This window comes from Mesoplodon mirus (assembly GCF_964341445.2).
Source record: "Mesoplodon mirus genome assembly, chromosome: 7".
NCBI classification, from domain to species: Eukaryota; Metazoa; Chordata; class Mammalia; order Artiodactyla; family Ziphiidae; genus Mesoplodon; species Mesoplodon mirus.
In genome coordinates this window covers 100,242,082-100,379,260 of record NC_138983.1, presented here as the reverse complement: position 1 = coordinate 100,379,260, position 137,179 = coordinate 100,242,082, and the positions used below count along the sequence as shown (strand labels likewise).

The following is a 137,179-nucleotide window of genomic DNA, read 5'->3' as shown; positions in this document are numbered from 1 at the left end:
AAATAAAGGAACACCATTTGGGGGGACCTTGTCTTTGTGCTACAAAGTCCATGTTTAATTTTTAAAAATTATTTAATATGACTTTCTCTTCATATGAAACATGACACTTGACAGGTTTCAGAACTGATTATCCCATTATTGTAGGACTACGGGAATTACTCTTTGATTTTCAAAAGAGAAAGTTAGATTTTTATTTTTTAATTAAAATTAATGATAATATAGAGAAATTTTAAGAAAAGAACTTAGAAAATTATGAAATGTTAGAGTAGGAGAAATCTATAGTTTAAGTGGAGTTACTCCCTTTCGTTTTATAAATGAGCACCTACAATTTGTAGAACGTAAGTGGTTTATTAGTAAATGGCAGAGTATGACAAGACCCTAGAGCATCTAACCCGCATTCCTTGTTATTTTAGATGTGGTGTATTCATTTCCTTCACGAATAGACCACGAGATTGTATTTGTAAAAGCAGTAATAGACAGTGGGGAAGTCCAAGAAGTTTAAACACTGGGACCACAGAATAGCAGATTCAGAATACACTGAGAACCCTTTTAGCTCTTCTCTGTTTTGACAAGACACTACAATGATGGTATCAAAGTGTTTAAGTATATATGCCCACAACAATCAAGAGATTTCAACATAGTTTTGAAAGAGAGAAGACAGGTGGAAGAGTGTGAAACTGAAGCAGTAGAACAGAGGAAAAGCATCACCTAGAATATGCACAGGGACCACGAGCAACTGAGGAGGATTCTGACCCCATCTGAAAAAGTAGCCCCATGCTCAGGTGCGCATGTAGGAGAGAGGGTGGAGTTAGTTAAAAGTGTGACAAATAGGGGAGCTCATTGAAGGGATGTGTTTGGAGGAGTGGACTCCCAGCCCCGCCCTCACCCTCCTGAAATGAGATGATTTCATTTTGAAAACAGTGAAACTGGCGAGAACTGGGGCAGCTACTGTGAGTTTTTACACCCTCGAAAATTGTGTTTGGGGGAGATCCTGTTACAGTTACTCCCCGCTTCTTCCTGCATAAGAAGCCAATCAATCGTTGACTTCAGGGAGCTTTCTGCGCTCGTTCTTAAATAGAAAATAACTGTCTTTTGCCTGTTAGTTGAGTAAAGCTTACAATATGAGAGAGGGGGAAAGAGTGCAAACATATCCTAGTAGGACCAGGGACAATTTAGGGAACAGAATAATTTAAGAAAAAACCCTAATTAGTATCCCGAGAGAGGTTTAAAAAGAGCTAGCAACTATAAAATAAGACTAGGGTATTAATGAAAAGGAGAATGGTCAGAAAGCAAGAGGGGTCTCCTGGAAATGCAAATATGGTTGCTGAAATAAATTCAGTAGGAATTTAAAAAATTTCTCAGTATATAAAAAAGAAAGACACAATGGAAAATGTGATAGAAATATGTTAGAGAGGCTGCATCTGGGAGATCCCACATGTTACTATTAGAAAGTCCAGACCCAGAAAAAAAATGGAGGGAAGCTGTCAAAGGGCAACAAAATTCCCCACAGCTGAAAGTAGACATCAGGCCTCAGATTGAAAATAGTTATGCAAGATGAGCAAGAATAGACTCATACCTAGGCACCCTTCCTTGTGAAACTTTCAAATACTGAAAAAATAAATTAAAATAGAATAAAATACTGAGAGGATACATCCATTCCAAAGAGAAAAATACTGGTCACCTAAAAAAAAAGGTTAAAATCTGACTTTATCATACTTGTCATGAGCACCATGGATCCTGGAAGGCATTAGAAAGATACCTCCAAAGTTTTTCAGGCACATAATTTTCACCCTAGGGGTTTGTATCCAGCCAAACTATCAGTCATACGTGGAGGCTGAAGAAGATATTTTGTACCCAAAGAAATTTGAAAAATTGACTTCCTGTGCTACACCTTAAGCTATTTATAGAAATAATCCAGCAAAATGAGGCAATAAACCAAGAAGGAAGGTAATAGGGGATTCAGTGCAGATTGCAGCTAGTCTAGAATGGAGAGGCTTCTATTGATTGTGTGATTGAGAGCTTCGAAACACCTTGAGGCATATCGTACTTACTAGGTGTTAGGCACTGTTGGAAGGGAGGAGGGAGAGGAAGAGGAGAAGGAACTTGAACTCCAGAGGAGAAAAGGCTCTATGGACATAAACCTGAAGCACACTAGACTATGGTTGATTTTTAACCTACTATTGGTGAGGAAGGGAAGAATCCACTTCAACCTGACACTATAGATGTCCCCCTTTTCAGTGACACACAGGGGTAATGACCACCTATCTAATTGGTTGTCCAAACCGGAACTTGTCCAAACTCCTTACACTTCAGTAGTGTAAGGAGGCACTCGAATGCTGTAACATCAGGACAACAGGTATAAACTGGAACAGCCCAAGGCGGCTTGGGGTATGTGGTCACCCTGCACAAGGGCAGTGACACTGGCACAGTATGGAACGAGGTGTAGTCTATACACAGAGACACAGTACATCTGCAGTGGGCAATATTAATTTCATTGTAATAATGGCAATACTGTCTTGGTTTGCAGCTTTTATTGTCAACGTGCATGTAATCACAAATAACTAAAGTAAACTATACTTAGTATGTGTTAGTATTAACTTGGTATGTACTGAAATGTATTGTATACTGGTATGTACTTAGTATATATTAGGCTCTAAGTGTTTTTGCATATATTAACTCATTTAATCCTCTGAATAGCCTTATGAGGTTGGTGCTAATATCATTCCCACTTTTGAGAGCAGGAAGCTAAGACAGGGAAGGAACTTGCCCGGGCTGTACCTAATTTAAGGTTGGATCGAGGCTTTGAGTTTAGGCTCTCTGCCTGTTCTCTTAAACCTTACTCCGTACTGACTCTCAAATAACAGAAGACTTAACTGCACATAGAATAGAATATAAATTTCAACTTTGACAATGTAAGAGCTAGGTTTGGAAGGTAGACAGGAGGTTGAAAAAAGGGAAGATGGTATGAATGTGCTTATTTTACAAAGCGTGACGTTGAGAGAGTTTCTAGTTGATCAACAATGTAGGTGTTTTTTGTTTTTTTTTTTGTTCTGTACGCGGGCCTCTCATTGTTTTGGCCTCTCCCGTTGCGAAGCACAGGCTCCGGACACGCAGGCTCAGCGGCCATGGCTCACGGGCCCAGCCGCTCCGCGGCATGTGGGATCTTCCCAGACCAGGGCACGAACCCATGTCGCCTGCATCGGCAGGCAGACTCTCAACCACTGCGCCACCAGGGAAGCCCAACAATGTAGGTTTTTAAGTATATCACTACATGTCAAAGAGATCATGAGCAGTGGAATAACTCATGATGACATAACTTTATTGAGCAGTGTGGACATAGGAAAGAATGTAGAGGAACTAAACCCTTACTTGTTAGTAATTCAGAAAGTGAACAGATAATGCCTCCTATTTAGTGAGAAAATAGTTATGTGAGAGTATTACTTGGAAATGCAGAAGAATTCAAAATGACAATAGTTGGACCTCCCTGATGGCACAGTGGTTAAGAAACTGCCTGCCAAGGCATGGGACATGGGTTCAAGCCCTGGTCTGGGAAGATCCCACATGCCGCGGAACAGCAAAGGCCGTGCGCCACAACTACGGAGCCTGCGAACCACAACTACTGAGGCCACCTGCCACAACTACTGAAGCCCATGCGCCTAGATCCTGTGCTCCATAACAAGAGAAGCCACCGCAATGAAGAGTAGCCCCCGCTTGCCGCAACTAGAGAAAGCCTGTATGCAGTAACGAAGACCCAACACATCCAAAAATAAATAAATAAATAATAAAAAAATAATAAAAAATAACAATAGTTGACGTAAACCTCATAAAAAAGGAAATCCAAACAGCCAGTAAACACAGAAAAGTGTACGACTTCATTAAGTAATAAGAGAAAAGTAAGTCAAAACCAAGGAAACTACATGCCAATCAGATTGACAAATACATAAATAAAGTCTGGTAGAATCAGGTATTGTAGACCTGAAGTACTATGGGAATCCTCTACCCTGTTTATACTGGACTGTAAATCGACACAACTACTTTGGAAAGCATTTAGCCCTCTCCATCAACTGAAGGTATATAAATAGCCTGTGAGCCAGCAGCCCTCACCCCCGCCCTGTGTAAATGCACCAGAATAACGGGTACAGCAGGATTCCTGTCCATGATTTGCATTAGCACACACTGAAAACAAACCAAATGTCCATTAACAGTCAAAAATAAATGATGTGTATTTGTACAGTGGGAAAACTATCCAGCAATAAAATTGAATGAACTAGAGCTACAGGCAGCAATGTGGATGAATTTTTTAAACCAATGTTGAGAGAAAGAAATAAGATAGAAAAGACTTCATATACTATGATCCTGTACGTAAAGTTAGATGTTGACACAACTAAACTCTTTTGTTAGGGATGCATGCAGGTTAAAGGAAATGACTGTCAAGAAGTGAGGTTGGTGTTTAACCGGGAAGAGGGAAGGAGCTTGTGATGAGAAAAGGATATGGGGGGTTTTTGCGATGCTGACAAGTCTCAATACTTTCAGATTCGAGTAGTGCTTATGTAAGTATTCTCTTTTTATTTGTCACATTGACAGTTTTGTTCTGTGCACTTCTCAGTACACATATCGTATTTTACAATTAAAAACTGCGTAAAGAATCGGTCGCTTCTTGAGTGCTGGATGTGGGAGTGGGATGAGACCGTTTCATTTTAAGCCCTTCACTACTGTTTGCATTCGCATGTTCATTCATTCAGCATTAATTGCACATATTCTATGTACCAAGCACTCTTCTAATTTTATATGTGTTTTAACTCATGTAATTCTCACAAGAGCTCTGTAATATGGGAGCTTATCTCCATTTTATAGATGAGGAAGTTGAGGCCTAGAGTTATAGAACTTGTCCAAGGTTATGTAGCTAATGGGTAGTGCCAGGCCCATTTGCCTCAGAGAATCTGAATATTTACAATATAATCTAAAAGATAAATTTAATGACTAATTATAAGCAAAAAAATTGCACATTAAAGAAGATGACAAGTTTTCATCTATCCAGTTAGAGAAAAACACACAGTCTCTCTTTCACACAGGTACATCTTATATGTATGTGTGTGGCAGAGATTTTCCTTATTAAGCAATTATTTATTGACCGTCTACGTTGTGCTAGGCACAGGTGCTGGGGATAAACACTTAATAAAATACACCCCCTATCTTCAAATAACTTGCACTCTAAGTGAGGAAGTAAGCCAACAGTTATAGTAGAGGTTATATACCAAGTGATACATCGCTGATGGCAGTGTAAAATCTCAGAAATCTTTTGGAAAGAAGTCTGGAGATAGGTACCTCAGAGCCTTAAAAATGTTCATTTGCTTTGATCTCAAACTCATTTTTATGGATTTATTGTAAGAATGTTATTCTCAATATGGAAAAAAGCCTTCATGCATAAAAACGGTTATTTTGTCTGATAATACTGAAAAGTTGGAAAGAATTTAAATGTGTAAAATGGTTAACCAGTAAACCCACGCAGTGGAATATTTTGTAGCCCGCACAAAAAAATCAAGGTTATGAATCCCCTGATTATATGAGAAATGATTGATTTCAATGTTAAATGGAGAAAAGTTGAACATAAAATTTGATATCCAATATGATGGGAGCTTTGTCCCAGAAAAATCACCCTAGCTGGTGTACAGAAGGGTGGAATGGAGAGCAGATGGCAGGAAGGAAAATTATTCCAAAGCCTTATCATTAGTCTTACTTAAGTAATAGAATATCAAGCAATTTTACTTTCTAACTTTTTTGGTTCCGTATTTCCATGTAAGGGACATGAATTCTGAACACTTTGTAGGAGGAGGGTACACTTTTTCACAAAAATTGAACACTGTGTTCTAATTCCCTCCATTAGAGGGAGAAACTGTTGCATGTAATTGCACTTTGATGTGCTATTTAGAACCAGTCAGGAATTTTAGTCTCCTTTCCTCTGACCGTGCTGAGGGTTTTTTGTTTTTTTGTTTATTTGTTTAGAATTTCTTTGAAATCAGTTTTAGAAGATTGGTTAAACCATTATATTAAGAGTAGAGGAATTTTGCAATTTTTTTCCCTTTTTCCCCATTGAAAACTTGACTGGCTTTAGTAATGAAACATTAAAGAATTTGAAGTTCTTAGACTCTCAATTTTTTAAACATGTTCTGAATATAAAAATATATGTTCATTGAGCAAATGTTTGAAAACAATGAACAACTTCTTGAAGGAAATAAAAGCCACCTCTGCATGTACACACACCTAATCTGCTCTTTTGTCTTAAAAAAGTATCCGAAATATTTTGCCATGTCACTAACTACTCTTCTACATCAGAGAATTTGATTAAGCTTATGCATCATCTCCCAGGAAAAACGCACAGATATATTTTGAATGTAGCACTCCTGAAGCCCATTCATTAACTCTGGTTGAGACCTCTTGTCATTCTTAGTGGCTTCATAGCGCATTCCTTCAGACAATGAGCTGTTTTTATTTAAACCAGTCCCAATTCGGAGGCTCTAAGCTTTCTTCTAGGGTTTGGTTATAAACAATCTTATGACATCATGTTGGTAGATAAATCTTTGCCCACATCTTTGATTTCCTTAGGGTAAACTCCTGATGTAGGATTGTTGTTAGGTACCAAAAGCTACTGTCCAGACAGTGATACCAGCTCCTCTCCCAATGATGGCATATAATAGAGTTCCTCATTCTTTAAGTGATTGTTCAAAGCAGTTAACATGTATAAATATACCTTACTGTTTTCATAAGTATAGGTATTATGATTGTTTATCACTGCATAAGAAACTACCCCAAAACAGTGGCCTAAAACAATGACAATCATTTATTTTGTTCACGAACCTGGAAGTTGAGTAGAATATTAATTCTTTTACTACACTCTTACTGACTGAAAACAATACCTATTTGACTAGCTCAGAGTTCTGTAGGTCAGAAGTCCAGGCACAGCGTGACTGGGCTTCCTGCTCAGATACACAGGGGAACATGTGGGTTCCTTCCTGAGAGTGTTAAAGCACGTGAAATTTAAGTGTAAGATATTGAGCCCCAAACGTTGGATGTTCACCATAGTTTGTGTGGGCCACAGAGCTGAAATCAAGATGTCAGTCTGGCTGTGTTAGCGTCCAGAGGCTCTGGGAAAGAATGCCTACAGGCTTCTTCCGGCTTGTTGGCATAATTCAGATTCTGCAGTTGCAGGACAGAGGGCCCCATTTCCTTGCTGGCTGTCAGTCGGGGGAGAGTTTCAGCTCCTAGAGGCCTCGCTTGCCTTCCCTGCCACAGCATTGGACTTCTTCAGAGCCAGCAATGGAGAGTCTCCCTCTTGTCCCTTTTGTACTTCAATTCAGGAAGAGTTCAGGTCCTTTTCATGGGGTGCCTGAGTAGGCCACATCCACCTAAAATAATCTCCCTATCTTAAAAGATCAACTGATTTTGAACCTTAATTCCATGTGCAAAATCCCTTCACTACAGCACCTACATTTAGAGTTTGATTGGATAAGTGGAAGGTTTGTGTACTTCAGTAAGTGGTCATCTTGGGGGCTCTGTCAGAATTCTGCCTATTGCAAGCAGTGTCCCCACTTCAAGGACCGAAGTGTCTTAGTTCCTAAAACTCCTAAGATAGTTTATCAGTGTTCATTTTATTTCAGTGACCTTGGTGAAGGGAAGACTACCACCTCCGTGAGCAGGAATGGCAGCCAGCTTCCTGAGTCCACAGTGTGGCTCTGCTACTTAGTGGTGTGACCTTGGCTGTGCTGCTCTACTTACTCTACTTCTCTGCCTCTGTTTCCCTCATCTGTAAAATAACATGGAATTAGTGATCGTTCTTTCCTCGTAGGGTTTTTTGTTTTATAAATTTATTTTTGGCCGCATTGGGTCTTCGTTGCTGCTCGCCAGCTTTCTCCAGTTGTGTCGAGGGGAGGGCTACTCTTCGTTGCGGTGCGGTGGCTTCTCTTATTGCGGAGCACAGGCTCTAGGCGCGCAGGCTTCAGTAGTTGTGGCACGTGGGTTCTAGAGCGTAGGCTCAGTAGTCGTGACGCACAGGCTTAGTTGCTCTGCGGCATGTGGGTTCTTCCTGGACTAGGGCTCGAACCCGTGTCCCCTGCACTGGCAGGCGGATTCTTAACCACTGTGCCAGTAGGGAAGCCCCCTCTTAGGGTTTTGATGATTCGATTATTTAATACCCAGGGAACTCCAGGAACAGTGCTTGACTGTAAATTGCTTTAAAAGTGATCACTTTTTTAAAACATGCTTTTGAATCTGCAATTATGCAATTCAGGTATGCTAAGCAGGTTCGTTAATAGGACTTCCTGCTATAAAGAGACCCACAAATAAAAATAGAATTTTTCTTTCTTGGTCGTAACTTCTTATTTCTGACTTACTATGTTATATGCATATGCCTTTTATGGTGGGCTGCCACAAATTTATGTTGGAAAGAGTGGAATTTAAATAAATCTTTGCAAATTTGATAGATTTTGATCATTCATTTCACTGGCATGGTATGATATGACCAGTAGCAGACTAAAATCTGAGTTCACTTCTGCCTCTGCCCCTAAATCCTGATGAGACCAATAGCTGGAAAGGCTTTTGGATATTATACTATGAATTACTTATAATATTGACTCTGTTTGTTTAGGAAACCCTGGAGGAGTGCCTAAAGCAGTTAAAGGAGGAAGGAGTAATAAGACTGAAGGCTGATAGATGAGTCAGTGAGGTAAACACGTTTCATCTGCTTTTGAGAGTGTTTTGGTTTTATTTTGATTTGATTTTAAGCCGTATACACATATTTTGTAAGCTTTAAAACTGTAATATGTTGCAAATTGGTTGTATCATATGGACTTTTGCATTTACTGGTATTTAGTGATCATATGATCTATATTCCAGAAAGCATGTTTTTAAAGATGTGAAAATCTGGTTTTGTGTATGTGTGTGTGTTTGTGTGTGCTTTTATATGACATTAGCTTATTTCCTGTTCATGATTCTTTGTTCAAGAAGGCACTTTCTGTGCATGTATTGTATATACAGTAACATAAAAGACATGATGAGACTCTCCTGGCAATGAATTAGGAAAGTGAATCATTTAAATAAATTTAAGATATTGGAAAACTTCTAAGAATGCAATGAAAGATAAAAATATATACTATGAGAATTACATTAGATAATGTGCATGAAAGCAGGGCATAATCTAAAAAGTTCTATCTAAATATAATTTATCACAGGGTGAGTGTAGGGAGGAATTTTTGAAAGTGCATCCATTGGATTGGCAGACACTCATTCAATAAATGTTGAGCACCTGCTCATGTAAGGCAAAAGGGGCATCATGAACATTAACGGCCTTTCTGAGAAATACGAGAGTTGAGCTTACAGGGGGTTTTAAGTGCGTAGATGATGAGCGGAAGGGGAGGAGTGCACGGGGGTGAATATGTTCAAGAAGCCAAAGAAAATATTGGTGATGGTACATTTAATAAATCGGGTTGGGTATGATTTAGGACTTTTAAACGTAAGCATTAGATATTTTACTCACTAAAGTTAATTCTTAACATTCAACAGAGTTGTAATATGTTTTGTTCAAATCAGATTCTATAATTCACTTTCTAATTTAAGGGAAACTTAAAGCAGGTCATTTTCTAATGTGGAATGAGGCTCCATTATGAATTGAACCAGTTAGAAATGTGATCTTTTGTGAAAGATCATTAATAAAACGGTAACTTTGGTTTATTTATATACCACCTAAGTGTTATATAGGAAACTTTGTTGGGTGCCTGTGGGTTTTGGTTATTATGTGATATGGTCTCTGTCTTTACTGGCAGAGGGTTACATTAATTACAAATTAATTACATTTTGAGTGTTTTAGTTTTGTTCCTTGAAACTAGGCAAGACTACTTTTTGTTTGTTTATTTGTTTTTTGTTTTTTGGGGTTTTTTTTGCGGTATGTGAGCCTCTCACTGTTGTGGCCTCTCCCGTTGCAGAGCACAGGCTCCGGACGCACAGGATCAGCGGCCATGGCTCACGGGCCCAGCCACTACGCAGTATGTGGGATCTTCCCGGACTGGGGCACGAACCCGTGTCCCCTGCATCGGCAGGCGGACTCGCAACCACTGCGCCACCAGGGAAGCCCAAGGCAAGACTACTTTTGATGACAATGAGAAAAAATCATGTCAGACGTTTTCACTCTTCTTGTGTAGCTGGAACATGAAAATGCCCAGTTAAGAAACACAACTTTCTCTTTGTCTGAAGCCCTTCATGCCCACTCATTGACAAGCATGATCCTGGATGATGAAGGTGTTTTGGGCAGCACTGAGAATTCTTTTCAGAAGTTCCATGCTTTTCTGGTTCTCCTTAAAGATGCTGGGTTAGTTCATTTCTCTTCATGGCATTCTTCTCTTTGCGACTCTAATGGTAGTTTGCTGAGGAACTGGAGCAATTTTCATCACTTACGTGTCTATATTTAGCCAAATTTAGTGTAATTATAGGTAATATAGTTGACGTTTTAAAATGAGGAATTAAATTTTTTAAGAAATGCAAATAGGGAAGCCTGCTTTGGTAGAGTGGGGAGCCCATTATAAAAGAGTAACTTGTAGACAGAGTAATTAGTAGGTATAGTTGTTTTGTAAAGACTAAATTAAAGGCAGTTTTCATTGAAAATAGTCGGGAATGCATAAGAATTTTCCTATCTTTCACTTATTTTGCTTGTTTGATAAGTTTGAATTAAAGTTATCTTTGCCTTAGACATAAAAATGATTATTAATCTGCAGGGGAGATATAGGTCAGTGGTTCTCAACCGGGAGCAATTTTGCTGAAAGAGGGAAGTGGAGATTGATAGTTGGTTGATGGAGTGGTGTTTTGTCAGTGAATGAATTGGTGTTGGTGTTGGGAAGGAAGGAACAAACACATTCTTGGAAACTGGAGGAAAGGTGGTAAAGAAGTGTGGGAATGGAGGTGTGACAGGCAGTGGACAGGGTGCATGGAACATATTGAAGCTGCTAGTGAGACAGTGGGATGTCTCCTAGAGGATGAATCTGGAAAGGGCTGAGGATTTGGGGGAGAGAGAGGCTTGTAGTCTGGAGTAGGATGTTGGCTTTTAAGATTTTAGAAGTGGCGGAGTGGTTGAGAGTCCGCCTGCCGCTGCAGGGGATACGGGTTCGTTCCCCGGTCTGGGAGGATCCCGCATGGCGCGGAGCGGCTGGGCCTGTGAGCCATGGCCGCTGAGCCTGCGCGTCCGGAGCCTGTGCTCCGCAACGGGAGAGGCCACAGGAGTGAGAGGCCCGCGGACCGGAGGAAAAAAAAAAAAAAAAAAGATTTTAGAAGTATTTCATGATTGTAGGTCTGGGGAAATCTAAACTGCTCTTCTGTGATTATAATAACCTTTGTCTTTTCTCCGTTCCTCCTCTCGTCTAGGCTTGGGCATTTGGCCACAATGGCTGGTATAGATCAGTCATATTTTCATTTACTAGGTCGTCCCCAGGTGAATTCTACTGTTAGTAGTCCACCTAAAGAAGAAAAGAAGGCACTTGAAGAAGGAAAATCAGAATCAAAACAGGGTGCCCCATAACAAATGCAAAATATCCAAGTAAATGGACAGAACAGCACTTAATGATTCTAAGAGTGATTAGCAAAAAGGAAATGACCAAGTCAGGGAGAAAACAATAATGATCAGTCTCTAATAGTTCACATGCTCGGGAGCTAGAAGACTCTGGAGTCCTTTCCAAATCTGAGATTAGTAAATGTGTGCCCATTTCATGATACTGTACTTTTGTAAATAAGGAGACTGGAAGTTCTTTAGAAAATTTATGAGTTAAAGCAAACTATCCTTAATGAAGAAAGAAGACATTAGAGAAAATATTCCAGATTTTAAATTGTATAAATGTCTATTCTGTTCATATTTTATCTAGGTTTCTATTTGTATTCAGTCAGCTTACAATGAAGGAACACTAATGAAGGTACACATACTGATATAATTTTTAAAATAAGTAATCCAGACATAGCTAATAGGTAACATATTAGAGTGAATCACCTGGTTATGGGAATGGGAGGGGAAAACCTGTCAGCTTTTCCTCTAGCCTTACTTGGAGCCCCCATCAGCCAATCTCAGAGTGGCCTTGGGAACTGACAGCTTGAGAACACAGTCTGGTCACAAACTATATACGGTTTACATGTGCCTGGAGGATAGCAAAGAAATTAATTATCTTACAGAATAGGGTTTTATTTTTAGTGAGGGAAAGGAAATGGGTAATAACTACCCCAATCACCAAAGTCTGAAAACGTAGCGGACATAGCCTTGGATATAGCTAGGTTAAGCTGAGAATCACTTGGCAAGATATAATTACAAAAAAAACTGGCTCTGAAATCTTCTGATTAATCAATTGACTGTGTTAATAATAAGATTACAGAGTAACATTGAAGTTTTGAACTCTACTTTTTAATGGTTGGCTTTGTTCATCACTGAATTTTTGTCTTGTCTTTTGTCTTCCCCTCCACTTTCCGAAAATTACAGGTGATGCTAGGATTCCTTTGCCTCTCGACTCCTTCCGTGTCCCAGCGTCTACTCAGGAGGCCTTAGAAACTTCCAAAGACAACCTGGGGGTGCCAGTCACAGAGCAGCGGCAGGAGTCTTTTGAAGATTTCATTGCTAGAACATGTTCTCCTTCAGCAGATGTCATTTCTGGAACTGGAAGTCAAAGAAAAGAAGAGGAATTATCTAGAAATAGCAGGTCTTCTTCAGAGAAAATGAGCAAAGCAGGTGAATAGACCAAAAACTACTCTGCTAAGAAACAACCTGGGAAGGACCTGCATTCCTGCTCTGACTCACCTGTAAAGCAGAAAAGCAAAGGAATTGGGCAAAATAATTCTTTGGTTAATAAACCAATTAAAAGTGAGTCTTCGAAAAAACACATTTCTGTTAAGAAAGAGAGTAGAATAGTGACTGTTTCATCAAAGACAACTAAAAGTAAACTCAGTCTACTAGAACAGTCTGAAAGTGATACTCTTGGATCTGATTGTGAATTTCAAGAAAGCATCCATACTCTATCACGCCTAACATAGGTCTAAATCTTTTAAAATTATGTTTTTGCCTTCAAATTTTCATAAATTACTTATGTTTTTATTATAGCATATGGTGTTTTCAGTTACTTGACTGGAAGCCATTAGAGAAAGATTTTTTTATCTATACTTTTTTATTATAATGAAAGTTTGGGTGTACTTTTCCTTGTAACACTTTGCACCATTCATTCAGCTAGTGTTTACTGAGGGCTTCATATGTACAGTACTTTTCTGGGTGCTGTTGCTTTCAGCAGTGAACAAAATAAAGCCTTTACTCTCCTGGAACTAGCACTCTGTGGTGGGAGAAAACATAAACAACAAAGCAGGCTAAGGGTTAAAAAGAGATGGGAATAATGAATAGTTTTACCATTTGGTTAAACATCAAACTATTATAAATCACACGGCCAGAAGCCATTGACATATTTTAATTCATAATAACCAGAGAGCCTCAAACATTTACCAAGGCACTTAACCGTGTTTATGGATTACAGCAATGCTCTGAGGTAGGGAACTCTTACCATCCCCATTTTATAGATGAACAGTCTGAGGAGACATTATGTGGGTTGCCCAGAATTACACAGCTATAAGTAAGTGGGAAGTTGCAATGTGACCCGAACCCATGCTCTTTTTTTTTTTTTAATGTATGGACTTTATTATCTTTCATTTGTTTCTGATTTATGTGAATTTTTTCTTTAAAGATTTTTTCTGATGTCAACCATTTTTAAAGTGTTTATTGCATTTGTTACAGTATTGCTTCTGTTTTATATTTTGGTTTTTTGGCCTCAAGGCATGTGGGATCTTAGCTCCCCGACCAGGGATTGAACCCTCACCCCCTCCATTGGAAGGCGAAGTCTTAACCACTGGACCACCAGGGAAGTTCCCCTTATGTGACCATTTTTCTGGCATTTTTTTTTAATTTTATTTTTTATTGACATACACTTGAATTACAGTGTTGTGTTAATTACTGCTGTACAGGAAAGTGACTCAGTTACACATTTATGTACATTCTTTTTCATATTCTTTTCCATTACGGTTTATCACAGGATATAGAATATAGTTCCCTGTGCTCTACAGTAGGACCTTTTTGGGTTTTTTTAAAATACATGCACTTTTTAAAAATAAATGTATGTATGTATGTATGTATGTATTTATTTTTGGCTGTGTTTGGCCTTTGTTGCTTCACGCGGGCTTCCTCTATTTGAGGGGCACATGCTTCTCATTGTGGTGGCTTCTCTTGTTGCAGAGCACGGGCTCTAGGTGCCTGGACTTCAGTAGTTGTGACATCCGGCTTAGTTGCTCTCTGGCATGTGGGATCTTCCCGGACCAGGGCTTGAACCCATGTCCCCTGCATTGGCAGGCGTATTCTTAACCACTGCGCCACCAGGGAAGTCCCATGTAGGACCTTTTTGTTTATCCATCCTGTATATACACCAGTTTGCATCTGCTGATCCCAAACTCCCAATCCAACCCTCTCCCACCCCCTCCTCCTTGGCAACCGCCAGTCTATTCTCTATGTCCTCGGTTATGTTTCTGTTCACACACAGGCTGTAACCAGGCTCTTAATTACTTTGTTATCCTGTTTCCTTGTTAAGAGAAGAAGGGTTTAAGGAAGGCACTGAGAGAAGCCAGTGACCAGTAGAAGTGCAAAAACAGTGGGGCTGTCAGAAAGCACACCTGTCTCCTTCCCCCATCGTGAGCAGAACTTTTAAATGGCAGAGTATGTAAGAGTATGTGATGACACATCTCTGGATTAAATGATGTCTCCCTGGTAAAACGTGTACAGATAAGTCTTTAGTTCAATCAGAGTGAAAGGTGAGATCAGAGAAAAGCTGGAGTGTCAGATTTCTGGTAGAAGGTCCTGCCTGATTGTTACTAAGAGGGCTACTACAGTACTAGTTAGTTCCTTAGTCATGGGTTGAGTGTTCGAGGAGTGAAACAACGAGCAAGATGTAGTGTTGGCCCTTTAGCAGTGGAGTGAGAGGGGAAGACGCACAGCAGATGTCTCATCCTGCACGTGACCTGCTGTGACGGGTATATTCAGGGCGTTTAGTCAGTGTTTGTGGAAGAAGAGGGGGAGCCGTGAGGCAAAGAAAAGTCATCAAAAGAGGCAGTCCCTAAGCTAAGTCTTAAAGGACTCGTGAGAAACTGGTGAGTCAGCCGGTGAAAGGCAAGGATACTCAAGGCAGAGTGGACAGCGGAAGTCCAGAGCCGTGAGTGTGCGAGGGGTGTGTCACAGAGCCACAGGCACAGGCTCTGGAGGATCAGTGCAGTGTCCCCAGGCAGCGGCAAGTGCCCCTAAAGGAGGCAGCGAGGAGGAGGAGAGCGGGTCTTAACCACCCATGTGTGTGGAGCTGGTTTCCTCAGAAAATAGCTAAGAATGGAAGGGACAAGTTCAGGTGGCATTTTAGACCACTGACGTCAGTATGGATGAGGAATCTGAAGAAGCCTGGAGATAATTATGCCCCACTCTTCTGAGGAGCAGTGCTTTATATTTTCAAGTGGGATTTTCACGCTGCCACCACCTCTCCTGTCCCTACTGAAAGGTTTATAGGCCGGCAGAAGGGAGAACCTGGCTTAAGTAAAGTTAATCAGGTTCCTTTACTGTACAGCTTCTCGGGGCTGCTGTAGGCTAATGTTCATTCTGGATCGTCACAGCAGGCGTATGGTACACAGCCATCCTCAAAGCTATTTGACCCTAGAGTCCTTTTCTAATAGAATGTCTAACAACTGGTTCCACCAAACAGCAATTTCGTAACTTCTAGACCAGGTAACGGCAAGAAGAAAGGGGTCTGAAATAAGGTATAGATGAAGGGAGGAAATAAGTTCTAATTGTATTTAGGAAATTACCAGCAAGACTTGACCTTGGGAAGTAAGGAAGAAGTAGGAGGCGGAGGCTGAACCCCCATCTGTGTGACTAAGGTTGGGTGGTGGTATCATTGAGTTTGGAAATAGGGGATAAAGAACTGAAGTGGGGAAAAGACTTTAGTTCTGGACATGTAGAATTTGAAAGCACCTGTAGAATTCAGAAGACAAACTGGTAGATAACTGGACATGCACGTGAAGACATGGAAAGATAAAAATTTGAATGTCACCAGCACATAGCAGCCATTAAAATCATGAAAATGGATGAGATTTCAGAGAATTGTGAGTACTGACAACGTTTAAGTAATAAGCAGAGAAAGAATTCTGGGAAGGAGAGAGGTGATAGAGTTTCAAGAAGGAGGAAGTAGATGACAGTGTCATCCTTCAGAGAATGTAAGTGTCCATTGGATTTGGGCAGTTAGGTCCCCAGTGACCTTAGAGCAGTGCAGTGAAGTGGTGGACGAAAAGCCAGATGGCAATAAACTGAGGGTGTAGGGCTGCCTGTCGGGGCCAGGCGGGGCTAGTGAGGACAGTGGGAATAGGCTACTCTCAAGGAGTTTGGATGAAAAGAGAAAATAATTAGCAAAAAAGAATTTTTTAGAATGAGAAGGACTTCTATTTTATATGTTGAAATGAAGGAACCAATAAAGGAGATCCTGAAGATGTAGACAATAATTTAGAGAATTGGGGAAACATGGACATATGAATAAGAAAAAAAAAACCTTGCACAGTATATAAAAATCACTTGTATCCTTCGAGCTGGATGGATACTGGTAAGTTTGGGAGGAAATAAAGGTAAGAAGAGATAGAAGTTAAAGAAGTTTATACTGATAGCCTCAGTTTTCTTTGACACAGATTTTTCAGAGACACATATATACGCATACATAATTACCGTTTGAAAATTCTTTCATAGTTACATGTTTTATTAATCACGTCTGAGAAAAGTCACTGATTTTCATTTTGTATAGCATTATCTTGTAAGGACAAGATACAGTGACAACTTCCATGCTTTTTGCATATCAGAGCTGACACTGAAAGTATCTGCATAATTGAATTTTCACTTCTTATTTGTAATAAGTTTATCCTTAGGAGGATACTTTCATAGTGTTTGATCACAGATGAGTTTGGGCATTGCTATCACTCAATAATGTTAAGCATCTGTCAGGTTCTCTCCTATACTATATATTAATTTTTTGTCCCTTAAGCAAATATTTATTGGCGGCCTGTGGGAGTAAGATACACCTAGGTCCTCTTTCCTTGGTATATTCACAAAAGCCTCTGAAACTAAATTTCCAAGTCAGGCCATACTAAGGCCTGGCATAATAAGTTTTCATTGTTAACAGTTTTTTTGTGTTTGTGGGGGTTTTTTGTTTTTATTTTTTTGAAGCAAGGATAAGACACTGTCTTAACTCAGTAGTTGTCCATTCATTAATAAGTCAAAGAAGACATTGATGAAGCATGGTGTTTTGAATATCCTTTCCACAGAATAGGTAATGGGCCATCCTGAAACTCTGGTGAGATGCTTATCATTTTCAGATTTTGGAGTGGCTGAGAAAACCCTATTACACCTTGAATTATCACTAGAAACATGAATTCAGCCAAATAAAAACAGTGCCTCTGCCTACTGAGGTGGTCAATTTCCATCTCAACAAAAGTGACCATTTCTCCTTTAGATTAAAATCAAGAAAATCCCCTCTGTCCAGGATGCAATAACGGGGTGCACGAAAGAGGAAAACTGGAGCTATTCCCTCTTTACACCTGAACAGTGAATTCATTCTGATATCAAATATTTGTTATGATTCTGTTATGACCAGGTGCTTTATTGTTTAGAGATCAAGTTACTGTTCATTCTTGGTAAGTAAGAAAAATCCACGTTTTAGGACTCTGAATAGTAACTTTATATATATTATATATATATATATTAAAAATAAATATGTATATTGTATGTAATATATATTCCACCTATTCAACAAAATTGTAACTTTCATCATCTCTTACGAATGATGAACTGTATTCACTCTTTGGAAAGGGCTTATAGGGAATTAAAGTCTCCATATACTTTTTATATAAGACCGTGGAAACCAAATTCTCAACTGGGAGCAAACTTAGGTTTTGCTCTGAAGGTTTATGCTTGCCTGGCCTTAGAGTGGTAGGCCAGGAACTCAAGTTTTTTTCCTCTAAGTTACTTTCATTGATGCCACCCTGAAAAAATTTGGAGGGAGTATTTTTGAAATAGCTTTATCTCAGTAACCCTTTAAAAATGCTTCAGGGTATGGGGAACATAACTGTCAAAATGTTCAAGCAACTCTTGTTGATTTAAGTGTAACTGATCAGGAGCAATACAGGAAGGAGCTGAGTACAAAAGACAAAAGGCGTGAGGCTATTTCATGTATTGTTTTTGGCTTATTGTCCAAAACAGAGAAAGTCTCATACACTGGCGCAGCCAAGGTCCCCTACTGTTCTCTCCTTTTAGTAGAAATAAAAGAGAGCTCGTTTCTCAATAGCAGCATTCTATCCTTAAGTGGGTACACAGTGCTATTCTGATGGTCTCTGGAGCAGAGAATAATTCCGTGGCAGCTCTGACCTCCAGTCACCGGGTCCTCTGTAACTTAGTCTTTCATGGCCAAGGACTATAATCATTATTTCGATTTATATTTAGCATCTCAAAATGGAAAGGATTCCATGGACAACAAAGCAGGAAGTGATTTCATGAAGTGTTTTAGTATGGATAAAACAATAAACTATAAAAATACAAATCATCAGTAAAGCTTTTTCTTTCCAGAGAACTATATTCAGAAATTAATGTAAGCCTCTAAGGTGCGCATGTGTGTTTTTTCACCCATGATCATGTCTGTATGTGTGTGCATTCCACCGCTACAGGAGACATGCACAATGATATCAGATTTGTACTGGTTTCTCCCAAGAACTGTGTGCTCGCAGGGTTCGTTCAGGAAGGTGAGTGCCCTACCACCACATCACAGTCATATCTCATCACCTTCGGCAGGAATAGTTTAAACTTTAACCTCATATGCAGGCTTATTAAATTAGTGTTACTCATCAGAACTTGCTTACTAATAAAACAAGCTGAATTAGCCACTGCAGAATCATATTTGGAAATTCAATGAAAATTTTACATTTTTAATAAAGGCCCAGAAATATTATTTCAGAGCAGGTGGTACAGAAAACTGGTCAAATTTGACATTCATTCATCACTGAAGTGTGGAACGTGACAGGTGAAAATTGATATTGATTTCTTTCCTCTAATATTTGGAAGAGTTCTAACAGGTAAATCAAATGAGATAACAAGACATATCAAGTCTCACTCATTTCTATGATCACATCCTCCCCACATATCACTCCTTCGCCTGCCATGTTTTGAATAATTCAATGCCCATAGTCTTTCCAGTCCAGTGTATTATAAGACACACTCAAGCTGGGTTTCAATCATATCAGACTGAAAGCTGAACATTTTAGGAAGGATTATTTAAAACCAAATGCGTCTTGAGCCCAACAGCCTTTGAAACCAAACAATCCTGGGAGTTCAGTTGGATTCAGAAAATTCAGTAATCCTATTTGATGTATGTTAACTGTATCAATATTAACAACCTTCTGCTGGATTTCAGCACTGATTTGAGAGCTGAGTTACTACTGGTCTTGTATTTTACCTAGTTGTGAAAGCACTGAGAGAGTTGTTCTTGGGTTGAACTTGACCCGCCTCTGGGAATGCTCTCTGTTCTATCCATCTTGAAAAGCTTTATTCAAGTGCATTTCTCGGCCTTCCTTCTCTTCCCTTGCACCCCTTGGGAAAACGAAAGATGCTCAAATATAGATGTGAACACGGCAGGTGCTCTGCTTGGCAATGGTGTCTTTCAGCTTCCCAATAAAAAATTATATTGCTGACCACCCATTTGACTGAAAAGTGACGCATTTTACTGACAGATATCTGGATTGAGATGCCAAAAGAAATAGGTCATTTCAAATTTCCTTTTTAAGTCATAGCTTTGTGTTGCCACACTACTTGTTCAAAACTTAGATCATGAAGGTTCCTTCCTATGACCTGCAAATAATGAAAATGTTCTTCAATAGGCTCTATGAAAAGCAAGCAGAGGGGCTTCCCTGGTGGCACAGTGGTTGGGAGTCCGCCTGCCGATGCAGGGGACACGGGTTCGTGCCCCGGTCCGGGAGGATCCCACATGCCGCGGAGCGGCTGGGTCCGTGGGCCATGGCCGCTGGGCCCGCGCGTCCGGAGCCTGTGCTCCGCAACGGGAGAGGCCGCAGCAGTGAGAGGCCTGCGTACCGCAACAACAACAACAAAATAATAAAAAAAAAATAAAGCAAGCAGAATATTCCTAATTATCAATCTTTCTCTTGAGTCATATAGTTCTTGTAATTTCAAGGAAGAGAAACTCAAATGTAAAGTGTTACAATAGCCAAGCATACCGGCACTATTATCTAACCATTCAGCAATTTTCTCTGCCAAGTCACTCTGAACCTTAGACTACTGAGGTTGTCTTCTTAATTAATTTTTAAAGTTCTCCTCTTTTGAGTTAAAAATGGTCACAATTTTATAAGTAAAATTAAAGAAAAATACCAAATAGAACATCTGAGATGTTTCCATTAGGCATTATATATATATACATAAATTTAATAGATATACATATATAAATGCACTGGGATAAATCTCCATCTTCTGTGTCAGTCGGACATAGGTCCGTTTTCTTAGGAATAGGGAACTCCTTTCACAATGGAAGTGAGAAAATTGGCAAATGTACACCATATAAGTACTTTTGGATGGTAGTGACCAAGTTCTCAAGACACACACACACACACACACACACACACACTGAAGAATATCAGAACACTTAACATTTCAAAGACACAGGAAGAGAAATGCAAGTTTCCCCTAGAAAGCCTTTTGTTTTTTTGAAGTCAGAATTCTGAAAAGACGTTTTTATCAAGCCAGCTTTTTCTAACTTAACTGCATATGCAATAAAAGAGTCCTATCTTAGTCATTTTTAGGGCAAGATTTTCTTTAAGTCCCAAGAAAGTAAGCACTTGTAAATGTAAATTTTGTATGTACATAAACCTGGCCAGGATATCCGTTGGAAGCTGGAAATCTGTTGTTGTTCCTTTTCCTTTTGTATTGAAAGCTAAGTTCCCCATTCTGAGTTCAATTTGTGAAGATCACTTTTATTTTGACAAACTCTATTAAAGTAGCCAATTCAAGGAAGACAGGTTAGTCTTCCACCTAATTACCCAGTCCAACTTTTACTCAGTGTCTTTCACCTGAGCAAAGTCTCCCCAGTCTTCCAACTGAGGATAAACCACGCAGTGTCTAAACTGAGCAAGATCTTCCCAGTGTCTTTTAAGTGAGGCTAACCCACTTGAGCAAAAGTCTTCCCAGTGTTTTTCTACCGAGGTTAAACTCTCAGTGTTTAAACTGAGTAAAAATCTTCCCAGTGTCTTTCACTGAGGATGACCCAGGTACTTCTTCTTGAAACCAAGTTTCAAGGATAACCTACTACTCAAGAGAAGAGTTTAACACCACTGAATAAAACTTAGGATCATCAACCAAAACTGGAGATCCAAGAACCAGGAGATACTCACCCAAATTCGTCTGGACTCTCGGAGAAAGCGGACAGGCCCAAGAAGCCTCTGCTGGTGCCAGGACTCTGGATCCTCATAGAGTTCAGGCAAAGAAGAAAAGTCTGCTCTGGGCCCCTTCATTGGTTGCCAAGACTGCTGACTGAAAAATATGCACAACCCAAAAGGAGAATTATGTTTTATTTGGCAGATTTTCTGAGGACTTAAGCCCAGAACACAGCCTGTCAGATCACTCTGAGGAACTGCTCAGAAGACCTAAGGGAGCAGTCAAGAAAAACCAGGTAGTCAGAACATCAAAAGATTACTATTAATTAAAGAAAACTAGACCTCTCAAGTTAAGGACTTTAGCATTTTTCTATGTATGAGAAGATGAAAGAATCTGGGCTCCGTGAAATCATTCCTTTGATATGCACCTTAACTCTAGAACCAGTACCCTGTTTTTCTCCATCCCGAATCCCCTCAAGGTGCACAGTTGAGGGTTCCCGCTTTGACGTCTGACTTGATGACTGCAACATCCGTTGTCTACTGATATGGCAGGGAACATTTTTCATCCACGGGTAAGAAATTGAGAAAATTAACATAATTCAAGATATAAAACCATTACAATACTAAAAATTCCCAAATGTCAAACAAACATAAGTACCCTTGACCTGTAAAATGGAAGATGCCAAAGAAGGGAAAAAAAGAAACAATAAAGAAAATGTAGAAAATAAAGCATAAAATAAGATGGCAGAAATCAATAACAGTAGAACAATAATTAAATAAATCAAGGTAAATGTTATCATAAGATTTTTAAATTTCAAAAAAAAAACCCCATCAAACAAAACATATTGAAAATAAAGTAATAGAGAAAATTTAGAGAGCAAATATGAATGCAAGGAAGACCTGTTAGGTAGTTAGTCAGACATTAGCAGCAAGGAGGTGACAGTGGTGAGAAAGACAAGAAGAAGAAATTGAGTCACACCCAGCCATCTGGGGACTCTCCCTTGACTCCACCCAGAACGGGAGAAACTATGGTCGGGTGGTGGGCAGCTTATCCTGTTAAAGAGAGGCACAGTAACACAAGGGGACTTCTCCAGGCTGTGCATGCCCAGACCAGACAGGCGTATAACCTATAGTAAATCCAAACTCATTATACCATAATTACAATAAATTACATGTGGTTTTGCCCCTCCCCCCACCCAGTAGGCATTTCTTGGGGATTCAAGGATGAGAGCATGCGCAGCAGAAAACTTGTTCCATAGCTCAGGACTGTCAATCAAATAATGATCCTTGTCACTCACCCCCACCTCTCTGCAAAATGCTCCTTAAAAGCGCTCGTAAGCCTTTATAGGAATGCTGCTTTCAATTTGCAGAAACAGTACACCCATTCCCCCCCACCCCAAGAGTGTACCTTTGCTTCGATATACTTTGCTTTGGGCTTGCTTCACTTCGCTGAAATAGCCTGTTCTCAGAAACAGCCTGCTCTTTCTCTCTCCTTCTCTCTCTCCCTCTCTGAGAGTGTACCTATGCTTAACTAAACTTTGCTTTCTGCTTAAGCTTAACATGGGAGTTTGCGATCCTTTGCTTACTATCATGGAACCAAGATAGCTGGTCCAGGCCTTCCACTGACCTCCTCGGTTGAAGCTATTTTGTTACAAAGCATGTCCACATGGTGACAGACCTAAGTCTAAATTTTGATAAAAGGTGGAATTAAGGTGAGACTATCATATGGGAGGAAAAGACTGTAGGAAAAATAGTAGATGTAGGAGATATGTTTGTGAAAGTGCACATTCATGGCAATATAGCCAAATAAACTCACATGCCCACGTTCCCACTAAAACTGTATAAAATTATGACCAACAAGCAGAGAATACACATTATTTTAAAGCCCTCATGGGGCATTAAGACATATTTACCATGTGAATCCTTCAGTGAATCTTGTGTTACTGCTAAGGGGTAGGAAGTGGTGTCATAAGGGAGTTTTGTGTAAGACTCAAAGCTCCCTTTCTATATGGTTCAGGCTGGACTTGAAGCTTCAGGGGCCTGGGAGGATGGGGCAGGAAAGGCAAGGCACACTCAGAAAAGAGAATACATACATAACACACTAGGGATATCTGAAGAGGCTGCTCAAGACCTGGCTCAGCCCCAAGGGTTTGACCCCTAGTCCTACTCTTCACCCTACAGCCCTTTAGGGTCAGGACCTTGGCTCACCCTAACCCATTCCTAGCTTCCGGGTATAGAATGAGTGCACATATCTGAATGTTAGTGTTCTCTCAAAATTTACATGTTGAAATCCTACCTCTTAAAGATAGGAGGCCGGGCCATGCAAAAGTGCTTATGAGCTTTCATGAATGGGATTAGTGCCTTATAAAAGAGACTCCAGAGATATCTCTAGCCTCCTCCCATCATATGAGGATACAGAGAGAAGGCTCCAGCTGTGAACCAAGAAGAGAGCTCTCACTACGAGGTGGCCATACTGGTGACTTGATCTTGGGCTTCCCAGCCTCCAGAACTGTGATAATAAATGTCTGTTGTCTTTAATCTACCCAGTCTATGGTATATTGTTAGAGCAGCCCTAATGGATTAAGACCACATACTTCAAAATTTATCTGGAGAGTGGGGACTGTCTTATTGTTGCAAACTAAGAAGTTGGGTTGAGACAACATATGAAAGATTTTTTTAAGTAGAAAATTATGGATTATTGGATTTGAAAGTACTAGATTGGTTAAGGAAAATGAGTACGTGTGTGTGTGCGTGTTTGCAGTGTGTCCCAAAAGTTTTTGTGCAGTTTAAAGATTTACTAACTCCAGAGTTATAAACACTACAAACTTACAAAAATATCATTTGAAGGTTTAACTGTTACCAGATGCAAGTCTGTGTGCCTGATGCACAGTGAGGCTAAATACTGAAACATCAGAGTTTGGAGCAGAGAAAGGTTTACACAGTGCCATGCAAGAAGACACGTGGCTCATGCCCAGGAAAAACCCCAAACTCCCTGAAGGCTTTCAGCAAAGCCTTTTTAAAGGCAAGGTGAGGGAGGGGCATGGCTAATTGTTGCAAATATCTTGGTGTTGGATCCTTTGTTCTAGCAGCTGGCCAGATGGGTCAGATCCTGGTCAGGTCACGTGTTCCTGTAAACCTCCAACAAAACAATTATTATTTTCTGTTCTGCAACTTTTTATCTCCAGGAATGGGCTCTTAAAAGTCAGAGCCTTAGAAATAGGCTATCCTGTATATTTCAGGCTCTAGGCAACATTGTTTTACAAAAAGTGCAGAGCCAGCCTGGGTCACAGGGATGGACAGAGTTAGCTCAGGCAACAAAGCATAAAGATTAAAGTAAAAAAGATCTGATGTGGAGTCAGATTTGTTCTTCCCTATTATATAACTATTTATAATTCTTTCATACTTATGAATTTTGAAAAATAAATTATTTTAATTTTTGTGTGTAGTTCCCTCTGATAGAAAATGAGGCAAAACATACACTATTCAAAATTCACAAAACTAAATAAGTGTAAAAGAAATTCAAGTTCTATCCCTGGGTTTACACAAGACACAAACATGACGTGGGAAAGTTGGAGCTGAGGACAAAGGAAATCCTGAGTAAAAATGTCTGTGAAACAGCCAGTCTTCCAGGGTCAGCTTAAGATGTTCAAGAGTTATCAAGTTGGTGGGCCTCAAGTAAAGGTCTCTAATGGATGAAGGAACCAGGTTCCAGATGGAATGAACAGAAAATTGACTAAGGTCTCTCTGACAGGATGAGAGTAGTTGGAAGGAGGGATCTGGAAGCCCCAGGAGGGTGCAGGTGTCTGTGGGTCTGGATGGGAAGGAGGGGCAGTGATTCAGCCTCTTTCTCTTATTGCCCCTCCCCCACACTCAGGAGCCCTCTGTGACAAGGCCACAGCTCTGTGATGCAGGCCTGGGGTTCTGCCATCAAGTGAACTCCCAGTGCTCTGTTGCCTGAGGGCAGCAATGCAGTTCAGAAGATGGAGAATCTCTTTTCTTTGAAAAACACGGTTGCTATCTGGCTGAGATCCAGCCCAACTTCCTGGGTGATTGATATCAGCCTTGGGTTCCTGTGTGGACTGGGGCTCTTCCTAATGTTACTCCCCTGCTTCCAGAGTAATCCATTCTTAGCACCACCTAGGAAACATAGAAACATCAGGAAGGTAAGAAACCTTTGGCTTAATCCCAGCAGAGATTATCTCTTTTTTTCTTATTCTTATTTCCACTTTTCTAAACCACCTAGAGAGACTCCTGAGATGGGAACTCTCAGAAAAGTAGAGAACATCATCCTTCTAGGGAAAAGCCAGGCCAGAGAGGGGTTAGAGTGGGCATGAGGATTTCTAGCCTAAGATCGTAGACCAGGAGTTCAGGTATGGTAGAGGGCTCCAGGGCAAGTCCCCAATGCAGTGACTAATGGTTAAGGACTGGATTACTAAGAGTTCAATCTCTGCAGGAAGGCTGACCCCTGAGCCCTGGTTCACCAGCCACCTTCCCACAGCGGGTGTCTCAAGGGAGACCTTCCTCTGTGTTGGGGCTGATCTAAGGGCAATGCTGAGCCCCTGAGAGCCTGAGAGAAGAGGCTGGAGTGGAGGTCTGGCCTTGGGAAGCAGAATCCTATCTGACAAAGCTCACGTGGGCATTTAGGTCTGAGAATGTGTGTGTTTCTTGATCAGAGGAACAGTGACAGAAGAAATCTATGGTGATTAAAACTTAAAAAATCCTTCTTGGGCTACCCTGGTGGTGCAGTGGTTGAGAGTCCGCCTGCCAATGCAGGGGACGTGGGTTCGTGCCCCGGTCCGGGAGGATCCCACATGCCGCGGAGCGGCTGGGCCCGTGAGCCATGGCCGCTGGGCCTGTGCGTCCGGAGCCTGTGCTCCGCAACGGGAGAGGCCACAACAGTGAGAGGCCCGCGTACCGCAAAAAAAAAAAAAAAAAAAAAAAATCCTTCTTTGCACTCTTCAAAGAAGAAAAACTGAAAATATTTTTATCCACTTTAAAAATAAGTAAAAGGGGAAAAAACCCCACAGAGTTTTAGTTAAATGTAGAAAGTCATGTTGTTCATGAACACAGCTTGCCTAGATAGATGACAGTGAGAGTTGGGTGTTAGCCCCTCATTTCTTCTTCTCTCTCAGCATCAAGTAGAGCTGAAGGGGAGGAGCAGGAGTAGGAAGAAAAGTGGATCTTTGAAAGGTAAGCCTTTGCCATTCAGTCCTGCGTGCCCCCGAGAGTTAGCTTCCATCTCTCCTAATCCTGAGGGCCCAGCTTCACGGTCTCTGAGGATGCCAGTGGCAGAGCTTATTCTTCAGGAAACAGAGCCTTGGGAAGGCTCGTTGGAAGGAGATCAGAGCCCAGATACTTCCCAGAAATTTGTGCTTAGAATGAAGCCATGAGGACCTAGAAATGGGGTGTGTGGACTGTGGTGGACCATTGGTGCCTGGGTTGGGAAGTGGGACCTCCAAGTCCAACTGTGGACAAGTTGTTTAACTTTGCTCAGATTCCTCTGTGTGATGACCACTGACCTTTCTCCCCTACACGGCAGTTGTAAGGGCTACAGGGGTTAATTAACGTGAAGGCACTTTGCAAAGGACAAACCCTTTTCAAGTGAGACTTACCATCACTGTCAGGGACATGTGGCCTTGGACACTGATACTTGGGCTCCAGAGTCTAATCCTCCAAAGATTTCCCTTAAAGGGCCATTGCACTCAGCCTCCTGAAAGACTCTTAGGCCTCTGCCTTCACCACCATGACCCAGTCTCCTGATTTCCAGCTTGCAGAGATTGCCTGGAAGAACTGGAGGGGACTCACAACCTGGTTTCACTTCTGCAAAGGTAAAGAATCTTTCCCCTTCTCTCCTGGGTCGTCCTTCCTCCCAGAGCCTATAATGTGACCCCAGCCCTGGGAGGGGGAGCCATGGGAGGGCGTGGCTAAAGCCCTAGGGTGAGGGAGAGCAGGAGCATTATGAAGTCAGTGTGGGGGCAGAGGAGGGTTCTTGGGCTGCAGGTGCCCACCCCTGCCTGTCCTGTCCAGCCATCCTGGCCCCATCTGCTCTCCTACAGCTGCCTGGGGAGGCTTCCTGGCAAGGGCAACTTTCATCAGCTCTCATGTCAAGACCCTCCTGGTGAGACGTGCAAAGCAGTGCCTGCTGGAGCCTGTGGAAGATACTGCTTGAAGGGTTGGGAACCCTGCATGAACACCTCCTGTAGGGTTTCCTTCCTTGATCCAGACACTCGAGAGGTGCTGGAAGCACACATTAGAAGGTTTTGGGTAAAGCACAGGTGGACCCTCCCCCTCAAGGTCCTCAAGCCCATAAATCTCTTGAAGCGGAAAAAGCTCCAACCCTCCACCGTTCTGCAGTTTGCCTCTTCCCCTTCAGCCACCTGTGTGTCTGGGTCCCACTCAACAGTCAAGTGTGCTGAGTTCCTGGAGAAACCTCCTCAGGCTCATTCAGGAGAGAAGGTGATAACAGAAGAGTCAGTTCCTACCCTGAAGAGGCCTCTCCTTGTCCCCTCAACTGTGTGTAAGGAAATCCAGAGTGCCCTGGGAGCGATTCCATCTGCTGACTACCATGGGCCCTCAAAGGCTTCTCTGACTGGACAGGAGGGCAGGCCACCTTCTCAGTCCCTCACACTTAGCCTTGTGGGCAGAACCTGGAAGAGTGAGACTGTGGAATGGGTCAAGAGGGACAGCCTAGAGCCAGGTCCAAGTTCAGCAATGGTCAGGAATGAGCCAACGGAGGAGAGTGGTGGTCAGGCCTCAGGAGACCCCTGCCATAGGGTAACAGTGATGGAGGTGAACTTAGGATCCCAATCTTTGAGAGGTGAAGAGGCCAGGGAGGCTGTGGAGGCCAAGGAGTCTCCTGCTCTTCAACCACAGTCTAGTGTTATCTTGGAAACCAAAGTGTTGACAAAATCCGAAACCACAAATGTACATATGAGGAGTTTAGAGGTACCAGGGGCCAGTAAACGTTTCCTACTACCTAGAATGTCTGTTTTCCAACATCCAGGTGAGCCATGCCTTAACATGGGGGTTGCCAGTGAGTTTAACTCCAAAGTAAAGGTACAGTCAGACAACCAGATTCAGGACTTTCCCAAACACATGTTCCTTGCTGCAGACAACTTGGCTTCTCAGGTGCCTCAGTGCCATCCCCAGAGAGTCCCCACCAGAGACAGGTTAGCTTCCCACGAGCCAAGTGGCCTTATGGAAGCCCAAAGGAGCAACCTAGGGCAGCAGGAGCCCAAAACTTCAAAACTCCAAGACTCATGGAAGAGCCAGAGCAAGATGATTGCCCCTACTTACAAAAGAGAGGACTGTAGGAGGCATAAACCAGGCGAGCATGAAGAAAGGTTTAAAGAATTAGGGACCTCTCAAGCTGGAAGTATGAGCCACCCTGCCCAGGTCAGGGGAATAACAGACTCTATTGGGAGCAGATGTCTCCAGCTCATGCCAGAGAAGAAACATAGCCCTCCAGAAAGCCTCTTCAGAAAAAGGATGAGGCTATTTTTAAAGTGGATTTTCCCCAATAAAAAAGTCAGTGGTCGAGATGCTCTGCAAAAATTCAAGCCCATATCAGCCACTGCCCAGAGTCACGGATCAGTCAAAAGCAGATCAATCTTGAAGAGTGAGACTGCTGAGGGTCAGGCACTCATGACAGCTGTTGGACAGATCCCAGAAGAAAAAAGAGCAATTCACCATGGACTTCATGCCACAAAGTTAAATGAACACAAACTGGAATTCCAAGTCCCAGTATGTGGGTGTTTCTGCTGCCATAGGCTTACCTCCTACCCAGAGCAACGGAGAATGATGGGTTATACAGCCTGCAGTCATAAAGCCACCTCCAAGGGCCAGAGTTGTTCTATCAGGGAAAGGGAAGTCAGACACCAACATAGTTTGAAAAGTGTAAGGTTCGACGATGAGCAGCTGGGCCTAAGGTGCCTCCCATCCTTGCCCCCCAAGAAGAGTTTGTTTCCAGTTAGTACCTGCCAGTATGGGCCAAGGATTCCAGGTGCCCCAGCCCGCCATCAACACTGTCCAAGGCATTGTCATCTTTGGGGAGGTGTCTTGCCTGGTCGACAGTAAAATCCTTCTTTAGTCTTCCCTTTAGTAGGAAGACATGTCTCCAAGTCAACATTCAGTCCATGTAGAGAAAATGATTTTCTCCTTAGCACGTCCAAGGTATTTAATGTTCTCCAATACATGTATATATATATATATATATATTTTTTTTTTTTTTTTTCCTAATAAAAGCATAGTGTAATGGCTGCTGTCTCTGCTGTGCACTTTGTCTTCTAGAAGGGGGGGGCATGGAGGGAGGTGGACAGTAGCATCACAAGCTTGCTCCTTGTCTCGTGTCCCTTCATTGCACCTTATGATACTGTCATTACACAGACCAAAATTACTCTAACAATGAGACGGGAAAAACCTATGAAACCCACACCCAAGGATCTGGTTCAACCAGTCTTTCTCCTCCTTCTATGCTACTTTGAACTTTATGCAACTGTAGTGGATAGGTTTACACGATAGGGCCGGACATTCCAATTCAGGCTCCAGGAAGTGTCAGAGCCAAGTGGATGGAAGTTTGGGGGGAATAGAGTATGGGCTCTGAGTTCAGAAACAGGAGAAATCTTGCCCCTGGATCTCTTGGTAGGGAATATACAACATCTGCTCTTAAGAGTTCCTTCTCTCTCTGATGAAGGTTGGGATTGAGGTATGCCCTATGAACCCCTTTTAGCTTAGCCATAATAAAATGTACAGCATCACCCTCCCCCACCTCTGTTTTTCCTACACTTTAGAGCAGCAGCAAGGATGGCATTTCCAGCTCTGTGTGTGTAGGTGGGGGGAGTATCAGGGAGGCTGCTGAGGGCTGTGTTGAGTCCAGTCCCATATAAATGAATGGCTGCGTTCATGGGTCACCTACCTTCCACTCTATGTTAACCCCAGAGAAGGAGTTTTGGATGAATGGAATAGGGGTGTGACTGTGGGTAGTAACTATCTGATGGTCAAACACTGTGAATTTAGGGTGGGATGTAGGTGTAGAAAAATCCTTGGATCCAAGGAAGGAGGCAAAGTGGTACCAGATTCCCATAAATTGCAGTTCTGAAAGAACAGCCCCCTGACATACAACCACCATCTAAAGGCCTAAAGGGGAGGAAAAGTTAAGGGTCCAGTAGCTCACCATGGCCCCACGCCAGGGTCTCTACTCTATTCCAACTCTAAGATCACAGACCTAGAGAAACCACCTTTAGGTCAAAACAGAAGGTCAAACTTATAGAAGTAAAGCAAATCAGGGAAGGTGAATCTCTTAATACTATATTTAATAAGCTTACACATCATCACCTCTTGACTTTTAGAAAGGATAACTTAACAATAGGTGTAAAAGCCAGGACTAGGGAACTTGGGATGTGACTCCTAGTCTGGTGACCTTCACATAAACACATGGCCCAAGGACTGCTCCAGGGGAGAGGTGGGGACTGGCTTGTGATTGTGTAGTAAGCCTTGCCTGTCTCCCAGTCCTTGATCACCCCAGAGCCTGGCAGGTGAAGAAGCAATCAGACAGGATTCGTGGTGGTGTGGAGGTGACCTGTGCAAAGTGGATGGGGCAGGGTGCAATCCAGGAGTGTTCCACTGATCTGCTTCTGGCACAGCTTTTCTTGTCTCCTGACCCCTGTCCATATGGAAAAGCAGGGAGATGAGGAAGAATTTCTCTAGAGTGATTTGGTATTTTCTGCCATGTGCAGGGCGCATGGTGGACACAGCTCTAGGTGGTGTCTTTCTCATTGTGGAGATTTCGGTTCCAGCTGATGCCCCTGATCCAGATGACAACAGAAATGGACCCCATCCCCCATACCTGTCAGGCCCCTCAACACGTGGAAATGCTGTGACCTGGGGTGGAGGGGGCAGAGTGAGCACAGGACTGCTCACACCCCTGGTTTCTCCCTGGAGCCAGGCCCTACCTCTGGGCCCCGATTCCCAAGGCAGCCTCCAGAATGGGCAGAGCAGTGAGAGTGAAGCCAGGACTTGTGGGAGGGGTCGGTACCCAGAGGAGAGAGTTGACAGGGCTGGGACCTGAGCCTGGCTGCTGCTGGGTCCTCTCAGGGGCACCCAGAAGTGAGTTCTGGGAATATGGGGAAGCTGGACTTGGACCCCCCTGGCTCCTGCTGGGAGAGTGCCACAGACAGGTGATGCTGATGGAACAGCAAGAAAACAGAAAGAAGCAAGTCCCTTTGCCCTTCTCTTGTTGCTCCGTCTTCCATAAGGTACAGTAAGACAAGAAATTGAGAGACCAAAAGAAAAAAAGAAATGGAGAGACCCAGAGACAATACACAAAGACTTCACGGACACACCTCTCGAGAGACTTCTCACGCAAACACCTTTCTCAGAGATCACATACTGAGACCTCACACAGGGACCTCATGTTGCTTCACAGACCCTCAGACAGAAACCTAGCACAGATTTAACAGATTTCCCAGAGATACCTTCCAAAGGGACCTCATACAGAGACTTCACACAGAGATCTCACCCAGAGACAACACACAGAGACTTCACAGAGACCTCACATCTATTCTTCAGTATCCATTGACAAGTCTTTCTTAGTGAATATGAAACCACTTAGCAAACTGGCAGCATGATAAATATATTATCAGTTGTGCCCCTCTGAGATCCACCAGACACTCACTGTCAGCATTACTGTAAATGGGGAAATGTTGGAGAAGTTTTGTTCTTTTGGAATGTCACTGCCTCTGAACAAAAGAATTATACATTCCAAATGTAGATTTTCAAATTTCATTCTTAGGTGTTCATTAGCTTGAAGATCACATATTACATTATTTTATTTTTATTTATTTTAGAAGAATGAAGAAAATAATGTTTATTTCTTAGAAATGCATGTAGTACTCTATTTTTTTATTTTAAAAGATTTTTATTGGAGTATAGTTGAGTTACAAATTTGTGTTAGTTTCAGGTGTACAGCAAAGGGAGCCAGTTATACATATACATATGTCCACTTTTTTTAAAGATTCTTTTCCCACAGAGGCCATTACAGAGTATTGAGTAGAGTTCCCCGTGCTATACAGTAGGTTATTATTACCTATTTTGTATATAGTAGTGTGTATATGTCAATCCCAATCTCCCAATTTATCCTTCCCCCCTTATCATCTCCTGGTAACCATAAGTTTTCATTTGTACTCTTTTTTTAGGAGAATCACAAATTTTAAGCACAGCTAAAACACTGTCAGTCTCCAGTGAGAGAAAATATTTGTCCAGTTTAGTTATCATCCAGTCAAATGGTATCTGGCACATTTTTTACTTTATTGAGGACAGAACTTAAACTTGAGATGGCTTACTTGTTTCCTTTGGAAACATAAGAAAAACCTGCAACAAAGGTACTCTAGGAATGAAATAAACCAAGAAAGAAGCATCCGGACTCACATTCACTTCCCAGAGGGCTGTGTAACTAGCACGTTATTTTGCACATAATAGCTTGCATCAGGTTTGTGGGGTTTGCTTTAGTTTTTAACAGGCCAATAATCATGTGAGGATTTTTCACAAGTCAAATTTCTGGTTTTAAATTTTACATTCTGGCAAAAGTATGCTTCTGAATATTATTTTATTTCTTAAAATGTGGTAATGCCCTAAAATGATATTACACAATCATAACGTTCAGCTAACATACTTAAAAAGATGGGCTATTAAGGATTCATTCTTCAATAATTCTATGAAATGCACATTTTCTAAGACATGCAGTTAGGATCCATTTTATATTCATTATAGGGTTAACACATTGCTTTAAAAATTTTTGAAAGATTATAAAATATATGACTTAGCCTATGCTTGACATTATACATGTTACCTCATAAAATTACTGAGGGAAGGATATCTTAATATCTGAATTGAAGATAGTGTACATTTAATCTACATTTGGCTTATAACAATGAATAATGAAAGGCTTTCATTTATTATATATCTCACACTTTCCAAAGGGTACACTTCTAAAAGACTACTGATTTCTCATTGCTAATAAGCAACCTATTGTCCTTGCCTTGGTAAAATCTATTTTAATGACAGCTGGTTCTCTCCCAGATTATCCATTGGTATTACAGCGTCACGGTCTTTTAAGAGGAGCAGGGCTGACACGAGGACTCTTTGGGCTTATTTCTACAAGAAGTTTAGTTTTTCTATTCTCCTAATTAAAAAATGTATAATTATTAATTTTTCACTTTCTTATGTCATTGAATCAGAAAACAATGGACTATGGTCATGTATGTCATCTAATACTCTATCAGATCACTTTTTTTTAAATAGTGCAGCTTACTCAGGTAAGTTTACTGATCAGAACAAAACGGAATCAATTAGGAAAAAGTTCATACAGGAAAATATCCTTTTCAAAGTTGACTATTTTAACACAGTTAAATAAGCGATTATTTTTTAATCCTTTGAGTTAAAATTGTTCAGGGTGGCCAAGAAAGTCTGGAAACATGAAAAATGTCCATAAAAGCACTTTATTACTATAATACATTGAATGTGTTGCTCCTTATTATTAATTCACAGTTCATTAAGCTGGGCAAAATTACAACGAACAATGTGCATTAAAGCAAAATTCCCATCAATCATTTTCCATCTGTCATACATTCTTTTTTGTTTTTTTTTTTCTGTATGCGGGCCTCTCACTGTTGTGGCCTCTCCCGTTGCGGAGCACAGGCTCCGGACGCGCAGGCCCAGCGGCCATGGCTCACGGGCCCAGCCGCTCCGCGGCATATGGGATCCTCCCAGACCGGGGCACGAACCCGTATCCCCTGCATCGGCAGGCGGACTCTCAACCACTGCGCCACCAGGGAGGCCCTGTCATACATTCTGTCAGATGATTTGTGTGTCTAATTTTCATGGAAAAACTTGTACCTTTACTCCAGAATAAGAAATCAAGGGGGATCAATCTATTAAAAAGATATTAATATTCCTAGACTCTGTGGCCTTCAGTATTTTTTTTTAAGAAGATTCACCTAGTGCAAATCTTATAAATATTTTTACCATTTAATATGCCCAGACAAAATGGATACAAAAATTAGATAAAAGAGAAAACAACAAAAACAGATCCCCTTTGTTTTCAAAACATTTGATGTTTACATCAAAATATTTTGTTGAAAATGAAGTGATTTTTAATATATAGTTAAAAGACACTATAATGATATTTAGAACATATTACAGATCCGGATTTTTACAAATAGATTTTTATTTAAAACAGGTCTCACACTGATATCAATAAACCAGGCACTCTAGAACAAAATGTGGAGAGATGGCAATTATGAGATGACTTCTTAATACTCCAAGGGAAAAAGATTTTTTCCAAAGTAGTCCATCTACAATATTAACCCTTAAGATCTACTCCCCTTGATAGGTTTCAATATTATTTTCTCTTTTATACACATTGACTTTATAATTAACTCCTACAGGAGGACATTTCTGGAAATGTTCCCAGATATCTACAGCCACACTTTCGGTCATGATCACACCATGGAAAAAGTAGGGAACATCCAGATCCTGATGATCCAGGGGTTTCATAATTACCCCTTTGAGGTCAGTCAGAATCATAATCATTCCCAGAACAGGGTCGGTCTTTACATTTGTGCCCCGAGACATGCAGATTGTAACACTACCCACCCAAAGGCAAGTTGTCTTCCTTACTCAGGTTTGCAGGGGCACCACTCACTGTGGTAGCTAGAAGAGTCCGTTGCCCCCAGCCCGGACCTGCATTCTGTACTCTCCACACACACATCGTACTGCAGATATACCAGTGGTGCTGATGAAACTTCCAGAAAGCTATAAAATAATGCGTGCCAGGCGCGGTAGATGAGGATTCAGAAAATGCTAACATCTTCTCTAGGAAATAAAGGTGACATACCTATGTGGCTTTAAGCATTTTTGTGCATTAGCTGGCCCCCTGGATCTGGGAAAAAGCATCTGATTTTAAAGTTTCTCAGCCTCATTCTCTGCAGTGAAATCTGAAGCTCTTCCTTCCTTCTCTGAGTCCAGAAGCTGGAACTGATAGTCTGCTCTCTGTGATTTGTCTCTACCATTTGTTTCCAGTGACCACTTCAACTCAGATATCTCTGAATTCAGGGGTCACTCCTAAACTTCAGGACGAAGGTCACTGCCCTTTTTATTCCCACCACAAGTTTATGCTAGTAACCCTTTACCGTGTCAATAAATTTATTTTGTAGAATATGCCCCCTGGACTCCACCTGCTAAATCTGTTTTGTGGGCAAATCATTTGTTACTTAGCTAAACAAATTTTATAAAATCATATTTCATAAAATTGTATTTTATAAAATGTTACTTTCTTATTTCTTATTTATAAAATTGGTAAATCCAGGGATTTAGGCTTAATTATTATTTTTTAAAATGTTGGTACTCATTTTGCCAATTTTTCTTTTTACATATATCAGAAAATATGTTAAGAACTCAACTGTGAAGATACCACTATTTTTATTTTTTCTCACTTTTTGTACTTAACTTTTATAACAAACCTTTATTATTGCACAGGAAACAAGAAAGTTTGTTCCTTGGAAAACATCAGTCCTAAGAACGTACTAAGTTAAAGCTTAGCATGTTAGATCTGCGAGTAGCCTTGTCTTTTTTTTTTTTTTTTCGGTACGCAGGCCTCTCACTGTTGTGGCCTCTCCCGTTGCAGAGCACAGGCTCCGGACACGCAGGCTCAGCGGTCATGGCTCACGGCTCCAGCCGCTCCGTGGCATGTGGGATCTTCCCGGACCGGGGCACGAACCCGTGTCCCCTGCATCGGCAGGCGGACTCTGAACCACTGCGCCACCAGGGAAGCCCAACCTTGTCTTTTTTTTAATGATGCTTTTTTCTGAATTGGTTAAAAAAAAAAGAAAAAAAAAAGCCTTAAGGCTTAGGAACAGAAGCAAATTGAGAATTAAAATCCAAATCATTCAAATGAAGTTTGTCAGAACAGTTTGTGTGTGGAGAGGACAGCTTCTAGGCACTTCAGAGAAACCAGCAGGACAGAATTGAGAATAGCCAGCACCTTACAGGGCTTCTCACAGAAATGCTTTAATGCAAAGAGGTGACTGGATTTCACAGGGAGACCAGGGAGAGGATGCAGAGATAATTAAATCACATTCAAGCACCTGTTTACCTGGGAGGTAAGTTCCTTCATATTGTGGTCAGATGCTGTTTAGGGGGACACTGGTGCAGGGGAGGTGTTGGGAGGATGAACTCTTTTCTGAGTGATTTTGCAAGTGTGAAAATTCATCCAACAGAGATGCTAGAAAAATTTGCTCCTAGTAGCGAGCGTCCAACATGATATTTTGGGACAAAAATGTGTATTTGGAAGAATTTTTCACAAAAGAGCAGTGATGGGAGGAAAAGATTCATATGGGCCTGCCTAGTAATATTCTTCCTTCACAATTTTCTTGTGGGTTCCTGAGGCCTGTTGTGACTGCTTGGAGACCTGGTCCCCAAGCAATGGCCCTCTTTGTCATACTCAGGGTAACCCAGGAAGTTGCTTGTCTGAAGCAGAAAAGGTTCTCCCTTCCACTCATGTCCTCTTGCTGATCAGATGAACACATGGCATCATCTACAGCTGAGAGGTGTTTGTTAACTACCTTTGTTTCATAGGACACAACTCATATATACTCTACAGTAATGTTTATCACTGTCTTTTATAATCTCAAGGTAAGAAGTAATCAGTGTTAAAATCATTCTACTGGAATAACAAAGCACATGATTTTTTTTCCCTAATAGTGATTGTATTTGTTTGCTAGGGCTGCCATAACAAAAGACCACACTGGCTACTAGGTGGCTTAAACAACAAAAATATATTTTCTCATAGATCTAGAGGCTAGAAGTCCAAGATCAAAGTATCAAGTTTAGTTTCTTTGAGGTCTCTCTCCTTTGATGGCTACCTTCTCGCTGTGTCCTCACATGGTTGCCCCTCAGTCTGTGCATGTCTGTGTTCTAATATTCCCCCCTTATAAAGATACAAGTCATATTGGATTAGAGTCCATCCATATGATCATTTTACCTTAATTTTCTCTTCCAAAGCAGTATTTCCAAGTAGAAGTTAAGCTTACGGTACAAGCAATCAGGTATTTAATAAGAGGCATTGCTATGGAGACAAAAAAAAAAAAGGTTAATAATTGAGGCAAATTTCATATCAGTTTTTGAGTTCTGAGGGTAGACAGTTGAGAAGATCTCTAAATGTCGGGGTTAAAGCATCTTTTGTAGTTTGAATGTCCATCAGATGTTCAGGTAAACTTTCTGAGTGGTCCATATAGCAACAGGAACGAAGAAGACTGTCTAAACATGAGCTGCTGTGGAGATTTCTCTGAAGTTTATATTAAGATATCTACCTTCAGTATGCAGGACTTCAGAAAAAAAGGCAGTTTTAGTTTCAATTATTCCAAGTCAAAAGGGTGGGAGAAAATTTGGAAACACTAGTTTGGAGAGTTGTAGTCAGGTAGTGGAGGAAACTAGAAAAATTCAGGATATAGTCCAGTTTTCAGGTAATTAACAAAACTTCAAGGAAAATTAATAGCACTAGAATCTAATATCCACAATATGTATTTTGGTTTCTATCGAAAGATAATTTTTCTCTCTAAAATCACCCTCATTTCTATCAAAGATAGCCAAATTAAGACAAATTTGTTTGCAAAATAAGTCTAGATTCAAAAAACTTGGTCTTATTTATATAAGTATAGCAAGGATTGTGACTGACCATATAGGCTTATTTTTTATTTTTATTTTTTGCTTTTATTAAGAGAATTTATTGCCTCTCTCTCCTCCCAATAGCTCAGACATGAAGAAGCAACATCAGAGGAAGACAGACAGACAAATGGCTCTTTGAGTTTGTCCTGCTTGGCACTGGTGAAGGAAGAGGCAGCTTTCTCAAAGTTTTTATCTGCTTAATTGGATGTAGTAGAGAAAGGGAACAAGGAAAGTCAGAGGGTAAGTGAACAGGCTCTGCACCTACCAAGGATGTGTTATCCTCCTAATCGTCCCAGTAGGAATATTCCATTCATGTTCTTTGATCTGATCCTTGCATTGGAAGACACTTCTTTTTTTAATCTCTTTTTTTAAATTTAATTTTAATTTTATATTGAAGTATAGTTGATTTACAATGTTGAATTAGTTTCAGGTGTACAGCAAAATGATTCAGTTATACATATACATATATCCATTCTTTTTCAGATTCTTTTGCCATATAGGTTATTACAGAATATTGAGTAGAGTTCCCTTTGCTATACAGTAGGGTCTTGTTGATTATCTATTTTATATATAGTAGTGTGTATATGTGAATCCAAACTCCTAATTTATCCCTCCCCATACCTTTTCCCTTTAGTAACCATAAGTTTGTTTTTTAAGTCTGTGAGTCTGTTTCTCTTTTGTAATTAAGTTCATTTGTATCATTTTTTCAGATTCCACAGATAAGTGATATCATATGATATTTGTCTTTCTCTGAATGACTTCACTTAGTATGATAATCTCTATGTCAATTCATGTTACTGCAAATGGCATTATTTCATTCATTTTTATGGCTGAGTAATATTCCATTGTATATATGTACCACATCTTCTTTATCCATTCATCTGTCAATGGACATTTAAATTGCTTTCATATCCTGGTTATTGTGAATAGTGCTGCACTGAACACTGGGGTGCATGTATCTTTTGGAAGTATAATTTTCTCCAGATACATGCCTAAGAGTAGGACTGCTGGATCATATGGTAGTTCTATTTTTAGTTTTTTAAGGAATCCCATAATATTCTCCATAGTGGTTGAACCAATTTACATTCCCACCAACAGTGTAGGAGGACTCCTTTTCTCCACACCCTCTCCAACATTTTTGTAGTCTACAGTTTGTAGACGTTTTGATGATGGTTACTCTGACTGGTGTGAGGTGATACCTCATTGTAGTTTTGATTTGCATTTCTCTAATAATTAGCGAGGTTGAGCAGATTTTCATGTGCTTTTTGCCCATCAGTATGTCTTCTTTGGAGAAATGTCTGTTTAGATCTTCTGTCCATTTTTTGATTGGGTTGTTTGCTTTTTTGATATTGAGCTGCATGAGCTATTTGTATACTTTGGAGATTATTCCATTGTCAGTCTCATCATTTGCAAATATTTTCTCCCATTCTGTAGGTTGTCTTTTTGTTTTGTTTATGGTTTCCTTTGCTGTGCAAAAGCTTTTAAGTTTTATTAGGTCCCATTTGTTTATTTTAGTTTTTGTTTTCTTTCCTCTAGGAGGTGGATCCAAAAAGATATTGCTGCTGTGAAAGAGTGTTCTGCCTGGATTTTCCTCTAAGAGTTTTATAATATCCAGTCTTACATTTAGGTCTTTAATGCATTTTGAGTTTATTTTTGTCTGTGGTGTTAGAAAATTGTTCTAATTTCATTTTTTTACATGTAGCTGTCCAGTTTTCCCAGTACCACTTATTGGAGAGACTGTCTTTTCTCCATTGTACAGTCCTGCCTCCTTTGTCATAGATTAATTGACCATAGTTGTGTGGGTTTATTTCTGGGCTTTCTATTCTGTTCCATTGATCTATATTTCTGTTTTTGTGCAAGTACCATACTGATTACTGTAGCTTTGTAATATAGTCTGAAGACAGTGAGCCTGATTCCTCCAACTCCATTTTTGCTTTCATAGTATGCTTTGGCTATTTGGGGGTTTGTGTTTCTATACAAATTTTAAATTTTTCTGTTCCAGTTCTGTGAAAAATGCCATTGGTGGGGGCTTCCCTGGTGGTCCGGTGGCTGGGACTTCACCTTCCAATGAGGAGGATGCAGGTTCGATCCCTGGTCAGGGAGTTGGGATCCCACATGCAATGCAACCAAAGAACAAAAAACAAAAAAAACAAAAAAAAAACACATAAAACAGAAGCAATATTGTAACAAATTCAATAAAGACTTTAAAAATGGTCCACATGAAAAAAATCTTAAAAAAAAAACTCCACTGGTAATTTAATAGGGATTGCATTGAATCTGTAGATTGCCTTAAGTAGTATAGTCATTTTGACAGTATTGATTCTTCCAATCCAAGCACATGGTCTATCTCTCCATCTGTTTGTGTCACTTTCGATTTCTTTCATCAGCATCTTAGAGTTTTCAGAGTACAGGTCTTTTGTCTCCTTAGGTAGATTTATTCATAGGTATTTTTTTCTTTTTGATGTGATGGTAAATGGGATTCCTTCCATAATTTCTCTTTCTGATCTTTTGTTTTTAGTGTATAGGAACGAAAGAGATTTCTGTGTATTAATTTTGTATTCTGTGACTTTACTGAATTCATCGATGTGGTGTATCACACTGATTGATATGAGCCTGTGAGCCATGGCCGCTGAGCCTGCGCGTCTGGAGCCTGTGCTCCGCAACGGGAGAGGCCACAACAGTGAGAGGCCCGCATACCACGAAAAAAAAATCATAAAATGGGGCTTTCCTGGTGGCACAGTGTTTAAGAATCTGCCTGCCAGTGCAGGGGACATGGGTTCAAGCCCTGGTCCAGGAAGATCCCACATGCCACAGAGCAACTAAGCCCACACGCCACAACTACTGAACCTGCATTCTAGAGCCATTGAGCCACAACTACTAAAGCCCACGAGCCACAACTACTGAAGCCCATGCACCTAGAGCCCATGCTCTACAACAAGAGAAGCCACTGCAATGAGAAGCCCACGCACCACAACAAAGAGTAGCTGCCATTCGCCGCAACTAGAGAAAGCCCACACACAGCAACAAAGACCCAATGCAGCCAAAAATAAATAAAATAAATAAATTTATTTTTAAAATCATAAAATATCATAACCATCTTCTTCAGTTTACTTAGTCCCATGTAATTAATTCTTGTTTTGTTTGATCTTTTGTTAGAAGTTTTATGAAACCATCAATTTCTCCATTAGGGTTTTGTAAATTCTTACTCAGTTCAGTGTAATGATTTGAAATTCATCAGAAACTTGTGTTCTAGAATACTTGTTAGATCCTTTTCCATGAATTTCTCTGAACATGAAACACATTTTCAGGAAGCTTTTGTCAAAGCATCTGAGTAAAACCATTGTCTAAGTAATAAGAGACAAATATCCATTACTAAAAATTTGATTCATTCTAATGGAATTGACAAGAAAACTTATCTCTGTGACACAAAACATTTAAGATAATAACTAGAATTATGACTGATAACATTATACTAGGACATATCCAATTTTAGGAATTTCATATACTTTCGAGAACATTTATATTAATAACATTCACCCTTATGATATAACCTAGGGTTTATGATCATTTATTTAGCAATGCTTCCCATGTAAGTAACATACCAAATAAGCCTAATGAGTTTCATAGCTCTCTTTTCTAATAAGATAAAACAAATCTTCTAAGGTGTTCCAAGGGGCCTCTGGAAAACCTGAACGTTATTTCCAGGTCAATAAGACTTCATTTAGAATTTGACTTGGGGGAAAATCTACTTTTTCAAAAATAAAAATGTTTTAAAACACTTTGTCAAATATGATCATATGTCACTGTGAATTAATATTTAGTTATCAATTTAATCAAAGTCACAAAGATTCACATGTAAATACAGATAGTTAAATAGTGTAAAAAGACTTAGCTCTTTTAATATTGAAAGCACTCAGTTTTTCTTCAAAATTATCAAAGATTCATAAAGACGAAATGTACAATATTTGTTTTGCTAGACAGATTACATTGAATGTAAAAAAAAGTCTTTGTTTACAATTTCTCATTAAGAGCAGACCAATAATTAAGAAAATTTTGCAAAAAGAGAGAAAAAACAAATTTTAATTTTCTACCAGCTTACTTTGGATATTAAAACTCAATCACTTTATTAAATTCATTCCAATTTTAGATCTGACTACACATAAAATTCCTTTCTAAAGATTCCTTTTTAACAAACCTCTTACAACTTTCTCTGTCCATTTGGATTTGTCCCTTGTTCTCTTTCCCATTTAGAAGTTATCAGCTTTAGGACAAAAATCACTTAACAAAGTTTTTACATTAACAAAAACATCTCCATACCTTACACTTTTTCTTACCCCAAAATATATTCTAATTTCCTTATAATTACTAGTAGCTTTAACCACATCTATTATTTACAATTCTTAATCCTTTGAAGCTTTAATTTTTTTGTAAAGATAAAGTTAAAAATTATGAACTGTGTAAGTATTTTGTGGCTTGGCAAACTTATAAATACATTTCATAATTTCTAGAAACATATTCTACTTCATAGTACAAGCTTTTAATGAAGCACAAGACATATTTACTAATAGAACCAAACATATTTAGTGTGTAATACGAGGTCAAAAGTAGGTAAACTTAGACTCGTTCAGCAATTAATATTTCACTATTTTGTCTTAGTTGGAAATGATCTAGACATTCAATTCATTTAATTTAACTTAGCAAAACTCTAAGGGTACAATTTTTCAAAGACATTTAGAAAACTATTTAAGTTGACATAGCAAAAACAATTATTGCTAAAAAAAGTTTACCTAAAAGAATTCTTATCTTATGTCTATTTAATTAATTTGTTCTTAACAATCCCTCAGATTACTCATGACAATTTCATAAGATGTTAAAGTAGTGTTAGCCATCATCTTAAATTATTATTATTATTACTTTTTTCTGAGAAATTTTGTAAAAGAGATAACATGAGCTTATTTGACTTTTAGTAAAACTACATAGCATAAAGCTATTATACTTAATGCTGATAACTCTTAAGATATGTCTGTATTAATTAAACCATTAAACCTGAACTAGATTTTACTTACCAAAAATTATCCTAGATCATGTGAATTTGAAAAATATTTGTATTCGTTTTTGTTATATTTTTGAGAATTTTTATATTGCTTGTTGGAATAAATTAAGTTTACTCAGATAGCTACAGTCTTTTATTATTTATGGAGAAGACTTTTAAGTCTTCTTGCCCTTTAAGTGTACTTGCCCTTGATAAACAATTTTAAGGAGACTGTGATTTAGAGTTTGAGCAAGAGAGGGTTTTTCTGGTGGTTTTTGTTTTAAAAAAAACCTCTTTCCTTTTTTTTCTTTAAATTTTAGTTTCAGGTTCTAACAATTGAGATAATCTGGGCTCAGTCTCAGGCAATGTGGCTGTGTTTACATTTCAAAGACATGGTAAGATTTATAACTTTAAGGGACAGAGAAAAAAGTGTAAATTTTCTTCTGTGAGTTTTGGAGTGTATTTTTCTATTATCATAAGTCTCAGGGTAATTATTATTTTAAAAACTTTTTCTTCTTAAGTACAGGACAATTTTGCTCCAATTATCCTCAACTTTTATAATATCTACAAGAATTTGAGAGGAATAGGTTTCAGGGTTGGTGAAGATAAATGGGCCTTGACTTGTCCCTAAGTTGCATTTCTGGTTTTGTAGAGATTTGGAAGACAAAGATAATTGTTTCTATTAGCTCTTGAATATTGGCTTCCAACTGATCTTTTCCTAATTATTTGTAGGAGGGCCTAAGGAATTGCTGAGGAGATGGGGCAATTTTTAAAATTTTTCTTAAAAAGGCGAATTCATGTTGGATCTTTAATTTCTGTTATTTCATCTTAATAACGATTCCCTAAGGCTAGCTGTTATACATGATTTTTCCTTTCAATTTGATCCTTCCATAAATACCAATATGACAGCTGTTTATGATGAGAGCTCTCAAGAAGGGAATCTTTTAAATACAGCAAATTTAAAGGATCCATCATCTGGCCATTGAGGAGTAAGACCTTTCATTAATTTCAAATAGTGACTCAAATCAGTAAGCCTTTTTATGGAACGACCCAGAGGTAACTTTTCAGGCTTAGAATAAATCCTTACCATGGATGAAATAAGCACACTTTCAGATGGAGAGGGCACGGATGATATAGCCCCTATAATGTGAAAATTCATTTCCAAGGATAATCTAAGAAAGCAAAGGCCTTCATTGCACAGGCAGTAAGGGTGGTATAATGCAAACTGTGTCCCTGGTCTCTCCTGGGAAGTTGAGGCACCTCTGATCCCAAACCTACTAATCTGTGACATCAGGCACATGCTGCTGGAATGGGACTTTTCCAACACTAACAAGGCAATGAAGGTTGAAACAACAAAGGCCCCTTATGGACTGGGTCCCCTTAGGACAAACTCCTCTGACAGCTGGCACAACAAGACTAGAGTGTGCTGTTTATGACTTTGTGTCTCAGAACCCCAGTCAATTCAACTGGTTACCAGATGCACCCCAGTAAATACACCATCCAGATGGTGGAGACCAGAGAGAATATTCTCACTGGACAAAAAGCCAAATTCTCAGGACACAGAAAAATACAGAAGGAAAAATCTCATCCAGTTTTTATATAGAGAACTGACAGCAAAGTTTGTCTTAATAGGCACTGGACTGGAGAGAACTGGTAACTCACCAGTCTGTGAGGCTGTCTCAAACAGCAGGCTTATAGGGCCTATGCCTGTATTCTGCCCTATGGTTCTTTCTTCTTATGAAACACGACTCAGGAGACAGAGACAAAGAAAAACAGTGACTGTCTCTGGGAGGAAAGGATTAAGAAAAACTGAGACGAGATTACTCATTTCCATAAACCAGATTTTCTATGTCACAAGGATCTTGCTCCATAAGTATTTTCTTCTGCTAATCTAAATTTAGAGATAGAGAAAAGGAGACTCTTAAGCACTTTCCCTCCCACCAGACCTTACAGGCCTGGGAAGTTGAGGAGAGAAGAAATTTTACCTTCTGCTGGCCTTTGTCATGTGTCCTAGGATCTCTCAGCTGCAGCAGTCTTGTGGTGGGAAGCAGGGTTTAGCCAGCCTCCTGGTTGTCTTGTCAGCTGTTGAGGAGGAAGAAATGTCCCTGCCAACCTTCTTGAGTTAAAGAAGTAACAAGGTTTATACAGCCTTCTTGACCCTGCATTCCCTATCTCTGGTGCTAATGATGTCTTTCTACCTCCTGGTACAGGGAGGGCACCATTCACATGAGATACTAATTTCCTGCTTTCATGGAGACAGATAGGAAGGTCAGTGTGTCTCTCTTGCATCAGTCATTTCTTCAGTAACTTTAATTCAAAGTAATATTCCACTGAGGCATATTTTGGAGCATCCTGCCCTGGGCACCAACAAAGTCAAATGGTTTAGAGAGAAAGCAAGTCCCTTTGTCAGCACTGACCTGTGCTCATGGTGATTGTTATTCCATCTCCACAATACCATTGGGCTGGGTGCTCAAGAAACAGAGCTGTGAAAACATGGCTCCTGTCTCTTATAATTTATAGTACCAATGTTTCAAAGAAAAAATTTTATTTAGTGCCTCCTTTGTGTTAGACAATAATGCTGGTATATTTTCAAGATATACAAATAATAGAAAGAGACATGTATGGCACTTGAATTGTAGTGAGACATTAAAAATTCCCCCCCCAAAAAATCTTTTTCTTTATACTTATAAGAAAAAAAAATGTAGATTCATTTTGGATAAGATAAAGAAAATTTATGAAGTGATAAATCTAACCTGAGAAAGTAGAAAAGAACACAGTACACAGGCTCTGAGCATTCTACTCACAGAAAATATTGTCCTGTTCTTTTGCAATATGGACTTGTTCCCCTGTCCCTATGTCTGTCTCTTCCCCTCTCTGTTTCTGCCCCTCTTCTCTCTCTCCCTCACACATACACACATTCACTCCCCTACAAAAAAACCCATTGACTAAATGCTAATTGGCAGACACTGTGCTCAAACTGAGGCTACAGTGGTGAGTTAAAAACAGAGATAATTTTTCCATCCTCATCAAACGTATATTCCAAGATGGAGAAAGTGAATACTAACCAAAGAGTCACACAACCATAATATTGCAACCACAACGAACAACCATAACCACTGAGTTAAGCTAAGCAAGCCACTATTGTCAGCTTTCTCTCAACCCTCAGTAGAGTGTGTTCCACTTAAAGGCCTTGAGTAAGTCACTATTCTGTTGAGAAAATCCAGGACATTTCTCAGTCTTCCACATCTGAAATTATGCAGTTTGGAATGTCAGGAACAAGAGTGAGGGGAAAGGTCATTCAGAACTGCAACTAACCAGTTTCTCTCTTTCTGACTGCTGCAATAACCTCCTGGTCTATCCTGTGTTTACTCCCATTCCTCTGGCCTGTTCACAGAGCTGCCAAAGTGGTCCCTTAAAATTTAAGCCTGATTGTGCCACTCTATACTCAAAATCATCCAGTGAATTCAATTTAATTACAATAAATCCAAAGTTCTCACCAAGGCCTCAAAGTCCTTTTTGATCTGTTCTCCCCTCCTCCCATGTCTCTCTTGGCCTCATTCCTACCACTCTCCCCCTTGTTTTCTGTAATCCAGCCAAACTTGCTTCTTCTCCAGCTTTTACTAAAACACTACTTAGTAGACAAACAATTTAATTTAAATTGGGCAAAAAATTTAATAAGACACTTAACCAAAGAAGATACAGGAATGGTAAATAAGCAACATTTAAAAATGTTCAGCATTATCAGTCATCAAAGAAAAATTAAAACCACAATGCAAATAACTTCACATCTACTAGAATGACTAAAATTAAAAAGATTGATAGCATCAAATGTTAGTAAGGATGGAGAACAACCAGAAGTCTCATACATTCCTGAAGAAGATGTGAAATGATGTACTACTTTGGAAAACAGTTCGGCATTAATACAACCCCCTAATTTCACCCCCTAGGAATTTAAATTAGAAAAATATGTCCACACAAAATTTGTACATGAACGTTCATAGAAACAACTTTATTCATGATTGTGAAACTGAGTAGGATCCTGTGGGGCCTTCCCAGTGACAGACTCCCAGTGTTCCCTGCTTCTTGTTTGTAGAACAAAGCTTTAGTCTCCTAGGCCTCCCTTGATTTCCAGAGAGCAGTTAATGATTACAGAACTGACAAAATTCAGAAACAAAGGAAAAGCAGTCAAGCAAGAAAAGTAACAATAGATTGAAAAACAGTGTTGTCTATATCCCTTTCTCCTCAAGGGATATAGATAACAGTCTGACACATATCCTTGATGTGGTGCTCCAAGGACAATGGTGCTTCAAGGACAAAGGACAACCCTCTCTGAAAAAGTGTCAGCGTTACACCCCTTATCAGACCCTTAATTGCCCTCCCCACCATGTTGTGATGCTTATGAAATTCCTGAGCCCAGCTGGGCCATGAGACCTGTCCCAAATAAGAAAAGGCATCTTCCCTGTCCCACTGCCACCCTATAGAAGGAAAGTATATGTGCCTCGACCAATTAGTAAACGAAATTTTCACCTTGGAGCATTCCTTTGTTTTCTGGCTATAAAAACTGATCAATAGCACATGTTTGGGGTCCACTCCCCCAGACTACTAGGAAGTCAGCCTGCTGTTCTGGCAGAGACACTTTCCTCTAATAAATTCTATCTTATTTACATTCTGCCTTGTGCCTGGAAATTCTTTTCCAACCCACGTATGGACCACGACACTTGAGCGTTTTTTGTAGACACTAAGGCTCTCCACCTGATGGAGGATTTGACTACATGCTGATCACAAGCATGTAGGTCCCAGACTGGTTGGAACAAGAAGGCTGATGATTAAGGTTCCCAAAATATCACCCTGTCACCTCTCCACCAACTAATCAAAAGAATGTCCATGAACTGATAATTCACCCTGAGACCCTCACTCCTAATGTTGTCTTTAGAAACACTTGCCCAAAAGTCTTCAGGGAGTTTGGGTCTTTTGAGCATTAGCTGCTTGTTATCCTTGCTTCGCATCCTGCAAATAAACACTGTACTTTCCTTCACCACAACTGGTATCAGTAGATTGGCTTTGCTCTGCATTGGGTGAGTGAATCTGTGTTTGGTTTGGCAATAATTTGGGCAACCATGAAGGGGCCACCATCCCTAGTGGGCATCTCAACCATAGCACACTGGCCCCTGACCAGTGGCAGCTCATGGATACTACTCAGCAGCTGCTTGAGCACCTTTGTCTCAGAGATGGCCCTGAACACTTGCCACTGACCAGGCATCATTGGCCCATGGCACTTTTGATTTCTGTGGTAAAGGGAAAAAGACACATGCTTTGCTGGTTGAGATTTCTCTAGTAAGTAGTGGAACTTGTGTGTGATAATACCAGGGTATTCATTCTCTTAGCCATTTGGGTCTGTCAGTGGCTAACCATTTGGTGGGATTTTCCCTTTTGGGCTGAGGAGTTTGAAACCCTGAGACACTACATTTGTTTGTTTGTTTGAGATTTTAAGATTACCAGCCATAAACAACTGAGAATGGGTAATCAGAGCTCTGTTTCATCTTATATTCCCTACGGTGTATTTTGCAGAATCGGGAAATTCTTAGCTCTTAGTTTCATGGGCTCGTACCCATGAAAAGGAGAAGGTGATATTTTTCTAAAATCATGTGGTCACAGTATTCTTTAGGCTCTGGAGAATAATGACCCAGATGGGGCACTTTTTGACATTCTAAAACTTGTTTTTGCGAATGAAAAAGATGGCTTGTTAAAAGTATCTCTTCACTATTCTGACCAGAAGGAAACAAATCTTACTAGGAGGAACTTACATTTTTCCCCCTGTGCCTTTGAAATGTAAATGTTCTACCCTGGGCTCTAATGTACTCTCACTCACTCTTGTCTATACCATCGCCAATTCCTGAGACTGAGGGGGGAAAAAAGGGAAAAGAGTCCTTTTTAAACTCAGGCAGGAAAACTGTGAGATCTCTGTTTGTCTGGAATGTATGTATGTCCATGTGTACATTATAAATATATCTCTTTTCCTTTGGATGGTATTATCAAAGTTAGTTTGTAAATGAGCTCTATTTAATTGACTTAAAGGAAATTAAGCACTTACAGAAATTCTCAGAAATATAAAAGAAACTAACTTGAATGAATTTCAGATTCATGTGATCTGAAAAATATTCAATATTAAATTTGGGATAATGGCTGACTTGGTCTAATGTCTCATAAAGTTTTCTTGGGTAATCTAAACATAATTTTTGAGAACAAGTGAATAAAATAGAGGTAAATGAGACAAGAGTTTTTAGGTGAACTCTGGGAATAATTATGTTTTAGGAATGTCTACTTAAAAATAGCTTTTCTGGACGTTTTAGTAACTTGAAATTTTAGAGTTTAACTAAATTAAGCTAAATGATGAGAATTCATTGAATATCGAAGTCTTTTCCAAATAAAATAATATACTGAAATATTAATTACTAAACATTGGCTTCCTTTTACAGAGAAAGTAAAGATATTTAAGACTATTAATAAATATGTTTGGTGTCACACTGAGACATTTTCCATAAGAAAGCACATATTTTTAGAAATTATAAATAGCATTTATTTATAAATTTGCCAATCTACAGAATGCTAATGTAAAGAACAGCTCAGAATTGCTTACTTCTTAATTTTCACTAGGAATTTAGGTTTTTAAGACTTGAGAATTCTAATTAAATATGTAATTAAAGCCACTAGAAATAATGAGAACATTTTAGTATACAGGGTAATAGGATGTGTGTTTTCATTAAAATAAGGTATGAAGAATAGGAATTTATTTTGTTAAAGAAAAAGGAAGTAATTTTGTCTTAAAGCTGGTTATTTCTAAATAGGAAATAAAATAAAGGGCAAGTTAATATGAATATAGAAAGTTGTAGATTTCTGGGGAAAAAGTAATCTTTAGAAAGAAATTCTATGTGTTGTCAGGACTCACTAAGATTAGAATGAATTTAATTGAGTAAATGAATTTTAAGATTAAAAGTAAAGTGGTACAAAAACTTAAATTTTTTTTCTCTCTCTGTTAAGAGAAAAAAGTTTTCTTGGAATATTGATTTGCTTTTGATTACAGATGGTAAATTTTCTTTACCTTTTAAATAATCTGTTATAACTTTCTGTACTTGCTTTTAAAATCTTTCATTGTAACTTTGGTTAAATGGATAAGCATTGTTTCACAGTGATCTGTAATCCTATTTGACCAAGTGTCTTGAAACTTTTTAACATTTTGGATAAACTTCTCAAGGATAGAATCCTAATTAAAGATATTTTGACCTCTGGATAGCTTTGGGATGTTTCAGAGGACCCCTAAGTCATCTCAAAGAGAGATATTAAACTAATTAGGATTATTTGGTATATTATGGGAGGCACTGTCAATTGATTAGAGATAAATGTATCTCCAACCTTCTTAGGTTATACATTTAGATTATACTAAATATCATTAATATAGATATTCTTATGTTATATGAAATTAAATAAAATTTCTAAAATTTGAATATGTCAAATTTGTATGTTACAGAAGTAAACAAATTTTTTTTTGTCAATTGCATTTTAACCAGCTCTTTAACTGTGTCTTTTTAAGTCTTTTTATCATTCATAGATGCTTTTGCAAAAATGCTTCATCTTCAGGAAGATTCATACTAAAGACTTTCTGACAAGTGCAGGTTTCTGATAACTTTCAAATCATACCATTGAATTGGGTAAGAAATTAAAGAATTCTAATGGAAATCCCGATGGTTTCATAAAGGTTAAGGCTGCAAACTGTAAACAGCTCAAATGTTCATCATCAAGTGAATGAGTAATTCACATCAGCAATAAAGGGGAATGAAATATTAATATACATACATGGATGAATCTCAAAACATGCTGAGTGAAAGAAAGCAGGAACCAAATACACACTGTTAGATTCTATTTATGTAAATTTGAGAATGGGAAAACTATAGTCACTGAAAGCAAATCATCATATCACTTTTGTAGGAAGGTGAGGATTGACCACAAAGGAGCCTAAGGAAACTTTCTGGGTAATGGAAATTTTCTGTATCATGATTGTGGTAGTGATTACACAACTGTATATATTTGTCAAAATTTATCTAACTGTGCTATACACTTTACATGAGTGCTATCAGTTGTATGTAAATTGTACCCCAGTAGGGGTGATTAAAAGGAAATATATATTATGTATGACATATAAATATATGTTTACATATATTACATATACATCATGACAATAGAATAAAACATGTTCTTAGTGATTAAATTGCCATTTAGCCAACATCCAGAATGCCAAACATCCTTATTTTTTTCTTGTTTTTCCTTTCTCTAACCTTTCAAAAAGCATCATTTTTAATAGTCACATCAACATTGCTGATTAGATTTGCAGTAATTTGAAAACACAGAAGACATTCCTTTTAAAAATATAAACAAAAGCTTCTTTCATCTGCTCTCTAGATCTTTTTATTCTTATGCCACATTCTTTACACCAGTTGACCAATTGAGTTAGGCACTCATTTACTTTTTCACAAATCTTTGCTGTGTTTCTGCTAGTTCTGCATTAGGGACTATTAAGGAGGAAAACCACTGACACAAAATGGTTTCATTTGTGCTGAAGCCCACGATACCATGCATATATTTAATACCTAACCTACTTGCAATTTCGACCTTCACCAGAAATGTTATCTTAATTCTGAAATCTGGAATCTTCTGGTCAGCACCAATGTGGTAATCTATCACAGGGGCCCTCTCCATCTCCCCCAACCCAAGAAGAAGAGGCAATCTGCAAGATAAAACTCAAGGCTTCCCTTCCCTACAAAGAGAAGATAGTACTGGTCCCAAATAACCTTTTTTTCTTTTGCTAAGACTTTCTTGCCCACCCTCCTTTCTATAAAAACCTTCCACTCTGTGTAACTTCTCAAAGTGCTCTTCTATTTACTAGATGAGATGCTGCCCAATTCATAAAGCATCAAATAAGGCCAATCAGATTTTCAAATTTACTCAGTTGAATTTTGTTTTTTAACAAGACATGACCTTAAACAAGATAAACATTGCCCCTGTTTTCATCTCAGGTGGCCTCAGCCTGCAGCTGCTTGAAGCAGGATTTTGGTTCCTGGCCAGAGATTGAAGTCAGGCCGGGGCAGTGAAAGCACTAAATCCTAGCCACTAGACCACCAGGGACTAGTGGCCAGTGACAAGGTCCTGGCCTGTCTGCTGTGTAGAAATGAATTTCCACAGAGATGGAAAGTAGTGAAACAAGTAAAGTGTTTATTAGGAGGACAAAGAATACATGTGGATAGACACATGGGCGGGCTCAGAGAGAGAGTTGCGCTCACATGGTAGTTTGAATCACTTTTATGGGGAATTTCTTCCAGGTTTCCTTTGACCAATCATCTTGCTTTGCCTGGTTCTGAGTCCATATTTGGTATACCTCAGGGTCCTCCCGTGTTCATGTGCATCTCTTAGCCAAGATGGATTCTAGCGAAGAGGCCTATGGGTAGTTGACATCACTTACTATGGGGTGGTGCCCTCTCCCTTTTTGACCTCCAAGGAACCCTTCTGCACATGTGTAGCTGGGAAGGTCTCCTTGACTACGAGAATGAGGAACATCTAGTCTTTTATCTCTTATCTGGGCAGGGCACAGCCTCCTTTCTCGATTGCCCTGTTATTGATATTTTGGAGTTTCTGTCCAGAGGGAATGAACTCCTGCTGCTTACCCTGGGGCCCATCTATCTCCTGCCTCACTTTCACAGAACTCACAATCTGCTGTGAGAGACAGTCAGAATATGAGCACACACACACACAAATAATTTTAAAGCCCGATAGATTTGAAGTCAATAGAAAAGACATTGAGGGCTTCCCTGGTGGCACAGTGGTTAAGAATCCGCCTGCCAGTGCAGGGGACACGGGTTCAAGCCCTGGTCCAGGAAGATCCCACATGTCATGGAGCAACTAAGTCCGCGAGCCACAACTACTGAGCCCGCATGTTGCAACTACTGAAGCCCATGAGCCTAGAGCCCGTGCTGCACAACAAGAGGAGCCACCACAATGAGAAGCCCTCACACCGCAACGAAGAGAATCCCCTGATTGCCGCAACTAGAGAAAGCCCACGCGCAGCAACGAAAACCCAATGCAGCCATAAGTAAGTAAATAAATAAATAATAAATTTAAAAAAAAAGAAAAGACATTGAAAAAGAAATGGGCCTCCTTTTGATAAGGAAGTCAGAGGTTTCTCTGTAACTTCTTCTGAGAACAATAAGCCATGTCTTTTCCTTCTTCTACATTTTCTCTCCCCACTGCTGACCCCAACAAAATGCTGAAGACAGAATTTGCACTCAATAGATTACCTTTTAAATTGATGTAAAAGTATAAAGTATATTTATGTGCATTAAAGTATGGAAGGGCATACATTTGGAGCATAAAAGCTCAGTACCTGCTGGAAATATCACATAATTGATGAATATAAAACTAATTATATAATAGGGAAATTAAAAAGAAATTTCAGGCTGTGTAGAGACTAAATTAAGAGAACAATATCATATATAATAGCTGAATATTTTGGCATTTGAAATTGGAATTTAAAAAATAGATAAGAGAGGAAGAAATAGGAGTCTTAATTAATAACTGAAGGACAAAGGGGGGATAGGTAGCTTATTTAGCTTATTTCTGCCTTTTTAGTTGCAGAAAATATCAGTTTTGAAACCAGATATGGTTGCCATGTATTAGTTCTGCACAAAGTGCTAGGATGAGTTTCCCCACACCCACAGTTTGGGGATAGTGCTTTACTCATAACTCATCTTTCATGCATTTGCCTAAATTCTTGTGGAATACAGCTGGACTTGCAGCTCATAAATGTGACCTTTGGATGTGTTTTAAACACTACTGAACTCCATTTTAATTTTACATAGTAAAGCCTCTGGGCTCTATTTACTCTTTCATTATATAACATTCATTTATCTTATGAAAAACGCTGTGATTCACTGTTGGTCTAGCATTTTTTTTTTCACTTATTTGGATGATTTTTAGAATCCAAACTGTATTGTTATTTATCTTGGAAAACAGAAACACTTTCGGGAGTCAGTTCTCTGAGTCCCAAACCCCTCACCCGACACCCTCTTGTGGTGCTGTGCCCTGGGGGGAGGATACAGCAGGATCTGCAGGTGGAGAGGCTTGGAGAGCTGAGGGTATTATGTGTCTGGTTTATCGCCAAGATCAGTCAAGCCCCAAATTATAGTGTTGAGGGAGAAATTTTTCACGTAATGGGGTATGGGGAAGTCATTTAGGCTTATACATGGTTCAGTGTAAACTCTGTGTGAACTGAAAGAGCCTGTCAAGCACACAGAGCACATCTGCTTTAACCATTAAGGAAAAGAAATGCCTGATTCAAAAAGAAGGATAAGTGACTCCCTTCTTACGATGCCCGTGTTCACACCCTCTCGAAGACGAGGCTCCTTTCCCACATGCCAGGATCCCACTGTCTCACTAGACATGTCCTCAATCTGTCTCTTTTGAAATCTTCAAGGAATAGACCCCTGTCATGTTGGATGTATGTTCTTTGTTCTGATAAAGTACAAGACTACCATGCTTCAGTGGAGAAGCTCCTTAGAGCCTTTTGAGGGGCTGCCTCCCAGATTATAGCCCTCAGCTTGGCTCAAATAAAACTATTTTCTGTTCCTATTATAAATTCTTTATTATTTCCCTCCACAGTGTGTTATTCCTTATGAAGTCCAGCTGTTCTAGGCTGACACCAAGCCACCCTGAAGCAGCCATCGTGTCTTCATTGCCTCTTTCTCACATCTGGGTCCTTGAAGGTTGCTGAGATCACACTTGCTTGTCTGTGTCCATGGAACCCAGGGCAGAGCCCAGGTCCTCCCACCAGGGCCCTGGATTCTGGTACCAAACCCAGGAGAAGGTGTGCTCTAGTTATATCAGCCTCACCTGGCACCAAGGCCAAGATCGTCATGTGTTTTTTCCCAGACTTCTTCTGTGGGAAAGGGTTTTGGGACGTTTTGTTTTCCCTAGTTCACCCTAGAGAGATGCAAGGAGGAAGTCTGATGCAGACTTTCCAGCTTACAAACATCTGAGGGCTGTGTCTCAGGTCAGGATCAATGTTCCCTTTTCCATGGGCATTCAAGTCAGTGAGGCAGCCTGACTTGAGGGCCAGGACTCTGCCTCTGTAGTCCTGGAGGTGATGGCTGAGGGCTGGGGACAGGGGCACTGCGGTTCTGCCCAAGGGGAATTAAAGGCCAGAAAGCCCTGGTTTCTGCAGGAGTTTGATAATCGCCTGGAATGTATGCCAGTTAACATATAATTTCTTTATCCTATTTATTCATTATTGTTATCATTGTATCATCATTGTACTTTGGGACTCAATTTTTTATTGTTATAGAAATCCAATGTTTTCAAAGATTCTCCCTCAAGGATTCTACTGTTAACATTTTTCATTAAGAGAAATGCCTGTCTATTCCAATCTTTCTTTCCCTCCATTATTTACTGTGTCTTTTCTAGGTCTTGTCCTTGTCTCCTGGGCCACAGTCAGTAATGTCTCCACTTATGTATTCTGAGTGTGTGATCATTTGGTCCAAGGGATTCTGCTGAATGAAGTATAAATTCTGATATCTTTCTCTTGCAAACTTTCAAAACCTACAAATAAAATGAAGATATGGGCAATATAAAATGAAAATATGATTTTCCATTCTTATTAATATCTATCTCTATATTTCAATAGAATTCAATTATTGGCCCCTGGTGACTATATTTTTCAAAAGAATTCCCTAAATAATTACCAGGAATTCACTACTCCAATGTAATGTAGAAGATATTCTTAGTGTATTCTTCAAATTCATGTTGATGGAATGCTCAAGTTCCCTATATCAAATTGAGCTCCTATATTCCCTCTGAATAATAAAACTAAGATATGTTTGCTAAAGATTGTTGAAAAACAACATTTTAGCTTGACATGGACAGTAGAAAATTTAGTATATGTCCTGTGGACTACCAATTTCATGTTCCACAATCACAATCGAACCATTTAAATACAGAATTATTTCCTAATTCTCTATTATATAAATCTCATTATAAATAACAAGCATTTTTCTTAAATTCCATATATATGTGTTAGCATACAGTATTTGTCTTTCTCTTTCTGACTTACTTCACTCTGTATGACAGACTCTAGGTCTATGAAGGAAATGAAGGAAACGATAGCAAAGATCAATAAAACTAAAAGCTGGTTCTTTGAGAAGATAAACAAAATTGATAAACCATTAGCCAGACTCATCAAGAAAAAAAGGGAGAAGACTCAAATCAATAGAATTAGAAATGAAAAAGGAGAAGTAACAACTGACACTGCAGAAATACAAAAGATCAGGAGAGATTACTACAAGAAACTCTATGCAAATAAAATGGACAACCTGGAAGAAATGGACAAATTCTTAGAAATGCACAACCTGCCAAAACTGAATCAGGAAGAAATAGAATATGAATAGAACAATCACAAGCACTGAAATTGAAACTGTGATTAAAAATCTTCCAACAAACAAAAGCCCAGGACCAGATGGCTTCACAGGTGAATTCTATCAAGCATTTAGAGAAGAGCTAACACCTATCCTTCTCAAACTCTTCCAAAATATAGCAGAGGGAGGAACACTCCCAAACTCATTTTATGAGGCCACCATCACCCTGATACCAAAACCAGACAAGGATGTCACAAAGAAAGAAAACTACAGGCCAATATCACTGATGAACATAGATGCAAAAATCCTCCACAAAATACTAGCAAACAGAATCCAACAGCACATTAAAAGGATCATACACCATGATCAAGTGGGATTTATTCCAGGAATGCAAGGATTCTTCAATATACGCAAATCAATCAATGTGATACACCATATTAACAAATTGAAGAAGAAAAACCACATGATCAACTCAATAGATGCAGAGAAAGCTTTTGACAAAATTCAACACCCATTTATGATAAAAACCCTGCATAAAGTAGGCATAGAGGGAACTTTCCTCAACATAATAAAGGCCATATATGACAAACCCACAGCCAACATCGTCCTCAATGGTGAAAAACTGAAACCATTTCCACTAAGATCAGGAACAAGACAAGGCTGCCCACTCTCACCACTCTTATTCAACTTCGTTTTGGAAGTTTTAGCCACAGCAATCAGAGAAGAAAAGGAAATAAAAGGAATCCAAATTGGAAAAGAAGAAGTAAAGCTGTCATTGTTTGCAGATGACATGATACTATACATAGAGAATCCTGAAGAGGCCACCAGAAAATTACTAGAGCTAATCAATGAATTTGGTAAAGTAGCAGGATACAAAATTAATGCACAGAAATCTCTGGCATTCCTGTACACTAATGATGAAAAATCTGAAAGTGAAATCAAGAAAACACTCCCATTTACCATTGCAACAAAAAGAATAAAATATCTAGGAATAAACCTACCTAAGGAGACAAAAGACCTGTATGCAGAAAATTATAAGGCACTGATGAAAGGAATTAAAGAAGATACAAACAGATGGAGAGATATACCATGCGCCTCGATTGGAAGAATCAATATTGTGAAAATGACTCTACTACCCAAAGCAATCTACAGATTCAATGCAATCCCTATCAAACTACCACTGGCATTTTTCAGAGAACTAGAACAAAAAATTTCAAAATTTGTTTGGAAAAACAAAAGACCCCGAATAGCCAAAGCAAGCTTGAGAACAAAAAACGGAGCTGGAGGAATCAGGCTACCTGACTTCAGACTATACTACAAAGCTACAGTAATCAAGACAGTGTGGTACTGGCACAAAAACAGAAAGATAGATCAATGGAACAAGATAGAAAACCCAGAGATAAACCCACGCACATATGGTCAACTTATCTTTGATAAAGGAGGCAGGAAAGTACAGTGGAGAAAGGACAGCCTCTTCAATAAGTGGTGCTGGGAAAACTGGACAGGGACATGTAGAAGTATGAGATTAGATCATTCCCTAACACCATACACAAAAATAAGCTCAAAATGGATTAAAGACCTAAATGTAAGGCCAGAAACTATCAAACTCTTAGAGGAAAACAGAGGCAGAACACTCTATGACATAAATCACAGCAAGATCCTTTTGGACCCACCTCCTACAGAAATGGAAATAAAAACAAAAATAAACACATGGGACCTAATGAAACTTCAAAGCTTTTGCACAGCAAAGGAAACCATAAACAAGACCAAAAGAGAACCCTCAGAATAGGAGAAAATATTTGCAAATGAAGCAACTGACAGAGGATTAATCTCCAAAATTTATAAGCAGCTCATGCAGCTCAACAGCAAAAAAACAAACAACCCAATCCAAAAATGGGCAGAAGACCTAAATAGACATTTCTCCAAAGAAGATATACAGACTGCCAACAAACACATGAAAGAATGCTCAACATCATTAATCATTAGAGAAATGCAAATCAGAACTACAATGAGATATCATCTCACACCAGTCAGAATGGACATCATCAAGAAATCTAGAAACAATAAATGCTGGAGAGGGTGTGGAGAAAAGGGAACCCTCTTGCACTGCTGGTGGGAATGTGAATTGGTATAGCCACTATGGAGAACAGTATGGAGGTTCCTTAAAAAACTACAAATAAAACTACCATATGACCCAGCAATCCCACTACTAGGCATATACCCTGAGAAAACCATTAATCAAAAAGAGACATGTACCAAAATGTTCATTGCAGCTCTATTCACAATAGCCCAGAGATGGAAACAACCTAAGTGTCCATCATCGGATGAATGGATAAAGAAGATGTGGCACATATATACAATGGAATATTACTCAGCCATAAAAAGAAACGAAACTGAGCTATTTGTAATGAGGTGGATAGACCTAGAGTCTGTCATACAGAGTGAAGTAAATCAGAAAGAGAAAGACAAATACTGTATGCTAACACATATATATGGAATTTAAGAAAAAAAATGTCATGAAGAACCTAGGGGTAAAACAGGAATAAAGACACAGACCTACTGAGAATGGACTTGAGGATATGGGGAGGGGGAAGGGTAAGCTGTGACAAAGCGAAAGAGCGGCATGGACATATATACACTACCAAACGTAAGGTAGATAGCTAGTGGGAAGCAGCCGCATAGCACAGGGAGATCAGCTCGGTACTTTGTGACCGCCTGGAGGGGTGGGATAGGGAGGGTGGGAGGGAGACGCAAAAGGGAGGGGATATGGAAACATATGTATATGTATAACTGATTAAATTTGTTATAAAGCAAAAAAATAAAATTAAATTAAAAAAAAATAACAAGCATTTTAAAAGCTTTAAATTTTTAACTATAGCTCATAAATTTGTACCTTTTCTCCTCTATCAACAAAAATTGACTTTCATGGTTAACTCAGTTAAAAAATAAAACAGCACAATAGGAAAGAAGTAAAATATCTCCATTGCCTACGATATATAATAATATATATAAATATGTTGATGACAAAAACGTGGGTCTGCTCTCCCATGTGCAGTAAAGCAAATCTACTGACACCAGGTTATGGCGAAGGAAAGTGCAGCGTTTATTGCAGGTGCCAGGCAGGGAGTTCAGGTCAGCTAGTGCTCAAAACCCCTGAACCCCCTTTCCTGATGGGTTTCATGAAAGCATTTTTTTTTTTTTTTTTTTTTTTTTTTTTTTTTTTTGCGGTATGCGGGCCTCTCACTGTTGTGGCCTCTCCCGTTGCGGAGCACAGGCTCCGGATGCGCAGGCCCAGCGGCCATGGCTCACGGGCCCAGCCGCTCCGCGGCATATGGGATCCTCCCAGACCGGGGCACGAACCCGTATCCCCTGCATCGGCAGGCGGACTCTCAACCACTGCGCCACCAGGGAGGCCCGAAAGCATTTTTAAATACCAGGTGAGAGAGGGGAATCACAGGGTATGTGATCAGCTCCTGCACAATTCTTTGGTTGATGTGAGGTAACAGAGCAGTGTCACAGGGGTTAACGTTATCAATCCTCAGGCTCCAGTAAAAGATCTCCTACTTAAAACAGTTTCGAAAGTTAATAAAAATAAACATTAACTGAGTAGAGGGAAGGTGTCCTCAACTTCAGAACAGTGTAAAGTCAGCAAATATCACAGCTGGTACACCCCTCGAAGAGACTGATCTGGACTGGTTGCAATTTTTAAGAAAACACATTTGGGTAAAATTAACTCTGCACTTAAAAAAACTGACTCACAGGTTTTAGGTTTTCTAAATGCTCTAAAAGTACTTCTTTTTCCTTTCCAAGAAGGGACTTTCAACCTCCCCCAAAGTAAAAGGGCAGTGCCTCTTGGATTGCTTTCTCTCACTGAACACACCGAAGAAAAATTGCATCATGTTGGTGTCTATCTGAATAATGTGCTCAGGGCTCTCCCTGAGTCATTGCATGGTTCTCATTTGCACGTGGGAGCCAATGGGTCTAAGTGCAGGCCACCACAAGATGTGCCACTATGGCATGTGGATTATTTTGAGCTGAAAACAATCAGGCCCAAAAGACTCAGGAAGAGCCTTTGAACTTCCCCCTTACTGCCTAAAATAATTTAAGACAGGGGGCCTGTCCCAGGAAGAAGCTATCACTAGAGATAAATGTAGTATAATATTAGGTGTGGTAGAACAGGAGGAACATTGAAAAGCCCATTTGATCAAAATCCTCTCTGTGGGGCTTCCCTGGTGGCGCAGTGGTTGAGAGCCCGCCTGCCGATGCCGGGGACACGGGTTCGTGCCCCAGTCCGGGAAGATCCCACGTGCCGCGGAGCGGCTGGGCCCACGAGCCATGGCTGCTGGGCCTGTGCGTCCGGAGCCTGTGCTCCGCAACGGGAGAGGCCACAACAGTGAGAGGCACGTGTACCGCAAAAAAAAAATTCTCTCTGTGGCTCATTGTCTTTGGATGGATCAGCAAACATTTGTTTACCAAACATTAACTCTTTTTAACTTCCTGTGAATTACCTTACTTCCCCTTGAAATTTCAGACTCATACCTCCTTCTGATGCCGAAATTTGGCCTCTGTGCACTGGTATGGAATCGAATTCGGGGGCAGAGTTTGGGTGAAGTAGAAAAGAATAGGTTTATTGTGTTGCCAGGCAAAGGGGGACACAGCAGGCTAATGCCCTCAAAACTGTGTGTCCCAACCTGGGGGGATTTGGTGAGGAGTTTTATAGCAATGGTTCAAGGTCAGGGTTGCTGATAAGGATTATGGTGTGTTCAGGGCCTGCAATCCTTTAAGCTGGCCTCAGGTGGTCTCCTGATGAGCTTCTATGCTTCTCAAGGTTATCAAACTGTGACCTTCTCTCTAGAATGAAGGATGCTTCATCAAGTAGTTAACACCTTCCATTTGTTGGGGGTTTTAGTTCTGTAGAAGAGCTCAGTTATTGGTATATGTTTCCCTTGAGGCAGAACCAGGATCTTGTCCCAAAGCTGCACTATTGTTTCTTGACAGTTCCTCCCCTGTCTCTGCAGCCCCTCCCTTCCCTGATTAGCAACTATCTGACCCTACCCTTTGGAATTCAGGGAAGGTTGTGGAGGCTGAAGCCTAGTCCCTGCAAACAAGAAATGGGGGACACAGAAAGACTTTAGTGCCCAGGAGCCCCACAGGGTCCTGCTCAGTTTCACTTCTCTTTAGTCAAGAATATATATATGTCACCTTGTCTTGCTGTCTTTGGAATTCTTCATACTTACGTGAATTCCCCATGTGCACATAATAATTTAATTGTCTCTTGTTAATCTGCCTTATGTCATTTTCATTGCCAGCCAAAGAGCTAATGTTACCCAAAAACCTGGGTTTGCCTCTTGGTGGGTGTCAAGCTGAAAGGCACAACATAAACAAAGATTGGGAGAAGAAAGGATTTGTTACTTGCAGCAAGTAAAGAGAACACCGGGGGTCTTTCCCAAAGCAGTGTCTTCCTGAACAGCAAAATTGGGGAATTTTTAAGCTAAGGGTATATGCATATTCATGAAGGGGTTTGGGTGGTCCACAGAGTCCAAGCTTTAGTGGACTGAAGTCATGAGGGTCAGAAAAGGTCAATATCATCATTCCTTATGTTCCCAGTTGATCAGGCTAATCTTTACCATTGAAAGAGAACTGGGAGTCTTTACAATTATCTTTGTTATTGTTACTTCTTTTACCTGAAAACAGTCCTTTGATTCTGCATTATTTTGTTCCCTTAAGATCATTAATTACTGAGACCCTTTCAATGGCAAGCATCCTGGCCAGGCTTACATTGCAAAATGGCTTAGGCCAAAAATGACTCCTAGATATACATATTATTAAACTTTTGTTTTATTTTCTCCTGTTAATCAGTCTCACGTCAATTTAATTCTTAGACCAGCTAAAAGTGTTACCTGAAACACTTCTTTTGTTGAGCCAAAAGACACAACCAAGCCAAAGGGCAGGAGAAGGAAGGCTTTATTACTTGCAGCAAGTAAGGAGAACACCAGGGATTTTCCCAAAATGGTGGCTCCTTGAACAGCCAAATTGGGAAAGTTTTAAACTGTCAACTGAAAAAACAAAAAGCACAAACTGAGAGTTGTGAGTTAAGTTTTATTTGGGGCAAAATGAGGACTATAGCCAAGGAAACAGCCTCTCAGATAGCTCTGAGGAACTGCTCGAAAGAGTTAGGGGGAAGGTCAGCATGTATGTGATTTTGGTGAAGGGGGACACATGGAATCAGGGACACATTTTGGCAGAAATTTGCTGCTAGTCACGAAGTGGTGGCTGCTAGTCACAAGGAGCAGATGTCTCCATGAATGATTTTAGTGCTTTTCTAGATATGAGAAGATAAAAGAAACTGGGCTCATAAAATCTTCTGAAAATATCTAACTATCTGAAGGCCTGTTCTGCCGGGTTTTCCCAGAGCATAGACTGCCTCATTCCTGATCTCTGTCCTGAATTTCATTCAGGGTGTGTTGAAGGTTGTGAAACAAAATTTATATTTTATGGCAAGACAAGAAATTTAAACATAAACTCTTCTCTGCCCTTTGGTCTCCTCTCTCCCCACACTGTGCATTGTGCATCTGCATTATACATTGACCAAACCTCCCCCATAGGCAGGGACACTTGCTCAACCATAAAGAGCAACATTCTCCTAACATCAACAAGACAACTCCCTCCTTAAGAGATAACATTTCTTCTTGACCTTGTAAGGGGTTACATGACCAGCAGGATGGCACTTAGATCTGAATTATGTAAACGTTCAATAACGTGTCATTTGATGTACAGCCCTCTGTCTCAAAAAAAACTTATACACCTCCCTGGGTTTCTAATGGGCAGAACAGTTTTCAGAGTTTTCTGAGATGCTCTTCCCAGGTTATAATCCTCAAATTTGGCTCAAAGAAAAATTTCCAGTTCTCTTTTAGATCAAGTGATTACTTTTTTGTCAAGGTCAGAGACTACAGTGGCTAGTGACTTCATTCTTATAGAACCAGATGGTAAGGGACCATTTTATTTCACAAGATCATTAATTACTGAGACCTGTTCAAGAGCAAGCATCATGACCAGGCTGAGATCACAAATGATTTAGGCTTAAAATGGCTTCTCTTATGTCAAAAAGTTATATTTGATTCTTTTTCTTTGGGGACCCCCTGCTCCATTTGCCTACAGAAGGGCAGAGGAAAAGTTCTTCCTCTCTGACAGTCTTCATGACTGCCTGGAGAAACAATGATGGACTCAGGAGTTCTTCTCAGCCTCGATGTGCACAGAAATCTTTATGCCTATGGTAAAGGGGCATGGAAAGGAGAGGGTTCTCAATGTGTAGAAGTTCAGATGCTTTCAAAGGCAGGCAATGTACCCTGCACTATAATGCCTGTTGGGCAGGAAGAAAGTTTCCTGTACCCTTCTAGATTTTTCTGGTTAGTCTAGGAATTAAATTGACATGAGACAGATTAAGATTAACAGGAGAAAATCAAACAAAATTTAATAATATGTATACATGGAAGAGACCCAGGAGAATTCAGTAAATCTCCCAAATGGCTGAAATCCTCACCTTAAATACCACTTTCAACTAAAGACAAACATGTTGGGTGTAGTGGTTTGGGACTTCAAAGGGGAGGAAGGCAATTCTTCCCCGGCCCTCATACCTGAGGTCACCATTCCTCAAGGGGAAATTCAGCTTGCACTGCAACTTCAACTAAAGAACAGTTCTTCGTGTAACACTGCCGGATACTGGAAGATACACTGGCCCCTCGGCCGACCGAAGGCGTTCCTTCATTGAGGCCGTTCGCTAGTCGCAGAACACCCTGCTTTAAAAAGTTGATTCAGTTTAGGGCACAGTGGGTAGCTTGTGTCTCTTTTACTTGTTAGAAAACACACGTATTTAGGCTGCGTGTCAATCTACACATGGCGTCTATAGCGAAAAGCCTGGTTTTCCCATTTTGAAAGCTCCATTCTTGCAGCCGGAAAAAACCTGAAAAACACTGTTGTTGCCGTGTTTCTAGTCCCTGCAGGCATGGCTCTGAGAAAAAAAAGAGTTTTCTCGAAAGAAAGAGGGTGCTTCCAGGTCCTGGGTGGCAGCTCTTCCTGCCCTGCTCTAGAGCTAAGGGGAATCTCAACGGGGGCCCTAGCCTCGACGTAAGGTCTTGATTTGGCATCCAGAAGGGTAGGCGTGAAGCAGGTTCCCTGAGGCCTTAGTCGCAGTTCTGCATTCGTTTAACGGCAGTAAGTGTCTAGAGACTCGTGGCCCCGTCGCGTCAGCACCATTTTCAGGACAAGAACTCTGAGGACCCGCCGGCTCCCCTGGGCTTGCTGGGCCACACTCAGACCCGTAGGCCCTTCAGGGTGCCCCAGGGTAGGCCGAGGGAAGGGTAACACACTGCAGTCTACCTTGGGGGAGCTAGATGTTGATGTTCCAACTACCGGGTTTTTTTTTTTTTTGGCAAAAACCCCTAAATATCCTGTGCCCTCCCTTACCTCTTCAGAACAGTCCCTCAGAGCTATCTGAGAGGCTGTCTCCTGACTTAAGTCCTCAGTATGTCCTCCAAATAAAACATAATTCTCAACTTTTAGGTTGTGCATTTTTTTTCAGTCAACATTTAATTGTATGGCTCATGTAGGTACTATGCCTACATGTAATGGGATGAGCTGTAAATTATTAAAACTAGATAAATTCTGTCAGCTCTACCACTAGCTGAGATCAGGCTTTCTTCTCTGGATACTTCTGTCATAGACCTTGGCAGATATGGGGTCTGTGTTGGTCTTAAAATTATTCTTAGAATTGTGGGGACTCATTCATTCTTTCAGCAAATTTTACTGCTTATGTTCTATGTGTCAGTTACAGTGCTGGGTCTTGAAATACAGAAGTCAACACATGAAAATACAAGGATAAAACACATTTTCTACCATATTAACTTTTTTCATTCATTAATTCATCCTTAAGTCATTCAACACACATCTTCTTATTGAATACTGATGAGGGATCAAATGCTATGCTAAACACTGAGTATATAACTGCAAATGAGATGGACAGGCCCTGATTTTGATGTCACTACTATCTTTTGTCGTGCCATATAGTGGGACAGCTTCATTATTCCCTTTACCGTAAGTTTTGGGTTTTTTGCGGTACGCGGGCCTCTCACTGTTGTGGCCTTTCCCGTTGCAGAGCATAGGCTCTGGACACGCCGGCTCAGCGGCCATGGCTCATGGGCCCAGCCGCTCCGCGGTATGTGGGATCTTCCCAGACGGGGGCACGAACCCGTGTCCCCTGCATCGGCAGGCAGACTCTCAACCACTGCACCACCAGGGAAGCCCTACCCTAAGTTTTTATCACAAATTGCTAATGAAAATAAAACTGTTAGTGGAGTTTCAACATGCATAGGTAAATGAGAACACAGAACTCCCCTTTCGCATGCCCCATTCTCCTCCTTCTAACTCCCTATGTGAACTCACTTTGTGCCAAGACCAAGAAGATGTGCCCCAATATGAACCAAGCTGATTTCCTCACACTGACAGGGGCTATTGCTCACTTAGAAGACTTGATGCTTAAGTTTGATAAGCAACTAGAAGGCCATGGAGACAACCTATAAAAATGATTTGTATTGGGAGAAAATACTAAAAAGGGTTAATGTGCTGTTCCACATGTCTAACCTCCTGGGATTAAACCACAGGCACCAAGGTCACCAAGGGGACTTGGCAACAATGAGCTAAAAATGAAAAAAAAAGCATCATACTGTTATTGTATACATCTTCCCCCAAGGCACTCTCTGATAAACACCACAACCACTAAGGGAATTGAGAACAGCTTCTTTTTGGGGCAGGTTATATATGCATCATTTTCCAAGAAGTTAAATCATATCCAGCTATCAGCACACCTTACTTAAGGTGATTGTAATGTATGAGATTAAATGTTCCTACCTGATTGGAAAACTTCTTGTCCTCAATTCATTGGCTATACTGGATTATTTTTCTTGGGTCAGACCTTCAGACTTCTACCAGAAATCGTTCCTTTGGGGAAACCAGGCCTTCCCAGAAGCTCAGGAAACTGAAATGGAGACAGCAAGAGAGAAGGAAATTATTTGGACATATAGACCTCAATTGTTTGGTTTTAAGTAAACGTCCCAGCAAACATCTTCTAAATGGTATAATAACTTGAGGGAAATTCACAGTTTATAAGTTTGTGTACTCATAAACTGAACATATTATGATAAGAGTACAGGTTGCATTTTGTGTCTTCAACTGAAGCAAAGACTTCAAAAAAGTCCCAGTTATCCTTTGTTCATTAAGACACAAAGAAAGGGCAAAAAGGGCAAGTTTCTAAGTCTTTTTCTTTAAAATTTACTTCCTTTCTTCAGTCTTCATCAAGATCTTCAGGAAATTAACTTTACTAAAGTTAATTATTCATAAAATAAACATAGGAACCTGCAGAAGACTATTTCACAGAGACCTGTAATGTACAATATCCATTGCATACATGCACCATGAGCTTGTCTTTTCTAGCACTGGCATACACAAAACTCTGTGTGTGTGTGTGTGTGTGTGTGTGTGTGTGTGTGAGCACATGTGTGTCTTTTTTTGTGATGGAGCCATAGGGAGAAAATAAATCTATTGGCTGCAATTCAGTGATGTAGAAAGATTTAAGGGTAAAGGAAAAGGCTACATCAAGTGAAGCAATAAAGTCATGAGGTTGTGCCTCCATAATAATAACAATAGCAGTCTTCTGTAACCAAGGGACAGGCTCCTCAAATTATAGTCACACCTGTTAGACCATCTGCCCATAAATTTCACACTATCATTAATGGAAAACAAATGGCACTGTCTCTCCTTCCCTTTATCCATTGGCCATTCTCACATAAACGATTTTTCTCTTCAAGGTCATGCTCTTTCCTATCTGTTTAAAAATATTAGGATTTAGGAGGGGTGATACATAATGTGCCATGCCTTGGTACTTGTACCAGTGATGGCTCTGTAAGGAGCACTGGATTGTTTGGAGGCTATAAATTGAATTCCCCTAGAAGCAGAACCTGAGGCAATAATTTGAATGCAAACTGTTCATCTGGGAGGTCCTTCCAGAAGACTCAGAAGTGGAGTGGGAATTGAGAATGGAGGCACGGAAGGAAGCCAACAGAGGTGCATTACTGAATAAATTACTCCTGCAGGGAACTGCTGCCAGTACTTCAGGGGAGTTCTGTGAAACTCTATAGAACATGTCTCAGAGTTATCCCAAGAATTGGTGAGAAACTTGAAGTACTTATCTTCCAGTCCCCTCTGTCCTTGGTTGAAAGCTACACCCAGATACATTAACTCCTGTACATTTCTGGCCTGCCCTAAGGTGGATAATTGCAGGTGGTAACATGAGTCTATCAGCATATACTGGAATGATGAGTGCTGGGGAGATATGAGTGGAGCACTGAAACCATCTAATACAGTCGGGGCAGGAGATATTAATTATTGGCTTGCAAGTCCAAATGGGTAACCTTAAATTCCTGGGTTAATGGTTTTACTTTGAGGTATTTAAGCAAGATGTATGAGTAAAAATTTCCTCTATTAAATCAAGTTGAAGATCCTAAGTCCCTAATCTTCTGGAAAACTGTGGGTATCTTTTTAACAGATTTTTGAAAAGTAACATGATTAAGATTTCAAACTGACCATCCATTCATTCATTCATTCACTCATTCAACAAACATTTATTGAACACCTAAAGTATGCCATGGGTTAAACTAGGCACCAGTGTTACCGTTACTAAAATCATTATCGTGCCACCTAGAAGTCAATGTATTGTGACACTCAAATAAGAAAATCCATAGTTACCGTAAAAATTATTACAGAGTGATATAGGAAGACACAGTAAGACCTTAATTCATGCTGTGGACAGTAGTATATGGGGGATATCAGAAGGGCTTCCTGTAGAAGGCAATTGAAATGGATATGTAACATGAAGGAAGGGTGAATTTTTGAGGAAAAGAGAAGATAAATTCATGTTTGCCAGAAAATGAATGGTTAAGGATCAGTCCAGAAAGGAGTTCCATTCATAATCAGTAAAAGAAATGTCACTGGGGCTTCCCTGGTGGCACAGTGGTTGAGAGTCTGCCTGCTGATGCTGGGGACACGGGTTCGTGCCCCGGTCCGGGAAGATCCCACATGCCGCGGAGCGGCTGGGCCCGTGAGCCATGGCCGCTGAGCCTGCGCGTCCGGAGCCTGTGCTCTGCAACGGGAGAGGCCACAACAGGGAGAGGCCCGCGTACCGCAAAAAAAAAAAAAAAAAAAAAAAAAAAAGAAAGAAATGCTCACTGGAGTGTAAGAAAAGAAGACAATGGAGAGGGTGGTAGAAGCCAGACCATGAATGGTCCATGTATGTATACTAAGTGCTATGGTCTAGTCTTTGTGTTCCCCTCCAAATTTATACGTTGAAATCTTAATTTCCGGAGGTGAACGTAGTAGTAGGTGGGGCCTTTGGGAAATGATAAAGGTATTAGTGCTCTTATAAAAGAGACCCCACAGAGCTCCCTAAGCTCTTCTGCCATGTGAGGTTACAATGAGAAGTCTGTGACTCAGAAGAGGGCTCTCATCTGACCATACTGGCACCCTATTCTTGAACTTGCAGCCTCCAGAACTGTGAGAAAAAAATTCCTGTTGTTTATGAGCCACCCAACCTGCAGTATAATCTTACAGCAGCCCAAAAGGACAAAGAGAGTTGGGATGTGAGATTTTACTCCAAGAAAGATGGGAATCCATTGAAGGATTTTAACTGGTAACTTAGAAGAGAGAAAAGTTTCATAACACAATCAGGTATTTTTATAAGAAAAATTTGTTTCATTTTCAGAAAGATCACTCTGGAAATACTGTGACTAGATTTTTGGAGAAGGGTGATGGCAGTCCCGGATATAGAAAGATGAGTTAGTAGTCCATTAACGTAAGTCAAACAAGAAAGTGGAGATAAAAAGTGTGAATTTGTGGCTGAGAGTTCTTTTCTTTTAGCACTTGAAAAATGTTACGTCAATGCTTCTGACTCCAGAGTTTTAGACAAGAAATATGCTGTCATTGGAATTGGTGTTTCTCAATAAGCAATGCATCGTTTCTTCCTGTCCACTTTCGAGATTTTTTTTGTCTCTACTTTTCAGAAGTTTAGTTATGACACGTCTTGGTAAGGATATCTTTGCGTTTTTCCTCTTTGGGTTTGTTCAGATTCTTGAATTTGTGTTTATGTCTTCTAAAAAATTGGGAACTTTTTAGCCATGATTTCTTTGAATACTTTCTCAGTCTTACTTGCTCTCTTTTTTCATTCTGGAACTTTGATGATATGAATGTTAGTGCTTTTGTTACTGTTCACAGGTTCTTGAGATCCTGTTCTTTCTCCCATCTTTACCCCTCAGTCTATTTTTCTCTGTACATTTGGTACATTGTATTGATCTCTTCTAAGTTCATGATTCTATGCTTTGTAATCTCCACTCTATTCTTTTTTTTTTTTTTTTTTTTGCCGTACGCAGGCCTCTCACTGTTGTGGCCTCTCCCACTGCGGAGCACAGGCTCCGGACACGCAGGCTCAGCGGCCATGGCTCACGGGCCCAGCCGCTCCGCGGCATGTGGGATCCTCCCGGACCGGGGCACGAACCCGTGTCCCCTGCATCTGCAGGGAGACTCTCAACCACAGCGCCACCAGGGAAGCCCTCCACTCTATTCTTGAGCAATGTTTTTTGATTGTTGTATTTTTCAGTTCTACTGTTCTCATTTGTTTTTATTGTTACAGCTTCTAGTTCTTTGTTTACATTTTCTATTTTTCCCATTTCTGTCAAGGAACACATAATTGCTAATTGAAGCATTTATGTGACAGCTTATTTAAAATCCTTGTCTGATCATTTCAATAGATGTTTTATCTCAGTGTTGGTGTATGTTTATTGTCTTTTCTCATTTATTCTGTGATTTCCTGGTTCTTGGTGTCATGAGTATTTTGCCATTGTATTCTAAACATTGTGAGTTATTATACGATTCTGTAACACATTTAATTTTATTATTACTTTTTAGAAGGAAGTCATCCTATTTGAGGCGTAGTATGAGGACTGGGGGGTTACGTACAGATTTCCATTGGGCCCTACTGACAATACCCCAGCAAAAGTGGGCACTTACATTGTCTCACTGCAGACAGGTCAAGTAGAAGTTCAGCTATCCTACTGGCCCTTCTGACACCTTCCCCCCAAAAGTGGGAGCATTAATATCATTGTGTTGCCTTTTAGTAGGAGTGGAAGTTCATCTCCCCAGTAGATTTCTTGACACAGGGGAGGGGAGAAGTGAAGTGTTTGCTCTCCTTCCTCCCACTTCATTCCTTCTTGTTGATGCCGGGTGTGGGTAGAGGGTCAGCTCCCTGCTGGCCCCACTGACGCCAGGGTGAGAGGAAGAGAACTGACGACTCGCCCTGCTCGTGCCGTCTCATTCTGTCTTGTTGCCTCAGGGTGGTTCTGGGGATTCAGCACCCCAGTGGGTCTCACTGACACCATGTGTTGGGGGTTAGTGGGGTGCCTACTCCCGCCAACCTGTAACGTCCTATTCTTATTGATGTCCGGGAGAGATGGACGCTAAGTCCCAGCATTGGACCCCACGGCTGTGTGAGGGCAGCCCAGTGTTAACAAGCCTGTCAGGCACCACCTTTTTTTTTTTTTAATAAGTAAATTTATTTATTTATTTGGCTGTGTTGGGTCTTCATTTCTGTGCAAGGGCTTTCTCTAGTTGCGGCGAGCGGGTGCAACTGTTCATCGTGGTGTGCGGGCCTCTCACTGTTGCGGCCTCTCTTGTTGCGGAGCGCAGGCTCAGTAGCTGTGGCTCACGGGCCCAGCTGCTCCGCGGCATGTGGGATCTTCCCAGACCAGGGCTCGAACCTGTGTCCTCTGCATTGGCAGGCAGATTCTCAACCACTGCGCCACCAGGGAAGCCCAGGCACCACCTTTTAAAGTCTGTTTGCTAATGGAAAGGGGTGGAGGCTCAGCTCACCACTGGACCACACTGAAACAACCCTGGTGGGGAATCAGAGCGCTGGCTCTTCTGGAGGGCAGGAGTGGGGTGGTGTGGAAGATCAAATCCTACCTTGGCCCAACTGAAACGACAGGACATAGGGGATGGGTGCAATATTCCACTGGCACTTGGCTCGAGTAGTGTGTATATTCCACTGGCACTTGGCTCGAGTAGTGTGTTTATTATTGCCCAAATGGTCTTCTGTCTTTAGCAACCCCTTTCCTCATACTTTGGCTAGGGGGAATAGGGTTTTGTGGGGTTTTTTGAAGCTTTTTTGTCTGTTGTTCTGTTGGTGGCTATTGATTGGGGGTGCCTGTAATACCCTCTCCAGGATGTATGGGAAGCAACAGGAAACACAGGGAACTCATCACCATGTTATTCCTCAAGTCCCAAAGTCCCTAGTTAAGTCTGCCTTCTCATTTCCACCTTTCAGCGTCTTCCTATGTTTGTTTGTTGTTATGTTCAGGGTTTTAGTTTTAAGTGGGAGAACCTGGGAGAAATGGGCTACTTCATCTTCTTGGAAGCAGAGGTCTGGAGGCCTTTTGATGTTAAAAAGTACTGCTGACTGTAAATTAAAATTTGATGATATACACCTTGCCCTTTAAGAATTATTCTACTAGATGATGTGGCTTCCCAAAGTTGCTACAATTTGCTTTTCATACTTCTAAAAGCCAAGTGTTTTGCTGGAGTTGAAATTTAAAGATAAGCAAGAGATGAGGCTAAGGTGATCTATGTGGTAACAGATTAAAGTTGGAAACATCAATATACATTCATGTTTAGCTTAATATTGCTTCATATTACCTTAATACACATGGCTATGTAGAGAGATACTTATAGATATGTGCATATACATGGGTAATGTGCACACATATTATCTCTTTGCTCTGTCAGCTGAGAAGATCTAGAAGCAATGACATCCGAGCAGCAATTAGCACACCCCACACCCAGATCCTGCTGTCTAATACCGTTCTCCACTAAAAAGACCTAGTTATCTTTGAAGAAATAGCTGATTCTAGGACTAGGGCAGTAAATATACAAGATTTATATACAAGACCATCTTATAGTGTCAGAAAGTAAGGAAGTTCCAAAAAAAAATACAGGATGGGGATACCTCAGAGTGGCACAAGAGCCAACTGAAAAGAGTTCACAAGGGTCAGGACTAGAGCAATTTGAGGAATAAAGTAACTAAAGTAGAATTAGATTATAACCCAAAGTATAAAATAAAAATCCATGAGTTCTTCTGATATAAATAAATAATTGGATACATAAATGCAGGAGAATAGATAAATCTCCAGTGCAAAGGAATTCCAAATAGTTTATGTAGTACTCCATCTTAAGCATAACTCCCTATTCCTTAGTTGTGGGCTGAGCATATTGACTTCCTTCCAAAAAAGTACAGTATGAAAAAGGGAAGACAGTTATCTTACGATGGAGAAACCTGAAAAACACTACCTCAGCCTAGTGATCAAAGTCAACCTCAGCATTCATGATGCATATTCATACTTTGTACACTTGATGTGATCTGACAAAATAACCCTTCTACTCTGTGGTCTTCCTCCCCAAAACACATAATCCCAATATTATCATGAAAAATGCATCAAACAAATTCTAGTAGTGGGCATCCTACAAAACCCTAACTACTCAAAATTGTCAAGGTCATCCAAGGAAAATCTGAGAAGCTATCAAACCCAAGAGGAGCCTAAGGAAACATGGCAACTAAATGTAATGTGATGTTTTGGATGAAATCCTGGAATAGAAAAAGGACATTAGGTAAAAACTAAGGAACTGGACTAATGTATGGACTATAGTAAATGATAATGTATCAATATTTGTTAATTGATTGTAACAATGTAACATACTAATATAAGTGGATCATCATAGAGGGAAATGGGTCTAGTGTATATGGAAACACTTTACACTATCTTCTCAAGTTTTCTGTGAAATTAAAACACTTCTAAAAAATAAAGTCTATAAAAACACTGTGTTGTCTTGTTTTATGATTATGTGCCTGTATTTCCTAATGAATATGTAAATTTGCTTTACCTTCCTTGATACTGATATTACAGAAAATACTAAGTAACTCTGAAAGAATTTGTAACTCCAGTTCAACAAGCAATAATTCTTGTATTAACTTTTTGGAAGAACCCACTGAATAAATCAAAGCAAATTGTCCTTAAAGGCTGAATTTCTTTTCAGTGTTTAATCTTTTATATGATTAATGCATACCACAAGCAAGATTCTGTTTCAAAGGGCAGAAAACATTGATTGTAGGCGATGTCTAAAGTACAGTGAAATATTAATGCATGATGCTATAAAAACTTTAATGTATTTTATGTTTTCAAAATGATGAATTGTTATTTCAGTCAATAAAGTATTCACTTTTATACATTTCCTACCCATCTTTTCCCAAGACACCCACAAGGAAATGATACTATCATCTGACATTAGGTTCATCAATTTAAATTGGAGTTTTTGGTAGCTGTGGTTGCCAATGGTACTGGAATGTGTGATACTTTTACAAATCCTCTCCATGGCAAAATCTGATCCTCACAAGGTAAATCACAGTAGGTGCCTAAAGCCAAATGACATATTGCTTTGTAGCTAGATTACCAAGCATTTTACTTAGAGGCACAATAGAATGTAGAAAAGGCCATTTCTCTTTCTGTCTTTTTCTGCTCAAAGGTCACTCACCATCTTACTTTTTATCAGCCATTTCAGAAGTTTTCCATAAATTTAGACTATATAATGTCACTTAAAGTGAATGTAGCTCAACATTCTGTTTTAGTACAGCTAATCTCACGTTATTTTAGTGGTGCTAAATATGTAAATCATCAGCAAATTTTTGTACTTAACTTTTTTTTTTTTGGATGTGGACCACTTTTTAAAGTCTTTATTGAATTTGTTACAATACTGCTTCTGTTTTATGTTTTGGTTTCTTGGCTGTGAGGCATGTGGGACCATAGCTCCCCGACTAGGGATTGAACCCACACCCCCTGCATTGGAAGGTGAAGTCTTAACCACTGGACCGCCAGGGAAGTCCCTGTACTTAACTTTTAAAAATAATTAAAATAAGCTATTCAACACATTTTTCCTTAAAAAAAAAAAAAAAAAAAAAAGCAATTCTCCTTAGGCTGGCCCTGGGCACATATGTGACTTTGCCATTTTTTCCATGGACTATTTTCTTATCTGTTCTACTGTGGCACATTTGTTCTACCTTCTCAAAAAGAAGCATTTAAAAATTCCTCTACGCGTTCATGCATTCATACATTTATTAAATAAATCTATTGAACACCTACAGACGGCACAGAAAAAAAGGCAGAAAACTAATCTGGGTTGCATAGAAAGTAATGAACTCAGTTAAAATTTTTGGTGAAAATAGGTATTACTCAATCTACTGGAAATTACATTTCATTATGGGGACTCACAGACTCAAGGAAAACCAAGACCTAAATAATAATAAAGTAATAAAAGCACTAGCCATTTACTGAGTGCCTGCTTGTACCTGACTCTGAAACTCTAAAATCATTACGGATGTTCTGATGATTGTCTGATATAATTGTAATCTCCATTTTACAGATGAAAATAACAAGGTTCAGAGACATTAGGTTACTTGCCTAAAGTGAAGTGGCCCAGAAACTACAGAACTGGAAATTGAACCTTAGACTTCATAATGCCAAAGTCTGTGCTTTTAATCACAATGTGTGTGTGTGTGTGAGAGAGAGAGAGAGAGAGAGAGAGAAAGAGAGAGAATGTGTTTAATAGAGAACCTCTGAGAAATGGCAAGAAAACTGCCAGGTATCCATAAAATAATAATTTAGGAGCTTCTTACTATACAAGTAATTGTTAATCATATGGTTGAACTAAGGATCTCTCACTTTTGAACTAAGAAATCAAAAACTTCCAGAAGTTGAGTCTAAATTTTACACTTACATAAGATACTTCATACAGAATGCTAAAGTATAATAACTAAAGAGCTCTGAAAATACTGGAAGCATTCATATAAGTATGATTTCATAATGTGGATATAGAGGATTTAAGAAATTGGCAGATGCAACTGCAGACTCATTTGTTATCATTTCTGTGAAGGGCAAGATAAAAGAATAAAATGAGAAAAATGTAAAAAGAATGGCTAGCAATTTTAGGTAGTTTGCTGAATCTCCATACTAGGAAAGACTAAGCAAAAAAAAAAATTCTCGAAATATTATTTTGAAAGCACCTACAAGTGTATATGGTCTTTTTATACCAAATAACTTGGAATTATGAACTGTCAAATAAGTCTAATCTTCTCTGATGATAAAATTGCTGACTTTATTTGAAACTATGGAATGAAAAATGAGGTAATAATCAGAAATTCTTAAGAAAAGGAGTAGAAAAAACAAAATTATAAGAGTTATGTTAAATAATATTTTGAAACAAACATAAAATCCCCATTACTGGTACAGAGCTTTTAAAACTTTATTTTGGTTTTAAGTTTTAATAAATATTTATATGTTTACATAATTACTGTCATAAGGAAGACACAACTGTAGGTCAACTTTCTTCATTCTTTCTTTATTAAGCATTATTCTATTTTGCTCCATCATCTTGTAATTATAATAGAGTAACTGTGTAACTTTCTACTAAGTGGATATTTCCTAAACTGTTTTCCTATTGTTAACAATTAAAGGTGTTTCCAATTTTTTGTTATTACAAATGACATGACAATGAGCATCTTTATATAATAATTTTCTGGATTATAAATTATTTATTGGCATAAGCTTCCAGAATTAGAATTAATGTATAAAAAGCTATTAACATTTTTATCTTGCTAGACATTGCCAAATTACTTGTCAAAAGATGGAACCAAATTATATTGCAAAAATCTTTGCCAATGGAAGACACTATATATAATTTTTGATTTTGCTAAATTAATAAGTTGGAAACCTATGTTCCATTTCTTTGAATTCTTTGATAACAGAGTGCTGCTGGAGGCTGGGAGGGCAGCCATGTCCATGAAGGCTCCCCAGAGTTGGAGCGGGGAAGTGGAAAAAGGTCAAAAAAAAATACGAATTGTATTTTCCCTCCATTGTTATCTCTCACTCTCTTCTGCCTCTGTGTAACTTATATCCAGGTAGCTGGAGAAAAATCATGTGGCGGGGCAAATTGGTATTCCAATAAATTAATAATCACCAGCTTCAAATGGATTTTCAATACTGGAAATATTGCTCTGACTTACAGTAAGCTCTTTCTAATTCTCCTTAAGGACTATTTTCTTAGAAGCTTTACTTAACCTCCATCCTCTCTACTTCCTTCACTCTGAGCCGGTGAGGTGCTTCATAACTCATTAAGAACACAGAGGTCAGTAAATAGTCCACTGCCAAATCCATTAATTCATTAGCATTTGCGTTGACCTTTGTGTTCCCTTTTACTACAGGAGTGAAAGTTACAAGGCCGTGTGCACTACAGAGAGCATTTCATTCTCCCTCATCTTCTCAAGTACTTCACAGCCCTGCATCTTCTACAGCCCATCTACTCCTTAGGAAGGGTTCTTGCCAAAGTTCAACCTCATTCTAGACTAGTAACTCCACCTTAAAATGTTAAAAACTATACGTGTAACATGAAAGCCTCCCTCCTCCCCTAATCCCTGCATATCTTCTTTAGCCAATTCATGTCTGAACTTTTCAAAATTGTTATCTTCATATATTGTTTCCATGTCCTCACGTCCCATGTACTCTATAATTTCCATCCATCTGACGTCTCTCACCGTAATCTCACTGCCCACTGTCCTGAAATTTTACTTATGAAGGTCACCAGCGATCCCCATGTCAGTATAGCCAATGAATAGTTTTTGTCCTATTGCTAGGCTCTTTCCTTCTTTAAAAAGGAAAAAGAATAAGAAACACAAAAACCATTTTTTTCTTCTATGCTTTTACACTCTCATCATCTTCTGTCTTGGTATATTTTATTGGCTTTCTGTGTTTCATCTGATTTCTAACATTCTATTAATTTCCTTTATCTCCAGTGGAATAAACCAGTATATGAAGGATTATTCTCAACAGGTAGTTCTCATAATAACGGTTCTAGTAGCAGCAGTCAACACTCTGTGATGCTTATCACGTGCCAGACACTATTCTAAGACACCGTTTAAATACATATATATAGACACACACACACACACACATATATGAGGGTTTCCTCATAGGCCTATGAAATAAGCCTATTATTATACCCATGTTACAAATGAGAGAACTGAGGCAATGAGAGGCCAAGGTCACAGGATCAGTACTTGGTGAAGCCCCGCCTGAGTTAATGCTGGAACTTTAGAGTAGACAAGTTAACAATGTCTCACAGATTGGCCTTAAATGTGAGCAACATTTAATTAATGACTTGTGAAGTATCAGAAAATAATGGAACATTTTAAATTGATTGGGAACTACTAAGTCATGTATCAGTAACTAAGAAGGACTCTTATTGAATGAAATTATTTTTCATTATTCTTTTGAAAGGAGAATATTCTTGTGTTAGTGTTTCAGTTTTTTTTCATTCACATATTTATTCATTTATTAGACACACATTTCCTACACACCTTCTATGTGCCAGTGTCTGCTGCAAGCCTTGGAAGATTCAGCGGTGAGCAAAAAATTACAAAGTCCTTGCTCTTAAGCAAATGTCCAGTGGTGGAGGAAGACAGAGTAAACATGTAAATAAATTTTGTACAGCGACAGAAATACGACTGGACAATGGGACGGAAAGGCAGTGAGGAGGCAGGTCTCTCTGGTCAAGATAGTAGTGGTGGCGTTTGAACCGAGACCTTAATGATCAGAGGGAAATTGGTCTGGGTAGAAGGATTAGCCAATCTAAAGCCGGGAGAGCAAGAAGTAGAGCTTGTTGCATCTGAGGGACTGAAAAAGACAACTGTGCCTCGAACCCCATGAAGGTCAGGGAAAGATGTAGTAAGTGACCAGAGCCCATGGTCCCTGTGAGCCTGGCTAAGTAGCTGAAAATTTAATCTCTTTACAGTAGACAGCCTTTAGAGGTCAGAAGCAGTGCAATAATACCATCTGATTTGTGCTTTTTAAAAGACTACTTTGACCGTTGAGTGTCCTACAAAAGCAAAATACTTGTGTCTCTATGAAGTGCAGATTGTAAAATTTAAAAAGCCCAATGAGCTCATAAGCAGTTGGTTTACTAAGTGTAATCATTTATCTTAACTAGACTTCATTAATATAAGCTTGGTGACCTTGGGGCCCAGGGACATATTAGATTAGGGAAACCCAACTATTTTCAAATAGTGTGATTTGAAAAATTCTCGAAATTGTTGGGGTTCAGGAAGATTATTTTATTGCTGGGCCTGGATGGGAAGTTTAGAATAAGAAAAGAAAGTATGATGGCTGGCTTCCATCTATTCTCCCTTTCTGTGGGAGAAATATTGATGGGGTGACTACTTTGCTGTTGACCCAATGCTTAAATTTCAGAGCTAGTTCAATCCAGTAAATATTTGCTGAACAACTATTATATGTTAGGCACCTAGCTGAAACTGGGAATATAAAGAGAATAATTAATAATAAAAGCAGGTATTACTAACAAGAGACAGGCACTGTGCTAATGCTTAACATGCACCATCTCAAGTTACATTAATTTACACACTAACCATATGGGGTAGATGCATTTATTATACCATTTTCCGGGTGAGAAATCTAATCCCTTTAAGGATTAAGTTACTTCTCCAAGGTTACACAGCTATTTAGGGGCATAGGCAGGATTTGAACTCAGGTCTGGTATCAGCACCAATTCTCTTAGCCATTATGCTCTATAAGGACCTTACTTGAGAAGTTCAGGATTATACATATATGGGTACAACCAACCCTAAGACCATCTGGCAAAACTGGCTGCTTGAGAAGTCCTGGATTTATGTAAGATGCTCTTGGAATGGAGAAGATCGTGAAGGAGGGTCCCCAAAACACACTCTCTATACTAAGGGGCAACAGAAGAGAAAAAGAATTAGCCTACAGCAGTATGATATTGAGGACCAAGAAACAGTGTTTCTCTCTTTTGTGAATAGTTATTAAATTATTTCTACTTCAAAATATCAGAAAGAAATCACAGTACTATGGACAGTTTGCGGAGCCACCCTATCTTAGCGTGAATCCTGGCAGGTGTAGAGTTCCTAGTATGACCCTGGCACCTAAGTGTAGTTAAGTAAGCTTTCATTTTTCTTTAGCCTTAAAGCAAAGTAGCTTTCTGATAGGTATAATTTAGGAAAGTCTTCAAAGAAAATATTTAAAGTCCACTATCTCAGAGAAAAGCAATTTTGCAAAAGATCTATCGGCAAAAGCAAGGCCAAACACACCAATTATTTAGTGAGACTTGTATTGTTATATCATTGCTCATGTTGTTTCTTTATGCATTTACCTGGAAGAAGGCTTTTAATGTTCAACAATTCTCAAAGAGATAAAGACCCACACTGATGTGTCAGAAAGAGCTTTGCCCTGGAATTAGATCAGTTTAGGTTTGGCTACTTACTAGAATTAGGTAACATTCTTAATCTTTCTGAACCTGTTTCCTATCTGCAAATAGGGATAACACTATCTATTACAGAGGGATGTGGTTAAATTAAATGACACATGTAAATGAAATATATCCTTCCAGACTGAGAACATACCTAGTAAATGTTAAGTGATCTGCAAATATTCTGCTTTCTTGAAATGGATGAAACCTGTGATCATGTTCTTAACCAATGGTCTAAATATCAAGACAATATTTAGTTAAAAGTTATATTTGTTCTTTCACTGTCCATCTGCATTTTAACATATTCTAACATATTCTCCTTGATCAATTGTGTCAATATTAGTAACATTTGTCATTTAAGCTATTACTCTTCATATGTTTAAAATATTTCAATGCGATATAAGTCATTACTCAAAGGGATGCCTAGCTGGCTTTGTCAAAGATTTATTTTAAGTAAAAATGAAAGACACATTTTTCATTTTCACCAAGTTTTATTGAACAGTGTATTCATTAACTGTATGAACTCTGTGGCCAACCCAATACAGTAGCCAAGACATGGAAACAACCTCAGTGATTTTTGTGGATGAATGGATGAAGAAAATGGGGTGCATACAACCTACTATTATTCAGCCATGATAAAGAAGGAAATCTGGCTATTTGTGACCACATGGGTGGATTTGGGGGGCATTATGCTAAATGAAATGTCAGACAGAGAAAGAGAAATACTTTAGGATCTCATATGTGAAATCTAAAATACTGAACTCATGATAGAAAGAATGGAATGATGGTTGCCAGAGCTGGGGGTTGGAGGTGAGGAAAATGAGTGAAGATGATCAAAAGATAAAAACTTCTAGTTATAAGATAAGTGAGTAATCGTGATGTCATGTACAGCTTGGTTGCTACAGTTAACAATACCGTATTTTATGTTTGAAAGTTGCTAAGAGAGTAGATCTTGAAAGTTCTCATCACAAAAATAAAATTTGTAATTATGTGAATTAAGGTTAACTAAACTTATTGTGGTAGTCATTTCACACTATATATATATATATCAATCATCACATTGTACACCTTGGACAGATGCAATATTATATATCAATTCAATCTCAATAAAACTGGAAAAATCTCATTTATAGTTTAGCATAAATATATCAAATGGGTTTCTTGACAAGATTAATAATAACTATAGATAAAAGGAAATAAGATATTGTTGTTGCTGTTGTTTGCTTTTCCAGAGTGCAAAACACTAAAAAGGGGGGAGGTGAGTATGGGCTTGCAAATGCTGCTTCATGGGCCCTAATGCTATGATACAGACATTTAGTCCAGATCTGAAAGAGAACTTGAGTCATTTCAACAAATCTGCAAAACAGTCATGTTCAAACATGAAGAGATATCAGTAAGTTCTTTTTCACACTGCAAGAAATCTGCCTTCAGCTTTCAGCAAAACCTCAGTTTTTGGGTTATGAGGGTAACAGTTCTTAAGCAAGCAGCACAATGCTTCCACCAGTGCTTTCTCCCTATGATGAATAAGTTTTCAGTCTCCCCACCAGTGCTCATCCTTTCTCCCCTTAATGTCTTGGCCAAAATTCAACCATCAGCCCAGAAAACTCCTTCCCAGTTTCATTGCCTGTACGTGACCACGTTATTTCAATCACCTTGGCACATTTATATTACCTACTTCCTAAGGTAGGTATTATATATATGAGATTTTATATAAAAGAATGCCTGTAAAGTACTTAATGCTCAACTCCTAGAACAATATGAATATTCCATAACTGCTGACTAGCATTATTATTATATCATTTACATTAAAACTAACCTGTACTTTCTTTCACACACCCATGTTCTTTGTCCCCAACTGGGGTAAAGGAAATAAATGAACATTTATTGATTATCTACAGTGAGAGTATAGAATGCAGTGTAGGCTATAGAATTAGTGGTGTTCAAGACTGAAACTGACCTGGATTTGAATTCCAGACCTCTCACTTACTTAGACTTTATGACGCTTCAGTTCCCTTACTGATAATTAGAGATAATAGACATTTCAGGGACCAAGGTAAGGATTAAAAATATTATAATGTTTGGATCCAGAAAGGGCATTCATTACCTCATTTAATGTAAACTCTTAGATAATCTGATTGAGTTTTGAGAATCTGATAACGGCTCTGCATCCTTTTGCTATTTGCTAACTATTCATAGCATTTTGCATATAATTCCAGGGCTTTGCTAATATGAAAATCAATCAAAGGCTTTAGTTGGCACAAAGAACTCAGAGAAATTGTTATGGGGCAAGAATTAGAATTCTTCTTGAAATACAGACTATCATCCTGGAGAAGAAAGAACAACATTTTAATGTGGTCAAATTTGGGTCAAAACTATGCACTTCCATGGTGTTTCTACCAGGTCTTGATTTGACTGGGATTGAAATTTCTGACATTACTGTCCCCATCACAGACTTGAAAACCTGGCAGACAATCAAGTGCAACCTACAGTTAAAGGTCGCTCATCTAAAAAAAAAATGGGTATGTTACTACCATTCTGACAAGAGCGTTATGAAGATTAAGAAAAAGCACAAATAAACTCTCCTAACACCTGACAGCTAAGTAATACACCTTTCAGCTCTTTCAATTCTTTTTCCTTCTTACCTATTTCCTTCCTTGCTCTGAGTTCTCACTGTGTTTCATGTCCCACAATGCTGAAGTCATTGTAATGCTTTTACTCAGAAACCTCACTTAACATTTAGCATAGTAAATAAGAAAGCCTAAGGAGTGATTGAGGTAAACTGCCATTATTACATCATTCTGATAACCTGATTTGTCCAGAAATGTAACTATGTGATTCTCCTTTACTTCTAGTTGCTCACCATTCATGGGCACAAATTGAGTGTATATCAGATATATTAAATTCCTGCAAAATTCTCTGTGGTGCGATTTGGGGTTCTATTTGTGTACTACAGCTTTCCTAAAACTAAACTATTATCATTTCTACTCCTCTTCTGTCTGAAAATCCTCAAAACATAATTTCTAATTAATAGTTATACTAATTGGCATTATAGTCATTCTTTTTTGCTTTTTCTCTGATTATAAGTATCTTCTGACGCTTAAGTCAATCAAATGGGTTCTCTACATATGAGGAAGTTCAAAGAGGAAAGTAGGAGGAGTAGGGTAAGAAGACATTCACACATAGAATTAGTGGAAGCCTTAGCAGTAACAAAGCTAGTGAAATTAGAGCTAATTAATTAGCAGTCAGGAAAATTTCATCATGTGTTGTCATTAATTGGTCAACTAGGGTAATTAGGCTTACAAACAATAGAAAGCAAAGAATGGAAAATCTGTTGTTTCTGCCAGCTTCTCCTGCTTGTTATAAGCGTAATTTTCTCCTAGTTTATGAAACAATAACAGTTTGGTATTAGAATTTAAATGCCATCAATATAAGATATGGAGATACGTGAAGCCTACTACACTTGCTTCGTAAACTAGTAGTATAGCATCATAAATTCCACAGTAGAATGATTTAGTTGAAAGATAAAATTCATGTGGAGTACACTATTTGTTTAAACTTCAAAAGAAATCAAAAAGGATTGCTATATCTTGGCACACTCTTCTTTGTAGAATATGTTAGAGCCGGCCTTTTCTTGATTAAGAGCTACTGTTCTGTAGAGAACACTTTTTCCATATTCATAATCATCAGGCAAATCAAGGATCTGACTTCCTTAGAATCAGTAAGTGTTTTTTCCCTCACTTCTTAACAAAGAACAGAACAGCTGATAAGAAAACTAAAATACCTCTTTTTATTGATGTATAGATGATTTACGATATTATATTAGTTTCAGGTGTACAACATAGTGATTCAATATTTTTATAGATTATACTACATTTAATTATTATAAAATGATGGCTATATTTCCCTGTGCTGAACAATAAAATCCCTCTTTTGTTAAAAAAAATAGCAAATGATGGAATGTTAGAAAATTAATTTATTTCCCATGAATAATGATCAATAACTATGGGACACTGGCCCATGTAAATTAAGAGGCTTCTTTTTCCATGTGATTCTGAATACAAAATGTATCCATATTCAGGAATCGTTTTCAAAGTGAATTTTTTTTGGTACCTTAATAATCATAATGGGTAGTAAGATCAATTTGTTTTAACACTTATGTAGATAAGTGTTGAATATAAAATGATAAAACGTAGGGTCTTTTCACTTTTTAATTTTAACTCTGTATATGAGACAAAGAAAACGAACTGCTTTCTATCATACTGTAGTTTTTGCTCAACTACTACGACCAAAATCCTTGAAAGAGAGAATTACCTGTTTGTGTCCTTTCAGAACAACCCCCTTGCATACCAGGGCCATAAAAAAACAATAGCCTTGGGCTTCCCTGGTGGCACAGTGGTTGACAGTCCGCCTGCCGATGCAGGGGACACGGGTTCGTGCCCCGGTCCGGGAAGATCCCACATGCCGCGGAGCGGCTGGGCCCGTGAGCCATGGCCGCTGAGCCTGCGCGTCCGGAGCCTGTGCTCCACAACGGGAGAGGCCACAACAGTGAGAGGCCCGCGTACCACAAAAAAAAAAAAAAACAAAAAACAATAGCCTTGAGAGACCATTCAAGGAAATCATTGTTATTGATTCATCCCTCAAATAGGACCCAATTGAGCAACAAAATGATGCTGAAGTTTATCGTTTCTTCTCAGTGAATTTATAACTCTGGAAGATTTAAATGTCTTTTCCTAGATGACAGAGGTGGCTTCTATACACATACACAACGGACACATACACACAAATAACATCCTCATATCCATTTTACATCTGTAATTCCACTCTGAATCCTCCCTGCCATTAACCAACTCAAATGCCACATTATTCAACTCCTTTCCCTTGCTGGTTGGATTGGGTTCAGGAAACAGGGAGTAATTTTAATGTCCTCTTTAGTAAACCTACACCCTATTCATGAACTAAGAGGAAGTAGTTTTGGTTTCTATTTTCTGATATCTTGAGCCTTTCGTATGGTTGCATCTCTCCAACTATATAGCTTGCAGGATTAGTATTATGACTAGAGATGCAGAAAAGTTTTGATGCCTAAAAATGTCTTCTCATCTACTAACTGATGGTTGGCACTCAACTCTCATCCCTTTATCTCGGAATCTCATCCCTTTAGCTTAAATCTTTTTTTCCCATTAAAATTCAAATACTGGTTGTGCTTTAAGATCGTAGTCATTTTTACCTCAGCCTGAATGATCCAAAAGCAAGTTTTGATGATGTGCAAGAGGGAAGAGAACTTGAGGGCATAAGTGTTCTGCAGAGGGTATCAGGGAATAGAGAAGACAGAGCAATAAATAGACTCACAGGGGAAACTCAGAAAGTGGAGCTTGATGAAACAAGCGAACATCACGGTTTTGCTAAGGTCTATTCTAATTAGTTGTTATTCGTGTGTAAAAGTTTGCCTAAAAGGCAGAACCTATGGGGCCTCCCTGGTGGCGCAGTGGTTGAGAGTCCGCCTGCCGATGCAGGGGATGCGGGTTCGTGCCCCGGTCTGGGAGGATCCCATATGCCGCGGAGCGGCTGGGCCCGTGAGCCATGGCCGCTGGGCCTGCGCATCCGGAGCCTGTGCTCCGCAACGGGAGAGGCCACAACAGTGAGAGGCCCGCGTACCGCAAAAAGAAAAAAAAAGAAAAAAAAAAAAGCAGAACCTATGAGTGATTTGTGCCCCTGCATATTACGGATGTATAATATAATTCAAACAGTGCAAGGAACACACAGATTACCACATGGCCTCAGCCATGCTCCATTTTGTAGTCTGCCCACTTTGAGCATCAGAAAATGGATTGTAGAAATCTGGTTCATCTTATTTTAAACTTCTCATTCCCCAAATTTGAAATAGTATTTATTTAAAAACTAGGCTCTTTATAAAGATCGCAAAAACACTATAAAGTATTCATTGAAAAGAACCTAACATTTACTACTGTAGTACATTATGTACAATTTATTGACTATTTCTACTGAATATACATTTATGTATTACATAATCTAACGTTTATATTAAGTATAACTATAATATGATTCTTGTGTCAACCTTGACAAAGCTGGTGAAATCCTCTGCTACGAAAATATGTCTCTGCCTTCTATTTCTGTTTCAGTATTAGTTTCCACATTTGCCAGCAAGATACTTTTCATCCTACTAAACTAATAGGCCACTTAGTTGAATACTGGATAAAATACAAATTGCAGAGAATTCTCCATTTTTGTTTATAATTTTAAAAATTTCAACTAAAAGTGCAAAGCTTTTATCAATTTCTGTAGCTTGCTCTCTTCCTAAACCTACTTGCTTCTTCCATCAATATTTAAGTTTCTGGTTTTAAATAACTGTGACTCTCCCTTAATGTGTTCTCTGTTAAAGGCTTTCTCTCCCTTTAGAATTGTTAGTAGAAGTGGTATTTTTGTGGGAAGAAAACTGCATCTTCTCTACTACTCAGCTGTCAGGACTATAGAGCTACATCCTCAGTTGTATAATCAAAAACCTGGCCTGGCATCAACTAGTGAGATTAAAAACCACTTTTTCAAATTCCTTGCAATTAAAATATTTACATCAACTTCTCTTGGTTTTAACAATAGCATATAGAACCCAGTGTGGGTGTGGCTCATGATTCTGCTTCTCTGACTCATGATCTTAGACTTCTTGCTTCCAACTTCCTAATGAATGTGCCCTTTAGCAATGGCTGGGGGCCAGGTTTGTTTACTGCTACTCCTTTCCAACAGTTCAAGGCCATGAGGCATCTCTTGAATGTATTTCTTTGCTACAAAGTATTTCTCTCCCCTGCCCTCACCCCACTCTCAGGTTCTGTTGCTTATTTAAGATTTGCATCTGTAAAGAGTCCTTTGGGTTTGTTTCCTTGGTGGACTGGCTGTCTTCCAAGATTTTGTTGTTAATATCGTCTGACATTTTAAAGATGACTTTTCGGTGTTGTTATAAAACTTCTCAAGGAAAGGAAAACAGAAGTGCTCATCTAACCCTCTTCTAAAGACTATGCAAAAAAAGCCAGTTGTTTTAAAACATTATGGCTGGTGATATAAATGCCTGCAGCATATTATATCTACACCTGCATGTTTTTAACTTCCAGAAACTAAAAATCACCTCTGCAACATGCAATCAGCCATGAAGAAAGAAAGAAACAAACAAAAACCCAGTATTGAAAATCTTCTGCCTGATACTTGAATGTATTGGCGAACAAGCCTGCTACTTCTAGTATTTACATAAAGACAGTAGTCAAATAACCAATGCAGTCAAACAAACAATTCTTCTGTGAGAAAAAAGAATGATGCTACTTAAGAGTTGATGGACATGAACTTTAGGAATTTTAGAGCTGAAAATAATCTTGGAGGCCTCCTTTTAGAGATGAGGAATATGAGGTCTATGGTGGTTAAGTGAATAATTGTCCAAGCCAGAGATGGGACTAGGGTCAAAGTTGAGGTCTTCTGCCAGGATGTTGAGCTTACTCTTTGAACTTGCTGGGTGTTTACATATTGCATCAACAGAGCCCAAATGTACTGGATTTTCTTCCATTTACTAATAGAAGGAAGTTAGTGCCTTTACAGGTATTGTTGTATAAAATCAGCCCATTCAGCCAAAAATTAGTCAATCTAGGAGTCCCAAAGAGACAATGCTTTGCAGGCTTTTTCTTTTCTTTTCTTTTCTTTTTTTTTCCACTGGAAATGGGAATTAGATAGATAATGCATGTTTGTGTGTATGTATGTATACATATATATATATACACTTATATCTTGTTCAAATTTAAAAGAATACAATTTTTATAGTCTACTTATGTATGACATAAAAATAGAACATCGTTAATCAAATACATTTGCAGTATTTATTTTTGTAAGTAACTTCCTTTCTTTATATATCTATACAGTTTTAAAGATAATGGGACGACACAGAAATATTATTCATTTTCAAGCTAACACTGATAAATAATGTTTTGTAAGTGCCCTAAATTATGTAAAGACTAAAAGTTCCATTGTTCTATCTATCCTATGGAAAGTGGTTGATGTTTAGCTATGAAATAATGTATCAATCTCAGGAAACAATTCTTAGGTTAAAAAACTCATTTTCCCTATGATGTCGTTTCACAAAGATTTAATTCAAAGAATTTGCCTTTGTAAGATCTCCATCACTTTTCACCATTGTTCCCATGCATGTTCCTGTTAAGAGTGCCTGATTCTGTTGCTAAGCAACCTTGCAGTCTTATTGGGTCATGATGGTGAACTAATAATTATTTAAAATGTGTGTTTGGATAGGGTCTTTTAAAGAATATCGTGATACTTTTGTGTAAGAGGCTGGGTAAGAGGGTTCTTCATTTCAACTTACAGTTCTACAGGAATATAAGTGATAGAATGATGTTTTCCAGAAGAGTTGGAAGAATGCCAAGAGTACACTAAAAAGCACTAGCTCTTACTTCCTCCTGTTATGCTTTGTTTCTAGAAAAGGGTAAAAGTCAGTCAGGTGATGTCAAGAAATTTAGCAAAGGATTTCAAAGAAATAAGAGGAACATCAATATTCCTTTTATTGACTAGATTAAATTATTGTTTTTCCTTCTCATCCCAAATTCTTAAGAAAAATTGTCAAGCCATATTATGTTGAAAAATAAGTCCCATGTAAGCGAGACATGGGTATTTGAATTTTATCAGGCTTCCAGATAAAACTAAATTGTTGATTAAATCCTCTCCATCCTGCTTGCTCTTGTCCCAGACATCCCTCTCCAGTTCAGGAATATCCTCCTTTAAATAGCTTATTTAACCATATGGGACTGATGCCAGTAGCCTTAATATTTTCTGTACGGTATACTGGGATATATAAGGGGACTACCATCATATCTCTAGCATGTAGTGAGAGTTGGTAAATAGCATTCCCAGTGTGTATCTGGAAAAACAAAAAGGTTGTTCCTTTAAACAATCTTTTTTGGTGATAAAGCAAAGAATCAAAGGTATTTCATTACTAAAGAATCAGAGAATGTCCTAACTCTAAGAGAAGAGCACTTCTAACGTCATCTCAATATCCATCCAATCCAGAAGCAGAGCTGATGGTGCCACCAAGAGACAGAGTCTCCTTGTGGTGACACCACCTTCAAAAGTTTTGGAAGGTACCCCCAAACATCACCCGTTTTCCTTACACCCTTGCTTGTCTCTAGTATTTAAAGATACATCTGATACTTATTGATTCTATTTATATTTTGAGGGTGATCCCTTCTTAGGGATATCATCTCATATGCAAAGTTAAAAGCATTGATCATTTTTCTCTCCTAAACTTAAACTATTATAATTTACGTTTAAGGCAGCCACGTTTAATAGCTTTATGACTTGGGGCCATAAAGGTGAGTGTTTCAATCTTGGTTCACTGTTCTGTAGGTGGTATATGGCCACTCCAGGAATCAGTTTTCTTACTTATAAAATAGGGTTTGCAGTGCTTTCTTCACAGATAAACGATTCAATTTGATATGCTAACATAGTGTCTACCATATAGTGTACATTAAATGTGAGCCCTCTTTCCTATCTCCACTGGGTGTGGCCAACTTCTAGTTTTCTAGGATTTACTAGAAAATTTCATACCTTCTAGGAATATATGGCTTCTGATCATATTCCCTTACCATCTTCATTTTACTAAACTAAAGGCTCTTAATTTTTTTGTAATTCCCACATTCTTATTTCCTATCTCAGTTACTTTTCTGTTAATTTTATAGAATTCAGTTTATTTTAGCAGGCATTAATTGAGGTAAGGGGAATTACAGTAGGTCCTATGGTTACAAATGTAAACAGGATCCCTGTTCTCAGGTACCTTACAGTCTAGTGTCAAGAGTAGTAAACAGACAAAAAATTGCAATTTGACCCGATAAATTCTGTGATATTGGTAAGCCTGTGACAACACAAGTGAAAGACCTAAATCAGATTAGGGAGGATGGGAAATTAAAGGTAAAGGAGCTGGTCGTACTTGTAGGCTTTTCTCTAGAGTTGGCAAACATCTGTACCTGTGTTCAAGGTTTAGATTGACCAAGACAGCCTTAACATTCCTTTCAGCTTAATAAAACTTTAGACAGGTTTCTTCCTGACTTATAGGCCCTTGACCTCCCCTTATTGAGAACATTTACTCTAAAAAACATGCAAATTCTTTTTTCACCCCTTTGACACGTAAATCTTCTTCTAGTAATCTTGCCAGATTTACAACCCAGGAATGTCTTTCTCACGGACATGGGAGCCATTTTTCGAAATGTAATCATCAAGAAAGATAGCACCACATTCTCTGTGGGACTGGCAAGAGTCTAACTTCAATAAGTGCTGATTAGCAAACACAGATGGCCTAATCACATTAACCAGTCTCCTCCTAATGTCCTCCAGTACCAGTCCACTAGCTCACTCCAGAATTGATAAACTGTCCCACCTTTTGTTTCAGCAGAGTTTAGTCCAATCTCTCTCTCCAACTGCAATCGTTTGCAATCAACTTTCCCTTGCCTGTTTAAGTCTGTCCTTGGACAGGATGCATCCAGGTTGTGTACAAGGGGAAAAAACGGATTTTTGCCCAATAATCTACTCACTGATGCCTGGCACTTGGTCAACTTTTGTAATTGCCGATTAAAATAAGTCCATCATGTCAATGTCTAGGGGGAAATGTTTTCAATGGCTCTAAACACTTTGAGCAGTGATAAATGAAATCTCTGAGTTCACTATCTTCTAACTGGAACTAGAATTATTTTTCCAAAAATATATTTCTTTACACTTATGCACAAAATGAGTCTCTGCCTCAAAGAGACTCTGAGCAGGCTCAAGTATCCACTCATCCTAATAGCTTTATACTCATTCTTTTGGTATTTCAATTATCTCAAGTGTTCAGAATCATGAATAAAGTTGGGAGCAATTCGTGAGGATGTTAATCAAGTATAAATTACTCAACAAGGGCTCCCCTTATTATAGTCTCCATGAAGCTCTCTAGAGGATCAGCTCAGGTACTGGCCTCAGGCACAGTCTAGATTGAGAGAGGATTTCAAATAATTGATGGTTTTAGCCAAAATTTTGAATTCTAAAAATGGATGGAAATTTGGAAATTCTAAATCAGTCATAGCAAATTACAAATTATCATCAAGAAAGACTGCATAATAAAAATTTCTAAAGGTTACTGTAGAAATTAAGCTTAAATTCAAATTTAATTCTAAGGTAAATAAAAATATGTATTCCATTTTCTTTTTTCATTATAAAATTTATAAAACCAGAATTTTCCTTCTAATGTGCACATTTGGTGTACTTGCTTTTTATTTCCAAAAAAAGTTTCCCTAACTTAAGGACATATACAACATACGGTACCTTAGAATTAAGGAAATATGGGAGAATGATTTTGATTACCTCCTCATGCTACATGAAAATTCATTACTTCAAACTTTCTTGAACAGTTTTTTTAAAAGATGCCAGTTACCTAACTCATACAAACACCCATATACATATGTACATCTTTCTTGTTGGGGAACAGACTTATATTAGTGTAAATAAGTGGTCATTAAAGTTAATGTGTTCATTTTATATAGTTATAATTTAAGATATAGTAGAAATTCGTTTGAATATGATATATACCTTTTTAAAATATATTAGAGACTTATAGAACCACCTCACAGTGACTATATTTGTCCATTATGAGGTTTAGAATATACTTTACTACTTAAATGAGTTGAGTATGATATTTTATCATTATACCTTTGCTTTTATCATATATTGTCGATGTAGAGTCTTTGGTCAGAAACATACCCTCTATAGTATAAAAACATCATTATAGAAAAATGTAGTATTCTTTTAATATATAATTTAACATGAAACTAGGACAGATTTTCAGCAAAAGAAGGGAGCTGCATATAGTTGGCTTTTACTGGCAGGCCTCTTTCTGCCCAGTAATTACCCAGTCTTTACATACATGTTACAGTTAGTTCAGTGCTTTTAAGGAAATCCAGCTTTCTTTGCTCTCTGATCTTTTCTTCTCACAAAATACTTAGCAAACACATAGCTATTAGCTCCATAGGAACTGGTTGTATACATCAGTATTTTTCACAAGCCCACTTAACCAAGGTACCAAGTAATTTGACTAGAATCCAAACCAAATCAGTTGAAGAGCTAAGTGTGCAAAAAATCCTGTAACACACTAGATTCCAATGAGCCACAGTTTTATTAACACTGCATCACTTAGCAAACTCAGATGGGGTCTTTGGGTCTTTATGTTGAGTTTCTTTAATTGGCAAATGCTTAAGAGCACACTTTATTTATTTATTTATTGATTGATTAAAGAATCATCTTTTTTAAAAATTTATTTATTTTTGGCTGTGTTGGATCTTCGTTGCTGCACGTGGACTTTCTCTAGTTGCAGGGAGTGGGGGCTACTCTTCGTTGCGGTGCGCGGGCTTCTCATTGCGGTGCCTTCTCTTGTTGCAGAGCACGGGCTCTAGGCACGTGGGCATCAGTAGTTGTGGCGCATGGGCTTAGTTGCTCCACGGCATGTGGGATCCTCCCGGACCACGGCTCGAACCTGTGTCCCCTGCATTGACAGGCGGATTCTTAACCACTGCGCCACCAGGGAAGTCCCTAACAGCCCACTTTAAATGCAGTTACACAATGACATCATGATAAGAAATGCTATAGGAATATAGGCATAGAAAAAAAATTATCATCACTCACATATGCCCTGAGCATTTTCTGCTGGAGAATCTGAACTTCATAATGAGGGTACTAATATATTACCTGCTTCTGATAGTAAGTTCTTATCACTTGAGAAATATCATTAAACGTTATATCTCTGCAGCTTAATCCTTCTTAACCTGAAATATACCTTTAGAAATAATATTTTAACAGTTTGAGAAAATTCAGCTATTACATAGCTATTTACCTAAATATTCACGTGAGATAATTATGAAAGCATTCTATTAATAATTTTTGAAGACATTGTAATAACAATTTAGTCTTAGAATTTTAGAAAAAAAAATAAACCAATAAAGGTACTTCTTCTGGTTCAAACTGTACAAATGAAAATTCTGAAGCTAAGTAAATTGGGCAAAGTATGTTACTGTTTCATAAGTTAATGAAAGTAAATTTATTTATTAAATTTTTATTTATTTATATTTTCATGGGTTTATAACACATAAGGTTCATGTGTATAATATTATATTTTGACATTTATATAAACTACAGTGTGCTCACCACCAAAAGGTTGTCAACTGTCATCGTATTGTTGACCCCCTTTACCCATCTTGCCCTCACTCCACCCACTTCTCCTCTGCTAACCACTACTCTGTTCTCTGTATCTACTTGTTTCAGTTTGGTTTCTTCATTCATTTTGTTTTGCTTGTTTTTATATGCCACATATGAGTTAAATCATATGGTATTGGTCTTTCTCCATCTGGTTTATTTCACTTAACGTAATACCCACATGGTCCATCCATGTTGTCCCAAATGCCAAGATTTCATCTTTTTATGGCTATTATTCCATTGTAAGTGTGTGTGTATCTTCTTTATCCATTCATCCATCAGTGGACACTTAGGTTGTCTCCATATCTTGTCTATTCTAAATAATGCTGTGATGAACACAGGGGTGCATATATCTTTTCAGATTAGTGTTTTTGTATTCCTTGGATAAACACCCACAAGTGGAATAGCTACATCACATGATAGTTCTATTCTTAATTTTTTGAGGAATCCCCATGTGATTTACCATAGTGGTTGCACTAATTTACATTCCCACCAAAAGTGCACAAGGGTTCCCTTTTCTTCACTTCCTCTCCAGCACTTATTTCTTGTCTTTTTGATAATAGCCATTCTAATGGGTGTGAAGTGATATCTCCCTGTGGTTTTGATTTACATTTCCCTGATAATTAGTGATGTTGAACATTTTTCACATGCTTGTTGCCCATCTATATACCTTCTTTGGAAAAATATCTATTCAGTTTCTCTGCTCATTTTTTAATTGGATTGTTAGCTTTTTTGTTGTTGAGTTGCATGAATTCTTTATCTATTTTGGATATTAGATACATGATTTGCAAATATCTTCTCCCATTTGGTAGGTTTTCATTTTGTTGATGTTTCCTTTGTTGTACAGAAGCTTTTTAGTTTGATAATAGCCCCATTTGTTTAGTTATGCTTTTGTCTCCTTGCCTGAGGAGGCCTATGCAGAAAGATATTGCTAAAACCAAAGTCAAAGCGAATACTGCCTATGTTTTCTTCTAGGAGTTTTATTGTTTCAGATCTTACATTGGAGTCTCTAATCCATTTTGAGTTGATATCTATGTATGGTATAAGATAGTAGTCTAGTCTCATTCTTTTGCACGTGGCTATCCAGAAAAACTAAATTTAGATGCTCTCCATCCTTTCATCAAATTTTAAACCCATTCAGATTAATCTGCAAAACTTCATCAAGAGGTTTGAAGGTAGAGAACTTTTTACTGTCTAGCTGATTTTTAAGAGTGATTAGGGCAGAGTTATATATCAAATTACTGCAAAAAACGTTCTGGCTAGTCCTTGTCAGTCACTTTCCTAAATTTCAAGGTTATCGATTGCTCAACTTATCTTATGACTTTAAATTTGAAAGCCTCAAATTAGCAACAAGTTTTCATAGGATTCAAAGCAGTAGGGGTTTTACAGAATGATTCTATTAAATTAATCTTTTCCTCATTTGAAACATACATGATTAAGATACATATTAATTTATTCAGAAAAGTCATACATTTTTTCAATGGAAAAACTCTTCCCTTCTGTGCTCCCTAGGGCTATTTGTGTGCAAAATTTAACAAATATTGGTTCAACTCTTTTTTTTTTTCTGATTCAAAACTTCAGCATGAGTGATGATTAGTTGGATGGCTAACGAGACAGTAATCTCCTCAAACATCTTTTAACCCACTTGTACATTCTACATGAAGCAGCAGCTCAGTAAATGTTGAATGAACGAGTGGACAGATCCCACTTACCCAGAAGACTGAATTCTTCTTTAAGAATCTGAGGTTTAATTTTGTGGTCAAATGTTTAGAAATGGAAATAGAACTCAAAGTTCCACTTGACTTATAACGTGACTTCTGTTCTCAGCAGATGGTTAGAAAGGTTAGTTCTACCAGTGGCTTCAGAAAACATACAAAAGGTGTTAGCAGAACCATGATATTTACGGTACATATTTGATTGTTTCAAGAACTGAGCGAACAGGTATCACTTGTAAGGGCGATCAGGTGCCAGTTTCAGTGATCAGGCCTGAACCGCAGGGGTTTCCCACTCCGCCCGCTGCTTGTGAATTCTGGCTTCACTCATTATGCCTCCTGATGCTGCCACACAGCTCCTTATTTTGAGGTCACAGGTGATCTGACTACGCTTTTTTGTTTGTTTGTTTTTCTAACGTTACACAGAAAGCTAGAGTCAAAAATGTGTGTGTAGTCTGAGAATGATACTTTGGATATATTGCTATTTATGATAAGCCCAGACTGACATGTTTACCTCGAACTGGAAAAAAATTGCTAACTAGAATATCCCCCGTAAAGGTAATTACTGACAATGTCTTCCTCCTTAACCACATGGACCTACATCAAGGCTGCTTATCTGTGCAAGATACCAAAGTTGTTACCACAGGACTATGCTATCAGAAGCAGATTTTCTGCCAGTGGGCTGGGCCAGCTTTTGCAAACTACAGGAAACCTGGGTTCATAAAATAACCTAAGGGACACTCCTGGTCTCAACTCAAACAGAATGGGCTTAATACTTAAATCCTTGCAGGAAGTTTGGACACTGAAATGATCTCTCACTGAGGATGGCGATTCAGCTTAACAAATGAGGCAATGAGACTGATGGAATACGCCCTTTCCAAGGAAGAAGTTACAATGATTTCCGTTGATACTATCAGTATTTCCACAGTCCTGTTTCCAGGAGGTTATATATAGTATCACAGAAGAACCCTGAGAACAGATAATCAAGCCTTCATTATAAAGAATCAGAGAAATATATGAAATGTCTCTTAACAAGGAGAATTGAACTTTTTTACTTATAATAACCATTATTATCATTATAGAGTTATTATATTGTTCTTAATATTTTATTATTAAATAAATATTATCTGCATGGAAGGCAGATTGGCATCACATACGTGTTACGGCACTGAAAACTAATCAATACACACACACAAAATAATGTGCTAAGGCTACACTAGGGAGTCTCACTTCTGATCTCAAGGTTATGCCAGTTTATCCCAAGTTCTCAACAAAACTCTTTATCAAACTTATTGTATCTTATCCCTCACTGTATCAGAACTGTTTCAAAAGGGATCTTGTTAGTCATTTTCCTTAAAAAAAAAAAAGAGAAATGCAAGTCATGCCTTTTCTATGAAATCTTTGGAGGTTGCTATGACAATGTTATTTGTAGCTCAGCCCACAATTCATATTCTTCAGCTTTTACCCAAAGTAACCTGGTTCTGCTTGCTAGGTATCATCTTCTAAGTCTCCAAGAGATATTGCCAAAGTTTTCTCCAGAGACTGGGATTGGAAAAATGACGGCATTATTAAATGCTGCACTTTACAAAAATCATTTCTATTTTGAGCACCCTAACATAGTTATCTTCATTTTGATTAATCCTTTTTTTTAAACAAGGATGTACATTTTTACATGGTTGCAATTACAGCAAACACAGGGTTTTGTGTTATTCCTTCACTATTTCCAATAACTAAAGCATTTTTCATATATTACAATTGGGGGATTATTTTAACGTTAAAGAATATATGATATTTAATGGATACAATCTATATTTAATTTAATCAGATTCCTATTACTAGCCATTTGTCTTCATTTTTTCCTTATTACAGATAGATTCACAAATAACATTATTATTAATATTTTTTTCCTCTACAGAATTGTTTCTTTGAATGAGACAGGGGTTATGGTTGTTTGGCTTGTATCGACAGTATTTATAAAAGTGTAAATCTGAATGTGTTTAGGTGAGGCAAGTACAGTAACCTGTATTCCTATTGCCTTCCCCCCCAGGCCAACATGGCACATTTAGATTACTTGCTTGACCCTGAAAGCATGTGAATTTTTGACTCCTGGATTACTGGGTCAAAGGCGTAAGTGTCTTTATGACTTTCAATAACACTGATCATTTAACTCTTCTAAACCAGTTATACATGTATTTCAATGTCACCAACTTTCATTTATTTGAGTACTTTCCAAACCTTAGGTGCTGTATACGCATTGGGGACACAATGATGAAGACAATGAACAGGGAGTTACAATGCAGTCTGAATTAATAGAACTTAGAATAGGGTACTAAGGGAACCCATAAGAGGGGCAGAAACAAGTCTTCTCCAAATCGGGTCATTACATGGGGAAGTGGTGGCAAGTAGAAGAACGGAGGAAGGAGAGAACTCCAGGCAAAGAGAGCACCACATGCAATGGCCTGGAAAACATAAGGCAAGCATATTTTAAGTATTATGAGAATGTAGAGGGTGAGGTTAGTGTTGAAAGACATGGATATATATGAAAAGGCATATATATATATATGATTTTGTAACGTAGTCATCATTAGGCATCACTTAATAATTTTTTGTCAAATTTATTAACTATATAAACATGTTATACATGTAAAGTAGATTTAATATGCATCACATCTAAGAAAATCCAATTCCTGACATAATCAGCAGAATGAAAAGTGACAGAGATTAGAAAACTCCCCAGCACTTGAGAGAAGAGAGGTTTGTGCAGTTTGATGGCAGCACAGGCCCATGTGTAGGAGAAGGGGAGGTGATGGAGCAGCAGGGATAGGTTAGAACAGTTGGAGTGCCTGGAGGGCCAGGCCAAGGAGTTCACTTTGTATTAACTCAATGGTCAATGAAATTACATAGCAATTTTAGAGGAAACAAAATTATAATTAAAACTGTAGAGGAAACACTAATTCGTTTCACTAAAGCAAAATTCAGAACATCCTGGTGTCAGCACTGGAAAACAATCTCTAGGTAATTGAAGCAGGAAAACCACATCCATTTAGGGGTTCTCTCATTTTCATTATGACTGCTACCACCATAGCAGCCTCTAGGCTTCCATTCTAACACTTTTGTCCAGGTATGGAGCAATCAAAAACATCTCGCTTTGTTTCACTTTAGTACAAATGATATAGAAAAGACATCAAAAGAATTTATTAAGTGATAAGACAGAATAACTGGGAAGCAGAGTGTGTATGAAATATATAAACAGTCTAGTTTACAAAGAACTACTTTATTCTTTATGGAACATGGTTAGCCCATAGTCCATGTTATTCTACATTGGACACCAAGTATCTCTTAAACCTATGAAATAATATGTAAGACATTATGTGCATTTATATAGTCTTTGTATAAAGGATGTCATGGAAGAGGACCTCTACCAATAGATAGAAAAGAAATTCTTGCCATTGTCTGTTATGCAAGCCAAAAGCAGATGGGGTAATTTGCCAGAAATAATACTATAAGGGATATAAGTAATTTGGTCCAAGTACACCGCTCTCTGGGTTGCATTATTCAAGAGTAAATTTTAGAATGTCTGGAAGCAGAGGTCTTACCCAGTGTTCGAGACATATGAGGTCTCTGAGAATTTCTCTGAAATCACACTGAACATCTTGTGTACATGTATGTGTGTGTGTATATCTCCTGGGAAGTCTTTAAAAGGCTCATAAGCTCTTTTATGGCACTTCTTCATTTCACTTCTGTGCTGGGCCTCCCCATTTATGAAAGCAGAAGTTTCAGCCTCGAAGACTTTGGGCACAAGTCAGCAGGTGGTGACAGCTTTCTCTTCCAACACTGCATCTTTTAAGCATTCTTAAGAAAGCAAGCAGCCATCAGTTATGAACATCATTCAGGTGACGTTCTGTATGTATGAACGGCATTTGAGATTAAAAGACGGGGAAGAGATGGGAAGTGAGTAGACATGAGACTATTATAGGGCTCAGGAGAAAAGTGGCAGAATCTAATTACGATGGGATGAGTGGGAATACAGAAATGAGGATGGGCAGAGGATGCACATCTTGGTATTTGGTATATGCCGCAGGGTTTTTTTCACCAAGTTGTCATTCTGTGTTTGGAAAACAAAATTGGGGGAAAAATGAAATCAAAGAGTAAGTCAGTGCTTGGCATATAATAGGAATGTAATAAATTTTGGAAAGACTCACACTACCATGGTGAAACTTTTAGTATTAAACATATATTCATTTGCAGAACAGACAGTAGTTGGACTTTTATATTACTAATGTTTACAATACTTCAACTTCTGGTCATCTTATACAAGTTCATTAGACCACTGATCGTTGTTGCAGTAGAGTTCTGAAAGTTTAATTTTGAGACGTGAATGAGAAATGAGGTCATGGCATAGATGCAGACAGGCAATGAAACTATAAAATTGGTAAGCTTGGTCTATGAGAACCTGTATGAGCAAAGAATCTGAAAAAGAATAGATATATGTATATGTATAACTGAATCACTTTGCTGTACACCTAAAACTAACACACTGTAAATCAACTATACTTCAATAAAATTAATTTATTTTAATTAATTAATTAAAATTAAAAAATGGTAAGCTTGGTGAACTGTAGTTGACCTCGTTCAGGAAAGTAGAAGTGGGCACTGGTTCTGGAGGATACAGGAGTGGTTTGCATAGAGAGAGGGCCAACTTTACTTCCTAACAGTAAGTTAAAATTAGGGGAATGCAGAGATCATACAATAATAATCAGAAAGTGGCAGAAATGTAAGAAGCAGCCTGGCTCTTCTTATACTAGAGAAACAGAGAGGTAAATTTGTGGTGGAGATGGTAGGGGAATCATTTGAAACAATCCAGATTTCAATTGAAGTGAAGAGGTCAGAAAATATTAAGGATAAATAAAGCTTAGTTTATTCATTAGGAACATGGAAGTTAGAGTTAGTAAAAACCAGTCTCAAAATGATAATTCTCTAATTTGATAATTCTGAACTAATCAGAAAAAAATATGAACTATAGTGCACATTAAGTCAATGTTGAGGAAAACGATGTATTTATTTGAGTACAATTCAGTTGTTATTTTACAATGCTTTAACAAAAGTACACGTTAAATACATCGAATTTTATATATACTGTAAGTATACTTTTTAGCATAGAAAATTACAAAATTATCTAATCACTTAAAAGAAAATAGCATTATCCTTCTCACAAAGTTCTGAAATTAAAGAAAAAAATTATGAAGATATCAACTATTCACTGAAGCTTCTGAAATAATCAGAAAGCTTGAATCAAAGAGAGATTACATTTAAGGAGGATGTGTTATTGTTTAATTCAGTGGTTAAAGAAATAGAAAAATTAAATGGGAGCACTTTTCTGTTAAACTTTCCCCTCTGGAGGCTGGTATAAATAAGGGAGCTAGTATGGACCCTCCATTTCCCTTGAACAGGTGTTAACTTCTTCCTAGAGGGTTTAACTTCATGGTTAAGAGCATGGCCTCTGGGCTCAAATCTTTTGTGCCTGAATCCTAGACATGTCACTTGTTAAGTTTGCAACTTTTGGCAAGTTTCTAACTTTCTCTAAGTCTCAGTATTTAACTGTGTAATGTGGATAATATTTGTGAGGGTTAAATGCCACTGACAAACGGTAATTGGTATACATTTAAGCGCTCAATAAATTTGTCTATCAGGAGGAGTTTGGACATAGAGGGAGATGGTAGATAGATTCTGAAGGGAAATGTGAGAATTCGTTTAGAATGAACAGTTTCGAGGAAGACAACAACTGAAACGGGGGTCCTCCTTCCTATTCAGCTGCTAGAAAAAGAGGTGTGTTTAACAGGACAGAGAAAACAGGTTGAAAACTGGTGGCCCTGTGGGCACTGGAGTAGGGGAAACAGGTTAGAAGTGTTTCACACACAGACTGAAGAAGCTAAATACTATACATGCAACAGAGCTGTGGATATCTATTTCAGTATGTCTGTGGGTCTATCTGTACAATGTTTCTCTTGAAAAGTCAGCAAGCGCTGTGAAGACAGAGCTCCAATCCTCTCTGACACTTGTTTAGGGGAGGGTCAGCAGCAGAGAAATCTCAGAGTGGAAGACAACCTACAAATACCTGCAGGGACATACATGACTACTTGCCACTTTCCTCCTGGCATCAGAGCTCTCAAAGTAGTTTATCCCCTTTCATTGCCTTATTCATTCCCTTCATGCATCTTCCACAATCAGGCTTCTGTTTCACATTTTTTACTTCATTTTCCTCTGTAATGTTGTCATTGCAAAAATGAAGTGAACTTGCCTCAGTCCTCTTCCTTCTTGTCCTCAATAAACTATGAACTGGTAAATATATATCTTCTCTTTCTCTTATCGAGAAATCCACCCTTTAGGGCGTGAAATCCTACAATGTGTAAGACAAAATTGTTCTCTTATACTTAACTGTGTATATATAAACCTTCGCATTCATTATATACATTTATTATATTCAGTTGTTATTCATAATATATTTATTATATTCATATATATATATATATAATGAATGTGAACATCAATATCCCCTTAAATTTAAGCCCTCCAGGTAATAAATATTTTTGTCTTTATGAGCTACATAGGTCTGTAACACATATTCTTTCTTTTTTTCCTTTTTTCTTTTTCTTTTCTTACAACCTTTTCAAAATGTAATAACCATTCTTAGCTCAAGAAGAGATTTCACCTTTAGGCCATAGTTTGCTTACTGATGCTTTAAAATAAATAACTCTGAATTTGAGAAAAATACAACAAAACTCAATAATCAGTTATTGATGTTGGCTATGGTCCACTTTAATGCAAGTGAGCGACAACAAGTACTACGGTGAGAATATGCTTATCCGTTCCCAACACATCTGAGGAGTGAAGGTAAGTTGTGTGAAAGGAAAATAGAAATGGAGTCATTACTGGTAGGGAGAGCTCTCTCACATGGAGCCTCTGAGGAAGCCACTGAGGAAGTGTGACTTAGGCACATCTCAGCCGAGATGGAATCTGAACTTTGACTACCTATTGCTTTGACACAGGCATCCAGAGCATCTGTCCACGTTCCAGAAACTCAAGATACTTACCGGACTCTTACCCTAAAATAACTTGTGACAGAGAATCCCTTAAGGACAAATATTTCCTTTCCTGCGTCACAGTCAATCATAATCCCTGACAGACAGCTTTAACAACCTTGTACCTTTTATCTTTATAAGTCCCTGACTCTTTCTCTTCCACAGAGCATCTCTGGGTTTTACCTGAATCTGTGTCTCCCGGATTGCAATTATCAAGACCCTAAATAAAACTTTGTTCTCTGCAGCCTCGATACTGATTATTGTTCGACAGTTGGGCCCCATAGTTTACGAACAAGTGAGACAAGTTCTTATCTCTTGGTTCATGCCTCTGATCTCCTTTTACTTGTTCAATTTAAATGTTATTTCCTAAGAATGACTGCCTCCTTATATTGAGATAAAGTTCTAATTTTCACCTTAGATCTAGTCATGTGACAAAGGAATTATTTTATTCCTTTGTCACATGACAAAGGAATGAGAAAATATACTCATTTTCTCAATCTCTTACGGATTGCTTTCACTTTGATACAGCAAAAATGTTACTGTTGAGAAAATTGTTTCTTTTGCCTGTTAATTTGATCCCCTCAACCTTTTCTTGTACATTTTCTATGCTACATTTAATCAATTTAAATTACTGACAGTTGATTTCCAGGCCTACCAATATACCACTTCTGCCTTTCAATACTCACTCACCTTGTTTCTTTGCACTTCTCTTTTGTCATTTTTGCTCCAAATTGCTCATATTTAAAAAGTCCTCTTGCAATATCATGCATAATTCACTCACAGATGTGAGGAGGAACAGCTGGAACATCTTTCTGCCAAGGCATACACTCATTCACAATGCCCAGTGGTTTCTCAGTTGTGTGTAGGATTTTTCTGCTGGGATGGGTCTTTTATCATCTTCAAACATGCATGACTCAGCCACACATACTAGCTTCACAGAGTCTTCCCAGCTATAAAGTTTAGAACAAGCTTCGACTCCCAAGTATCTGCTATGGTCTGAATGTTTTATACATTGAATTCCTATGTTGAAATTCCTATGTTGAAACCCTAATGCCCAATGTGATAGTATTAGTAGGTGGACCTTTGGGAAGTGCTTGAGTCGTAACAGTGGAACCATCATGAATGAAATTAATGCCTTACAAGAGGCTCCAGAGAGATCCCCTGCCCTTCCTACCATGTGAGGACACAGGGAGGTGGTGTCAGCTTATGAACCAGGAGGAAGGTCCTCACCAGAAGGCAAACACGCTAGTCTTGGACTTCCCAGCCTCCAGGACTGTGAGCAATAGTTGCTGTTGTTATAATCTACCAGTTGGTGGTATTTTGTTATAGCAACACGACTGGAGTAAGGTCGCATCTTTCTACCCTAGAGGAATAATTCCTAGACTAATTACCTAGTAAAATTTGTGCATTACCTCAGCATACACCAAGTGATGCTGGATGAGGTAAAATCCAGAAACAAGGTTGCTGAAGAGTTCTGTCATGATCTACTCTCACATACTATCACACACCTCAGAGATACTACATACTTACTCGTGTTAGGAGCTTCACATGGCAGTGGTTTTCTTCATGGCAGTGTGAACACCAGCATCACTGCTACTTGCTACTCCTAAAGGAGCTTGAATGCCTCACTCCTCTTCCTTGTTTGAGAGCTATTCCACTTTTCACTTGGCTGACCTTCAAGCTACTTATCATAAGTGCCCATTCTCTTGATTTTCAGGAACACTCATTACTATTATATCCCTCAGGGCAATTTTAGAAGTTTAAAGCAAGGAAGAGTAGCTTCTTATGATAAGAAAAAGAATAAGGTGGATTGTTGTTCATTTATTGATCATTTATGAGTAGCTGTCATATGCCAGGCATTGGGGCTTGTGCTTTTGATGTCAGAAGCAGTCCCTGCTTTCAAGTGGTCTCTGGTAAAGCTGGAAGGAGTTTCAACTGGACAGAATAGTATAACATAATGAGTAGGTAAGTGCCAGGACAGGGTGCCAGGGTGGGAAGGAGGACACAGAGAAAGAACAAGTTTATCATGAAATCTTTTTGAAGAACAGGACACCTGATTTGTGTTTTGAAGGAAATGTAGAAGTGTGAAAGACAACAAAAAAGTTTCAGAAATGAACAGCCTAGGCAGAGGCTACAGCAAGATTTAAAAAGCAAGAGGGCACAAACCACAGAGCTGATCTCCCTGTGCTATGCGGCTGCTTCCCACTAGCTATCTATTTCACATTTGGTAGTGAGTGTATATATGTCCTGTGACCACCTAGAGGGGTGGGATAAGGAGGGTGGGAGGGAGACGCAAGAGGGAAGAGATATGGGGATATATGTATATGTATGGCTGATTCACTTTGTTATAAAGCAGAAACTAACACACCATTGTAAAGCAATTATACTCCAATAAAGATGTTAAAAAATAAAATAAAATTTTAAAAAAGACACGAGGGCATACAGAGCAATGGTGGTCCTAAACAACTGCCAATAGGTACGTATGACTGGAGTATAAGATCATTTGAGCAAGTAATGCAAAAGATACCAAAATTGGCAGTGGATAATCTAAGGTCAGGATATATCACCTTTCTTTTTTTCACTCTAGAAATATTTACTGAGTGACTCTTATGTGCCAATGATTGTTGTAGGTTCTGCAGTGAAAAAAATCATGACTCTACCTGCACAGAATTTGCATTCTACCTAGGGAAGAGACCGAAAATAAACCAATACCAAAATATTGATATATTGTTTGGCAGACGGGAACAAACATATGGAGAAAACGATATCAGAGATGGCATGGAGCATGTGTAGGTTAATGTGTGCACCTGCATGGGGATGCACAACAGCTGTTTTTTATAGGATGATCAAGGTCTCCCTGATGTGGTGACATCTGACCAGAGACTTGAAGGTAGTCATATCCTATCTATTATCATAACCTCTAGTATCATATTCTATTTATATGTGTATGGATTACTTTTCTAGAACATTTCCAGAAGATGAAATCGTAAATGCAAGGGCCTTTGGATGGGAGAACGTTGAGTGTTGAAAGTACAAACTAAGAGGCTGGTGTTCCTGGTGTGGCAAGAGTGAGAAGAGCAGTGGATAAACTGGAGAGCTGGTGGTGGCGAAGGGGGTGCAGAAAAGATAGGGCTTTTTAGAGTCTCTTTAAGTACTTGTTCCCGTGTGGCTCCCCACCTCTTAGACAGAATCAAGGAAATGTCTAGCCCCAGGCAGTGGAGAATAGGCATTTGGTAGTTTTTGCTAAAGAGTTAAGCTTAAAAGCCTAAAATCTTTATGGACAGAGAGAAATTTTGCTAAATTTCTTCTTTACTACATCAGAGTAATAGATGGATAAATCCAAAGAATTTTCCACAAAGGAAAAGCACCATCAGGATTTGCATAGTTTTTGTTTTGTCTTGTTTTTTAACAAGAGGGAAGGGAAATCACCATTACTAGTTTGAATCTGAGAAAGACTGGGGTAAAGAGAGGTTAAATGGCTCATTCACGGCAAACCTGGGCTTAAGAGTAGGACAGTCAAGAGTATTCTACATGATGCCCTCGGCCAATCACTTACTCAGAGGAAGGCCAATTATTATTTTTTTAATTAAATTAAATTTATTTATTTATACAGCAAGTTCTTATTAGTTATCTATTTTCTACATATTAGTGTATACATGTCAATCCCAATCTCCCAATTCATCCCACCACCACCACCCTTGCCCCGCTTTCCCCCCGTGGTGTCCATACGTTTTTTCTCTACATCTATGTCTCTATTTCTGCCTTGCAAACCGGTTCATCTGTACCATTTTTCTAGATTCTACATATATGTGTTAATTTACGATATTTGTTTTTCTCTTTCTGACTTACTTCACTCTGTATGACAGTCTCTAGGTCCATCCACATCTCTACAAATGACCCAAGTTCATTCCATTTTATATATGTACTATGTCTTTTTTATCCATTCGTCTGTCAATGGGCATTTAGGTTGCTTCCATGACCTGGCTATTGTAAATAGTGCTGCAGTGAACATTGGGGTGCATGTGTCTTTTTGAATTATGGTTTTCTCTGGGTATGTGCCAGCAGTAGTGGGATTGCTGGGTCATATGGTAGTTCTATTTCTAGTTTTTTAAGGAACCTCCATACTGTTCTCCATAGTGGTTGTATCAATTTACATTCCCACCAACAGTGCAAGAGGATTCCCTTTTCTCCACACCCTCTCCAGCATTTGTTGCTTGTAGATTTTCTGATGATGCCCATTCTAATTGGTGTGACTTTCAATACGCTTCCCTGGGGCAGTAGTGATTATCTTCCCAATAGCGTGGGCAGCTTGGTGAAGAAGATCAGAAGCTGACTTCAGCTTTTCATAGCTCTCCATCTTTCTACTTCCTAAATTCCCATTCCGTTTACTTGAGCAGTGGTTCATCAAATATGTAACAGCAGCAGAAGTTTCTCCTAGAAACTTGTTAGAAATGCAAATTCCCAGCTGAGGCTCTGGAAATCATTGTTTTGACAAGCCTTCTGATTCTCACTAAAGCTTTAGACCCCTTGCTCTCCTTCTGATCTGAGAGAGAGGGAGAGGGGGAAAGAGAGAGAAAGCCCAGGAAAGAATGCTGGAAAGTAAATTCAGAGAGCTTTTTATAGGGGCTTTTTACTGTGGTAACTCACAAATGGTTGAAAAAACCCCACAAATTGAAACATGTAGCTACTTTAAGCACTCTTTAGCAGAAATCAATCTTATTCCCGATCTATTACTTACTAGGTCATTTCCTCATAGGGATGACTAACAGCAATTCATCAGAAAATGCTTTTTATATTTAAATAACACTTTCTGTTCCAAGATGTCAAAATGTTTGACAAGTGGGCAAAATGCAGCTCACTAATATTCTCAACCCCATGGTAGTAAATAACCCACATCTACCATCACTGCTGTTTACTGGTGATTGCTTGTCTGGGAAAGTTGAAGCGCCTTTGTTATCTCTGTAGAAAGTCAATCACTAAAGGAGAAAACGTCCTTCATCTTGGTTCCCACAGGAAACCAAATTGATAAATTACTCACTGACTTCTATTATTGCATCTCAAGGATAGTTAACAATGCTCATCAAGGAAAAATCCCTAAGAACACTCTTGCCCTATCTCTGATTAAACCTGATTTGGGAAAATCATCTGGCTCAATCTACATTGAATTACAGTATGAATGCTACTTAATTCCCTATTACTTCTGATTACACAGGATCAGTGCCTCTTGAAGAGGAAGAAGCAAAGGTTCACTACATTGGGGTCTCCTTGACAGCCAAGCCTGTGCCTTAGTCATTTTGACTCCCTAGTGACCAGCCTGGTATGTGGAATAGTATATGCGATCAGTAATTATTTCTTGAATGTATGATGTAGGAAGGAGTCAAGATATTTTTAGAGTTGGAGTCATGGATCAAGAGGAGAAAACGTGGTTTAAAAGAAACTACTACAGGGCTTCCCTGGTGGCACAGTGGTTGAGAGTCCGCCTGTCGATGCAGGGGACGCGGGTTCGTGCCCCGGTACGGGAGGATCCCACGTGCCGCCGAGTGGCTGGGCCCGTGAGCCATGGCCGCTGGGCCTGCGCGTCCGGAACCTGTGCTCCGCAACGGGAGGGGCCACAACAGTGAGAGGCTCGCGTACCGCAAAAATAAACACAAAAAACAAAAAAACTACTACATTCTCAGAAGCCGGTGCTGCAATGAATGCTAATAACAACTTGACAATGTCCTCTGTCATTGCAAATAATGTGATACCAACATCTACTAATCAATCAAAAAAAAGACTTTCAGAATTCAAAATTGGATAGGATTTTGAGCTGGGGATTCCTCTCACCCACCTTTTCTTAGGATAAAACTTGGAACTGTAGTGTCAACAGATAATATGCCAGTTTTCCACTTAAAATTGGAAAATTTAATCTAGTTTCGGAGGCATGAAATAAAAACTGATGGGCAAATATTAGAATTTCCATCAATGAAAAAGCTTAATTTCTAAAATGCTGAAGGTTAGTTTATCAAAATACTGAAATTGCCTCATATCACAAGTCAAAGCACCCTCTCTTTACTAAATAAGGAGCTATAAAGTCGCACAATTACTGTCCATTTTTTTACTTGGTTTGAAAAAAAGTTGCTTGTTTTAAATAAAACAAAGTTCAACTGAAGTGACTATAATATCATCAGTCTTGTAAAACTCCTTGTGTTAGATTTCTTCTATCCCCAAGATGCCAACCATGCATATTAAACTGACTCTTGTTTTTTGCGTATGATTTCTGTACATCTTTCCTATTGGAATTTTCATGTTAAGTACCCTTGCTTAGAGTGTGGATTGTAACCACTCTGTTTAACACTCTATCACCAGTACCTAGAACAGTGCCTGCCACATAAGAAACACTTCATAAAATTTCTAAATTATCTTGATTAAAATCCATACTCATCCTAGCTTTAAGCACATGAAGACAGAAATAGGTTCCAACTGCATAAGAACACGTGAATAATCCAGAGAAAATGTTAACTATAAGTACAAACTATCTGTTGATTAAAATACAGAACATGTCTGAGATTTGGAATTACTTCCTAATAACCCTGAGTCAGAGCTGTGGTAAGGGCTTACTGGGGGCATGTTACCATTTTCTGAGTACACACTCAGAAAAGGAAGAAGTTGATGAGAGAGCATGCAAGATTTTCCAGGCTCAAAATGGAACTTGACTCATCTGCATGGAACCATCCGGCGAAACACAGAAGAGCTCACTCTTCTGCTGGATTAAGCTCACCCTGGTGGAACGGAATGGAACAGAAATGAGAGACTGAGGTCTAGGCTTTGAGGATCTTCACTCCACTTACCTGCTTTCACAGGACCAGGCAACAGACAAGAAGAAATGTGCAACTGTTGCTGTGTACCTCTAAACAAATACAGTCACCCTATGTAATAGAATGTGTCCTAAATCTGACCAATTAGAATAATTCCTCCATTCTTGGTGGAGTAGCTCTGATAGAAATGGACAGAGCTGGGCTTGGGGTGGGAAGGGGGTGGTTTCCTTCTGTTACAAGCTCTAAACTTTCTTCAATTTTCCTATGATTTAAGCCTAACTAAAATGTATGGACTTTTGAAAAAAAGTAGGTACTAAAATTAAATAAGCTGAGAGTGTTGAGGGTGAAAAAAACGATAACAAATTTAAGAAAATGTAGAATTATTACTATGAGAATTACCAGAACTGTGTTTGTTCCAAATACGAGCCTGCTGTAGCATTTTAATTATGAATAGAATTAAACAGAAATTCACTTGCTGTCACCATCTGATAATATTACCAGAGACTTCCCTTAAGGAAATTTAAAATTATTTATTCTATGTAAATCTCTGCAAGTCCTTAATTTCAACCTTATTATAAGAAATAACACACAGTATCAACAAGCTGGCAGAATTTTGACAATTCTCCTGCCTCCCTCCATTCTGCCTGCTTTTCCTCTTTCCCTCCCTCCCTTTCCCTCCTCTTCCCTCACTCCCTTTCTTTCCACAAAGCAAGGAAATGGGTATATAGCAAATAGTAGGGATTACACGCTTTCATCACAGGGCTTGGGAATGTGGACTCTCACAAAAACAGACTTGATTTTAAATACTGTATCTGTGCCTTACTAGCTGTGTGACCATGAATAATTTAATCATTCTGTGCCTCAGTTTGTCTGGCTGTAAAATAGGTGCAAACAGTACCTACCTCTTAGGATTGTTGTGAGGGGGGATTCCAACCGGTTTTAAAATAGTATTTAGCACAGAGGAAGCATAATAATTATTATTTTTCACTTCTCTGAATATATAACATTTAGTATTGGGATTCATAGTCTCAAAATCTAACACTCACTGATGTGAATATCTGATTAGCTAAATGGAGAAAAACATTGTTATAGTAATTATTTCTTTAGTTTCTCGTTTTGTTTTTTTAACTGAAAACCAGAATCACAATTTCTTGTTATTATCTGTTATCAATGAACAGTATAAGACTATAATATTATTTTTGACAAGGCACTGAATATTTGAAATGAAGAAAACTAAGAAATAGTAGTAAATAAAACTTTTCTTGTGCTAATCCCAAGTGAAAGATGAAATTAATGATGATATATATGTGGAAACTCTGGAGAAGTCATACAGAGAGAACCTCAAGTACTTGAGGCACACTTGAAATTCAAATGACACTAAATGACTAAGTCTTAAATCAAGAACCCTTCACTAAAATTAAAAACACAAATGCTTTCTTTTTCTTGATTTCTTGTAGGAAGTGAAAGAGTACTTGGTAGGTGTCAGACTATTTTAAAAAGCAGGTTATAGAGATGATATTTCAGGAGTGTAAAAATACTAAGGCGGATCTCATAAATGATTGGTATATTATTTAATTCAGGTTAGCATCAGAACTGTCAATGTTTGTTTATTAAGCAATGCAATCCTTTAGGTAGGAAGCATGGTTCTTTGGAGAAGTTGATAGACACAAGATACACAAACTGGAATATGGTGAAAAAACACACAGTATAGATTTTTTAAAATTAAACCTAGGAATTATTTAACATGGCCATTTCTTTGGGTTGAAGAAAGAAATTCATATAGATTTTCCTGGTTCAGGCTCCAGTGAGGTCTATAGGCAAATTTGCAACTAGAGCAAGATTCAGACCTATTTCCATTTTTGTGCTTACGTCTTAAATATGTCCAGTTCCTAGAGCATAGAGGAAAGCACTAGATTGGCCATGGCATGAAACAGGTTAGAATTCTGGCCCTGCCACTTAATAACTGTGTACGGCTTAAATGGGCAATTTGCTAAACTTCATGAATTTCAATTCCCACCCTCCAACCCCCACCCTGGGCAAAATGAGTCTAATCCTTTTTCTACCAACTCTAGAGAGTTAGGATGGTCTGAGGAGAAAATGTACATAAAAGTGCTTTGAAAATTATTTAATGCTTTAAAAATATTATTTATCATTATTATTTCAAGATGAGGGAAAACTCCCCCTCCGCTAATATATTCAGTTTTTTATGGCCAGCTAGATCTTCCAGAAAGCTACATAAAAACTGAACATTTTAACAATACTCGGCAATGTTTAGATGTTAAAAAAAAATTATCCAAACTGGGACATTTCTTCTTAAACGGTTCTAAAAGTAATACATATATATTGCAATGAATTTGGAACTACAGAATGAGAACGGGAGGAAGTAAAGGTCACCCTGACTCTCTTATTTCTTGAGTTAACCATTGATAAATAATTTTTAAATTTTCTTTGGGTCTTTTTTCTCTATGTGTGTGATATTCAAAACCAAGTTGTGAATATGCTATATTTATTATTTAACATTCTTCTCTTCTCACTTGATATTTTACAAAAAACAATTTTAATTTGTTAGTTTCTGTATTGTTTCCGATTCTAAGCATCATAAAATACTTAATAGTGAAGGTTACCTATGAGCTATTATGTAAAAAAAAGTTCAGCATATATAACCTAAATAAATATATTAGAAATTCATATACTTTAAAGCAGTGATCCCCAACTGTTTTGGAGCTAGGGACCGGTTTCCCGGAAGACAATTTTTCCACCAACAGGGTGGGCGGGGGAGGATAGTTGGTTCAAGCTGTAATGGGAGCGATGGCGAGCCATGGGGAGCAGCAGATGAAACTTCGCTCGCTCGCCTCCTGCTGTGCGGCCCAGTTCCTAACACAGCCAGGGGGTTGGGGACCCCTGCTTTAAAGGATATCCCTATGTTTTTATGTGATTCACCATTTCAAAAGTTTCATAGACAATTCCAATATTTATATTTAATTAAAGACCATGAAACTTTTTTTTAGTATTTTAAAATAAAAGACAGTTAAAGATTACTTCATTTAAAAGCTAATAACAAACCTCTAGAACACTTCCTTCTACTTAAGTGAGGTGTTAGATTAAAAAAGCACTATAGAAATATAGATTATACTTGACTTTAAATAAAAATCTGAATAAATACTATAGAATTGTTATCTCCCCTTTATTCTGTTAATAATTGGTAATAGGAATATTATGGAGAATGATTGAAGCTTAATAGTCATATGTCAATTACCAAGATCACATTTGTGTGGTACAATGAATTTGCAAAGGTAGACTATCAAATATATTTTATTGTCAAAGGTGGTCTGCCAACTGGCAAGTCATTTAGTAAGTTATGCTCTAAAATATATCATTTACTGATACCCAAGAGACATCTCGGTATGTCATTAATAGTGCAGAAACTCGAAGCCAGGGATATTTTTGTCTTTATAATTAATTTGAGACAGCAGCTAAGAAAAACCAGAATAATAACAGTAATAACCTTCAAATTAATTTTGACCCTAAGCTATAGCAATTTCAACAGAAGTTAGTATATTTACATACAAATTAAAATTCCTAAACTTGTATTACAATTGATGCAATGTTTTTATGAAATACTACCTGTATAATATTTCATTAAAATAATAAAATGAGAACAATATAGAAATGTCATAAATGTTTGTGTCCTAGAAAGTATTTAGAGGGAATTTCTGGTAGTATAAATTAATACATGATTATTATTATTAATCATATTACTTTTATTTATAAAGCATCCAAACATACACATCTGTAATCTTATATGTCTTTACCATCAAGAGAAATATATTCCAGAATTAATTTTAAAAACACTGCTTTTACTGTGCTTATGTTTTCTAGTTGAGAAGTCTGGACCTTAAGCATTTTTAAATTATAGAACTAATCAGAAAGCAGGAGGAAACCAACAATACAACTGATGGCATTTGTTAATATAAACCTTTGTGTAAAAATGTTATGAAACTAAGAATGGAAAAAGAATAGAATTATTCATCAACAAATGGCTATTTTTAAAAATCTAGTTAATAGTATACTACCTGGGTTATTCTCTTACTTGAAAAACTTACAGTATATTAGGTTGTCCTAATTTGGAACTATGTAACTGCCACTCTCATGTTTCTAGTTTTACTAGAAGAGTGCATTTTTTTGGTATAAGCGTAAGAAAAAAAAAAAAAAAACTGGAACATTCCATAGTGCAGTTTCCTTCCTCCCTTTCCCCAACAGAAAAAATAAGAAATACTGTACCTAACCAACAGATCTGATGATTCCAAAAGGGACAAGTCTCTATTCTGAAACACTATTCAAGTCAGAACATTCCAAATTACGATTTTGCGAGACACTGGAAAATTATGGCATGAAAAATAGAAGAAAATTTCTAATGCACTATAAAATGTATTCCTCAAAGCAAAAGAGCTAATGGAAGGCCAGAGCACTTAATGGATAAAATATAATCAAATGAAACAGAAGCGTGTTCCAAGCTGAAAGGCAACAATATCACTCTTCTCACATAATTGGATAGTAGACATAACCCAGTAAGATCAGGTTTAAAAACATTTAAATATATATAAATACACATATGTATAAATAACATATATAGCACCTGAAGTAAATACATATTCGTATTCATATATTAAAGAATCACTTTGAAATTTAAAAATATTTTTTTAACTATTGAAAAATAAACAGCTAGTGAAAAAATAAGTTTTCTTTGCAAAACTTGACTCTGGAAACAAAGATTCTTCAAATGCTTCTCCAAGAACTTGTCTCTTTATTTTAAATATAACCAAATAAAAAAATAAAAAATATAATCAAATATTTGAAACAGAAGGCAAATGTTCATGAAAGCAGACATATATACATGCACATATATGCATATATATATTTATACACATAATTGGATAATATAATTAATCTATATAATACACATAAAACACACATCTTCCTGAACTTACTATGGCATTGCATCCTGATAAACCCATCATCAATTGAAAATATCATAAATTGTAAATGCTTATAGTACACCCAATCTACCAACCGTCATAGTTTAGCCTAGTCTACCTTAAATGTGCTCAGAACACTCACATTAGCCTAAAGTTGGGCAAAATCATCTAACACAAAGCCTATTTTATAATAATCTGTTGAATATCTCATTTGTTTTATTGAATACTGTACTGAAGGTGAAAACCAGAACGGTTGTAAGTGTGTCAGTTGTGATCGAGTCGCTGAGTGGGAGGAGTGGCTTGCTGCTGCTGCCCAGCATCACAAGAGAACATCATGCTGCATATCAGTAGTCTGGGAAAAGTATAGTTTCTACTCTAAATTCAAAGTAGACTTTGAAAAAATGAAAAAATTCAAACTATAGTTTCTACTAAACGAGTATCACTTTCACACCATGGTAAAGTTGAAAAATCGCTAAGTCGAACCATTGTAATTCGGGAAATGTCTGTCTATAAATTTTTGTATAATATATGTGTATACGTGTATGCACATGTATATTTCAAACAGGAATTTAGACTGTTTGCTACATCTCTTCTTAGAAGCAGACTATGCCCAAAATCTATGCCTCAAGCCTTTGGTGAATAGCTAATGAATTCAGTATTCAAACAGGGATTAAAAATATTGACTTGGAAATTCAGGACAAACTTACTACTAAAAAGGTTTTACACTTTTTACTTAAAAGAACATAGTTAGGTACACATGATTAGACTCTACCAACTGAAATAAATTATTGCCGATTTGGCTAGAGTTGTTGATCACCACAAAATTCTCTCTTGTGGACAACTATGGCTTACATATTAAATGGAAGGCTTTAGGCCGTTTTTGTACTTGTTTCCTTAGACCTAAATGGTCCACATAATGATAAAAAGTCAAATAAGAAAAAAATGTAAAAAATGATGTGCTTTTCAAGTCCAACAAAATTGTTTTCTTTTTTTTTTTGCATTACGCGGGCCTCTCACTGTTGTGGCCTCTCCCGTTGCGGAGCACAGGCTCTGGACGCGCAGGCCCAGCGGCCATGGCTCACGGGCCCAGCCGCTCCGCGGCATGTGGGATCCTCCCGGACAGGGGCACGAACCCGCGTCCCCTGCATCGGCAGGCGGACTCTCAACCACTGCGCCACCAGGGAGGCCCCAAAACTGTTCTCATACTAAAGCTCATCTGTGTGCTAACAGTGCAGTTTCCATAGGCAGGTGTTTCTGGTACTAAAGTTTTCACGTTAACTGAGGCTCTATGTTTGATTTCAGTTTAAAGGTGTTGCTAGTGATTGAATCTACTCAGTAGTGCACGTTTATGAATAAGACTCTGAATATTAAAATTCTTACATGTACTCTCTAAATTCATTGAGATTCAGTCAAATAGAAAGATATCATATACCAAGAAGATTCCTTTGTATATGACGTACAATGGAGTAACAGATTAATTTTCCTTTCTGGACAACTTAATGATACTGATTAACATTAAAAAACTTCAACAGTTACATATTTAAAAAAAAAGACTGGGGTACAAGGCAGATAATTAGTAGTATTACCTTTAAAGGCTTTTGTTAGAGGAAGTGAATGTTAACAACTCTTTATAAATTAAAGTTGCCCTCTCCCAGGAACTTCAATACTGTATCAGAAAAAAATAAAATAAAATTGTCAACTATTGCTTTTAAGAAAGGGAACAATTCCCATTTTCTATAACATTACTTCTGAAATCAACACCCTTATTCAACAACCTTGATATCATTTCTGATAAAGAGTCAGTGAAAAGAGTGATTAGACAAATGGTACAATTCAGAAAGAAAATAAGATGCAGAAAGAAATTCAGAAAGAAAATAAGATGCCACGTGAGTTCTCCCGGGTCATCCAGTCAACTCCTGGCAGAGTTAAAAATAGAAGCTAAGACTAATTCCCACAGCTACTGCCAGATCAGAGCCTGACAACTTTGCATTGTGGTAGCTTCAACCTCTCCTGCTACTGGGATTACCTGCATTGAGACATCTTCCTATGAGGTTCAGTCATTTCAAGGTTTGCTTTAAAATGGAGAGGGGTGGGAAAAGGTTCATAATTTTAGGGAAAATCTGTGGTAATGAGATCTCATTGTAAACTGCTCACGAGAATTAGAAAGATAAAAACTGGAAATGTTTACTAACCCTTACTATGTCTCAAACACTGCAATAAGTTCCCTTTTATGTTATCTTCTTTAATCTTCGCAACAACCCTGTGATTTTCCTGTTTTAAATATCCAGAAACAATTCACAGTGGTTAAGTAACTTACCCTAAGTCATAGAGATAGAAAACAATAGAGGTAGGATTCAAACTAGGTGAGGTTCAAAGTTCAAATTCACTTCCTGAAAAACATGATTAGAACATAAATGGTAGCCAAAACTCCCCAAAATAAACTAAAAGATTAAAAGAAAGAGAGAAAGGAGGGGAGGAGGGCCTTGTGAGCTGCATACCTTAAAAATAATGTTTAGACTTTTCGATTGATCTTAAAAATGACCAAAAGCTAGCTGCCTGAGAGCTCTAAGAATAAAATTATTAACAAACTAAACAAAAAACATTGATTTTTATACTCACTTTGAGATCAACCCAATTGCTTTCCTTTCATAACACTGTACTGCCATTTTATTTCATTTTCTATTATATTTATTAAGGGATATTTTAAAGACAAGTATTTTGCCTAACAGGTTAATGATTTTTTTTTCTTCTAAACAATGACCAAGATGCCAATCCTCCTCCCCTTATTCAATGGACTAATTAGTGTCAGATCATTTTAAGGTCATATTTAATTTTTGTGGTGAAATAGTGATTTCACAAACCCTGTGAAGATGTTACACATCCACTATAACATGCATGCAGGTGGAAAAAATTTTCAACTGATGTAGATTTTGCTTTCTCTCTGAGTGTATTCTTCACAATCAATGAGATAGAAAAAGACATAGAGATAAGAGAACTGTTGACTAATATTTTCTTATGAAAATCTGTATCTTGGGCTTCCCTGGTGGCGCAGTGGTTAAGAATCTACCTGCCAATGCAGGAGACATGGGTTCGAACCCTGGTCTGGGAAGATCCCACATGCCGCAAAGCAACTAAGCCCATGCGCCACAACTACTGACCCTGTGCTCTAGAGCCCGCAAGCCACAACTACTGAGACCGTGCGTCGCAACTACTGCAGCCGGTGTGCCCTAGAGCCCGTGCTCTGCAACAAGAGAAGCCACTGCAATGTGAAGCCCGCACCGCAATGAAGAGTAGCCCCAGCTCCCCACAACTAGACAAAGCCCATGCACAGCAACGAAGAACCAACACCACCAGGAATAAATAAATAAATAAATTACTTAAAAACAATAAAATCTGTATCTTGCATTTTCAATTTTCTGAAAGTTCAAATCCATTGTGGTTGAAAAAAGAAGAGTAATGTCATATGTTTTCTTGTCCTGGGAAAATGGACTGTGCTTGGTTGAGTGTGTTTATTTATTTATTTATTTTATTGCCAAAATTTATTTTTTATTATTTTTATATCTACTAGTACTTATTTGAATTCTACTCACTGTTTTTTTTTTTTTTCATCTTTGTTGGAATACAATTGCTTTACAATGGTGTGTTAGTTTCTGGTTTATAACAAAATGAATCAGTTATACATATGTTCCCATATCTCTTCCCTCTTGCATCTCCCTCCGTCCCACCCTCCTTTTCCGACGCCTCTAGGTGGTCACAAAGCACTGAGCTGAGCTCCCTGTGCTATGCGGCTGCTTCCCACTAGCTTCTATCTTACGTTTGGTATATATGTCCATGCCACTCTCTCACTTTGTCACAGCTAACCCTTCTCCCTCTCCATATCCTCAAGGCCATTCTCTAGTAGGTCTGTGTCTTTATTCCCGTCTTACCCCTAAGGTCTTCATGACATTTTTTTTTCTTAGATTCCATATATATGTGTTAGCATACGGTATTTGTCTTTCTCTTTCTGACTTACTGGTTGAGTGTCTTGAACTGCTCAAACTTTAAGGTCCATCACCTCTAATTTGCACCTTACCAAAACCTCAGACAAGAAACAGGAGAAAGGGTAGTGCCATCCATAATTCATTCCCACCACACCTACAAAAATAGTCACAAGGAACTTGTGCAGAATAGCAATTCTTTTGTATTAGGAAGGCAGTTTTCAAAATTAAATGGTATTGGTTCATTTCGTTGTTTAATAAATATCTTGCAAATGCCTATAATAAAGCCAAATACCAAACTGACCATTTAAGTTGCAGGAATTTTTACGGTCTTGATAGTTTACTATTTTCAAGTAACAGTTTACATTTGAGTGCTCACCACAATATATAATACCAATGAGCTCCCGAGAAATCTAAACGTTTATAGAATACACCAAATGCTACTGTCTCATGCCTTGCTTTGCAATCCTGGAGTGCTTTCTCCTAGGGAGATGATGTAAGAAATATAAGCTAGATATCTCTTCTACGGGATCACCAGCCATGTCTCAACTAACTTTTATCAGTGGAGACTCTCAGTACATACATATTTATTTATTATAAAACTCTTCGGTACTGATCATTAGGTAATTCTGGTAAATGTGGGCACGTAATAATAGTTAAGAATGTCAGCCCCATTTCATTTCAGCTTGATCCACTGCAGAAAAGCACAAACTAGATGAAAGCAATTTCCCCAAGAACAACTCACTTCCTTGAGATGAGAGATAGATAAACTTGGGTGAACAATGATTTGTCACAATTTATTTTTGAGGGTAGTGGTTTAAAAAAAGTGCTAATGTAATCTTTTCAGAATGAATTCTTTTAAAAATGCATTAATTCTCCAGTGAATATAGCTTATAATTAAAAAGCTAAACATGTAATTTTACATTTCTAAATTTTTACATATGACCATATATAATAAATATTGAAATCTTAAAATCTTCGTTATCTTTAAAATTTGATGGCCTTTAAATCTGAATTTGGATTTGGTGAGTCTGACGGATTATTCTTAGTGACTCTATTGGGTACCACCAATTCAGATTCGACGTTATTTCTGCAAGTGTCAGAAGCATTAAGTTGTGTGAGTGGATAGAGGGTATTAGCATCCTGGTGGTCTTTCACTACCCTGAGATGACCAGAGAACCTGAGTGTGAAAGAGCATGGAGAGGAGTGTAAGGAATGGCCTAACGGTATCACTGGCTTCTCTCTATGCTCAGACTCCGCAGTGCACAACAGAGGGAACAAAGCAGGTCATGTTGCTGCCACTGTTGCAATGACCAAGCATCCTCAGTCTCAGCGCCATTGCAGTCCATCGTTTAAGATGTGAGCTTGTTGGTGCTTATTCGGCAAAAGTCAGAATGCTTATTTGTTTTATGTCTGTTTTTTAATGAGGGTTTGATGAGACAGCAATAAAGACAAAAGTAAATAGGAGAAATGTTTATTAATAGGTCCCTCCATCCCTATCAACCAAAGAAAAGGCCTACCTTAAAATATTGTAGTGAAATGTCGAGGGTGTGTCTGTCTGTGTTCTTGCCACCCTTCACCTTTAAGTAGCTTTTCAAAACTATGTTATAAACATGTTGCTTCATCCTTGCCCTTTTAGCCTGTTAATGTCTAATTTAAGTAAAGCAGGATGCAATCCCCAGCAAGTTATCTGTTTCTCCTTTCTTGGACCATGCAAATCAAAACAGTCTTCTTCTATGGAGGGTAGTGAAAAGTTGTGCCAATTGTGTTCCTACTTCAGCTATTCCAACATTCTTTAGTTTAGCTTAAATGAGACATTCTCATCTTTGGGCTTTAATTATTCTGTTTAAAAATAAATTTTAAAAGATACTCTAAAGAGAAACTAAGAAAAAAAAACAACAAGATAAAAGATTTACAATAATGCAGGTACATAAATATGAACTAAAAATAGTTTTAGATTAAAAATTAATCTTTTTTATTTTAAAAATTAATCTAATTAAAATTTCAGATTAGGCTGGATGGAAATGATCCATTGCTGAAGCTTAAAAAAAAACTAGCTATAAATGTTACTAGTTTTCTACACTGTTGTTACAAGACTTGACTGACATCCGTGATGTACTCCGCAATATTTTTGAAATGATGAAATGTGTGATCCAGAGACTTGAAATATTTCAATACTTGTGTATAGGAATTTTCTTCCATGAACTAGAAATGAAAAAAGTGAGAATGTTTCCTTGCTCAAATCACATGAAGTGGATTCCCTTATATTACTTGCATTCATTTTTAAGATGGTCATAAATGGTTACATAAATTACAGGAATATTATCTGTTGAAGAAGTTGATGGTTTTTATAGTAAATGTATGTATTCAAATGATAAATGTTTCTGCATAATCTCTGACCTAACAATACCATTCCATGCCACTCCAAGAATTCTTCCGTCAAAAGTAAAAGCTCCAGCACATAAAGACATGAACCTCTATGTCCATTACCACATTTCTTGAAATCATAAAACTGTTTGGAACTTAATAAATGTTTATCAATGGGTTTTGACTGAATGAAATTATGGCTCACTCATAGTACACATTACTGGGCATCTACTAAAGGTAATATGGTAGTGATATATGCTAGATATCATTAATATAATAGAAACACAATGTACTAAAAGTGTTTTGCAACTAAAAATCACTATACATTGTATGGCTTTAAAAAGGAATGAAATGCTGCTACATGCTATAACATGGATACACTTTGAAAACACTATGTTAAGTGAAAGAAGCCAGACACAAAAGGACAACTATTGTATGATTCCACTTATATGAGGTAGTTAGAATAGGCAAATTATAAACCCAGAAAACAGAATAGAGTTAACCAGAGGCTAAGGGGAGGGGAGAAATAAGGGGTTATTGTTTAGTGAGTACAGTTTCTGTTGGGGATAATAAGAAAGGTCTTAAAATGGATAATGATAATGGTTGCTCAACATTGTGAATGTACTTAATACCAATAAATGATACACTTAAAAATGGTTAAAATGGTAAATTTTACATTATGGGACATTTTACCAAAATAAAAAATAAAAATATACTATAAAATAAAGGAAAAATTTACCTCCTACTAGGCATACTATGAAGTTTGCATAAAATTGCACTTATTTTAGGAGCTTATATGGTTATTATCATATCTGGGGACATGTAAAGAAAGCAACAGCTTAAGTAGCCCTCTTGAGTTCTTTCTCTCCATCTTTCCAACCCGGTGTTTTCCAGATTAATGGTTTTGTCACGCCTCTCTTTGAATACCAGCATCAGTAGGAATGCTAGCTAGTACTGGTTTCCTTAAGTATCAGCGAAAAATTTTAATGTATTTTTATGCTGGTAATTGTTTTAGAACCTGGGAGGGATGTCATTGTTTTCTTAACTTGGCAAAAGCAAATATATTACTGTAGACAGCATTACTAGAAAGAAATAGTAACTTTGAAGTAGACATATGTCCATCCTAAGAAAACTGAATATATTTCAAAGCAGACCACACCACTCAACTGCTGGCAATGTTCTTCCACGTACTTGGCAGTATACTACTCTAAGTCTGAGAACTGTTTCTTTTTTGTAAAAATGATTTTGATTGGAAAACCCTGAATAAATCCTTTGGAATGTGTAACGTTTAGAGCTCCTTCTGGGATTCCTTTTCCATGAATCAAGGTTCTTTGATTCACTATCCTCCTTGGCACTTGCTTCCTAGTCATCTCAGCAGCCTTTGTGCCAGTGCTAAGGAAGAGCTCCCATTTTAGGTCCTAAAGCAGGGAGAACAATAAAAGGAGAACCTCATTTCAAGTACCAGAAATGTCTGGGCTATAAAGAACACACATATTGTCAAGGTAAGCCCAGAGTGGGGTGACATCACCAAGGTCATTCCTGGCTCCGCGTCCCCCCCCCCAGGAGGAACAACTAACAATTATTTGGAAACAGGACACTAGTTGAGAGAATCCTAGAACATGGAGGTGAGGCTGAAGCACCCCCGTGCACCACAGAGACCAAGACAGACTGCATTCGAAGGGTGAGAGAAGGAGCTACGCGTTGACCACGCTGCCCCTCCCCCAGGCCAGTGGAGCACCATGGGTGAGGCCTCCCGTGAACCTCTGGCTCCTCCAGTAGGAGAAGAGAACTGGGGGACGGCAAGCTCCACCACTAGCATCGGGGCTGCTTTGTGGGAGCCGCTGCTCTAACCTGCTCCACTGGGGCTGCAGGGGAGTCTGCAGGGCTTGACCACTACAAGTCGGGCTGTGATGAAGGGGGAAGGGGCATGCAGCAGCCAGCACGTGGATTGTGACCGATGGAATTCATACCTGCAGTGCCCAAGTAGGGATCACAACGGGCACCTTTGCTTATCTACAGAGCCAGGTTGGCGGGGCACTACAACCAGGGAACTCAGGCTACAGATCCACCTGATACGCATCTGGCCCTTGAACCTGGTTTGCCCATAGCCAGGGAAAGAGCAGAGTCACAGCCCACCCACTGTGGACAGTGTCTTCTGGCCATCTGACCAAAAGGGCTGGCAATAAATCCTGGAAGCTATTTGGCCCAGTCGTGCTCCAGCCAAGAGGCAGGCAGCCAGAGCTCATCACTGGCTCTGGTACAAAGCAGAGCCAGTATCAGGTGTGGAGGGATCCTGTACCATGCACAGGCACGGAGATTAATTCTTATCCAAGGCTGAGAGGAGCTCCCAGCTCCTCCCAACTGGGGAGCCTGTTTGAGAAATTAAGAGTAGCCTAGAGCGGCCCCTCCTCATCCCACCCAGGCAAAGGAACTGGGACTAGCCCCATCCCGTCTGCTGTGGAGAGTGTCTTCCTGGCCCATCTGACTAGAAGGATTGGTGACAACTCCTAGAAACTGTGCGGCCCAGCAGTGCTCAAGCCTAGAGAAGGGTAGGCAGAGCTGATAGTCTGCAAAGCAAAGCCAGTGGCCTTGTTCAGCCACAGAACGTGGAGTGTGGATCAGCTTGAGTTAAGACAACAAAGAGCTTTACTGGCTTTAGAGCTGCTTCTCCTGCTGCACCCAGGCAGGAAATCTAATTCACAGCCCTACTCATCACTGAATACAGCCTTCAGCATGTCCAACTGGGGAACCTAACCAGAGAACATGGGAAGCTGTACAGCCCATTAAACAGCCCTAGATACAGTGGCACTTGAACACACAGCACAGCCTGTGGCCTCCCCCATCTGCAGGGCAAAACCAGTGCCCTCACCTGACCAGGGAATTAAGTGCACACTCTGGCCTGATTTGGGTTCCCAAACAATGAACTATACAGGCTCTGGGTCCTGTCCAGAGCCAGGTCCTATACAAGCTCTGATTCTCTGCCAGGAAACTAATTCATAGCCCCATCTACTACTACTACTGAATATAATACCCAGTAAAGTCTGGAGGAAGAGCCCAATTACTCAGATATGCAGATACCAAAGTAAGGAATCAAGGATCACAAAAATTAGGCAAATATGACACCACCAAGGAAACTAATAAAACTCCAATAACTGACCTTAAAAAAATAAAGATCTGGGCTTCCCTGGTGGCGCAGTGGTTGAGAGTCTGCTTGCCGATGCAGGGGACGCGGGTTCGTGCCCCGGTCCGGGAGGATCCCACATGCCACAGAGCGGGCTGGACCCGTGAGCCATGGCCGCTGAGCCTGCACGTCCGGAGCCTGTGCTCCGCAACGGGAGAGGCCACAACAGTGAGAGGCCCACACACCGCAAAAAAAAAAAAAAAAAAAAAAAGAGTATCTATGAACTGTCAAAGAATTCAGAATAATCCTCCTAAGGAAGTTTAGTGAACTACAAGAAAGCACAGACAGCTAAGTGAAATTAGGAAAACAATGCATGAACAAGACAAGAAGTTTGACAAGGAAATAGCAACATCAAAAAAACAGGAGCACTAGATTTTAAAAATACAATAACTGAACTGAAGAATTCAATAGAAAGTTTCAAAGGTAGATTCGACCATGCAGAAGAAAGAATCAGCAAACTGGAGGATAGAACTTTAGAAATTACCCAGTGAAAGGAGCAAAAAGGAAAAGAATAAAAAGAGTGAAGAAAGCCTATGGAAATTATGGGACACAACAAAGTAAACAATGTTCATGTTATGGGAATTCCAGAAAAAGAAAAGAGAGAGAGAAAGGGAAAAAAAGTATATTTAAAGCAATAATGGATGAAACCTTCCCAAACCTAGGATGAGAAATGGACATCCATATCCATGAAGCCCAAACAAGCCCAAACAGGTTGAACTCAAATAGGGCTACTCTGAGACACATTGCAATTAAATCACCAAAAGTCAAAAACAAAGAAAGAATTTTAAGACCAGCAAGAGAAAAGAGAGAAGTTACATACGAGGGAACCCTGGGATAATTGGATATTCACATGTAAAAGAATGAAATTGGACCAATATCTTATACCACTCACAAAACTAACTTGAATTGGATTAAAGACTCAAATGTAAGACCTGAAACTATGCAACTGCCAGAAGAAAACATAGGAATAAAGCTCATTACATGGGTTTGGTAATGACTTTTTGGATATGACACTGAAAACACAAACGACAAAATAAAAAATAAACAAATGGAACTACATCAAACTAAAAAGCTTCTGCACAGCAAACAAAAACAAAAACAAATCAACAAACTGATTGAAAAGACAACCTATAGAATGGGAAAAACATATTTGTAAACCATATATCTGATAATGGTTAATATCCAAAATAAATTAAAAATTCATACAAATCAATAGCAAAAAAAAAAAAATTACCCAATTAAAAAAATGAGCAAAGGACCCGAATAGACATTCCTCCAAAGAAGACACACGAAAAGCCAACAGGTACGTGAAAAGATGCTCAATACCACTAGTCATTAGGGAAATGCACATTAAAACCACATTGAGATATTACTTCACACCTGTTAGAACGGTCATCCTCAAAAATGTCAAGAGATAACAAATGCTCGTGAGGATGTGGAGAAAAGGGAACCCTTGTGCTGTTGGTGGGATTGTAGATTGGGAAAGCCAGTATGGAAAACAGTATGGAGGAGCCTCAAAAATTAACACTAGAACTACATATATCTAGCAACTCCACTTCTAGGAATATATCCAAAGAAAATGAAAACACTAACTCAAAAAGATATCTGCACCCCCATGTTCATAGCAGCATTATTTATAATAGCCAAGACATGGAAACAATCTAAGTGCCCATTGATGGACAAGTGGGTAAAGAGGTTGTTTTATATATTTATAGGTATATACATATTATAGGTATACACACACACACACACACTGAAATATTATTCATCTGTAAGAAAACAAAGAAATGCTACCATTTGAGACAACAGAAATGGACCTTGAAGGCTTTATGCTAAGTTAAATAAGTCAGAGAAGAAAGGCAAACACTATATGATCTCACTTATGTGTGGAACCTAAAAAAAAAGAAAACAATCATAGAAAAAGAGATCAGACCTGTGGTTACAGGAGACAGAGGGTCAGGGGAGGGGAAATTGGAGGAAGATGGTCAAAGGTACAAGCTTCCAATTGTAAGATAAATACATACTATGGACATAATGTACAACATGATGACTATAGCTAACACTGACGTGTGATATATAGAAAAATCGTTAAGAATAAATTCTAAGCATTCTCTTCACAGAAAAGTATTATTTGATCTCATTTATATAAATGTGTGTGTTTGTGTGAGAGAGAAGGACAGAATACAAAAATGCAAAAAGAAAAGTTGTAAAGTACGAAGCTGCTTAGGTTTATACCTCAACTATAACAGATAATAATTTGTTTAATTTTAATAGGTACAAAAATAAATGTTAAGCATAGAACAAGCAAAAAGAAAAACTGAGCCCAGCGTAGATGTCCTTAAAGCATTTGCAAAGGAGGGCTTTATTAGGTCCGCAAACACCTGCAATTACAGGCAAAATTCTGTGTATGTGTGTTGTGTATGTACTTGGGGAGTGGATGCATAGCCTTTATTGAATTATTAAAGGGGATGTTAAGACCCAAAAGTTTAAAAAGCACTGGAAAGCCTGATCACAAAACCATTTTAAACTACTCTGATTATGTTTTATAGTTTTCCTTCACTCGTTAACACTTCAAAGAACAGCATGTGAATGTGGAAAGAATCTCTGCCATTTAGGTAAGATCTCTGAGTCTCAGCGTAAAATTAGCATATAGTAGCAGGATGAAATTATACACCATAGATGAAAGTACCTAGCAGAGCGCTTTAAGACTAGTACTTACTTATGCAAGACATCTTCCCCTGCTTACTTGTTTTCAGTAGAATGAAAGCATACTGAAAGCTGGTACAATGTCTTCTTTGAAGTTTTCTTTTGTAATGCTTACTATGCTTTTTGATACGGATGAGCCAATATCCACTTAAGGGCATGTAAGCTCACAATAACTTTTGTTGAATATAACTGTTTGAATGTACTTTCACTATATTATTATATAGGGATTTTAAACTAAAACGTACTTGCACACATTATTTAGAGCCTAACTTGGATATCAGAGTAGGTGGATATACACCCCTGGAAAATAATAGCTAATTTCTTCACTAACATCAAACTGCTGAACACCTACTTTGCATATACATAGCTAGGCACTGTATTATGAGTTGCAGGTAATAAAAAGTTGTTAGTCAAAGACTCTGCTCTCTAGGGTTATTTTACAACAGCAAATCATGTTCAAACTAAAGGATAGACCAAAATAGAAAGTGCCATAGGAATTTAGACAAGGGAGAAACACATCTGAAATGAGAAGGAAGGTGGGTATGGGGAAGGGTTCATGGAAGAGGCAGTGTATGCTGTGAGCAAGGTTTCAACGTGTAGCAGGGTGAGTGAAAGGAACAAATGAAGACATATAGTCGTGATATCATGAGGCACAAACTAGAAATAAACAGCACTTGTTCTAGGCTGGTCATGAGGTAATTTAAGGGGATTACTGAGAAACTAGATAAAGAGATATCTCTTTATATATTACTTATTAATAATACTTTTGAACACAAGTATTTAATTTAAAAAAAAGAACAATATAGGGATAGGAGATTAGGAGGTACAAACTATTATTATAAAATGAGCTATAAGGATATATTGCATAGCACAGAAAATATAGCCAATATTTTATAATAACTATAAATGGAGTATAACCTTTAAACATTGTGAGTCACTATATTTTACACCTGTAACTTATATAATATTACACATCAACTCTACTTCCATTAAAAATGCTATTTTAGTGAATAAAACACTAAGCAGTAAAATTTTTAAAAAAGAACTTAGAAGAGAACTTAAAAATAAAGACATAAAGAGCAGGTTGAAACAGCGCAGAAATCTGGCAATTAAGAGGCCATTGATAACTTTCAAAATAGCACTTTTTCTACCCATTCTCAGTGGAGGCAAAGCCTTATTAATCCTACTATTTCTTTTTCTGTTTTTCAAAATCTCAGGATAAGTCTCTTTCAATTGTAGCTAATGGCAGTAATGCAGCACCAGAAAATGCCTTTTGTAAGGAGAGGCAACTTTGAATCCTAAATCGGTACTCAAGTCTTAAATTACTGATAACACTGACCACCCACCAGACTAAATGTTTTTTTTTACGTGATTGGAAAGCAACAGATTGATTTCAATTCTATCTTGTCAAATCTACAAAAAAGTTCCCACAGTGCATTTAGCAACTAATAGCGTACATCCTTCTATTTGGTATTACTCCTCCTCCTTAACACCGGGCAATTAATTTTGCCTTTCTCTGGGAAACGTTTTTAACAAAGGAAATAGAGTCATAAATCAGTTTCGGATAGGAAATCATACAACTATTTCTACCTAGGGCTTTGAATTTAGAAACTTTCCTCAGAAATTGTTGAAATATAACAAAGTCCAAACTCAGAAATAACTTAAATTTAATTATCTTAGTTGCACTAAAATAACAAATTCTATTTTCTATCTTGTTTTCTTTCTTCCCCAGAAGGCTTCTCCAACCCTAATCCATAACTTAATGCATTCATCTCACCTATAAAATCACTGGCAGGTATGATGCCGGCTCTGGCGGCTCCAGTCCCCTAATCCTGACCCATTTCTTGCCAAAGAATTCAGTTTCTTCAGAAACCAAGTAACAGACATTTCAATTTCTAACCATCATTAGCATATTTTCATGTACTAATACTCAACATAAAAACACCTTTTAAAATTACAGAAATTTTTACTGTACTTAAGATCAATTGCACTAACCTGTATTTCATAAACCTTGGGCTACTTTCTTAAAAATGAATTATTATTTTAATATGTTTTTCACTTATTATTCAGAATAATTATTCATATAATTAAATATTTTACAATTAGGTAAGAAAGGTGGAAAATAGTTTTGCTATTCTTGTTCTTTGTTCTCTCTTCTACTTGGTGTGCCTGAGTCAAAATTTTAGGATATTGAAAATTTAATCTTTCAAACCCAAACCAAATTTAAAGATAATAATAACAACCAGCCAAAACAATTTCGGTCCAGAGCTTTGCATGGTCCGGGGAACAGTTCTCTCTGAGTGGGCCATTTGGAGTGGGATTTGCCCACCCGCCTCCACTCCTTCTGCCTCATATACTGAAGATAGAGACAAAGAAACCAACTCAAGTCTTTCCAAAGTGTATTTATAAATAGAGAATTTGTAATCAGAAAAACAATAACGATATATAATAGAAGTAACATGATTTTTCAGAACCAGTATCTTGTTCTAAAGCAATATTTAAAAAAGAAGGTAAGGGGCTTCCCTGGTGGCGCAGTGGCTGAGAGTCCGCCTGCCGATGCAGGGGACACGGGTTCGTGCCCCGGTCCGGGAAGATCCCACATGCCGCGGAGCGCCTGGGCCCGTGTGCCATGGCCGCTGAGCCTGCGCGTCCGGAGCCTGTGCTCCGCAACGGGAGAGGCCACAACAGTGAGAGGCCCGCATACCGCAAAAAAAAAAAAAAAAAAAAAGTAAGAAGGCTAGCTATAAACCCTGGCCCTCTTTTTTATTGATCTCCTATTTTAATTTGTTAAAATAAAATCCATGGCCTTTTGAGTCAAACCGTCTCTTTAATTTCAGATTTAAAGATAACAAGCCTCTTTTTAAATGGAATATTGGCACACAGACACCACACAGTCTGGCTTATTACAACTGTTCTCTGTTGGTGAAGTGGCACATTTGCAATCCCCACCATAGCAATCTTCACCATTTCACAGAATATCATTCAATTGTACATCCCTAGGTGAGCAACAAGAATGGGCACTTGAGCTCAGGAGCAAAGCGTTTGTGGGGAAATCCTAGGTCAGAACCCCTAAAAGGGGAGACTAACTTGAGGATGCCCAAATAACCTGAGGTTTACCTTGGCCACCTCCCCTGGCTTTCTGACTGCCTGGGGGAAAAGTCTCTCTGGAAACTCTTTTGAGGTTATTGGGGGAATCCTAGGACAAACACGCTGCTTGCTTTTGCAGGAGGACTTGCCCCATACCCTACCCAGCTAGCTGTCTCACAACCTAGCTGGACTAAAAAACCTTCAAGAAAAACGGGATAGACTGACATTTGCATTTCTACTTCCACCTATTCTTATGCACAAAATATGTAGGTAGAGCCCTCTTTCTCACACCCCAATAGATTCTGCTGTCCTTGAAACCCATCTGGTAGCTGCAGTGACTACAATGAAGGGAGTTATCGGAAACCATATTGGTACTGGGCTTAAAGGATTTTTCATGCCATGCATTTTGGGGAAGGACACAGATAACAGTCCAAACGTGGTATAAGGCAATGCCCTTTCTGGGTCCTTGAAAAATCAGTCACGGAACACAGGTGGTGGACAGGAGCTGACAAGAGCTGGTTTGTTAATGAGCACAGCATCCCCGGCGGGGGGGGGGGGGGCGGGGAATCAATGAAATGATTGACAAGAGAAGATGGTAAATGAAGGGAGAAGTGGGGACAAGTGCTGCTCAACCCAAGCTGAACTCCAGGAGGTAAATTTCTCCTCTAATTTGAGATTCTTTCTAAAGGTTCAGTATTGAAGTGGATGTTTGACGTTGAAATGTGCAGACCCATTCTGATAACTGGAAAGGGAGGAGGCTGAGGAACGCAAAAGGAGAAGGAAGATTTCCGATTACTTCTCCAGGCTGCTGACAAGAACCTGCTGCTCGCAAACCACAAATTAACCAAGCGAAGGTTGAAGGTAGCAACGTAAAAGTGCAACTCAAATTATTTTACATTCGGAATCCTCTTCAATATCTAAGCGAGTGTAGCACAGCAATGGTTGATTATCTTAAGATTACAGAGGCTGACCGCCTTCTTTGTTTGCCCAGTAACACCGCTCCTCCAATAATCTCAAGCACTTGGCTGATTAACATTTCAATTTCAGTTGTTGCTCCTTTTCCCATTGCAGAAGGCCGCAGGGATATTCCCCTTCTTCCCTCTGTATTACAAACCCCATTACTAACCAAGCAGAAAGCACCGCGCAGTGTGGCCGAGGCTAATAATAGCCGGGCTGCTTACCTTCTCCGGAGGGATCGAATCAGCGCATGTCCCCGGCGCCGGCTGCCCCGGGGCCGCAGTGCCGCCGCGCCGCGTCTGTGTGTGGTCAGCTCGGCCGGCCCCCACCCCACCTGCCAGCTGCAGCACCTGCTCCCGGCGCTGAGCTCCGGCCGCCGGAAGTCATCCCCCGCCCCTGGCCGGATCACCACATTCCGCGCCAGCCGCGGGGGGGAGAGGGGCCTCTCCCGGCACCGGCTCCTGGAAACTGCGCTCAACGATCGCTACCCTTCCCAGTTGTAGGGTTATTTTCTAGGAATGCTTTTACAGAAGAAGCGTCGCCGGCTGGTGGACCGAGAGAGAAGAGCCAGAGTGACTTTCCCTGCAGAGCGCCTTTCCTCTGAGCGCTCCCCTGTCACTCCCGCGGCATGGACGGCTCCATTCCGCTGTGTGGGTTTTCCACCCTCATCTTCCTTATCTGTATTGTTCATTTCGCTGAATTTGAGAGTGGGATTAGCTCTTAAGATATTCAAACACTCCGAAAATATTTTAAATTGGCGACTAGTTTTTCTAAGCCCCTTGTAGCGAGCTCCACTTCCCCCCCCACACACACACACACAGTTACTCGCACGTACACACCCAGCCAAACCACTCACAATTAGGAAAGCTGGGACCTCTCGCCCTCTTGCTTACGTAATGGAACAGGAAACTCCCAAAGGAGTGGGGAAGTAGGACCGGCTAGCGAAAGCACTCGAGGAAAGAGAGAGGGGTCGCCCCAAGATTTTGTTGCTGTTTAGTGGTGTCCTTAGTGGACAGATGTTCCCCCTCTAACCCCCTGGCCTCGCCCCAAGTGGAATGGCTGGTCTGGTGACAGCTGTAATATCTGAAAACAAAGAAGCTGAAGCCACATTAACAGATGGCTGCATCTCTTTCTTTCCCGAAGGATTGATCAGAATTGGCTTTAAGAATCATATTAGCATATACGTATATAATAAGCCCTTTCCTTCTCTCTTTAAATTGGCACCAGCTATTAACAGGTTTCTCTCTCTCTCTCATCTTCCTCCCTCCCTCCTTCCCTCCCTCCCTCTCCTAAGCTGACCAGATCATCAGTTTCCGGATTTAAGGGGGAAAAAAGGCCAAGGATGTGCTCTCTTTACAGCTGAACCAGGGTTTATTTTCCCAGTGTTGAGCCATTCCCAAGTAGAGAGGCTCTTTGACACTAGGGTTCTCTGAGTGAACTTCTCACATTCAGCTTGCTTTTGGAATTGCCCATCACTAGGTCCAGGCCAGTTTTATCCTTGGATTTGTCCAGCAACCTAAACAGTATAATTGCACAAGGCCAAGGCAGTACTTTTACTCTAGGAAGGCTTCCCAACTCTCTGTTTAGCAGTTCCAAAATTAGGAGGTAGTGTAGCAAACAGTTTCAACAAGGCTCAACAAGAATTCTTGACCCTAGAATGCGGGCTTTTTAAAAGCTGGAACAACCTAATTCATCTCTCTGTGTTTCACTTTCATAAAATTAGACCTCACCAAAGAGCAGGGGATTCTTAATATGTATCAAAGTGTATGTGGAATCTGGATGGGAATATTACATCTTTAATTTCACTAACCTCTAACTGCAATTTAGTATTTAGCATGTCCTTTAAATCTAGATGCAGACAATAAACCACAATAATATTAGGAGTACCTGTGCCTATATCCCCAGCAGATATCACAGACAATTTCCTAAGGCAGTTTTATAGATATCTCAAAGTATCACTACTCTGATGTCACAATCAAATCATCATTACCTTTTTTGTTTTATCTAATAGACTATATCTATTTTAGAATGGTTTTAGATATACAGAAAAATTAAGGGGATAATACAGAGTTCTTATATATCTCATTCCCAATTTCCTCTATTATTGACACCGTACACTAGTGTGGTACCTTTTTTACAATTAATGAGCCAATATTAATAAAATAATATTAACCAGAGTCTGTACTTTATTCAGATTTCCTTGGCTTTTGCCTAGTGTCCTTAATTCCATTTCAGGCTTCCATCCAGGACACCACATTACATTTAGTTATCAAGCCCTCTTAGGCTCCTCTGGGCTGTGGTAGTTTCTCAGGCTTTTCTTGTTTTTGATAACCTTGACACTTTTTATTTATTTATTTATTTATTTATTTATGGCTGTGTTGGGTGTTCGTTGCTGCGCGCGGGCTTTCTCTAGTTGCAGAGAGCGGGGGTTACTCTTTGTTGCAGTGCGCCGGCCTCTGATTGAAGTGGCCTCTCTCGTTGTGGAGCACGGGCTGTAGGCGCCTGGGCCTCCGTAGTTGCAGCACATGGGCTCAGTAGTTGTGGCTCATGGGTTTAGTTGCTCCCTGGCATGTGGGATCTTCCCAGGCCAGTGCTTGAACCCGTGTCCCCTGCATTGGCAGGTGGACTCTCAACCAGTGCGCCACCAGGGAAGCCCCAACCTTGACGGGTTTGAGGAGCAGTGATCAAGTGTTTTGTAGCATACCTCACTAATGTAAACTGTCCAATGCTTTTCTCATGGTAAGGCTGGGATTATGGTTTATTGGGAGGACAACCAGATAAAGTGCCTTTTTTATAACATCTTATCAAGGGTCCATGCTATCCACGTGATTTGACTGTTGATGTTGACCTTGATAACCTGGCTGAGGTCGTGTCTCAGATTTCTCCACTGGAAAGTCACTCCTCCACCCCTTCCACACTACACTTGTTGGAAGGAAGTCACTATGTGAAGCACAAACCCAAAGAGTGGAGAGTTATGATCCACCTCCTTGAGGACAGAGTTCGTACATAAAGTATTTGGAATTCTTCCACACAGAGTTGTCTATTTCCCCCCAAATATTAATTTATTCAATTATTGATATTTATTTATATCAGTATAGACTCGTGGATATCTATTTTATCCTTTGGGTTATAATCCAATACTACTTTATTTTGTTGTTTGAATTGTTCCAGCTCTGGCCATTGGGAGCTTTTGCTTTTGGCGCCTGTGCTCCTTTGACATACTCCCCTTGGGGTGTGTGAGTTTGTGTGTGTCTGTGTATCTGTGTGTATATGTGTTTAGCATGCATGTTTGTGTGTGTGTTTAACACTTCCTGACTTTCTGGTACCACAAGGTGCTCCAGGCTCATTTTGTGTATTTCCTGCCCCAGTCCTAGAATCAGTCATTTCTCTGAGGAGCCCTGACTCCTTCTATTGGAGAGTAGTAACAGAAACCAAGAGCTGGGCTCTAGATGTGCTGTTGCTAATGGGGTATTATTTGATTAGGCTCTCTTAACGGAGAGAACAAAGAAATAGATATGTATAGTAACCCATGTATATACACATATCAGTAAACATTTCTATATATAACTATCTATATCTATATTGAGCTGAGTGTATACTGATGTCTGCAACTATAATCCATTAATGCTGAGATTAGTTTAGCTTTCTCCTCGTTTATCTGTAAATTCATACTTTAATATTGAGAAATGTGGCTACCACCATCCACCATCTATTTATTTAATTGTTCAATTTCAGTACACATGTATCAGAATTGTTAACCCATCACCCCAACATCACTATTTTTAAGTATAGTAGTTAGTAGAGTCTCTGTTATATCTTGCTATTTAATGAGTTTAAATACCCATTCGTTTCTATATCACAAATTTGGTTTTTAAAATATTCTAATGACTGCATTTAAAACATAGTAACTAGTTTCTTTTGAGATTCTATGTATTATATTTTATGAATTTAAAAGTGTTATCTTAAGACTATTTAAATGGGCTACTCCATATTGTCAAAGGATCCACAGTAAAAAGAAGGTGAGGATCTCAACCTCACAAAGATTATTGTCAGTTTATAAGGAGATGATGTGAAATTGTCTGGTGCAAATGTTGGGAGCTCATGCGTGATAAGTGTTAGCTTTGTCCACTTGGGCAGGCTTCTTTCTCCTTTAAAGTTCTAAATACCTTGGAAGAGAGAACATGCTAAACCTTATGGTTAATAATTTATAATGTAGTGGAAGGATTTGCTAGGTATCAGTGTTGGAGGTAAAGGTCCATATAAGGTTGACAGAGGTTGAGAAGAAGACAAGGATGACCCTGAAGGTCAGGGGTTTTGTAGTTGAACAGACTGGGGATTGGATCCTTCCATTCACAGCCTGACTTTGTCTCATTTTTGAAATAAGAAGAACAGTGGCTATTACATAGGCTTGTCCTTAAGAGTGAAAGTAGATGTTTAATCTTTTCTTTCAATTTGTTTGAGGCAGTGGGAATTAAGTGTGGCGATTTGGGACAGTTACATAACATATTGGATTGTCCTTCCTTGTATAGTTTTCACTCTGTGAAGCCAGACTCACTGGAGGTATAGATAGTTTCTCATGATAATTCAGGCTCCTTCATCCATGAAAGTACTCTTGCCAGGTGCTTTTTACTCATAGAAGACAATCAATGTTGATGGTGCTTGGGATAAAACAAAAATTAAAGATATTAAATGGCAGGAATTAACTGCTTCAGATGCTATACCATGGCGAGAGACATAGGGGAAAGAGAAAGAAAAAAAATGAAATGAGAAATGTCTTACGTCAACATGTACGGTTTGAATCTATCTGCTTGGAACTTGACATACACCAGTATGCCAGATAATTTAATTTAATGAATAGTGGCTAGGGTGAGGTGAAATAGATCAGTTTTTTAATCTATGACTTTTCATTGAAGAACGCTTTTTGAAAAAACAATCTTCGGATCATGACTTTGAGGTCTGCAGTAATTCCTTTCTGATATTCTGGAATTACAGATCAAATGGCCTCATGATATCATGCGTCTCCGCAAAGGACAACATGAAAACCTGAGCCAGAGGCCCTGGGTGCCTGAAGCTGTCAGCATTAGAACCACTCCTTTGGTTTAAGGAGTCCTTCCAGAAAGGACTCATTTAAATGCAAATATACTATCAAGAGGGGTAACCATGTATCCAGTATCTGATTAGCAGCCATTAACAATTTAGCAGAGATTAGCTTCTCAGATTTATTATGGAGAGGAGTTGTCAGGGTGATTTGGCCCAGGCATCTGTCATCCACTGACTGCCAGGTCTCCTGCCCTCTTCACTACATAGGGATCTGCCTAAAGCTGGGAATTTAGTTTACTAGGAAAGAATTGGGCACTCACCGCATGACAATCAATATTGTTTTACATAATTTTGACTTATGAGAAAGGGTAGGAGGAGAATTTCTATAATAATAGTACCTTTGTGTGTGTGTGTGTGTGTGTGTGTGTGTGTGTGTGGTAGCTGCTCAGCTTAGGTTGATTAATCATACTCTACAGAAATCTTAAAATTTTATGATAATCATCTACCCTTTCAATGAGGCCAGAAATTATATCATGTAAAATATGCACAAATGTAGTCTAGGGATGGCAAAGCTATAGTAATAGAAATAGAATTGCGTTCAAGTAATTATAGCTGGACTAAAAATTTCCTGCATTAATATGAAAGCACGGATACAAGAGTACAAGAAAATGATCATTCATATGAAGATTGATATTTCATATTGAATATCTGTAACAGAAATAGGAAAATGGAAGAAGGGAAATGACTACAAACAGAACAGTAACTGTTTCTTTAGACATCGCTAAGAATTCACCTTGTTTTTACTGGTAAGGAGTTCACATATAATACCAGACCTATAGAATACAGGTAGTATTCTATAATTGGAAGCCTAGATTTAATTGAGAAATGTATGTGTACTTAAGTGAGATGCTTGGTAAATGGCATATGATACATTCAATAGTGTGGTGTAAGTAATTCTCAAATAAACCCTTTTAAAAATAAATCATCATGTAGAAGTCATGAAATAAAACAATGTACTTAGGCATTGCTCTTTAGATTTTTTAACCTTAAGTTTTTAAAGAATCTAAGAAAACCAAAAAATCCCTTCTGGAGAAAGGTATACTTTGAATAAAACTTTTGCATTGTAATGAAGAGATTATTAAATAGTATTTATAAAGAATTATGTCTCTATAATTATTCATTTTTTAATAAAAATGAATATTCAACTTTTCAAATCAAATTTAAGCTTATAAGAAGAGGAAATTGAAATTTGATTAAAAAGTAAGTTTCAATGAACTGTGTTTGGTCATCAGGCAAGTGGATGTTCATCCATTCAGCAGATATTGATGGAGTGTCTAATATGTGCCGCTGTTCTAGGCACTAGAGCAGTAGGCTCTAGGAGTGAACAAATAAATCTCTTCTTTATGGATCTTATGTTCCAGTGGAAGGAGACCACCATAAATACATAAATATAGCATGTTAGTGGAAGGACCATGAAGGAGCAGCGTAATGATGCAAGGTTTAGGGCAAGTATATAGGGTGGTCAGGGAACATTTGAGCAGAGATTTGAAAGAAGTATGGGAGCAAACCGTATGAATACACTGAAAGAGAGGCTTGGTGTATGCAGGTGGGTGGGCTTATACTTTATGTGTTCCAAAGACTAGGAGGTTAGTTGGTTTGTAGTGAAATGATCAAAGGGGAAATTGTTAGAAGATAAGGTTAGAAAGCTAGGTTAGCGAAAAATCACTTAGGGTCTTTTAGGCGATGGTCAAGAGAGAACTTTAGAGGATTAAGAATTTGTTTTTGGACATACTAAATTTGTGATGGCATGTGTGGACATGTGAAGTAGACAACTGGATATACTAGTCTGAATTTCAGCAGCA

At 38.7% G+C, this 137,179-nt stretch overlaps 2 protein-coding genes and 1 long non-coding RNA gene across 4 annotated transcripts; 1 reads left to right on the top strand and 2 right to left on the bottom strand.

The window, feature by feature from the left end:
• Positions 1-21,322: 21,322 nt before the first annotated feature.
• Positions 21,323-135,642, bottom strand: LOC309808908 (uncharacterized protein; the record flags this gene model as incomplete). Its single annotated transcript, XM_082629478.1, has 3 exons — positions 21,323-21,652; positions 130,502-130,738; positions 135,638-135,642. 3 exons carry the CDS (start codon positions 135,640-135,642, stop codon positions 21,445-21,447), a joined length of 450 nt encoding a protein of 149 aa, XP_082485604.1. The 3' UTR covers positions 21,323-21,444.
• On the top strand, positions 27,396-30,660 carry LOC309807230 (spermatogenesis-associated protein 31A6-like). Its single transcript, XM_082626575.1, has one exon. The coding sequence runs from the start codon at positions 27,454-27,456 to the stop codon at positions 29,569-29,571; it is 2,118 nt and encodes a 705-aa protein (XP_082482701.1). The 5' UTR covers positions 27,396-27,453; the 3' UTR covers positions 29,572-30,660.
• On the bottom strand, positions 34,702-66,712 carry LOC309807248. Of its 2 annotated transcripts, XR_014294543.1 has the most exons (4): positions 66,601-66,712; positions 61,935-62,060; positions 37,532-37,615; positions 34,702-36,355 (listed from the first exon to the last, which is right to left on the bottom strand). It is a non-coding gene; the product is annotated as an uncharacterized lncRNA (long non-coding RNA). The 2 variants fall into 2 exon arrangements; XR_014294544.1 differs by lacking the exon at positions 61,935-62,060.
• Positions 135,643-137,179: the final 1,537 nt, after the last annotated feature.

Excerpts from the sequence above, each read along its gene's own strand:
- LOC309807230 (XM_082626575.1), top strand. The coding sequence starts at position 27,454 with ATGAAGTCAGTGTGGGGGCAGAGGAGGGTTCTTGGGCTGCAGGTGCCC.